This window comes from Triticum aestivum, chromosome 4B (assembly GCF_018294505.1).
Source record: "Triticum aestivum cultivar Chinese Spring chromosome 4B, IWGSC CS RefSeq v2.1, whole genome shotgun sequence".
In the NCBI taxonomy this organism is placed as follows: Eukaryota; Viridiplantae; Streptophyta; class Magnoliopsida; order Poales; family Poaceae; genus Triticum; species Triticum aestivum.
The window spans coordinates 257,072,621-257,216,799 of NC_057804.1; positions in this window are offsets into that span (position 1 = coordinate 257,072,621).

Consider the following 144,179-nt stretch of genomic DNA (forward strand, 5'->3'; position numbering starts at 1 on the left):
GGACAAATCTACACTCATCGAAGATTTGGAAGAAACCTTTGCAAATTTGTAGAAGATCAACTTGAACCTAAACCTAGGGAATTGTGTGTTTAGTGTTCTGTCCGGCAAGCTTCTTGGGTTCTTTGTATCTCAGCGAGGGATAGAAGACAATCCCGACAAGATCAAGGCTATAGAACAGATCCAAGCTCCGAAGACCGTTAAGAATGTGAGGTGCCTGGCTGGCTGCATTGCCGCACTAAGTAGGTTCATTTCAAAATCCGCTGAGTGTGCCTTGCCGTTCTTCAAAATATTGAAGAAGGCTGGTCCAATGAAATGGACCCCAATGGTCGAGGCTGTGATGCAGGATTTGAAAGCTTACCTCTCCTCTGCGCTAACACTAGTCGCACCCAAACCACAAGAGCCGCTGCTGCTATATCTGGTGGCAACAAACCAAGTCATTAGTGCTGCCCCGGTGTCGCAGAGAGAAGTGGATAGCGAAGAAGCTAACACGGCAGAACCATCTAGTGATGAGCCAACTTTGTCCCCGATAAGGCCTAGCGACAGCAATGCACGGGAATCACAAATCAGAGCTGATGAGCGGAAGGGGTTAGCGAGAAAGAAGATGGTGCAGCGACCAATTTACTTTGTTAGCTCTCTCTTGCAGGGGGCTAGGTCAAGGTACTTTGCGGTCCAAAAAGTTAATCTTCAGCCTCCTTACGGCCTCAACGAAGTTGCGCCGTTACTTTCAAGCTCACGAAATCATAGTTGTGACCCATCTTCCACTGAAGCGTATCTTAAGGAACCTCGAGGCCATCGGTAGGATAGTGGAATGGGCTCTGGAGCTATGAAGTTTTGCTTTGAAGTTCGAGAGCACAACAACCATCCAAAGTAGAGCACTGGCAGAACTCATTGCATAATGGACACGAACGCCCGATGCAGAGATGATGGATGCTTCCCTCCTCGGCAAGGAGGCCCCCAAGGAATGGATCATGTACTTTGATGGTGCTTTCTCGCTCCAAGGTGCTGGCACAGGAGTATTACTCCTTGCACCCATCGGAGAACACCTCCAGTACGTCATTCAAATGCATTTCCCTTGGGAAGATGCCACCAATAACACAACAGAGTATGAAGGACTCCTTGTCGGGCTCACGATTGCAGTACAGCTGGGAATAATAAAGTTGATCATACACGACGACTCTCACCTCGTTGTGAAGCAGGTGAATAAGGATTATCAGAGCCTATTGATGGAAGCATACGTGGCAGAGGTGAGGAAGTTGGAGGAACACTTCGACGGGCTACGAATGAAGCACGTGCCTCGTGCGGAAAACAGCATCGCTGATCACCTCTGGAAAAGTGTGCTGCGCAAAAGCTTCATGTGGAACCAGGAACTTTTGTACTCCACTCCTGGGACCCCGATCCTAAGTCACACCAATCTAGCATGTAACACATCATATCACTTAGTGGCCTCACGACGGTATTCCCACGGGTGCCACCTTACCAGGCCCGGGACCGTTTGCGCCTTTTGGCTCACGTATATGAGTATGTCGCTAGCATCCATATGACAGAGAACCCGGGCCGACATAACTATTCGTAAACCCAAGGAGGCACAAACTTACAGGAACAGGCATACATGACCCAGCAATGAACGTGTTGGTCATCAACGTATGAACCCTAGTCGTATCAAGCTACAAGGACTAAAAGGAACAACGCGTGACATTTCCTCGAAGGGACAAACACAGTAACGAAGTAGGACACATGCCGGCCAGCCTAAGTATTTCAGAGCAGTAGCAAGCTACCATTGCTCAGTGGAAGCACTATGATACATTTTCCCATAAGCAAGGCTACCAAGAATAAACAACTAGATTATCGGATCCCACACATGGCAATACACATTACACATACGCAGATGCAAGTATGTGCTGTACAACATGGCATCACAACATAACTCAACAACTCATATAGATAAGGGCTCAAAAGAGCCATCATAGCATTTATTTCAAACAGGGGTCACATGACCCAACATTCAGAGCATACAAGCAACAAGCAGAAGTATTACATGTCTGAGTACATACAACTATAAATGAAAAAGGCTGAAGAGCCTAACTAACTACAACATCCAATCAAGATCGTAGTTGAGGTACAAGCTACTTGTCGAAGTCCATGTGGAAAGTAGAAAGATCAAAGTCTCCACTACAAAAACATAAATTAAGCAACGTGAGTACAAAGGTACTGAGAAGACTTACATCAGATTGTATCATACATGCATTTGTATCAAGAAGGCAAAAAGGGGGTTACTTGCAACAAGCCAACTTTGACTCAGTGGCTATCCTATTCTATGACTACGAGTAACTTCTTTGAGGTGAGACAACTCAAATGAGTCCACTAATCACCACACAATACACTACTATGGATTCATCCCCGTCTCCCTACGAAGGCCATCCATAGCACTCACACTTCGGTTGAGCATTTTAGAGTATCCACTTCAAGTTGTCTATGTACCACATAAGCATCCAAGAAGTCCATATCTGCGGACCCAGCTATTCGAATAGATCATGTTAACCCTACAGGGGTGTACTTCTTCACACACGCTCTCGCCACTTACCGCCATGTACATGTCATGTATCTTGGCAACCTTCAAGCGGAAGCCTGGCGAGGGTGTCGGTCACGACATGACTAACCACACAAGACCCTAGTCCAGGTTTATCGCCTATTCAGGTTCTATCTGCAAGGGAGTCCGGCCGAGGTTTCCATCACAGCCCCAAATGATGTGTGCAGGGTTCCCGCGCCCACCATCCGGGTGCCATTCAGTACACCAGGCCACGTGTGCCTAGTCTGTCCCAAGCCCACCCTGTCGGGTGCCACTAGGTTGAAAAATAACACTACCTACAAACACCAGAAACTAGTTGCGACTCCTGGACAGAGATCAAATTGGTTAATAAGTTGAGAGGGGTCGAGTTACCGGAACCCAATGTGTGGTAGTAGCTAGTCATTGGACAACATACACAGAACCCAGTGCTTAAGGATGGTTCTAGTGTGCCAACCCACCATGTACTCCTACATGGCCTCTCACCGCTACCTTTACCAAATTGTGTTCACACACTTAACTCTCAGCATCAGAACATAGCACTGCACTCCAATTCATTCCCAATGAATCAAACCTGACACACTCTAAGCAATAGCAGTCAAGGCATGGTAGGAACACAACATGGCTTCAATCAGGTCCTACACATGCTAGTGGGTTTCAACTATGTAATGTGGCAATGACAGGTCATGCAGAGGAATGGGTTCAACTACCGCAGCATAAAGTAGTAGTTGAATCATTGTTGTCCTAATGCAATAACAGAGAGCAGGAGCGAGAGAGTAGGATTGTATTGGAATGAACAAGGGGGCTTGCTTGCCTGGTAGATCAATAGGGGCACTTCTCCAAAGATAGGTACACTCTCCTGAGCAGGACCTATCGAGAAGGAACAGTGTCGATAATCAAAAACACAAGCATACGCAACAATATGATGCATGACCATGGCATGTAGATGTGATGTTGTTTGAGCTAATGCAACTAGCATTCATTTGCATCAAGTCCATCCGAACCAAAGATTCAAATGCAACTCCAAAATAAGCCTTTATAAATGCCATTATGTGTTTTCACTAATATAGTAGGTACATGTTGGTTTGTCATGCATGAAACTAGTACAGATTCGTAGATTGAATTGTTCTAATATTTTTTCATATATAAATTATTTCAATCTGAGCTACGGTTGAATTTATATGATTTTTTGAAGTTTATAGCATTTTCTAAAATTTCCTGATTTGTTTTAAAACAAGAAAAGGAATAACTGCGTCAGCACCATGTCGTGCCTGCGTCAGCAGGTCAACGGCGCTGACCAGGTCAAACCTAACGTGTGGGGTCCACACATTAGTGTCACAGTTAATTAACAAAGGTTAATTAGCTCTAACACTAACCCTAACTATGATTAGTCAAAGCCAAGCACCACCTGTCATTAACCCACAGGGGTCAAAACAGGTCATCTGGGTGGTCAAACCCAGTCAACTCGCCGGCTATTGGCCGCCGGCGAGGCTGAATGCGGCGGAGGGCTCAGAAAACGCCCTCCGGCGATCATTTGGGTGGCGGAGGCCACGGGCGAGGAGCTAAGGCTCGTCCGCATTGTTTGGAGCAAGCGGGAGTGGTAGGGGTGGACTGAGCTTGCCGGAAACAAGCTCGGGGCGGCGGCCGGAGCACAGTCAGGCGCGCACGCAGCGCTGCATTGCACGACAGGGGATGCGGTTGGTGGCGTTGGCCTGCGGGGGGGCTGCTGAGCGCGATGGCGTGCGCGGGCGCGAGCTGCGGTGGCTAGCGCAACGACGGCGACATGGACAGCAGCAAGGAGCTACAACCATTGTGGGGAATGGAGCTACGGCGCGAGAACGGTGAAACGGAGAGGGGGAAAAGACGGAGGGGCTCACAGCGGTTCCAGCGGAGTCGACAGCAAGCTCCGGGGAGGTCGGACGTGAGCAGAACGGCAAGGGCGATCTTTAGTGGACGGAAGTGAAGACGACGCGAAGGCGGCTCCTCGGGGCGCTCTGGCTTGCGTGGCTCGGTGGAGGGCTTAAGCGCGAGGAGACAGAGTTCAGGGACACAAAGAGAGGGCGAGGGGGAGGCGGTAGCTGCAGCAACGGCGAGCGGTGGTAACGGCAGCGCTCGCCTGTCACGGAGAGGGTGACAGAGGTGGGGAGGAGAACATGAGAGAGTGAGAGAGGCCTGGGGGGTCGCGTAGAGTCGTCCGAGGTGTCCAGAGCGATGAGGGGCAGGGGCAGGTAGGCAGGTGTCGTGGTGCCCATGCGCGCGGGCAGCGAACGCGTGCCCATCGTCCTCCCGGCGCCAGGAGGACGACGACTGGCGTCGCTAGTCAGCTGGGCCACTAGGCCAGCCAGTGGAGCCAGGTAAGTTTCTCTTTTCTTTATTTCTTTCTGTTAAGTTTTGTAGGAACTAGTTGGATTATTCCAGAGCTCCTCAACAATTAACAGAATTTATTGGACAATATTTTATATATATAACAAATATTTATCCAATGAAACTAATTACTGGATTAATCCAAATGGCCAAAATATATATTTATGAGCTCCTAAAAATATTGGTTTGAATTTTACCTCTGACCAAGATTTTCAGAGAGGAACATGAACATTTTCTTTGACCTTTTTGGAGAAATTTTTATCGGGGTCATTTTCGGAAATGCTTTCTAAGGGTTTCACAAATCCCCAATTCAATTTCATTTCAAAATTAGACATGATGCACACATGACTAGCTAGTCTAGATCATACCAGAACTAGAGATGTGACAACTCGCCCCCACTTGATTGTCCTAAGATTCAGGAGTCGATGAAAAGAAAGTGGGTTACTCTACTCGAAGACGATCTTCTAGCTCCCAAGTAGCGTCTCTCTCGGAATGATGAGACCACAGAACCTTGAGGAACTTGATGTTCTGATGTCGGGTGACACGCTCTTCTTGATCAAGAATGCGAACAGGGTACTCTTGTTATGTGAGGTTATCTTGGAGATCAAGCGTTTCGTGGTCCACTCCGCGGATGGGATCCAAGAAGCAACGCCTGAGATGAGAGACGTCGAAGACATCATGCTCTCTGGAAATATGTGAGGTAGTTCCAACTAGTAGGCAACCTCTCCTTGTTTAGCGAGAATGCGGAAAGGACCAATGTAATGCGGAGCGAACTTGCCCTTGATACTAAAATGATGGGTACCCTTCAAAGGAGTAACCTGAAGGTAAGCTTTGTCGCCAACTTCATAAGTCATATCCTTATGATGACGGTCATACTGAATCTTTTGACGAGATTGGTCTATTTTCAAATTCCCATGAATGATGCGAAGTTGCTATTCTGCCTCCTGGATCATGTCCGATCCAAAGAATTGTCTTTCACCGGTTTCTGACTACTTCAAAGGTGTTCGACATCTTCGTCCATAGAGAATCTCAAAAGGAGCTTTCTTGAGACTGGATTGATAGCTATTGTTATAAGAAAACTCGGCGTAAGGAATACATTTCTCCCAATCCATATCGAATGAGATAACGCAAGCTCTAAGCATGTCCTCGAGAATTTGGTTGATCCTTTCAACCTGACCACTCGACTGAGGATGGAAAGCGGTACTGAAGGAAAGATGGGTTCCCATGGCCATTTGGATACTCTCCCAGAAATGAGAAGTGAAAATACTACCACGGTTTGAATTGATCTCTAGTGGAACACCATGAAGTGACACTATTCAAGAAATATATAAGTCAGCGAGCTGACTAGCAGTGATACTCTCTCAAAAAGGTAGGAAGTCCACCACTTTGGAGATATGATCAATGACTACGAAGATAGCACTATTCCCTCTCTTGGTCCTGGGAAACCGGTGATGAAACCCATACCAACTTTATCCAATTTCCACTCAGGAATAGCTAAAGGTTGAAGGGTGCCAGCAGGTCTCTAATGCTCTGCCTTAACGCGACAATAAACGTTATAGTTAGTAATGAACTAAGCAATTTCTCCCTTCATCCTAGTCCATCAGAACCTATGGAGTAGGTCCTGATACATCTTAGTACTACCAGGATGAATCGTGAGAGGAGATTCATGCGCCTCCTTAAGGATCAGTTGCCGAAGATGCTACTTCTTGGGGACCACCAGGCGGTTTCGTAAGAAAACAACACCTCGATCATTTATAGAGAAACTACCAGCAATACCCTTTGCAATGTTTCTCTTGATTCAGGTTATCCCCAAATCAGGCTTCTGGACTTCTAGCATATGATCCACAAGAGTAGGTTTCGCCACCAAGGTAGAAAGGAATCTGTGGGGAGCAATGTGAAGATTAAGCTTACAGAATTCTCATGGAGAAGTGGTTGGCCCTGCTGCAACATGGAATTGTTGCAATAAGACTTACAACATAGTGCATTGGCCATGACATTGGCTTTACCTAGGGTGTAGGTAATGCCTAGATCATAATCTAAGATCAGTTCCAACCAACGTCTTTGCCTAAGGTTTAGATCTGGTTGTGTGAAGATATACTTGAAACTCTGGTGATCGGTGTAGATCTCACACCATTTACGAAGAAGGTAATGTCGCCAGGTCTTAAGTGCATAGACTACATCTGTAAGCTCTAGATCATGTGTAGGATAATTCTCCTCATGTGGATGCAACTGTCGAGATGCACAGGCAATCACATGACAATCCTGCATAAGAATAACCTAGTCCCTATTGTGAGGCATCACAATAGATAACAAAGTCCTTAGTGAAATCCGGTGGCACAAGTATGGGAGCAGAAGTCAGGCATCTTTTCAATTCCTCAAAACTGAACTCACACTATGGGGACCACTTAAACTTTTTGTCTTTGTTGAGAAGTTCCGTGAGAGGTTTTGCCACTTTCGAGAAGTTCTCAACAAAGCGGCGACAATAACTGGCTAGACCAAGGAAACTCCTAACTTGTTTAATTATTTTAGGTGGAGTCCAATCAAGAACGGCCTGAACTCTCTCGGGATTGACAGCAATGCCCTTACCATAGATCAAGTGGCCTAGATAGGTCACTTCTGGCAACCAAAATTCACACTTGGAGAACTTGGCATAAAGGCGGCACTCTCTGAGTTTTTCTAGCAGCAGTCTAAGATGTTCGGCATGCTCTTCCTCGTCCTTCGAGTAAATAAGAATATCATCGAGGTAAAGCACGACGAACTTATCTAAGTACTCCATGAAGATCGAGTTCATCAAGCGGGAGAATGTAGCTGGAGCGTTGGTTAGACAGAAGGACATGACAGTGTACTTGTACTGGCCATAACGAGTGACAAAGGCCGTCTTGGGGATGTCACTGTTTCTGATCTTGATTTGGTGGTAGCCTTACCTCAAATCCATCTTGGAGAAGACTGAGGATCCAGCGAGCTGATCATACAGGTCGTTGATCCTGGGAAGCGGATATTTGTTCTTTATCATGACCAAATTAACGGGACGATAATCTACAACCACCATCCGGTCCATGCCAACTTTCTTCTTGACGTAGAGGACGGGGCAATCCCAAGGGGAAGAACTAGGATGGATGAAACCCTTTTGCAAGTACTCATCAAGTTGTTTCTTAAGCTCTGCTAGTTCTAAGGGTGCCATCTTGTAAGGTCTCCTAGAGATTGGAGCAGTCCATGGGACAAGATCTATGACGAACTCTACATCTCTGTCAGGTGGAAAACCTGGCAGTTCCTCTGGAAAGACATCCGGAAAGTCACGGACTATCGAGATATCTTCAAGGTCTGGGAGAGGGCTGGCATTAAGAGGATAGAGCTGACGCTTTGAAACTCTAGTGGAGACAGTGACTATCTTGCCAGATGGGTGTGTAAGTTGAACACACCTAGTGTAACAATCAACCTTTGCATAATGAGCTTTCATCCATTCCATACCGAACATGGTGTTAATATCTGTAGATTTGAGGGCTATAAGTGATGCAAGGAATACAAGTCTGTCAACAAGGATTTCATTACCGTGGCTTACACTAGAAGTTTGCCATTTGGACCCAGGAGTTTGAATGACTAGTGGAGAGGGCATATCACAAAATGAAATTTTGTGCAAGCTAGCATAAATTTCAAAGATGAAGGAGTGAGATGCTCCATTATCGAACAGAACCGATGTTGGATGACAATTAAAAAGGAGTGTACCAAGAACCACATCCGGATCATCATGAGCGTTTTTGGCCGAGACGTGATGTACACGTCCATGTTCAGTAAAAGCTGGCTTGGTACCGACCGTCTTGCTTGATGGCTTACCACGAAGAACAGACTTCTCGGGCTGGGGTGGAGCATAACTGGCCTGAGAGCGGTCACGTGCGTAGTGTCCTGGCTTCCCGCATGTGAAGCAAGTCCCTGAAGTTGGACATGGACCCGCATTGACGAGCGATCTACCAATAGGCCTGGGTGGAGCATACGACTGAGCTGGGTGAGACACCACATAAGATGGCCTCGGTGTATATCCGAAAGTTAGAGCGGAGTTTGGAATCCAAATCCATTGCTTCTGAGAGCTAGAGCCGGAGGAAGATCCCAAATCACGGGTGTGCTTACGAGACTCCACGTAAGTGAGTTGAGTTGTCTCTACATTAATGGCCTTGTTCAAAAGGGCCTAGAATGTATCAGAATGAAGCAGGTGGAGATCACGACGCAACTTGGGGTTGAGACCCTTCCGGAACCTGGCTTGCTTCTTGGCGTCCGTGGAAACCTCTTCTGTAGCATAGCGGGCGAGGTTCTCAAACTCTCTACTATAAGATTCAACAACCATATTACTCTTGTTAAAACTGCAGAACTCTTCTCTCTTGCCATAGATGAGGGCCTGAGGAATGTGATGCTCACGAAAAGCCTAAGTGAAATCCCTCTAGGTAGGAATCTGCACAGCTGGAAGCATAGCCTCATAGTTCTGCGACCAAAGACTAGCAGGACCTTCCAGATGGTATGTGGCATAGGTGACCTTGTCATCTTCACCTACATTCGCGGTACGCAGCTTATGAGTGATGCTACAGAGCCAGTCATCTACATCGAGTGGCTCGATGGAATGATGAAAGGTAGGTGGGTGTAAGCTGATGAAGTCATGGATGGTCACAAACTCCTTGAACTGATGTGCGGTGTTCTCCTCGATACGTGCCAATAAGTGGTTAGACTCACTCTTGTTCCTCTCCATCTCTAACATCAACTCTGCCAACGAAGGCTAGTCGGGAGGATCCTCATCCCTGCCATCTCCGTGGTTCTGGCTACGAGCAACAAAACTTCGCTTGACCGATGACATCCTCAGAAACGAAACCAAGGACGGAATTAGTATCAACTATAGGTTGTAGAATTTAGGTCAAGGAAATTAGTATCTTTTGAACTCCTAGTCAATTTCGGCAGCATAACAGTTGTAAACTACGCAAAGTGAGACATCCTTCTAACAATGGGGTAGTATAAAAACTCAACATCACAACTCAAGGTTCTAAGATAATACTAAATAGGCTACACCAGAAGTACTCGAGAACTGGGATATGACTCTAATCAACCAATCCTATGGAACTATGAAGTAGTAACATGTGATCCTGATAGACGGAAGAGAAAGCGTAGTTCCTTAACCCCGTAGGAAAGTAGGATGACTCAGATCAGAAGGCCATAAGGTATAAGGAGTAAAAAGAGCCTTACGTTCCCTTCCACAATCAATTCCCTTATATAACTAAAGAATTTATAGAGTCAACTTTGACCAGTTTGGCTTAGTAATCCTACAGGCAGTCAGGCTCTGATACCAAAGCTGTCGGGACCCCGATCCTAAGTCACACCGATCTTGCATGTAACACATCATATCACTTTGCGGCCTCACGCACGGTATTCCCACGGGTGCCACCTTACCTGGCCCGGGACTGTTTGCGCCTTTCGGCTCACGTATATGATTGTGTCACTAGCACCCATATGACAGAGAACCCGGGCCGACATGACCTGGGTTCAAACAAGTTGGCACAAAAGTGGGAAGGCCCTTACCCGGTAGTACGTGCCACCAGACCTGGTGCAGTCCGTCTGGAGATGAAAAATGGCATCCCAGTGCAAAACTCATGGAACATTGAGCCTCTTCCTAAGTTCTACCCATAAGGCGCAATTGCCGGGCCTTGCCCCGACAACCTATTTTGTACAATCCAAGTCCCTAAGACTTGTAACCCTTTGTACAAAGCCAGGCGCAGACCCTGTGCACAAATAGTAAAACGAAGCACTGTCAGAAAACTTGCATGCATGTTTTCTGAAGTATTGCCCTATCGTGATTATAATAATCCTAAGATAAGATACACATTCATTATGAAGGGACATATGGAGTTATTTGTCTCCCATCCTACTTTTTGGTGATAACAGAAGGATTCCACCACAGGTGAACTCCTCGGGAAGAAGGATGACAACGAGCCCGCATTGGTCCCCGACAGCTTATCCTTATCGGGAACGACAAGAGGAAAAACAAACAAAGATAAGTTCATTCCAACACCCCATATTGTATTCGCATATGAAAAACTTGTACGTAGGGGAACTTTGTTGCCTCCGTCATCTGTTCTCTTATCTTTAGATTCGACTCTACTCAATCAGGTTGGTTACAGTCGCCTTTGGGGAAGCTAATAAGGGGCCAGCCTTCATCTGCGCTCCTAACCCGTTTTGAACCCATCAAACGAAGTTTAGTAGAATCTATAATGTGGGATGAAGGGATGCCTTGCCAGGAAGTTTTGTTTACTTGGAATTATTGAAGGATCATTCCTTAGCATGTTTTGATACATGCACAAGTACCCGACAAGGATATGTTCCATTGATAAATAGATAAACAAGTACAGATCATACGAAGTACAAACTTGGATAAAGGATTACATGATTTAAACTAAAACTTAGCAATTGCATACATTTTTTGAATTTAAAAATGATAATTGCCTTGTAATGGCTTTCTTGTCCCTCTCCTCCTAGGACTTGTATCGAGAAGGAAAGAGGGCAAAAGGAGCGCCTTAGCAGAAGCCCAGCCCGACCCCGTCAGGGCCCGCAGGACACAGCCTGACAAGATTGGGAGGGCACCTCCCGAGCAAGGAAGAAGAGGCTAGGTACAGGGAGAGCGGCTAGGTGGTGCCCTGGTCACCCCTGCCAGGACCAGAGGGACGCGGCTCGACAGGGACAATGGCAGGGAAGATGAAGCCGGTGTCCACATGGAAGCCTGTTGGGGTCCAGCTGGAGGAAGCGGTGATGACATGGCCAAGCACCCCCGACATATCGCTTTGCCGGTGTCCAGCTGCAGATGGTGGTGCTGACAGCGCCTAGCTGATGGTGACGGTGTGTCCGACGCTCAGCCGGAGTACGAGTCGTCATCTTCGTGCTTGACGACCGGAGGCTCCTCATCACCGTCTTCACTGTCAGTGTCCTCCTCATTGCTGTCGCTCAAGGAGGAGCTTTCCTCATTGCTCGAGATCTCCGCACATCACCCTAAGCCAGCATCCGAGTGCCCCAAGAGCTTGATGGAGAGTAGATCGGCCTCCATTACTTTAAAATGGAGGACGTGCCTCTCCGCGAGGCTATGAGCGCGAGCAAAAGTCTTCCAGCCACGTCGGAGAAGCATGCATGGCATGAGGTGCAGGGAACTCAATGCCCACCCGCATGGTGACATTGCAGCAGCCCCTCAAGTGCAGCCTCAACCCGTGCAGCTGATCTACCTCCATTACCCTTGGAATGGGGCAAGGAAGCCGCGGGCGGCTGCGAGGGTGCTCCCGCAGCCTGACGATGAATTTCTGCACCATGTCTCCCAAATGGCCTTGTATTGGAGCCGGAGTAGCCGGGAGAACTTCTTGACGACCCAGAGGAATCTAAGAAAGTGGACCGACAATCGAGTATGTATAGTTTGTGGACACAATTCTCTATAGAAAGACACTGACCAACATGAAGTTGATGTGTATCAGTCAAGAAGATGGACTAGTGATATTGGCGGAGATACATGGAGGTGTGTGTGGCTCGCATCTAGGATAAAGAGCACTTGTCGGGAAAGCTTTCTAGCAAGGATTCTACTAGCCCACTACCCTCTAGGATGCAACTAAGCTCATCACCAAGTGTGAAGCATGCCAGTTCCATCGCAAGAATATTCATCAACCAGCTCAAGCCTTGCAGACCATCCCTTTATCCTGGCCCTTCGTGGTCTGGGGGCTCGACATCTTCAGCCCCTTTCCCCATGCTACTAGGGGCTTTGAATTCCTATACATGGCTATCGACAAGATTACAAAGTGGCCTGAAGTAGAGTCAGTGAGAAAGTTGATGGCGCAATCATCTATCAAGTTCTTCAAGGGATTGATGTGTCGTTTTTTAGTACCCAACAGAGTGATTACAAACAACAACACCTGGTTCACAAGATGCACCTTCATGCAGTACATCCAGAGCTTTGGAAGCAAGGGCTCTTTCGCCTCCGATGTGCACCCAATGAGCAACGGACAGCAGAAAGGATGAACGATAAAGTGTTGTGAGGGCTGAAGACAAGAACCCTTGATAGGTTACGAAAATGCATCTAGCGCTGGATTGATGAGTTGCTGGTGGTTCTTTGGTCAATTAGGCCGACACCAAATCGAGCTACTGGCCAGACTCCCTTCTCCCTGGTATACGGTGCAGAAGCGACGCTCCCCACGGAACTCATACATGGGTCACCTCGAGTACTTGCCTACTATTAAGTAGTGCAAGAGCAGCTACGGCATGACGATGCCACGCTCCTCAAGGAAGATCGTCTCCCGACTGTTGTACGTGCAGCACGATACCAGCAAGCCCTATGCCACTATCACAGCCGTAGGGTTCACGCCCAGTGTCCTGAGGAAGGTGGCCTTGTCCTTAGGTGTGTTCAATCCACCAAGGGTTCAAACAAGTTGACACCAAAGTGGGAAGGCCCTTACCAGGTAGTACGTGTCACCAGACCTGGTGCAGTCCGTCTGGAGATGAAAAATGGCATCACAGTGCAAAACTCATGGAACATTGAGCGTCTTCCTAAGTTCTACCTATAAGGTGCGATTGTAGGGCCTTGCCCCGACAACCTGTTTTGTACAAGCCTAGTCCCTAGGACTTGTAACCCTTTGTACAAATCAAGGCGCAGACCCTGTGCATAGATAGTAAAACGAAGCACGGTCAAAAAACTTGCATGCATGTTTTCTTAAGTATTGCCCTATTGTGATTACAATAATCCTAAGATAAAATGACTCATTCATTATGAAGGGACATATGTAGTTATTACTCCCCATCCTCCTTTTTGGTGATAACAGAAGGATTCCACCGCAGGTGAACTCCCCGGGAAGAAGGATGAGAACAAGCCCGCATTTGTCCCCGACAGCTTGTCCTTATCGGGAACGATAAGAGGAAAAACAAACAAAGATAAGTTCATTCCAACACTCCATGTTGTATTCGCGTATGAAAAACTTGTACATAGGGGAACTTTGTTGCCTCCGTCATCTGTGCTCTCATTTTTGATTCGAATCTACTCGATCAGGTTGGTTGCAGTCACCTTTGGGGAAGCTAACAAGGGGCCAGCCTTCATCTGCGCTCCTAACCCATTTTGAACCCATCAAACAAAGTTTAGTAGCAGCTATAATGTGGGATGACAGGATGCCTTGCCAGGAAGTTTTGTTTACTTGGAAGTATTGAAGGATCATTCCTTGGCCTATTTCGATACATGCACATGTACTCGGCAAGGAATTGTTCCATTGATAAATAGATAAACAAGTACAGATCATACGAAGTACAAATTTGGATAAAGGATTACATGATTTAAACTAAAACTTAGCAATTGCATACATTGTTTAAATTTAAAAATGATAATTGCCTTGTAATGTCTTTCTTGTCCCTCTCCTCCTAGGAGTTGTATCGAGAAGGAAAGAGGGCAAAAGGAGCGCCTGAGCAGAAGCCCAGCCCGACCCCGTCAGGGCCCGCGGGACATAGCCTGACAAGATTGGGAGGGCACCTCCCCATCAAGGAAGAAGAGGCTAGGTACAGGGAGAGCGGCTAGGTGGTGCCCTGGTCACCCCCGCCAGGACCAGAGGGCCGCGGCTGGACAGGGACAATGGCAGGGAAGATGAAGCCGGAGTCCACATGGAAGCCTATTGGGGTCCAGCTGGAGGAAGCGGTGATGACATGCCCAAGCACCCCCGACATATCGCTTTGCTGGTGTCCAGCTATAGATGGTGGTGCTGACGGTGCCTAGCTAACGGTGACGGTGTGTCCGACGCTCAGCCAGAGTACAAGTCATCGTCATTCGTGCTTGACGACCGGAGGCTCCTCATCACCGTCTTCACTGTCAGTGTCCTCCTCATCGTTGTCGCTCAAGGAGGAGCTTTCCTCATCGCTCGAGATCTACGCACATCAACCTAAGCCAGCCTCCGAGTGCCCCAAGAGCTTGATGGAGAGTAGATCGGCCTCCATTACTTTAAAATGGAGGACGTGCCTCTCCGCGAGGCTATGAGCGCGAGCAAAAGTCTTCCAGCCACGCGGGAGAAGCATGCATGACATGAGGTGCAGGGAACTCAATGCCCACCCGCATGGTGACATTGCAGCAGCCCCTCAAGTGCAGCCTCAACCTGTGTAGCTGATCTACCTCCATTACCCTTGGAATGGGGCAAGGAAGCCACGGGCGGCTGCGAGGGGGCTCCCGCAGCCTGACGATGAATTTCTGCACCATGTCTCCCAAATGGCCTTGTATTGGAGCCGGAGTAGCCGGGAGAACTTCTTGACGACCTAGAGGAATCTAAGAAAGTGGACCGGCAATCGAGTATGTATAGTTTGTGGACACAATTCTCTATAGAAAGACGCTGACCAACATGAAGTTGATGTGTATCAGTCAAGAAGATGGACTAGTGATGTTGGCGGAGATACATGGAGGTGTGTGTGGCTCGCATCTAGGATAAAGAGCACTTGTCGGGAAAGCTTTCTAGCAAGGATTCTACTAGCCCACTACCCTCTAGGATGCAACTGAGCTCATCACCAAGTGTGAAGCATGCCAGTTCCACCGCAAGAATATTCATCAACCAGCTCAAGCCTTGCAGACCATCCCTTTATCCTGGCCCTTCGTGGTCTGCGGGCTCGACATCTTCAGCCCCTTTCCCCATGCTACTAGGGGCTTTGAATTCCTGTACATGGCTATCGACAAGATTACAAAGTGGACTGAAGTAGAGTCAGTGAGAAAGTTGATGGCGCAATCATCTATCAAGTTCTTCAAGGGATTGATGTGTCGTTTTTGAGTACCCAATAGAGTGATTACAAACAACAACACCCGGTTCACAAGATGCGCCTTCATGCAGTACATCCAGAGCTTTGGAAGCAAGGGCTCTTTCGCCTCCGATGTGCACCCAATGAGCAACGGACAGCAGAAAGGATGAACGCTAAAGTGTTGTGAGGGCTGAAGACAAGAACCCTTGATAGATTACGAAAATGCATCAAGCGCTGGATTGATGAGTTGCCGGTGGTTCTTTGGTCAATTAGGTCGACACCAAATCGAGCTACTGGCCAGACTCCCTTCTCCCTGATATACGGTGCAGAAGCGACGCTCCCCATGGAACTCATACATGGGTCACCTCGAGTACTTGCCTACTATTAAGTAGTGCAAGAGCAGCTACGACATGACGATGCCACGCTCCTCAAGGAAGATCGTCTCCCGACTGTTGTACGTGCAGCACGATACCAGCAAGCCCTATGCCACTATCACAGCCGTAGGGTTCACGCCCAGTGTCCTGAGGAAGGTGGCCTTGTCCTTAGGTGTGTTCAATCCACCAAGGGTTCAAACAAGTTGACACCAAAGTGGGAAGGCCCTTACCGGGTAGTACGTGTCACCAGACCTGGTGCAGTCCGTCTGGAGATGAAAAATGGCATCCCAGTGCAAAACTCAAGGAACATTGAGCCTCTTCCTAAGTTCTACCTATAAGGTGCGATTGCAGGGCCTTGCCCCGACAACCTGTTTTGTACAATCGTAGTCCCTAGGACTTGTAACCCTTTGTACAAATCCAGGCGCAGACCCTGTGCATAGATAGTAAAACGAAGCACTGTCAAAAAACTTGCATGCATGTTTTCTTAAGTATTGCCCTATTGTGATTACAATAATCCTAAGATAAAATGACTCATTCATTATGAAGGGACATATGTAGTTATTACTCCCCATCCTCCTTTTTGGTGATAACAGAAGGATTCCACCGCAGGTGAACTCCCCGGGAAGAAGGATGAGAACGAGCCCGCATTTGTCCCCGGCAGCTTGTCCTTATCGGGAACGATAAGAGGAAAAACAAACAAAGATAAGTTCATTGAAACACTCCATGTTGTATTCGCGTATGAAAAACTTGTACGTAGGGGAACTTTGTTGCCTCCGTCATCTGTGCTCTCATCTTTTGATTCGAATCTACTCGATCAGGTTGGTTGCAGTCACCTTTGGGGAAGCTAACAAGGGGCCAGCCTTCATCTGCGCTCCTAACCCATTTTGAACCCATCAAACAAAGTTTAGTAGCAGCTATAATGTGGGATGACAGGATGCCTTGCCAGGAAGTTTTGTTTACTTGGAAGTATTGAAGGATCATTCCTTGGCCTATTTTGATACATGCACAAGTACCCGGCAAGGATTTGTTCCATTGATAAATAGATAAACAAGTACAGATCATACGAAGTACAAACTTGGATAAAGGATTACATGATTTAAACTAAAACTTAGCAATTGCATACATTTTTTGAATTTAAAAATGATAATTGCCTTGTAATGTCTTTCTTGTCCCTCTCCTCCTAGGAGTTGTATCGAGAAGGAAAGAGGGCAAAAGGAGCGCCTGAGCAGAAGCCCAGCACGTCCCCGTCAGGGCCCGCAGGACACAGCCTGACAAAATTGGGTGGGCACCTCCCCAGCAAGGAAGAAGAGGCTAGGTACAGGGAGAGCGGCTAGGTGGTGCCCTGGTCACCCCCGACAGGACCAGAGGGACGCGGCTCGACAGGGACAATGGCAGGGAAGATGAAGCCGGAGTCCATGTGGAAGTCTGTTGGGGTCCAGCTGGAGGAAGCGGTGATGACATGGCAAAGCACCCCCGACATATCGCTTTGCCGGGGTCCAGCTGCAGATGGTGGTGCTGATGGCGCCTAGCTGACGGTGACGGTGTGTCCGACGCTCAGCCGGAGTACGATTCGTCGTCTTCGTGCTTGACGACCAGAGGCTCCTCGTCACCGTCTTCACTGTCAGTGTCCTCCTCATCGCTGTCACTCAAGGAGGAGCTTTCCTCATCGCTCGAGATCTCCGCACATCACCCTAAGCCAGCATCCGAGCGCCCCAAGAGCTTGATGGAGAGTAGATCGGCCTCCATTACTTTAAAATGGAAGACGTGCCTCTCCACGAGGCTATGAGTGCGAGCAAAAGTCTTCCAGCCACGCCGGAGAAGCATGCATGACATTAGGTGCAGGGAACTCAATGCCCACCCGCATGGTGACATTGCAGCAGCCCATCAAGTGCATCCTCAACCCGTGCAGCTGATCTACCTCCATTACCCTTGGAATGGGGCAAGGAAGCCACGGCGGCTGCGAGGGGGCTCCCGCAGCCTGACGATGAATTTCTGCACCATGTCTCCCAAATGGCCTTGTATTGGAGCCGGAGTAGCCGGGAGAACTTCTTGACGACCCAGAGGAATCTAAGAAAGTGGACCGGCAATCGAGTATGTATAGTTTGTGGACACAATTCTCTATAGAAAGACGCTGACCAACATGAAGTTGATGTGTATCAGTCAAGAAGATGGACTAGTGATGTTGGCGGAGATACATGGAGGTGTGTGTGGCTCGCATCTAGGATAAAGAGCACTTGTCGGGAAAGCTTTCTAGCAATGATTCTACTAGCCCACTACCCTCTAGGATGCAACTGAGCTCATCACCAAGTGTGAAGCATGCCAGTTCCACCGCAAGAATATTCATCAACCAACTCAAGCCTTGCAGACCATCCCTTTATCCTGGCCCTTCGTGGTCTGGGGGCTCGACATCTTCAGCCCCTTTCCCCATGCTACTAGGGGCTTTGAATTCCTGTACATGGCTATCGAAAAGATTACAAAGTGGCATGAAGTAGAGTCAGTGAGAAAGTTGATGGCGCAATATCTATCAAGTTCTTCAAGGGATTGATGTGTCGTTTTTGAGTACCCAACAGAGTGATTACAAACAACAACACCCGGTTCACAAGATGCGCCTTCATGCAGTACATTTAGAGCTTTGGAAGCAAGGGCTCTTTTGCCTCCGATGTCCATCCAATGAGCAACGGACAGCAGAAAGGATGAACGATAAAGTGTTGTGAGGGCTGAAGACAAGAACCCTTGATAGATTACGAAAATGCATCAAGCGCTGGATTGATGAGTTGCCGGTGCTTCTTTGGTCAATTAGGCAGACACCAAATCGAGCTACTGGCCAGACTCCCTTCTCCCTGATATATGGTGCAGAAGCGACGCTCCCCATGGAACTCATACATGGGTCACCTCGAGTACTTGCCATGTATTAAGTAGTGCAAGAGTAGCTACGGCATGACGATGCCACGCTCCTCAAGGAAGATCGTCTCCCGACTGTTGTACGTGCAACACGATACCAGCAAGCCCTATGCCACTATCACAGCCGTAGGGTTCACGCCCAGTGTCCTGAGGAAGGTGGCCTTGTCCTTAGGTGTGTTCAATCCACCAACGGTTCAAACAAGTTGACGCCAAAGTGGGAAGGCCCTTACCGGGTAGTATGTGTCACCAAACCTGGTACAGTCCGTCTGGAGATGAAAAATGGCATCCCAGTGCAAAACTCATGGAACATTGAGCCTCTTCCTAAGTTCTACCTATAAGGTGCGATTGCAGGGCCTTGCCCCTACAACCTGTTTTGTACAAGCCTAGTCCCTAGGACTTGTAACCCTTTGTACAAATCCAGGCGCAGACCCTGTGCATAGACAGTAAAACGAAGCACTGTCAAAAAACTTGCATGCATGTTTTCTTAAGTATTTCCCTATTGTGATTACAATAATCCTAAGATAAAACGACTCATTCATTATGAAGGGACATATGTAGTTATTACTCCCCATCCTCCTTTTTGGTGATAACAGAAGGATTCCACCGCAGGTGAACTCCCCGGGAAGAAGGATGAGAACGAGCCCGCATTTGTCCCCGACAGCTTGTCCTTATCGAGAATGATAAGAGGAAAAACAAACAAAGATAAGTTCATTCCAACACTCCATGTTGTATTCGCGTATGAAAAACTTGTACATAGGGGAACTTTGTTGCCTCCTTCATCTGTGCTCTCATCTTTTGATTCGAATCTACTCGATCAGGTTGGTTGCAGTCACCTTTGGGGAAGCTAACAAGGGGCCAGCCTTCATCTGCGCTCCTAACCCACTTTGAACCCATCAAACGAAGTTTAGTAGCAGCTATAATGTGGGATGACAGGATGCCTTGCCAGGAAGTTTTGTTTACTTGGAAGTATTGAAGGATCATTCCTTGGCCTATTTTGATACATGCACAAGTACCCGACAAGGATTTTTTCCATTGATACATAGATAAACAAGTACGGATCATACGAAGTAAAAACTTGGATAGAGGATTATGTGATTTAAACTAAAACTTGTCAATTGCCTACATTTTTTGATTTGAAAAATGATAATTGCCTTGTAATGCCTTCCTTGTCCCTCTCCTCCTAGGAGTTGTATCGAGAAGGAAAGAGGGCAAAAGGAGCGCCTAAGAAGAAGCCCAGCCCGACCCCGTCAGGGCCCGCGGGACACAACCTGAAAAGATCGGGAGGGCACCTCCCCAGCAAGGAAGAAGAGGCTAGGGACAGGGAGAGCGGCTAGGCGGTGCCCTGGTCAACCCCGCCAGGACTAGAGGGATGCGACTCGACAGGGACAACGGCAGGGAAGATGAAGCCGGAGTCCATGAGGAAGCCTGTTGGGGTCCAACTGGAGGAAGTGGTGATGACATGGCCAAGCACCCCTGGCATATCGCTCTTCCAGGTTCCAGCTGCAGATGGTGGTGCTTCCAGTGCCTAGCTGACGGTGACGGTGTGTCCGACGCTCAGCTGGAGTACGAGTTGTCCTCTTCGTGCTTGACGATTGGAGGCTCCTCATCGCCGTCTTCACCGTCAGTGTCCTCCTCATCGCTGTCGCTCAAGGAGGAGCTTTCCCCATCGCTCGTGCTCTCTGAGCATCACCCTAAGCGAACATCCGGGCGCCCAAAGACCTTGATGGAGAGTAGATCGGCCCCCATTAGTTTAAAATGGAGGACGTGCCTCTCCGCAAGGCCATGAGCGTGAGCAAAATTCTTCCAGCCATGCCGGAGAAGCATGCATGAGATGAGGTGCAAAGAACTCAACGCCCACCCGCATGGTGCCATTGCAGCAACCCCTCATGTGCAGCCTCAACCTGTGCGGCTGATCGACCTCCATTACCCTTGCGATGGGGCGAGGAAGCTACGGGCGGCTGCGAGGGGGCTCCCGCAGCCTGACAGTGAATTTTAGCACCATGTCTCCCACATGGCCTTGTATTGGAGCCGGAGTAGCCGAGGGAACTTCTTGATGACCCCGAGGAATCTAAGAAAGTGTCCCGGCAATCGAGTATGTATAGTTTGTGGACACGATTCTCTATAGAAAGACGCCGACCGACATGAAGTTGATGTGTATCAGTCTAGAAGATGGACTAGTGATGTTGGCAGAGATACATGGAGGTGTGTGTGGCTCGCATCTAGGATCAAGAGCACTTGTCGGGAAAGCTTTCTATCAATGATTCTATTGGCCCACTGCCCTCTGGGATGCAACTGAGCTCATCACCAAGTGTGAAGCGTGCCAGTTCCACTACAAGAATATTCATCAACTAGCTCAAGCCTTGCAGACCATCCCTTTATCCTGGCCCTTCATGGTCTGGGGGCTCGACATCTTGGGCCCCTTTCCCCATGCTAACGGGGGCTTTTAATTCTTGTACATGGCTATTGACAGGTTTAGAAAGTGGCCTGAAGTAGAGCCAGTGAGAAAGGTGATGGCGCAATCAGCTATCAAGTTCTTCAAGGGATCGATGTGTCGTTTTTGAGTACCCAACAAAGTGATTACCGACAACAGCACCCAGTTCACAAGATGCGCCTTCATGCAGTACATCCAGATCTTTGGGAGCAAGGTCTCTTTCGCCTCCGATGTGCACCCAATGAGCAACGGACACCGAAAAGGATGAACGCTAAACTACTTTGAGGGCTGAAGACAAGAACCTTTGATGGATTGCGAAAATGCATCAAGCACTGGATTGATGAGTTACCGGTGGTTCTTTGGTCAATTAGGCCGACACCAAATCGAGCTACTGGCCAGACTCCCTTCTCTCTGATATACGGGGCAGAAGCGGTGCTCCCCACAGAACTCATATATGGGTCACCTTGGGTACTTGCCTACGATGAAGTAGTGCAAGAGAAGCTACGGCATGATGATGCCACGCTCCTCGAGGAAGATCGTCTCCGGTCTGCTGTACGTGCTGCACGATACCAGCAAGCCCTACGCCGCTATCACAGTTGCAGGGTTCACGCCAAGAGTCTTGAGGAAGGTGACCTTGTCCTTAGGTGTGTTTAATCCGCCAAGGATTCAAACAACTTGACACCAATTAGGGAAGACCCTAACCAGGTAGTACGTGTCACTAGACCTGGTGCAGTCCGTCTGGAGACGAAAAGTGGCATCCCAGTGCAAAACTCATGGAACATTGAGCCTCTTCCTATGGTCTACCCATAAGGCGTGATTGTCGGGCCTTGCCCCGACAACCTATTTTGTACAAGCCTAGTCCCTAGGACTTGTAACCCTTTGTACAAAGCCAGGCGCAGACCCTATGCACAGATAGTAAAACAAAGCGCTGTCAGAAAGCTTGCATGCATGTTTTCTTAAGTATTGCCCTATTGTGATTACCATAATCCTAAGATAAGATGACTCATTCATTATGAAGGGACATATGCAGTTATTTCTCCCCCATCCTAGTTTTTTGTGTTAACAGAAGGATTCCACCGCAGGTGAACTCCCCGGGAAGAAGGATGAGAACGAACCCGCATTGTCCCCCACAGCTTGTCCTTAACAAGAAAACAAAGATAAGTTCATTCCAACACTCCATGTTGTATTCGCGTATGAAAAACTTGTACGTAGGGGAACTTTGTTACCTCCGTCATCTGTGCTCTCATCTTTTGATTCGACTCTACTCGATCAGGTTGGTTGAAGTCGCCTTTGTGGAAGCTAACAAGGGGCCAGCGTTCATCTCTACGCCTAACCCGTTTTAACCCATCAAACAGAGTTTAGTAGCAGCTATAATGTGGGATGACATGATGCCTTGCCAGGAAGTTTGGTTTACTTGGAAGTATTGAAGGATCATTCCTTAGCATGTTCTGATACATGCACAAGTACCTGCCAAGGATTTTTTCCATTGATACATAGATAAACAAGTACAGATCATACGAACTACAAACTTCGATAGAGGATTGCATGATTTAAACTAAAACTTGGCAATTGACTACATTTTTTGATTTGAAAAATGATAATTGCCTTGTAATGGCTTCCTTGTCCCTCCCCTCCTAGGAGTTGTATCAAGAAGGAAAGAGGGCAAAAGGAGTGCCCGAGCAGCAGCCCAGCCCGACCCCATCAGGGCCCGCGGGACATATCCTGACAAGATCGGGAGGGCACCTCCCCAGCAAGGAAGAAGAGGCTAGGGACGGGGAGAGCGGCTAGGCGGCGCCCTGGTCACCCCCGCCAGGACCAGAGGGACACGACTTGATAGGGACAACAGCAGGGAAGATGAAGGCAGAGTCCATGAGGAAGCCTGTTGGGGTCCAGCTGGAGGAAGCGGTGATGACATGACCAAGCACCCCCGGCATATCGCTCTGCCGGGTTCCAGCTATAGATGGTGGTGCTGCCGACGCATAGCTGACGGTGACGGTGTGTCGGACGCTCAGCCGGAGTACGAGTCATCGTCTTCGTGCTTGACAACCGCAGGCTCCTCACCGCCGTCTTCACCGTTAGTGTCCTCCTCATCACTGTCGCTCGAGGAGGAGCTTTCCCATCACTCGAGCTCTTCGCACATCACCCTAAGGGAGCATCCGAGCGCCTGAAGACCTTGATGGAGAGTACATCGGCCACCATTAGTTAAAAATGGAGGACGTGCCTCTCCGCGAGGCTATGAGAGTGAGCAAAAGTCTTCCAGCCCCGCCGGAGAAACATGCATGACATGAGGTGTGGGGAACTCAACACCCACCTGCATGGTGCCATTGCAACAACCCCTCATGTGCAGCCTCAACCCGTGCAGTTGATCGACCTCCATTACCCTTGCAATGGGGCGAGGAAGCTACGGGCGGCTTCGAGGAGGCTCCTGCAGCCTGACAATGAATTTAAGCACCATGTCTCCCAGACGACCTTGCATTGGAGCCGGAGTAGCCGGGAGAACTTCTTGATGACCCAGTGGAATCTAAGAAAGTGTCCCGACAATCGAGTATGTATAGTTTGTGGAGAAAATTCTCTATAGAAAGACGGCGACCGACCTAAAGTTGATGTGTATCAGTCAAGAAGATGGACTAGTGATGTTGGAGGAGATATATGGAGGTGTGTGTGGCTCGCATCTAGGATCAAGGGCACTTGTCGGGAAAGCTTTCTAGCAAGGATTCTACTGGCCCACTCCCTCTGGCATGCAACTGAGCTCATCACCAAGTGTGAAGCGTGCCAGTTCCACTGCAAGGATATTCATCAACCAGCTCAAGCCTTGCAGACCATTCCTTTATCCTGGCCCTTCGTGGTATGGGGGCTCGACATCTTGGTCCCCTTTCCCCATGCTACCGGGGGCTTTGAATTCTTGTACGTGGCTATCGACAAGTTTACAAAGTGGCGTGAGGTAGAGCCAGTGAGAAAGGTGATAGCGCAATCAGCTATGAAGTTCTTCAAGGGATTGATGTGTCGTTTTTGAGTAACCAACAGAGTGATTACCGACAAGAGCACCCAGTTCACAAGATGCCTACATGCAGTACGTCCAGAGCTTTGGAAGCAAGGTCTCTTTCGCCTCCGATAAGCACCCAATGAGCAACGGACAACAGAAAGGATGAACGCTAAAGTACTGTGTGGGCTGAAGACAAGAACCTTTGATGGATTGCAAAAATGCAGCAACCGATGGATTGATGAGTTGCCGGTGGTTCTTTGGTCTATTAGACCGACACCAAATCGAGCTACTCGCCAGACTCCCTTCTCCCTGATATACGGTGCAGAAGCAGTGCTCCCCACGGAACTCATATATGGGTGACCTCTGGTACTTGCCTACAATGAAGTAGTGCAAGAGAAGCTACGGCATGATGATGCCACGCTCCTCGAGGAAGATCGTCTTCGGGCTGCTGGACGTGTGGCACGGTACCAGCAAGCCCTACGCCACTATCACAGCTCCAGGGTTCACGCCGAGAGTCTTGAGGAAGGTGACCTTGTCCTTAGGTGTGTTCAATCCTCCAAGGGTTCAAACAAGTTGACACCAAAGTGGAAAGGCCCTAACCGGGTAGTACGTGTCACCAGACCTGGTGCAGCCCGTCTGGAGACGAAAAATGGCATCCCAGTGCAAAACTCATGGAACATTGAGCCTCTTCCTATGTTCTACCCATAAGGTGCGGTTGCCGGGCCTTACCCCGACAACCTGTTTTGTACAAGCCTAGTCCCTAGGACTTGTAACCCTTTGTACAAAGCTAGGTGCAGACCCTGTGCACAGATAATGAAACAAAGTGCTGTCAGAAAACTTGCATGCATGTTTTCTTGAGTATCGCCCTATTGTGATTACAATAATCCTAAGATAAGATGACTCATTCATTATGAAGGGACATATGCAGTTATTTCTCCCCCATCCTACTTTTTGGTGATAACAGAAGGATTCCACCGCAGGTGAACTCCCCAAGAAGAAGGATGAGAATGAGCCCGCATTGGCCCCCACAGCTTGTCCTTACCAAGAACGATAGGAGGAAAAACAAACAAAGATAAGTTCATTCCAACACTCCATGTTGTATTCGCGTATGAAAAACTTGTACGTAGGGGAACTTTGTTGCCTCCGTCATCTGTGCTCTTATCTTTTGATTCGACTCTACTCGATTAGGTTGGTTGAAGTCGCCTTTGGGGAAGCTAACAAGGGGCCAGCCTTCATCTACGCTCCTAACCCGTTTTGAACCCATCAAACGAAGTTTAGTAGCAGCTATAATGTGGGATGGCATGATGCCTTGCCAAGAAGTTTTTTTTACTTGGAAGTATTGAAGGATCATTCCTTAGCATGTTCTGATACATGCACAAGTACCCGGGAAGGATTTTTTCCATTGATACATAGATAAACAAATACAGATCATACAAAGTACAAACTTGGATAGATGATTACATAATTTAAACTAAAACTTGGCAATTGCCTACATTTTTTGATTTGAAAAATGATAATTGCCTTGTAATGCCTTTCTTGTCCCTCTCCTCCTTGGAGTTGTATCAAGAAGGAAAGAGGGCAAAAGGAGTGCCTAAGCAGAAGCCCAGCCCGACCCCGTCAGGGCCCACGGGACACAGCCTGAAAAGATCGGGAGGGAACCTCCCCAGCAAGGAAGAAGAGGCTAGGGACGGGGAGAGCGGCTAGGTGGTGCCCTTGTCACCCCCGCTAGGACCAGAGGGACGCGACTCGACAGGGATAACAACATGGAAGATGAAGTCGTAGTCCACGAGGAAGCCTGTTGGGGTCCAGTTGGAGGAAGCGGTGATGACATGGCCAAGCACCCCCGGCATATCGCTCTGCCGGGGTCCAGCTGCAAATGGTGGTGCTGCCGACGCCTAGCTGACGGTGACGGTGTGTCCGACGCTCAGCCAGTGTACGAGTCTTCATCTTTGTGCTTGACAACCGGAGGCTCCTCATCACCATCATCACCGTTAGTGTCCTCCTCATCATTGTCGCTCGAGGAGGAGCTTTCCCGATTTCTCGAGCTCTTTGCACATCACCCTAAGCGAGCATCCGAGCACTTGAAGACCTTGATGGAGAGTAGATCGACCCCCATTAGTTTAAAATGGAGGAAGTGCCTCTCCGCGAGGCTATGAGCATGAGTAAAAGTCTTCCAGCCACGCCGGAAAAGGATGCATGACATAAGGTGCGGGGAACTCAACACCCACCCGCATGGTACCATTGCAGCAAACCCTCATGTGCAGCCTCAACCCGTGCGGCTGATCGACCTCCATTACCCTTGCAATGGGGCACGGAAGCTGCGGGCGGCTGCGAGGAGGCTCCCGCAGACTGATGATGAGTTTTAGCACCATGTCTCCCACATGGCCTTGCATTGGAGCCGGAGTAGCCTGGAGAACTTCTTGACCACCCAGAGGAATCTTAGAAAGTGTCCCGACAATCGAGTATGTATAGTTTGTGGAAACAATTCTCTATAGAAAGACGCCGACCGACATGAAGTTGATGTGTATCAGTCAAGAAGATGGACTAGTGATGGTGGCGGAGATACATGGAGGTGTGTGTGGCTCGCATCTAGGATCAAGAGCACTTGTCGGGAAAGTTTTCTAGCAAGGATTCTACTGGCCCACTGCCCTCTGGGATGCAACTGAGCTCATCACCAAGTGTGAAGCGTGCCAGTTCCACTGCAAGGATATTCATCAACCAGCTCAAGCCTTGCAGACCATCCCTTTATCCTGGACCTTCATGGTCTGGGGGCTCGACATCTTTGGCCCCTTTCCCCATGCTACCGGGGGCTTTGAATTCTTGTACGTGGCTATCGACAAGTTTACAAAGTGGCGTGAGGTAGAGATAGTGAGAAAGGTGATGGTGCAATTAGCTATCAAGTTCTTCAAGGGTTTCGTGTGTCATTTTGAGTACCCAACAGAGTGATTACCGACAAGAGCACCCAGTTCACAAGATGCGCTGCAGTATATCCAGAGCTTTGGAAGCAAGTTCTCTTTCGATTGCGATGTGCACCCAATGAGCAACGAACATCAGAAAGGATGAACACTAAAGAGGTGTGAGGGCTGAAGATAAGAACCTTTGATAGATTGCAAAAATGCAGCAAGCGTTGGATTGATGAGTTGCTGGTGGTTCTTTGGTCAATTAGGCCGACAACAAATCAAGCTACTGGCCAGACTCCCTTCTCCCTGATATACGGTGCAGAAGCGGTGCTCCCCACGGAACTCATATAGGGGTCACCTCGGGTACTTGCCTATGATGAAGTACTGCAAAAGCAGCTACAGCATGATGATGCCACGCACCTCGAGGAACATCGTCTCCGGGCTGCTGTACGTGTTGCACGATACCAGCAAGCCCTACGCTGCTATCAGAGCCGCAGGGTTCACGCCGACAGTCTTGAGGAAGGTGACCTTGTCCTTAGGTGTGTTCAATCCACCAAGGGTTCAAACAAGTTGACACCAAAGTGGGAAGGCCCATACCATGTAGTATGTGTCACCAGACCTGGTGCAGTTTGTCTGGAGACGAAAAATGGCATCCTAGTGCAAAACTCATGGAACATTGAGCTTCTTCCTAAGTTCTACCCATAAGGCGCGATTGTCGGGCCTTGCCCCGACAACCTGTTTTGTACAAGCCTCATACCTAGGACTTGTAACCTTTTGTACAAAGCCAAGCGCAGACCCTGTGCACAGATAGTAAAACGAAGCATTGTCAGAAAACTTGCATGCATGTTTTCTTAAGTATTGCCCTATTGTGATTACAATAATCCTAAGATAAGATGACTCATTCATTATGAAGGGACATATGCAGTTATTTCTCCCCATCCTACTTTTTGGTGATAACAGAAGGATTCCACCGCAGGTGAACTCCCCGGGAAGAAGGATGAGAACTAGCCCGCATTGGTCCCCGATAGCTTGTGCTTATCAGGAACGAAAAGGGGAAAAACAAACAAACATAAGTTCATTCGAACAGTCCATGTTGTATTTGCGTATGAAAAAACTTGTACGTAGGGGAACTTTGTTGCGTCCGTCATCTGTGCTCACATCTTTTGATTCAACTCTACTCAATCAGGTTGGTTGCAGTCGCCTTTGGGGAAGCTAACAAGGGGCCAGCCTTCATCTGCGATCCTAACCCATTTTGAACCCATCAAACGAAGTTTAGTAGCATCTAAAATGTGGGATGACATCATGCCTTCCCAGGAAGTTTTGTTTACTTGGTAGTATTGAAGGATCATTCCTTAGCATGTTTTGATACATTCACATGTACCCGGCAAGGATTTTTTCCATTGATACATAGATAAACAAGTACAGATCATACGAAGTACAAACTTGGATAGAGGATTACATGATTTCCTTGTAATGCCTTTCTTGTCCCTCTCCTCCTACGAGTTGTATCGAGAAGGAAAGAGGGCAAAAGGAGCGCCTGAGCAGAAGCCCAGCCCGACCACGTTAGGGCCCGTGAGACACAGCCTGACAAGATCGAGAGGGCACCTCCCCAGTAAGGGAGAAGAGGCTAGGGATGGGGAGAGTGGCTAGGCGGTGCCGTGGTCACCCCCGCCAGGCACAAAGGGACACAACTCGACAGGGACAACGGCAGGGAAGATGAAGCTGGAGTCCACGAGGAAGCCTGTTGGGGTCCTGCTGGAGGAAGCAGTGATGACATGTCCAAGCACCCCCGGCATATCGCTCTGCCGGGGTCCAGCTGCAGATGGTGGTGCTACCGGCGCCTAGATGACGGTGACGGTGTGTCCGACGCTCAACAGAATTATGAGTCGTCGTCTTCGTGCTTGACAACAAGAGGCTCCTCATCGCTGTATTCACCGTAAGTGTCCTCCTCATCGCTGTCCCTCGAGGAGGAGCTTTCCCCATCGCTTGAGCTCTCTGCACATCACCCTAAGCGAGCATCCGAGTGCCCGAAGACCTTGTTGGAGAGTAGATCGGCCTCCATTAGTTTAAAATGGAGGACGTGCCTCTCCACGAGGCTATGAGCACAAGCAAAAGTCTTCCAGCCATGCCGGAGAAGCTTGCATGACATGAGGTGCAGGGAAATCAACGCCCACCCGCATGGTGCCATTGCAACAACCACTCATGTGCAACCTCAACCTGTGCAGCTGATCGACCTCCATTACACTTGCAATGGGGCAAGGAAGCCACGGGCGGAGCACCACCGGGTCCACCTCGGCCCCGAGTGCGTGGTCGTCCCCGACCGTGCCCCGCGGGTTCACGTTGCACACTGGATCCTGCCCCTGGATCCACAACGGGAGGAGGAGCACGGTGCCGAGAGGAAGCCCTCGTCCCCGCTGCAGGAGCCCGAGCACGTCCCCTTCCCCTCGTCATGGTGGAGAACAAAACAAGAATAAAGAGGAGAAGGTTCATGGATGAACGTCTCCATCCCCATCGTGCTCCCTTTTATAGCGGAGCAGGTCGGGAGGCTGGCTCTCCACTACCCTGGGGCAACCGCCCACTCCTCCAATTTAGCCTATCTGCCCCACTGACGGCGTCCAGATTCGCTGGCTACCCCTATGCGCCAATCTGGGGTACTACGCCTTCTTCCAATGCACATGTTCCTGTGACTTGGGCACCCGCCACCAACCCTGCGCAATGCATGCAACGCGTGTGGCAGAAATGACAGGTGTAGTGGGTAAGGTGAGATTGCGGTTACCCCCGGTTCATGCGTGGGCACCCTAATTAACCTCCACAAATGTGGGCGTCCTCTGGCCTACTACATGGGTGAACCCACGTTGTTTGGTCGTGACACGTCTCGTGGGAATCCCGGAGGTTTACTCAATTCTAGGTTAACGAAGAAGCAAAGAAGATCCAAACAAACATGGACTCCACCGCGACAAGGTTAGGTTGCGGGCTTGTGGATTGTTTGGGCCTACCCCAACAGTGCCCGGTGACACGTATGGACCTGGCCCGGGGGCTCCTGCCGGTGCAACAAACATGCATGTTTGCTACCCAAACTCATGCACATGCATGATGGCGATCATACATCCAGTACCAGTGCATGACACAAAGATAAGCCAGAGAAACCACTCTTCGTGAGATCAAGCAGAGGATTAAGAAGAGCTCATTAACAAAGATCGCCTCTGGCAGGCCTCCCTTGCCGAGTAGGAGGGCCTGGCCGGGTCAAGGACACACCTGAGGAATGAGACTAGTTTGCCCCGGTAATATTTCTGGGGCCACTAAGACTAGAACCCGCCAGGATCCTTCCCGACAGTCGTTCACCAAGACGCCACCGCTCCACCTCATCGTTCCCAAGTCATTAATCAGTGCAGTGTGAAGCTATCAAGCAACTAGGTGGATCTGTTCAAGCACGTGGCGACATGGTAAGGACGAGATTAGCTTTATTGACACCCGCCCAGGAGGCGTGTCATGGTAATAAGGAGAAGATGGATAAGCGGCGCGACAGGCTTGCCTGGCTTCAGCCTCAGCATGACACCTAGCAGTATATTCAATGCACTTTGCCCTAACGGCCAGAGTTAGGTACGATAGCACTGTTAGCTATCTAATCACACTAAAATGACTGTTTTTCCACTATGGTCGCCCCTTAAACTATAAAGGGAGGCCCGAGGCAACATAGCAAGGGGTTAGAATTTTAGATCCCCCACACTTGCACACACACTGCTCCCCGAGGCACCCTTGCCGGGCTAGAGCACATTGTATTGTCGGTTCCTCCAGATCAATCCACCATAGCAGGAGTAGGGTTTTACGCTGCAAAATGGCCTAAACCTGGGTAAAAGAGAGTTGTCCATTGCCTCCCCATCCCCTATTCTTTCTGCTCTTCGTGCAATGTGACAGTCCCATTGCGGAACCATAAAGGGGCACCCCTGCCCCATAGGTGATCGTGCTTACACGGTGACAGTATTTCTTTAATAGGAGGTAATTTTTTCGCATCTTCAACTTTAATACCTTTTTCCTTCATACATTTCTTTGCCTCTTGCATATCTTCAGGACTGAGAAATAAGATACCACTCTTCCTTGGAGTGGGTTTAGCTGGTGGTCCAGGAAGTGTCCAATCATCATATTTCTTCTATATATTATTCAATAGCTCCTCCGCTTGTTCAACGGTTTGTTCCCTAAAAACACAACCAGCACAACTATCTAGGAAGTCCCTAGAAGCATCGGTTAGTCCATTACAGAAGATATTAAGTGTTTCATTTTTCTTAAGAGGATGATCCGTCAAAGAATTAAGTAATTGGAGAAGCCCCTCGCAAGCTTGTGGGAGACTCTTTTCTTAAATTTGGACAAAGTTAAATATTTCCTGTAAGGCAGCTTGTTTCTTGTGAGCAGGAATTTTTTTCCAGAGAAGTAATAAATCATGTCTTGGGGACTACGAACAAAACCAGGAGCAAGAGTATCGTATCATATCTGAGCGTCACCATTTAATGAGAACATAAATAACTTAAGAATATAGTAGTAGCAAATTTTCTCATCATGAGCAAATAGTGTGGCTATATCATTTAATTTAGTAAGATGTGCGACAACAATTTCAGTTTCATAGCCGTGGAAAGGATCAGATTCAACCAAAGTAATTAACTCTGGGTCCACATAGAGTTCATAATCCTTATGAGTAACAAAGATAGGTGAAGTAGCAAACATAGGATCATATTTCATTTAGCATTCACAGATTTTTCTTTTAACTTGCATAATAATTCCTTATGATCATCTCTATCCTTGCAAGCAAGAAAGTCTCTAGCCACCTCTGCATGTGTAACATAACCCTCAGGTATCTTAGGCTATTAAAATCTAGGAGAGTTATGTCCAATAGGTGTTTCATAGTTTTCAGTTTCAAAGACTTCATCCGTTTCAGTAATTTCATCAGCTTCAACATTCTCAATATCTTTAGCTCTAGGAAGTTGTTCAACAAGAAATTCACCTAGTGGCACATTATCATTAAGCAAGGTACTAGCATCATCATAAGCATCATTCATAGCACATGTAGCATCATTAATAACTTGCAACATATCAGAATTAATAGCAGGTGGTGGTATTGCATGTCTATTCAAAACAGAAGGTGAATCAAGTACAGAGCTAGATGGCATTTTCTTACCTCCCCTCGTTTTAGAGGGAAAAATCTTGGTTCAGGTATCTTTCATATTCTTCATAGTGATAAATAGATATAAATCCCAATTGACTCAACAAATATAGCTATGCTCCCTGGCAATAGTGGAAAAAGGTCTTGGTAATGCACAAGTATAAGGGATCGCAACCGTTTTCAAGGGTAGAGTATTCAACCCAAATTTATATATTCGACACAAGGGGAGCCAAAGAATATTTGTAAGTATTAGCAGTTGAGTTGTCAATTCAACCACACCTAGAGATTAAATATCTGCAGCAAAGCAATTAGTAGTATAGTAGTATTATAGTTTGATAATAGTAGTGACAATAGCAGTGGTAAAGGTAACATTAACAGCAGCAATAAGTAATTATAATAGTAGCACTAGCAATAGTAACTTAGCAAGAACAATATGTGAAAATCTCGTAGGCATTGGATCGGTGATTTCGCTAGATAATATTCATCATATAATAGTCATAACCTAGGGCAACAAAGAACTAGCTCTAGTTCATAAATATAATGTAGGTATGTATTCCATAAATAGTCATACGTGCTTATGCAAAAAACTTGCATGACATTTTTTGTCCTACCCTCCCTGTGGCAGTGGGGTCCATAAGGAAACTAAGGGATATTAAGGCCTCCTTTTAATAGAGAACTGAAACAAAGCATTAACACATAGTGAGTACGTGAACTCCTCAAACGACGGTCATCACAAGAAAGTATCCCAATTATTGTCACCTTGGGTTTTACGGATCATAACACGTAATAGGTGCATATAACTTGCGAGATCGGATCAAGAACATAGATATAATGGTGACAACATAAATGGTTCAGATCTGAAATATGGCACTCAGGCCATAGTGACAAGCATTAAGCATAGCAAAGTCATAGCAACATCAATCTCAGAACATAGTGGAAAGTAGGGATCAAGCCCTAACAAAACTAACTCGATTACATAATGAATCTCATCCAACTCCTCACCGACCAGCGAGCCTACGAAGTAATTAATCACTCCAGGCAGTGAGCATCATGAAATTGGTGGTGGAGGATGGTTGGTGATGACGAGGACCGAAGATCCCCCTCTCCAGAGCCCCGAATAGGCTCCAGAGCTGGCCTCCCTATGAAGAACAGGAGGTGACGGCGACTCCCTATCATAAAATGTGAGGAAACTTCCTCTCCTATTTTTCTGGAAAAATGGGATTTTATAGAGTCGGAATTCGGGTTAGGGGAGCCTCATGGGACCCACTACCCACCAGGGCACACCAGAGGGGGGTGGCACACCCTCATGCCTTGTGCGCACCTGGGCCCCGTCAAGTGGGTCTTTGTTCTAGTATTTTTTATTTATTCCAAAATAATTCTCCAAAAACTTTCGTCCAAATCCGAGAACTTTTATTTCTGCACAAAACAACACCATGGCAGTTATGCTGAAAACATCATCACTCCGGGTTAGTTTCATTCAAATCATGCAAATTAGAGTCCAAAACAAGAGCAAAAGTGTTAGGAAAACTAGATACAATGGAGACATATCAGTGGTTCAGATGCACTTTCTCCAAGAGAAGGCCAAAAACAATACTGCCGAGTACGAAGGGTTGCTTCCCGATCTTCGAATAGCCATCAACCTTGGCACTAGAAAGCTAATCATCTGAGGCGACTCGCTGTTGGTTATGAAGAAAGTAAACAAGGATTATCAGAGCCCGTTGATGGAAGCATATGTTGATGAAGTGAGGAATTTGGAAGAGCACTTTAACAGTCCGCGAACAAAACACATTCCTCGTGCTGAGAACAACATTGCGATGACTTGTCAAATCATGCCGCCAAGAGTTTACCTGTGAAACTAAGAACTTTTGTGCTCCATCTGACTCAGCCATCTGTTACACCATCAATGAGGCCATCCAAAAGAAGAAAACTAAACACTGGTGATTACTTTTGGATAGAGCTCCCAACAGCCGCTAGAAAGAACGTTGCCGGAAACAACGCAATGCTTATCGGTGAGCAATAGGCTCTGGTACGACCATAGGTCCTTGTCAACGAGACAAGAGCTCCCGCAACAGAAGAATTGCCTTTAGTCCTTCTCGTCGAGCTACAAGCTCTAACATGGGCACAACAAATTGTCCATTACCTTCAAACATGCCAACTTGTCGGGGCTCTGGGACTAGGACTACCCAAGCCTGTCTATCTACGGCCCGGCAAGGCCCAGCATCAAGGCTTCATGAGCAATACCCTCACGAGGCGAACTACATTAAGACCTCCTGAGGAGTGGCCTCCCGAGGCTGCATCCCGAGGAGCGGACATCTCTAGGCTCGCACCTTGCCTCACGAGGCGCGTGGTGAGGTGAGACGTGATGAGCGGAGCTAGGAGGGCGCCGGTGGGCGTAGGCAAGGACAATTTCCTCTTATGTGCTACAAGGACAACGCCAGCATGCGGGTTCCAATGAATCCCCAAAGCTTACCTCTTTGGTGCAACAAGACCAAGACCACGGGCTTGGCAAGACGGAGGTCATCGCCGAGCCCGTCAGCGCGTCACAACCAGAAGCTTTGCAGGTGAAGACCACCTTTAGACAAGATAAGGTGTACTCCTGTCCCCCTTCGAATTTGACCACTATGGTATCCCTTCCCACCATAGACTGGGGCCTGTATAAATATAGGCTAGTCTCCACCATAGACGATGGCAATGAAAGAGAGAGAGGAGAGACCGGATCGAATCCCGTCACCCTCCTGAGCTGCCTCACGGGGAACCTCATCCTTGTACTAGTTCATCCTCATCCTCCTTGCGGGGCAATCCACCACAAAGTAGGAGTAGGGTTTTACATCGCAAGGTGGCCCGAACCTAGGTAAATCTATATGTCCCATTCCTCTCCAATCTCGCTCGAGCACGACGGACCATCACCTTAATTAAGGCAGTTGTGGGGACCCCGACTCATAAGTCGTGACCACCGAATGCACGTGTACAATGATCCTAGAGATCAATGCTCACTAAACACACATAAGCTGAATAATAAGAGACTTACATCCATACATACTGTCTTACACAAATTATGACCATTATGGTCAAGTCTTTTGTATATCATCATAGCGGAAAACTTCGTTGACAACTTGGACCCATACCATCTGGCTTAACCTTACATGCATTCTGACTGGGAAAGCATCCTAGCTCGCATGTTCATCACCAAGGTACTCTTCATTATATCTTGTTCTTTCATGCCTGGCCAATAAAATAACCATTGGAAAGCCAATGAGTACTTTGAATGTACTCGCAAGCAACCCAAAGGTGATAACAGAATAATTATGCAAGGCCCAATTGCTAAATTGGCATTTTTGCGCAAAGCTAGTTTTTTATCATGCAGGTATGATCAACATTTATCAAGGACATGAATGCCTCTATAACAAGTATCGAGAGGTTACAAACATCAACATTGAGAAAGAGTTATAAACAACTCATGCTCAAGCTCATCATGACTTCCTCATGAATCTAATCAACAATAAACTCAACCCGTGTTGTTTGTCAGAAACATATGGAGATTGTATAAGCAGCACCGCCCAACTGTCCTTGACCATGGAAACGACTATTCGAATAGTTTGACACTCTGCAGAGGTTGCACACTTTACCCACAAGATCTGGGGAACTTTCGTGTCATCCACGACCCGCGATAGCTCAAGTGCCCGGGGTAAGAACCCAATCACTACCTTTCCCTAGCCGTGACTAACATAGAGTCCACTCGATTGGTAGCAGCCCCAGTGCCAAACATTGCCACATAATAAAATTTTTTGTGGAGCCACGCTTCCATATTCATCACATATCACAAGCACGGTGTACCAACAGTGTGTCCGATGCCCTGTAAAAACAGTCATGGCCACCCTACCTTGCACGACCCCGTCCCGAGATTGACCACGCCACCCCCGTCACTAGTAATGCGGGCATCCATGCTAGCACGAACTAGGTAATCAACAATACTCGTTCCCCTATAAGGATAGAGTGGTTGCGCATGTTTGGTTGGGACGGTCGACAAATCTTGAATCTAATCCGTCTCTGTAAATAACACTTCCATCAAGGCTCGGTACACTACCACTCCACCAAGTAGTGACCTAGTTCATCATCATCTCCCAGGGGCATTAGTGGCACCCACTGGGTCTATTTGCAAGTATGTCAAACCACACTTGTTTCTTTCCATGCATAACCCTCACCCATTTTGCATAGCCAACTACTACAACATATTTCTACAGCCCACCAACACAACTCTAAACAAGGATAGAGCCATGAATAATGCAAGTATCAATAGGTATGCAACAGAGGAAATCCTGGCAGGGTTTCCATTCAAGATATCATTCTTTCAATGAAACAACAAAAAATGCTTTTATGATGTAAAAGGGTTCATCATGGTTAAAGGGCTGCTTTCCTCGCTCCTCAAGGTCTTCAATCTTCTGGTCCATGTCCGAGTATTCCATCTACCTCGTCAACTAATGCTGGAAAAAATAACAATAAGCAAAATAACAAGGGAAAAACAAAAGTGCTCTAAAAATGTGCATTGGACTTCTCTAGGATACCTCTAGTCATATGAAAATGACCAAAGTGGTTTCATTGGAAGTGGATCATTGGATACTTATGAGCATTTCAATATGAAGGATTCGAGGGATTTATGGATTTGCAAGAAGTATACAGAAATATTACTTTGAAAAATGCTCAAAGGCATGCATTTGACAAGGAATGCTTTTAGAAGCATCTAGGAGTTGGTTTCACTAGATTTGGAGTTGAAATAAATTTCCTAAGAATTTGCAAACTTTGTTATACATAAAGAGATGGGCCTATATTTCATGTGACATGGGAAGTACTGGGAAAAATGTTCACAAGCTAAGCTTTGAACTTATAAGGGTTTAGAAATTTGAATCAAGGAATTTGGATCAGAAATGGTCTCTCTGTGATTTTCTTAATTTTATCACAAAAATGAAAAAAAGGGATTTCATAAATATTTGTGAAGGAAATGTTTCTAGAAAAATGTGTAAATAGCACCCTGTGATAGATCATGAATTTAGGAACTACTTGAAATTTGAATCATCAAATTTGGAGCTAATATGAATATTGGGAAGATTTTACAATTCTATTTAAAAAGAAAAAAAAAGATAAGGGTATACCGAATATTACCCACTGGGCGTGGCATAGCTGCTTGGACGACCCTTAGCTCAGATGTGCACGAGGCTCGGGCGACGTCGAAGGCGTAATCGCCGCAAGGCGTTTCCCTTTCAGGGAGGCGGTGACGGCAGAAGCCGTCTCCACTTAAACGCTGGCCCGGCCAGATGGTCGCTGAGGCAGGGCCCACATGGCGGGTTCTTCCCCTTCCTCCCGCTCGAGCAGGGGAGAGGCAGAGAAGGCGAGGCTGAGTGCACACCGGTGTTGATCCCCGGCCACTCCTGCCGTGCCCGGTGCCATCCGGCGCACCGACAGACTCAGGACGCCGAGCCGCGTCCATCAAGGGGCTTCACGCGGGCAGGGAGGATCTGCGGTGAGGGCGACCTTGGTGCTGTCCGGTAGCGTTGGGAGTCGATGGGCGTGACGCCGTGGGCCCAGGGGCAGGGGAGAGAAGGAGTGGGAGGGCTCCACTAGCTTGCGACGCTTCTCCTGGTGTTCAAAGGAGAGGGGGGAGGCTTTGGATCGCTGGAGTCGGGCAGAGGCCGATGGCGACCATGGCGGCCATGGAGAGGGAAAGATAGCATGGGAGGGAGAGGGATGTTGCCTGGGAGGTGCACGGGGGAGAGGGAGAGTGATAGGAGGCCAGAGAGCTCGAGGGGGCTCTATATAGAGGGGGCGTTGGTGCACAGTGGGCGCGGTCTAGGGCGCGCTTGGTGAGCTCCGTAGAGGGAGAAGGAGGGAAAGAGAGGAAGGGCCCGACAGTGTTGCGTGTCGTGGACGTCGAGGAGACCTTTGGAGACATGGTCCCGGCGCCCAAGGTCGATGGGAGCATCGGGCACAGGGCAGCTACAGTGCCCTGGTGCACTGTAGCATGCTCTAGAGCGTGCATATGGACGGCATGGCCATTTTAATAGGTCAGGGGCATGTCCACTTGTGTCCTGGAGCTTCCTTGGATGCTCTGGGGTGGTTCGGAGATATGTGTGGTGTTGTATATAGAAATGGGAGAGAGAGGGGGGTGTTTTAATGGGTGAATAGAGAGAGAAAGAGATGGGTTTTACCCCCAAATAATTGAGCTATGGAAGAGATGGAGTTACTAGAGGTAGGTTATGACCAGGCACACCTCTTGTAAAAATTTGAGGTTAAGGGGAATTCATTAGGGGCTTCAAACATTGGTCACAAAAAATATGGTAGAAGGTGTTTTATGCAAATTGGGCAAGTAAATGGATTCCACTTGACTTGAGATTTAACATGATTAAATGACATATAGAAATAAGGTGTACCACCATGTTTGAGCTCATTTGAAGAAAGTTGCCAATGTAACTTTGGCGAACCCTAAGAATCAACAGAACTGGATTTTCCAAGATTCAGTCATGCAAATATTTTCTCCTTGATGCACCACTTGGTTTAGTGTCATCATTTGTATATTTGAGCATTTCCACAAAAATATAGATCAAAAGGAAACACTTGGCAATGTAGAGTTGCTCAAATTTGGATCTGGTCAGGAGTGGTTTTTGGGCACTGTTGTGAACCAAAATTATTTTTATTGGGATGAAACTTTTCAAGATCATCACATTACGCATATGTGGCTTGCTAAAATTGTCCTGGATTTATTTGAGAATATTTCTTACAGAAATATTTGAAATGCTTGAAATGTGCAGAAAAGGTTTTGGAGGGTTTTGTCCAATATTTTGAACATGACCATCTGTTGAAACTCATATATATGGAAAATATATGTCCACTGAGTTCCCCTAAATTTTCTCAAATATTTTTGAAACATTAAAATAATTTTAACCTATTAAAGACTATTTTTGGCCTAAACAAAAAAGCCTTTAAATAAAATAGTAAAACAACTTTTAAATAAAAAAATTGGTTTCTGGGAGTCCTATATCTAGTTGGAGTCAAATATAATTTTTTAAAGATTTTTCATGCCCTGAATTAATACTTTAGTTCAAGTCTCAATTCAGGGGTTTCTAGAAAACCTAATTTAGAAAACACTTTTTGGCCAAATTATTTTTACAAGAAAAATACTATGCTAATCATTGGGAAAAGTATTGGGTCAATGAGAAGGAATATAAGAGTTGGAGGATTTTTTTAGAGCACTTGCAAACAACAGACAAGATCCAATCAAAGCAAAGACCAAGACACTCAATAGTTTGGTCAAACCACATTTTATCATGATTTATTAGCTTAAGTGTTGTGGCATGAAAATTAGGGTGTGATATACCTACCCCCTTACAAGAATCCCATCCCTGAGATTCCCAAACTAGGCGTGGAAAGGAACACAGAAACATAGATATGGAGTAGTCTTCACGTCCTCATACTGCTTCTACTTCTGTGTGGTGCTCCATCGAACCTTGAAGTACTTGATGTTGTGGATTCGTGAATAGCGTTCTGCTTGATCTAGGCTGCTAATGGGTTCCTTGCAGTAGGTTAGATCGGTCTGGAGGTCGATGGCTCGGTGATCGATATCCTTGTAGAGATCAGGCTAGTTAGGAAGTTGGAAACACTTCGAGAGTTGTCTCATCTGGAGAAACTTGTGCACAGTGGGTAACTCAGGTGGTAGCTCCAGATGGTGTCGTCTACTCTTCGTCTTGCGGTGATCTTGGAGAGGGTCGAGAAGTCTTGGTTTGCGGTTACCTCTGACAAGGAAATGTGTGCTTCCTTTGAGAGGACTGGCTTGTCTATACACATGGTCTTCGACGCGGAAGTTTGCTTCTTAACGACGGTGTTTGGTGTAGTTATCCTCCTTGACATGGCGGTCTTCAAATGTTCCCTAACTAGCTGAACGACTCCTCTTCTATCTTCGGGTAGACAAGTAGGTCACCAAATAATGACGACAACTAGCTTGCTCGAGTACTCCGTGAAGACTTGCCGACGGTGTGCATAAAGTGGGCTGGGGCATTGATGGTGGTCACGGTTGAGTGTTGGCCAAGATATTCTTGACCTAGAGCCAAGGCCCATGATCATGATCCAACCATGTTGTGGCTTGGGTAGGTCTTAAGGGTTTCCACGATTCTAGAGTGCGAGTGAATGTTTATCATCTATCCTTGAGGACACCTTCTGAGATGCCAATTGTTCTATCTAGTCTTCCAAACAAATCACATCATAATACCAAAAGAATCATCCCGTATAGGTCTACTCCAATCACCACTCATGCTATTCATATCCTCATGACTCCCCGAGGGGAGGTCTAACAAAATCATACATGTCAACTATCCTCTAACTCATATCTATGCAAAAATCCATGCGTAGAACATACAAGCTTCTAAGCTTGAATTAAACACCACAATCCAAGGGTTCAACCTATTCTTCCAAGGTGCAAGATAGTGCATTTCTATCCTAAGGAAACACATTGTATGCCACTCAAAGATCTTGTTTCCTTCCTATGAATCAACTCCAACAGCCCATTAACTTCCATTAATCACTAAATAATCCATTAATTGTACAAATCCAATGTCTAGGGTGTTCCACACGATCTTCTAATGTCCTATAATCCCCAAATACTTGAAAGTGCTATCCTTAGTATAGTCAGTCCACCAATTTCCATTATCGTGATCTGATAAACTCCTATGCCAAGCTTACATAGATCCCTAAATCAACTCCGACAATTTGTCCAATCTCCTAGTTTATGGTCCACTGAGAAACATGGTATCAAGATCGAGATCATCAATCTAAATCCAGTTTACTCCGAACCATGTAGACTTAGTCAACATCTATACTCCACTAGGATCACCTATTTAAATCCAAATATCATCTTCAACAAGAATTCCTATAGGTTCCCCCAAATCAATATCGTAATGTCAACTATCTCCTATCAATATCCCCTGGCTAAGTCAAATCCTTATACCTCCAAGAATTCCAGCTTGTGATCATAATCATTCTACTAAATCCAATTTACTCAAGCGAAAAGTAAATTATGCTACTCTATCAACCTGATCCACCGAGTTCATCCACCATCATGAAAGTCTCGTAATCCACCAAAGAGTCTCAGATAATTCCTCAAGGTCACTGATATAAACTCATCAAGTCATTGGTCCTCTATTATTATATCCTCTAATTGGTCTTCCTTATGGCATCGTTAGTTCTTGTGCTATACTAGGATGACAATGTGGTCGCTCACTACGTCCAATATTTCTATAGTGAGCCCGGTGTTGAGCAAGGTTACGGAGGCTTAACTAGTTCTCTTGCAATTCTGTAGTTTAAGCACAATTGTAAAGGATTAGAATTGGGGTATCTTGTGAAGTATCAAAGGATCTAGGGATGGGTTTCGAGTCTTGAGGGTAAACACAACTGTACGAGGTTGTACTTGGTCAAGGAGGATGTAGCAAAAGTCATCAGTGCTAGTTGGTTGCCAAGGTGGAATCCTTGGTGCATCTTGTCTTGCTGGTCTTCAGTTGATGTGAGAGATGACAGGCAAAGTAACATATATGGGGGATTCCTAGGTTCTATAGTGCAGGTGCAAACAAACAAGTGCCAAAAGATCCAAACACAAGCATCAAGATAAGGAAGGTGATATAGTCATGTACTTGTTTCCTAGGGCAAAAAGGGCGACTGATATCAAAACGCAAACAAATGAAAACAAGCAACACACAATCATGGTTCTATTCGAACCATCATATGAACTCGACTGCGCATAGGGGTTACACGACTCATCCTACCCTAGGGGTTCTGAGACTCAGTAGTCGTGCTTTGTTCCATGCCTCATGCAGTATTCTGGATTTTCCTCAGGTGTCGCTATGTCTCTTGTAGTTGTTCGATGAAATGATCCGGGTGGAGCCTGAAGAATCATCTCACCTGATGTGCTGACGGAGTGAAGGTGGTTCCTCCTAGTTGGCATTGACTCGGTCTTCTGTTGTCTTCTAAATCAGGACGATCCCTTTTGCCTCCTAAAGCATCAAGGGTTCTATGTAAGCAATCCTTTTTGCAATGACATTAGCAAGGCATAGTAGAGGTCCAACCTGTCAGTTTTGTTGATGAAAACATCAACACCAAGGGTAGGGGAGGAAGAGAACTGTTTTCCTGCTCACTATAGTGAGGCGGACCAAATGGCGAGGTTCTCATCCACCGGTGGTTGCCGATACAACAACGGTAGCGACAGGGTTACTCTATAAGCGATGTATATCATGATCTTGCATATCCTTTTCCCTGATCGTTGCAGGCTAAGGTTGCATCATCTTAGCGCAGTGCCGAGGGTGTCAACATATTCCGATTCTTTGTTTCCTCAATCCTTGAGAAGGTGTCTTCTGTCTTGTCATGGTGTCGCCAAACTTGTGTTCAGAAGATGTGGGTGAATGTTTGGCAAGGTGTCTTCCTTCTAGGCTATCCACGAGGATTTCAAGGAATCCAGTGGTCATGGGCATAAGGGTTCTAGCGACCACTACAAAAAGTTTTGAGGTGGAAGAGATCAATAAGGAAAATATATCTTTAGATTTCGAACAAAAACTCAGAAAGGAAGAGAAGTATAGATAGTTTCTGAAAATTAGGGATGGTTTTGGAAATAGTTTTAACCTAACTAACGACCATGCTAGATAAGGCTTCCTACAGCCAGGATGGCTCTGATACCAGCTCTGTGGGGACACCGACTCATAAGTCGTGATCACCAAATGCACGTGTACAGTGATCCCAAAGATCAATGCTCACTGATCACACGGAAGCTGAATAACAAGAGGCTTACATCTATACATACTGTCTTGCAAAATTATGACCATGATGGTCAAGTCTTAAGTATAACATCGCAGCGGAAAACTTCATCAACAACTTGGACCGATGCCATCTGGCTTAACCCTACAAGGCATTCTGACGGGGAAAGCATCCTAGCTCGCATGTTCGTCACCAAGGTACTCTACATTATATCTTGTTCTTTCATGTCTGGCCAATAAAATAACAAGTGGCAAGCTAATGAATACTTTGAATGTACTCGCAAGCAACCCAAGAGTGATAACAGAATAATTATGTTGGCAATAAAATAACTGCTAAATTGGCATTTTTACGGAAAGTTAGTTTTTCTCGTGCAGGTACGGTCAACATTTATCAAGGACATGAATGCGTCTGCAACTAGTATAGGGAGGTTACATATATCAACATCGAGAAAGAGTTATAAACAACTCATACTCAAGCTCATCATGACTTCCTCACGAATCACATCAACAATATACTCAACCCGTGTTGTTTGTCAGAAACATATGGACGCAGTCTAAGCAGCGCCACTCAACTGTCCTTGATCATGGACACGGCTATTCGAATAGTTTGACACTCTGCAGAGGTTGCACACTTTACCCACAAGATCTGTGGAACTTTCGTGTCATCCACAACCCACTGTAGGATCAAAAGTATGTCTAGAGGGGAGGGGTGATTAGACTACATGACCAAATAAAAACCTAGCCTTTTCCCAATCTTAATTCTTGGAAGATTTCAACAATTTAGCAGTAGTCAAGCAATCAACCTACACATGCAATTCTAAGAGTATAGCAGTGGAATGTAAATCATTGCATATGAAGGTAAAGGGGTGGAGTTTGGAGGGAGCAAATGCAATGTTGACACGGATTTTTGGTGTGCTTCTGATAGGTAGTGCTATCGTACATCCAGGTTGATGGAGACTTCAACCCACAAAGGGTAACGGATGCGCGAGTTCACTAATGGCTCCACCCATGAAGGGTTCAGGAAGAAGCAACCTTATTTATCCCACCATGGCCATCGCCCACAAAGGACTTGTCCCACTTTGGTAGATCTTCACGAAGTAGGTGATCTCCTTGCCCTTACAAACTCCTTGGTTCAACTCCACAATTTTGACGGAGGCTCCCAAGTGACACCTAACCAATCTAGGAGACACCACTCTCCAAAAGGTAATAGATGGTGTGTTGATGATAAACTCCTTCCTCTTGTGCTTGAAATGATAGTCTCCCAAACACTCAACTCTCTCTCACATATTTAGCAATGGTGGAAAGATGATTTGAGTGGAAAGCAACTTGGGGAAGGCTAGAGATCAAGATTCTTGTGGCTGGAATGGAATGTCTTGGTCTCAACAGATGAGTAGGTGGTTCTCTCTCAAAAAATGAATGGTGGAATTATATGCATGTTCTGATGGATCTCTCCACAAATGAGGAGTGGGTGGAGGAGTATATATAGCCTCCACACAAAATCTAATCATTACACACAGATTCCCAAACTTGGTGACACCAAATGGTGAAACTCGGTCAGACTGATCCAGTTCAAAATGTGAACGTTGGGCTTTTCAGCGGGACCGATATGATCAACTCGATGGTACTGATGTGCTAGGGTTAAGGCATAACTTGATCTCGGTGAGACCGATCACATGAAGCCGGTGGGACCGATTTCCATAATAGGCAAACAGAGAGTTTGTCACGCAAACTCGGTGGGACCGATTCGCTCATTTTAGTGAGACCAAAAAGTTACGAAAAGGAAACATGTAGTTTGCATTGCGAACTCGGTCGGACTGATCGGTCATTTCAGTGAGACCGAAATGTTACAATGGGAAACAGGGAGTTTGCAATCCCATCTCGTTGAGACCGAGATCCCTATCAGTCAAACAGAACTAATTTGGGTTTGTGGCAATGGCTATGCAAATGAACTCGGTGGCGCCGGATAGATCAAATTGGTGGGGCCGAGTTTGACTTTTAGGTTTAGGACATATGTGGAAATGAGAAAGTGGCTGAGGGTTTTGGAGCATATCAGTAAGCATTTTGAGCAAGTAAGCCATTAAGCAACACCTCATCCCCTTCTAATAGTATTGGCTTTCGTACGGACTCAATGTGATCTTGGATCACTAAAATGAAAATGTAGAGTCTTGAGCTTGTTGCCAATACGTGTCCTTAGCATTTTGAGGGGTCCACATCTCTAGTCCATGCCATGCTAATCATTAACTTTCTGAAATGATCATCTTGAGTACTAGTTCAATGAGCCATATGTTGTTAGTAATTACCAAAAGTACATAGGGATTAGTTGCACTTTCAATCTCCCCTTTTTGGTAATTGGTGACAACATATAGATCAAAGCTCCGACAAATGATAATAAGAATGAAATACATCGTTGCTTTTGAGAAGTATGTGATAAGCAAGAGCTCCCACTAAATTTGTGCATTATTTAAGTTTTGCTTTTGAATGAAAATGCACAAACAATTAGGATCATGGGTGACTCTTCCATGTCACATACATCTTGGTGGAGCGCTCAAAATGATAGAAAAAGGAACATGCACTCATCACCAAGGCAAAGTGATTGATCATACATAAGAGATAGAGAATATCATCATCCAAGCACAAGCATTAAGTATGATATGGTCAAACGCATGACCATACAAGTATCTCACACACATAATCAACAAGTATCAACCAAGCAGGCAAGCAAGCAAATAAATAGCAAAAGAAGCAAAGCTCTCTCTCCCTCTCTCTCTCTCTCAGCCTATGATCTATACACTTTCTCCCCATTTGGCAACAAGTTACCAAAAAGCTTGAAAATGCACAATGCTATGCGGCTCTCTAAGCTTGATCTTCAGGAGGTGGCGTTGAGAGGTATCCAAGGATGAACGCATCTCTTGAAGTTGATGGAGCTGGTGGAGTTGCCAAACCTTTCTCAATCCTCAATTTAGCTTGAATAATATATCCAAGTTGATCTTGCTTTGACTTGAGGAAAACCTACGAAGCTTATTCAGCACTTGGCATTTTGGTTGCCTTCTTAGCTTTTGCTTTCTGCCTCTTCTCTTGAGCCTCTACTGATGTGGGATCTTCAGCATTCATGACACCATGTTATCCACAAAGTCAGGCCTGAAGGGAAGGTGCTCTTTGTCCAACAAATACACACCTTTGCTCATCTTGGAGTTAATCAGCATCTGGATGTGTGGAGCAAGCGCTAGATTGATGAGTTGCCGGTGGTTTTTTGGTCAATTAGGCCGACACTAAATCGAGCTACTGGCCAGACTCCCTTCTCCCTCATATACGGTGCAGAAGTGGCGCTCCCCACGGAACTCATACATGGGTCACCTCGGGTACTTGCCTATGATGAAGTAGTGCAAGAGCAGCTACGGCAAGACGATGCCACACTCTTCGAGGAAGATCATCTCCGGGTTGCTGTACATGCTGCACGATACCAGCAAGCCCTACGCCACTATCACAGCCGCAGGGTTCACGCCCAGAGTCTTGAGGAAGGTGACCTTGTCCTTAGGTGTGTTCAATCCACCAAGGGTTCAAACAAGTTGACACCAAAGTGGGAAGGCCATTACCGGGTAGTACGTGTCACCAGACCAGGTGCAGTCCGTCTAGGGATGAAAAATGGCATCCCTGTGCAAAACTCATGGAACATTGAGCCTCTTCCTAAGTTCTACCCATAAGGCGCGATTGCCGGGCCTTGCCCCAAAAACTTGTTTTGTACAAGCCTAGTCCCTAGGACTTGTAACCCTTTGTGCAAAGCCAGGGGCAGACCCTGTGCACAGATAGTAAAACAAAGCGTTGTCAGAAAACTTGCCCTATTGTGATTACAATAGTCCTAAGATAAGATGACTCATTCATTATGAAGGGACATATGCAGTTATTTCTCCCCCATACTACATTTTGGTGATAACAGAAGGATTCTACCGCAGATGAACTCCCCGGGAAGAAGGATGAGAACGAGCCTACATTGCTCCCTGATAGCTTGTCCTTATCGGGAACGATAAGAGGAAAAACAAACAAACGTATATAAGTTCATTCCAACACTCCATGTCGTATTCGCGTATGAAAAACTTGTACGTAGGGGAACTTTGTTGCCTCTGTCATTTGTGCGCTCATCTTTTGATTCGAGTATACTCGATCAGGTTGATTGCAGTCACCTTTGGAGAAGCTAACAAGGGGCCAGCCTTCATCTGCGCTCCTAACCCGTTTTGTACCCATCAAGAGAAGTTTAGTAGCAGCAATAATATGGGATGACAGGATACCTTGCTAGGAAGCTTTGTTTACTTGGAAGTATTGAAGGATCATTCCTTAGCATGTTTTGATACATGCACAAGTACTCGGCAATGATTTTTCCATTGATACATAGATAAACAAGTACATATCATATAGAGTAGAAACTTGGATAGAGGATTACACTATTTAAACTAAAACTTGGCAATTGCCTACATTTTTTGATTTGAAAAATGATAATTGCCTTGTGATGCCTTTCTTGTACCTCTCCTCCTAGGAGTTGTATCGAGAAGGAAAGAGGGAAAAAGGAGTGCCTGAGCAGAAGCCCAGCCTGACCACGTCAGGGCCCACGGGACGCAGCCTGAGAAGATCGGGAGGGCACCTCCCCAGTAAGGAAGAAGAGGCTAGGGATGGGGAGAGCAGCTAGGCGGAGCCCTGGTCACCCCCACCAGGACCAGAGTGTCGGATTTAGGGTTCCGGCAGACCCTTGAGGTTCGAACACTGGGGTGCGCGCGGAGGTTTCGCCTTCTACCTACCTCTTCCCTGCCGAATCGCTAGGATCTAAACTATGAGAAGAACAACACAAGAGACACAGGGTTTATACTGGTTCAGGCTACCATTGTGGTGTAATACCCTACTCCAGTGTGTGGCGTGGTGGATTGCCTCTTGGGCTGATGATGAACAATACAAGGAAGAACAGCCTCGCGAGGGTATGTTCTTGTGGTGGTGTTGTCCTCTTGGAGGGGTTGATTCTAGCTGCCTATCTTATCTCCAGATTCCTATCCATATGCCTCTTCTTTGTGGGTGGCTAGTCCTATTTATAGGCGAAGGACCTGGGCCTCTTCCCAAATATTGAGCGGGAAGGGTGCCAACAATTGGCCAATTTGAAGGGGAACATCTAGTACACTTATCCTGACTAAAGATGGTCCTCGCCTTTCAAAGGCTCTGGTGGTGACGCCGACTTGGGCTCCACAGCGACCTCCATCCTGCCATTGGACTGGTCTTGGTCTTGTTGCACTGAAATGGATGCCTTTGCTTGATGCTCTCGCCTGCGCTTGCTCCCCTTGCACCAAAGAGGAAAGAAGGACACTGCGCGGGCTGGCGCCCGGCTGGCGCCCGGCTGGCGCCCTTGGTCGTGATGGCTTGCGTCATGGGCACCTCGCGAGGTACCCCGCCTTGAACTCTCTGACTCCTCGTGAGCCAGCCTGATGAGGCCGTGCCTGAGGAAGCTCCTTGTCGTCCGCCCCGCGAGGCTTGGCCCCTCGCGAGGGTCTCGAGCTTGTGTTGATGAAGATGGGCCGTGCTGGGCCCCCTTTGAGCCACGCCACAAGCCGCAGGCAGGCAAGTCTGGATACCCCCATTCCTAGAATGCCGATAGTAGCCCCCGGGCCCAAGGCGCACCCGGACTTGGCCGAGCAGAGAGGCGAAAGGGCAAGTGTGAAGTGTCGCGGGCCCTAACAACCTACGGCCTTGGGCGCCGCGTGGTGGTTGATTGGATGTGGGCGTCTCCACTTCCCCATGATGCCTCGGCAACTGCACGGATTCGACAAGTCCCTGCATGAGAAACGAGTCATAATTACCTGCGGTCACGGAGGCCGACGGTTGTCCTCCTCTGGCATTAAGTACGGCACGCCGTGTGCCCTTTCAGTTCATCCCCTCTTGCTTCTCCTTCTTCCTAATGGCCCCGCCAAGGAGGCTCTTAGCCGTTGAGAAGGGAAAAGCTTGCCAGGCCGAGCCTGCCTCTCCCCCGCCCAAGCGCGGTCGCGGCCTCCCTCGTAAGCACCCCGTGGCCTCCACGGCGGTTCCCCATGACCGCGGAGGTGACTTCCCGCGTGGCGACGGGTGGCCGGCCGGGGCCGGGGGGTGTGTTTTGGCCGTGCGGCCCCCGAGGCCGCGCTCTCGCACTACAGAGGTGTTGCCGGAGTTTGTTGTGTGGGCAGCGGAGCCGGCCAGCGCCCGGCTTCAGCTCCCTTGCTTCCTCCTAGGTGAGCTCCCGGCTGGCGCCCCGAGCGGCCTCTGGCTCTAGACAGATGGCTGCTACAGCCGGGCCTCGTGGGCTTCACTGGAGGTCTTCGCGGCCGGGAGCCTGGCCCTGACCCGCGCTGGCAGACGTTTGCCCGCGCGCGTGGCCTGAGCCGCTGGTGCACCCTGCACTTCAAGTTCGACGGCGACGCCACCCTCTACGTGAGGGTGTTCGGGGAAGATGGTCGCCGCGCCGGGTGCTGCCCTGAAGACGACGGTCACGGCCGGGGACCCAGCCCCGACAAGGATGGAGTGGGCAGCGAGCGCGCGGCTGGTGGCGCCCGGGATTCCTGAAGCTTCACTAGACCCTCTTCGGGTAGCTGTTGTTCTAGCAGCGGCCGCGGTCTGTCTCCGCGCCGTCGTGCCTGCTTGGAGCGTGGTAGCGGGTCCGCCCGCCATCGCACCCTGGTGAAGCGCGAGAGGAGTCCTCTTGAGCTCCGGAGGCAGCTCGGGCCCGGCGCCTAGCGAGCTTTGCCTAATTTGTTCCCCCTTCTCCCTTTTCGTACGCAAAAAGACAGCTATGTGGGGGCCCCACAGGGGCGTGTTTGTGTTATCGTTGTCAATCATCTTAATGTTTCTGTTATTCTGGTGTTGTTCCTTCTTGCTGAACGCCTGCGCATAGGTAATCCCCAGCCTTGGCCATGGGGCGACCGACCCAGGTCCTGTATTCGTGTCGCGGTGCCCGTGAGGCATGGACTGGAGGAATGCTCCTGTAGTGGACCCGGGTCGTGAGGTCTTGACCGAAAGGATCGAAACACTCGCGAGGGCGCCAGGGTTGTCCCCTCGCGAGGCCTCGCGCAAGAGAAATCGGGGCCAGAGGGCGAAAAACCGAAGAGCCAAAAGTCAAAAAACAGCGACAGTTTCAATAAAACTTCAAATGACAATGAACTAGCCAACTATAGAAAGCAAATGAAAAAGCCGCGTCCGGCACCTAGTCTAGTCTTCGACGTCTTCTCACCAGCGCGGAGCTAAGTGCTGCCACTGGGCGTGGGAGGGAGCCCCAGGGCCTGTGGCCGGTGCTCCTGAGACTCCGGGGCGTGTACAACCCCAACTCATTATTACGTGAGAGTGTCACAAGTGGCGAGCTTCACAGGCATTGGCCTTCTTCACAGGCTCCGGGCCTTTCTTCGGGGAAGCAAGCTTCACAGGCATTGGACCTCTTCACAGGCTCCGGGCCTTTCCCAAAACGCGATAGCTTCACAGGCGTTTGCCTTCTTCATAGGCTCCGGGCCTTTTCCAAAAAGATGGTCTTCACAGGCATTCACCTTCTTCACAGGCTCCTGGCCTTTTCCAAAAAGATGGTCTTCACAGGCATTCACCTTCTTCACAGGCTCCGGGCCTTTTCCAAAAAGATGGTATTCACAGGCATTCGCCTTCTTCACAGGCGCCGGGCCTTTTCCAAAAAGGTGGTCTTCACAGGCATTCGCCTTCTTCACAGACTCCGGGCCTTTTCAGGGGTAAAACCTCCGGAGGTGCTGCATGTTCCATGCATTCTGGACTGGCACCCACTCCTGAGTCTCCAAGCGCGTGGAGCCGGGCCTGGAAACATGAACAACCTTGAACGGGCCCTCCCACATGGGAGAGAGCTTATGAAACACCTCCCTAGAGAGAACCCGCCTGAGCATGAGGTCCCCTACCTCGAGACTCCTGGGGCGGATATTGCGGCAGTGGTATCGCCGCAGTGCTTGTTGACATCTCGCCGCTCGCAGCGTGGCTTCTCGGCGACGCTCCTCCACCAGCACGAGGTCCATCGCCCGCATGGCGTCCCGCTGCGCTTCATCAAACGCCAGGACCCGTGCGGACCGATGTCTGACCTCTTGAGGGAGGACCGCTTCGGCTCCATAGACCAAGAAGAAAGGGGTCTCTCCAGTCGGCTTGGTTGCGGTCATGTGGATGGACCACAACACGAATTGGAGCTCGTCGTACCAGCCTCTGCCGCAAGCCTCTAGCTTCTTCTTGAATGTTCTGGTCTTGAGTCCCTTGTCGCAAGCCGTTGCTTCAGGGGTGCGCCACTGAAGCGTAGCATATCTGCGTTCCAAGGTTAGCACAGTATGTTTTGAAGAGGTTGCTGGTGAACTGCGAACCATTGTCGGTGATGATGCGGTTCGGCACCCCAAACCGGCTCACGACGACCCTGATGAACCTGACCGCTGAACCCGTGGGGATGGTGCGGACGACTTCCACCTCAGCCCACTTGGTGAATTTGTCCACGGCAACGCAGAGGTAGCGATAGCCCCCTGGTGCTCGGGGAAACGGGCCCAGGATATCAAGCCCCCAGACTGCGAATGGCCACGTGAGGGGTATGGTTTGCAGACCCCCCGCCGGCTGATGGATCTGCTTTGCATGGAATTGACAGGCCTCGCAGGCCTTTACCAGTTTGACAACGTCATTGAGCGCGGTAGGCCAATAGAAACCGCTTCGGAATGCCTTGCCCACGAGGGTTCACGATGACGAGTGGTGCCCACAGTCTCCACCATGTATGTCCACCAGCAGCTCTTTCCCTTGCTCTCTGGAGATGCAGCGTAGGGATACATCATTTGGTCGCTTCCGGTAGAGTTCCCCATCCCTGATGCAGTATGCTGTGGCCTGCCGCGCCACGCACTCTGCTTCCTCCTCCTTCTCTGGCAAGATCCCTTGTGTCAGATAGCTCCGGAGCTTCGTGACCCAGCATCCCTCCTGAGGCTCCATAGTCAAGAGCAAACGCGCCCCTGAGGCCGGCCCGCAGACCGGGGCTCCCGAGGCCGGCGGCTGGGAGAGCTCCTCCCGAGGCTGCACCGCGCTTGACAGTGACGGCACGACCAAGGGCTTGAAGAGCCACTCCTCGAAGACGCCAGGCTCCTGAGGAAGTCGCCTGGACGCTTGTTTGGCGATGTCGTCGGCCTCCTAATTGGTGCCACGGGGCACGTGCTGTAACTCCAGCCCCTAGAACTGTTTCTCCATCCTGCGGACCTCCGCGAGGTAGGCTTCCATGTGCTCATCCCTTGGCTCGTATACTTTGTTCGAGAAGTTGACGAGGAGTTGCGAATCACCTTTGATGGTAAGGCGCTTTACTCCGAGGGCGGTCGCAGCCTTCAGGCCCGCTATCAGGCCTTCATATTCTGCTATATTGTTGGAGACCTTTTCTCCATGTTGGAAACAAAGCTGCACGACGTAGTAGAGCTTGTCTTGGGTAGGAGATATAAGTACCGCGCCAGCCGCCGCGCCGTGCCTGGAGAACGCCCCGTCGACGTACATGACCCAACCGTTCGGCGCCTCACTTCTCGAGGAGAGGGATCGATCTTCATCAGCCTTTAGGCCTGTCGCCTCTGTCCATTCTGCCACGAAATCTGCCAAGGCAGCCCCCTTGATGACTCGGGTCGTGCTGAATTCGAGCTGAAATGCTTGCAGCTCAATGTTCCACTCGGCAACCCTTCCGGCTGAGTTACGGCTCCGGAGCACTCTTTCCAAGGGGTACGCGGAGACAACCTTGATAGGGTGACCCTGAAAGTAGTGCCGTCGCTTGCGCGAGGCCACCAGTAGCACAAGGAGAAGTTTCTGAGGCATGGGGTACCGTGCCCTCGCATCTCGCAACACCGTGCTGACGAAGTACACCGGGTGCTCGACGAGGCTTGGAGCCTCGGTGCTAATGGCGTCCTCCGGAAACCGTGGTGCCTCCTGAGGCGGCGGAGCCTCCAGAAGCTGGTTGCCTGGGGGAAGGGCCTTTCCCGCTCCTGGTGCGTTCCCCTGCGGCGGATGATCTTCCTCAATCGTGGTAGTGATCTCCGTGAGTCCTTTTTGGTCCTGTTTTGCCTTGGCGCGGGCAGCTGCCGCGGCCATGGTCCGACGCTCCTCCCTAACCGCCACCAGGGCTGTGCTGGCTGTATAGGGAGTGGCGGCGAGGTAGAGTACCAAGGGCTCTTGTGGGCGTGGGGCCACCATCACCGGTGGGCTGGTCAGGTATCTCTTGAGATCTTGGAATGCCTTGTCGGCCTCTTCAGTCCATTCAAAGGGTCCCTTTTTCTTCATCAACAGGAAGAAAGGCAGCGCTCGCTCCCCCAACATAGAGATGAAGGCCCAGTGCGGTCACGCACCCGGTGAGCTTCTGCATCTCTCTGAGGGTCTTTGGCCGTCTCATGTCCTCGACCTCCTTGACCTTCTCCGGGTTGGCCTCGATGCCCCAGTAGGATACGAGGAAACCCAAGAGCTTGCCCGAGGGGACTCCAAACACACACTTCTCCGGGTTGAGCCTTTGGCTTACTGCATTGAGGCTTGCAAAGGTTTCCTCTAGGTCTTGTATCAGGGTCTTGGCCTCACGAGACTTTACTACAATGTCGTCGACGTAGGCCTCCACGTTCTTCCCAAGCTGCGGGCCCAAGGTGATGTGCATGAGCCACTGAAAGGTTGCCCCCACGTTGCGCAGTCCGAAGGACATGCATGTATATCAGTATACCCCACATGGGGTCAGGAAGGCCATCTTCTCCACGTCTTCCACCGCCATCTTGATCTGATGATACCCGGAGAAGGCGTCCAAGAAGCATAACAGGTCACACTCAGCAGTGGAATCAACGATGTGATCGATGCGTGGGAGCGGGAAAGGATCTTGCGGGCATGCTTTGTTGAGGTTGGTGAAGTCGACACACATGCGTTCCTTCCCTTCCTTCTTTGGTACCACCACAGGGTTGGCCAACCAATTTGGATATCGAACCTCGCGAATGACCCCCACGGATTCTAGCTTGCGGGTCTCCTGGACGATGAAGGCCTGCTTTTTAGTGGACTGCCGCCTTGCTTTCTGCTTTACGGGGCGCACGTTGGGGCACACGTTGTGGTGGTGCTCGATCACGCACCGTGGGATCCCTGCCAGCTGATCAGGCTCCCAAGCGAACACCTTCTTGTTTGCACGCAGGAACTTGACCAGGGCTTCCTCCTACTCGGGCTCGAGGTGGGCGCCTATGGTGAAAGTGGCGCTGGTGGACCCGTCCTCGTCGACGGGTATCTGCTTGGTCTCCGCCTTGTCTTGGGTGAACAATTGTTTCTTCTTGGCTGGCGCAGCCCCCTTAGGCTCGGGGGCCCCCCGCGTTGGCGGGCTGTGCTGACGCCGCTGTCTTGAAGGCGAGCTGGGCACTCGCAGCGCATCCTCGGTGTCCCTTGGCACGGTGAGGACTTCGCTGCTCCCGGGCATCTTCATGAGGTTGTATGCCGGGTGAGTCGTGACCATGAATTGGGCCAGCGCTGGGTAGCCGAGGATGGCATTGTAGGGGAGGCCGATGAGGGCGATGTCAAAATCGACCAGCTCCGTGCGGAAATTATCGCAGGTGCCGAAGGTCATTGGGAGCCGGATCTGTCCCAAGGAGCTGGATGACCCGCCCCCGATGCCCATGAAGGGTTGGCTCGGCCGCAGCTGCCCCCGGGGTATGAGGAGGAGGTCGAAAGTTTCGACTCAAAGCGCGTTGAGGCCCGCGCCACCGTCGATGAGGGTCCTGGTGACAGCCACCTGGCAGATGGTGGCGGTGCACAACATCGGGAGCGCACCTGAGTAGGCCGAATTGGGGGGGTGGTCTTCCGAGCTGAAGGCTAGCCTTGCCTGCGGCTCCGGCCGGTCCCGGGAAGCCCCCTGCCACGCGGAGGTGGCGCCGGCCTGGCGGATGAACGGCTTGACATGGTGACTGGAGGGCGGCGCCTGCGAGCCGCCCAGGAGGGCCACGACGACCGGGGAGGCCGGAGCGGCGTGGCGGGCGAGGAGGAGGTTGCGTGGCTTTTCCCAGGAGGCCACGAAGGGATGCAGGGGCGATACTAGTTGCTCGTTCCCCGCCGGGCCGGTGGCGGTGTTGACGGCGGGCGACGGGGAGCAACGAGCGCACGCGCCGACGGGAGCCGTCCGGGCGACTCGAGTGGCGCAAGCAGCCCGACGAGCGTCATCCATGGACGCGACGGTCGGAGAAGAGCAAGGCAACGGAAGACGAATTCCTGCGCACCACTACCTGGCGTGCCAAATGTCTGATTTAGGGTTCCAGCAGACCCTTGAGGTTCGAACACTGGGGTGCGCGCGGAGGTTTCGCCTTCTACCTACCTGTTCCCCGCCGAATCGCTAGGATCTAAACTACGAGAAGAACAACACAAGAGGCATAGGGTTTATACTGGTTCAGGCCACCATTGTGGTGTAATACCCTACTCTAGTGTGTGGCGTGGTGGATTGCCTCTTGGGCTGATGATGAACAATACAAGGAAGAACAGCCTCGCGAGGGTCTGTTCTTGTGGTGGTGTTGTCCCCTTGGAGGGGTTGATTCTAGCTGTTTATCTTATCTCCAGATTCCTATCCAGATGCCTCTTCCTTGTGGGTGGCTAGTCCTATTTATAGGCGAAGGCCCTGGGCCTCTTCCCAAATATTGAGCGGGAAGGGCGCCAACAATTGGCCAATTTGAAGGGGAACATATAGTACACTTATCCTGACTAAAGTTGGTCCTCGCCTGTCAAAGGCTCTGGTGGTGACACCGACTTGGGCTCCACGGTGACCTCCATCCTGCCGTTGGACTGGTCTTGGTCTTGTTGCACCGAAATGGATGCCTTTGCTTGATGCTCTCGCCTGTGCTTGCTCCCCTTGCACCAAATAGGAAAGAAGGACACTGCGCGGGCTGGCGCCCGGCTAGCGCCCTTGGTCGTCATGGCTTGCGTCATGGGCACCTCGCAAGGTACCCCGCCTTGAACTCTCCGCCTCCTCGTGAGCCAGCCTGACGAGGCCGTGCCTGAGGAAGCTCGTTGTCGTCCGCCCCACGAGGCTTGGCCCCTCGCGAGGGTCTTGAGCTTGTGTTGATGAAGATGGGCCATGCTGGGGCCCCTTTGAGCCACGCCGCAGGCTGTAGGCAGGCAAGTCTGGGGACCCCCGTTCCCAGAACACCGACACAGAGGGACGCGGCTCGATAGGGACAACGGCAGGGAAGATGAAGGCGGAGTCACGAGGAAGCCTGTTGGGGTGTAGCTGGAGGAAGCGGTGATGACATGGCCAAACACCCCTGGCATGTCGCTTTGCCGGGGTCCAGTTGCAGATGGTGGTGCTATCGGCGCCTAGCTGGCGGTGGTGGTGTGTCCGACGCTCAGCCAGAGTACGAGTCGTCATCTTCGTGCTTGACGACCGGAGGCTCCTTATCACCGTCTTCACTGTCAATGTCCTCCTCATTGATACCGCTCGAGGAGGAGATTTCCCCATCGCTCGAGCTCTCCGCACATCACCCTAAGCGAGCATTCGAGCGCCCAAAGACATTGATGGAGAGTAGATCGACCTCCATTAGTTTAAAATGGAGGACGTGCCTCTCGGCGAGGCTATGAGTGCGAGCAAAAGTCCTCCATCCACGCCGGAGAAGCATGGATGACATGAGGTGCAGGGAACTCAACGCCCACCCGCATGGTGCCATTGCAGCAACCCCTCATGTGTAGCCTCAACCCGTGCGTCTGATCGACCTCCATTACCCTTGCAATGGGGCAAGGAAGCCGCGGGCGGCTGCGAGGTGGCTCCCGCAGCCTAACGATGAATTTCAGCACCATGTCTCCCACATGGCCTTGCATTGGAGCCGGAGTAGCCGGGAGAACTTCTTGACGACCCAGAGGAATCTAAGAAAGTGGCTCGGCAATCGAGTATGTATAGTTTGTCGACACAATTCCATATAGAAAGACGCCGATTGACATGAAGTTGATGTGTATCAGTTAAGAAGATGGACTAGTGATGTTGGGGGAGATACATGGAGGTGTGTGTGGATCGCATCTAGGATCAAGAGCACTTGTCGGGAAAGCTTTCTAGCATGGATTCTACTGGCCCACTGCCCTCTGGGATGCAACTGAGCTCATCACCAAGTGTGAAGCATGCCAGTTCCACTGCAAGAATATTCATCAACCAGCTCAAGCCTTGCAGACCTCCCTTTATCCTGGCCCTTCGTGGTCTGGGGGCCGACATCTTGGGCCGCTTTCCCCATGCTACCGGGGGCTTTGAATTCGTGTGCGTGGCTATCGACAAGTTTACAAAGTGGCCTGAAGTATTGCCAGTGAGAAAGGTGATGGTGCAATCAGCTATCAAGTTCTTCAAGGGATTGATGTGTCATTTTTGAGTACCCAACAGAGTGATTACCGACAACAACACCCAGTTCACAAGATGCGCCTTCATGCAGTACATCCAGAGTTTGGAAGCAAGGCCTGTTTTGCCTCCAATGTGCTCCCAATGAGCAACGGACAACAAAAAGGATGAACGCTAAAGTGCTGTGAGGGCTGAAGACAAGAACCTTCAATAGATTGCGAAAATGCAGCAAGCGCTGGATTGATGAGTTGCCGGTGGTTCTTTGGTTAATTAGGCCGACACCAAATCGAGCTACTGGCCAGACTCCCTTCTCCCTGATATACGGTGCAGAAGCTGCGCTCCCCATGGAACTCATATATGGGTCACCTCGGGTACTTGCCTGCGATGAAGTAGTGCAAGAGTAGCTACGGCATGAAAATGCCACGCTCCTCGAGGAAGATCATCTCCAGGCTGTTGTACGTGCTGCATGATACTAGGAAACCCTATGCTGCTATCACAGCCGCAGGGTTCATGCCCAGAGTCTTGAGGAAGGTGACCTTGTCCTTAGGTGTGTTCAATCTGCCAAGGGTTCAAACAAGTTGACACCAAAGTGGGAAGGCCCTTAATGGGTAGTACGTGTCACCAGATCTGGTGCAGTCCATCTGGAGATGAAAAATGGCATCCCAGTGCAAAACTCATGGAACATTGAGCCTTTTCCTAAGTTCTACCCATAAGGCGTGATTGTCGGTGTCGTGGAATTGTCACATCAGATGTCCTCGTGAAAGGACTTAGTTCTGGAGCCATCGCAACTAGGAAGCTTGAAGGGGTTGATCGGGACAAAGGACATGAGAGGTTTATACTAGTTCGGCCCCTTACAGTGAAGGTAAGGCCTACGTCTAGTTGGGTTGGTATTGATGTTTCGATGGCCAGGGAGCGAGATACGCTATGCCCGGCTCTTGATGAGTTGTTTCTTGCCCAAAGCCGCCAGCAAGTCGTCCCCTTATATACATGGGTTGACGCCCTGTGGCTTACAGAGTCCCGGCCGGCTTATAAACAGTGGCTGGCTCGGTGACCAGTTAAATCTACCTTATGATACAAGTCAAGCCATTATGGCGGTTTACTACAACGGGCCTTAAGTCACCTGTGGGCCTTAAGCCCTTTATTGAACCGCCATCTTTATGCTTGGTCTTGGGCTTCTCTTTGGTGAATCTTCTTTGCGTAACCCGGCCCCTCCTGGGCGGCTTACACAAATAGGTATATCCCCAACATTAGGCCCCAGATTAATTTGAACCTGTTCATGTCAATCTTAATGTACCTTCAAAAATAAATCTTCAGTCTTCTGACTATGCAAAGGTTTTCTTTCACCCACCATGACGTCATCTTTTGGATCCGTGTTAACCCGTCGTGACGTCATCTTAAATTCTTTTTGTATTCCACCGTATCCTCCAACCGATCTTTGCCTTTATTGACTGTTCCGAAAACCGACGCGTCGGGGCCGCTGGCTAATAACTCTTATCTCCTCGTTTCTCGCGTCGTCTTAGTTATCCTTTCCTTATAAATAGGCATGACCTAGGTCTTCCCATTCTCCTCCTTCCAGTCATCTTCTTCCTCTTGCTGCTTCTCTGTCGCTCGAGCTCTGCCGCCGCCGCCGTCGCAGATCTCGTCTTCACCAACTCCGGCCGCTGCATCAACCTGGTATGACCAGAGAATTGCGACGACTCTCTGCCGCAAGCCTGCATTCGTAATTTTCCTCTTCCGCGTTTCTTAGATCCACATTAGGACCTTCGAGTTCTTCGCGTTCTTCGTTGTTTACTAGTTCCCTTTCATAGATTCAATCACCCCCACTTTTCTTGATCTTGGAGATGGTAAAAACTGATGCGGTAGATTCTCCGCACCTACTTTGAATGCAGATAGATCCCTTTTTGTTACCCAAAGACCCCATTCGAGCTCTTGAACTTCACCTGCGTCAATCTTAGGTCTAGAAAATTTTCTTGTCGGAACAGCTTTTTGATCTTAAATAACAGTATCAGATTATGAAACCTATTTGTATCACCCGGAAAAATACTTCTGTTAAATACCCTTAAACACAACTGTCCATGTAGCCGGCTTAAATAAGTGACATTGATATGTAAGCCTTGCTTGCTTCTCATGACCTTAAGAAATTTGAACTCCTTTTGATACATGTAGCGGCTTAAATACTGTTGCATAGTTATCCTTATATCATTAGGCCCCTTATTAAGTCGCCTCCTTGAATAATTAAGACATTTTCTCCCGGGTTAAAATTGAACCGGAACCTCTTATTTTGTCATAGGCCAACTGTTGCCATGGCACCTAAGGCAACCAAGGCCCCTGTGACCTGCAATTGGGTCCCATCCATAGTTACTAAGAGTAAACTGGATGAATTCATGAAGTCTGGCCATCTGCCAAAAAAGGAGGTTATGTCTTATCGTGCCCCTGACCCGTCTGAAGAGAGGCCTCAACCCAAAGAAGGGGAAGTAATAATTTTCACGGATCACATGAGCCGGGGATTTGCCCCTCCCGGCTCAAAATTCTTCAGGGAGGTTTTGAATTTCTTTGATCTTAGACCTCAAGACATTGGACCCAATTCCGTGTCAAATATTTGCAATTTTCAAGTCTTCTGGGAGGTATACCTGGGAGAAGAACTAAGTCTGCTTCTGTTCAGAGAGATTTTTTACTTGAACCGGCAGAATGAACGTGCCAACGGGCCTAGTCTTGAGCTTGGCGGCATCTCGATTCAGCGGCGGAGAGACTGCCTTTTTCCTTATGCTGAATTGCCAAGCCATCCAAAAGATTGGAATCAGACGTGGTTCTACTATCAGGACACGTCACCGGCTGATGAGAGGCCTCTACCCGGCTTCCGCGCCTTGCGCCTTGAGTCCAACCATCCGCTGACGGATAAACTGACTGCTGTTGAACGCCTGCCTCTCAATCCCACCATCAAGAAGATCAAAGCTCTTTTGGGAAACGGTTTAAATGGCATTGATCTGGTCCGAGTCTGGGTCACCTGGCGAGTACATCCATTAAGCCGCCGCTCCATCTTAATGTGTACTTACACAGGCGAGAAGGATGATCCAATGCGTCATAGTCCTAATGACTTACCAGATGATGTGGTAGATGCTACAACCCAGTCACTACTGAAGGAGGGCACTGTAACTAGAAATGCCTTCGGCTTACTTCACTTCTGCAAGAAGAACCCGGCCCCTACAGTGAGTTATCAATCTTAATAAATACTCTTTAAGATGTTATACCTTATTTGTACTCATAATTCCTCATCTTTTTCCATAGGCCGATGATAACTTCTGGAAGGTTAAGTATGACCATGAGGCTGCCAAACAAGCTAGGGCAGCCAAGAAAACCGAAAGGAAAGCCACCAAGATGGGAACCTCAAAGAAGAAGAAACCCAGCGCCTCCGACTTGTTCAAATTGGATGATACTTCTTCGGATGATGAAGAGGTAATCCTTTAATTTTCTTAACTCCTTCGTTGTTATTTTACTAACATTCTATCCTTTCAGGAGGATACGGGGAACAGTCAAGCAGTTGACGAAGAGGTAACTATAATCTCCTCCGACTCAGAGCCTTTGCCAAAGCAAAAAAATCCGAAGGGTGACCTGGAAAGTAAGATTTTCACATCCTCTAGCTTATCAAGATCCTCAATTTCTTTTGAAGCAACAACAGCTTGAAAACCGGAGGCCAACTCGGGCCAATCAAGACGCAGAACTCTCCTTTGGCTTACCCGATGCAATTAGGAAGCGTCGGACCGAGGTTATCTCCGATTTACGTTCTGTTTTACCTTTGGCGGGTTTGATTCGCCAACCTCTGAATTCATCTGACTCCAATTATCAGGATACCTCTCCTTCCTCCGACAAGTCTATGCAATCCAACATGCCAGCTTTCAAAACGGCTCCCGGGTAATGTAACCTTATTTATTTTAGGTTTTACTTTGCTTATGCTTTAATATTCATCATTCTACCTTTATTGACAGCATGCAAGTAAAGCCCAGCAAGAGGGCAAGGAAGAATAAGCCATCCCAAGACCCGGTTGTCACTGAACCGCCGCTTGACTTGTCCACTCCTGATAGCTCCACCCATCAGCCGCCGCCTAAACCGGCTTCTGATATTCCGGTGCCAACCTCTGACCCGCTTGCCGAAGATGCTATCCACAACTCTGATAACCAGGAAGCTCCTAGCCCAGCCAAGACGACTGACCTAGAAGTTGAATTTCTGAAAAGTCAATTTGTTGAACCGAGGCGGCCTACTGTTCTTGCCAAATGCACTGCCAAGGAAGAACTTGCCAAACGCCGAAAAGCCAAACATGACATCACTGACTATACTCACTTAAGCATTGGTGATATAGTCTCGGGCTATCTGAACCAAGTGCATAATAGTCGTGACCTAGAAATTGACATGGTGAAACAAATAGAGCAATTTGAGGTATAACTTATGCTATTTTCCTGAATCTTACTTACTGTACCATCCCCCAAGTCTATTGCTTATGAATGAATATGATGTAGACTTAGAAATCTGCTTTACTGTTAGTTTGTCCGGTTTCAATAGAATATATTTAACCCAGTGATAGCATGATAGTTTTTGAATTTGCGATACACATTAGCCCCCAAGTGTCAAGTATCTTTACTTGTAAAATGCTTGAGACTTAATATGCATGACTCGACAGGGTAGGTTAGAAATTCATAAGCATACATTAGCCCCCAAGTGCCAAGTATCTTTACTTGTAAAATGCTTGGGACTTGAATGTTATCTCACCGTGATCCTTACCATAATCTAATATCAATGCAGGCCACCATAAGTCAATTTGAGTCGGAACTTGCTGGCCTGAAGAGCCGGCTGAAAACCCAAGAACTTGAAACTCAGAAGGCCAACTCCAAATTTGAATTCAGTGTCTCTGAAAATGAGAAGTTGAAGAAAAATTTTGAGTCAGAGAAGAAAGCCTGGGCTGATGAGAAGGCTTCACTGGTGACTCGGGCCGAGACGGCAGAAGCATCTCTTGCAGAGGCAACAACCGAGCTGTCCAACTTAAAACGGCAGATATCCTAAATGGTCTCAGCCATCTTCGATAAGTTACTTTGCAAAACCTCAAACATTGTAATCTTCCAATGACTATTGTAATAGTTACCTCCAGCTCATTGTTATGCTTGTGAACACATAGGCCCCAGGAGTACCAACCTCCAGCAAAACATGTTGATCAAGCTTAAGGCGGTTTACACTTTAGTGGAACAACTGTACTCTGGGTCACAACGTGCCTTAGCCGTTGTAGCCTTATCAAATACCACTCCCTGCCTCCTACAAGATGTGCTGAAGCATCTCGTAGTGCTACCTCAACGAATTCAGGATTTAAGGAGGGCATCTTCAAGAGACGAAGCCGTGGCCGCATTAAGCTGGGCAAAGGCATGGATGCCAGAGCTTGACCTGGCTGACCTCTCTCTTGGATATCCGAGCCTGAAGGAGGACGGTACTGTATTTGATGATCATGATTTCACCACCAGTGTCAAAGTCGTATGTCCCTTGGCTACCCTTATTGGGAATGATACTGATCTTACTAAGTATTCGCCGGGCTATGATAGCGAGAATCGGAGAATTCCAAACATTCCATATGACCAAGTCAGCCTGATCCCTCCAATGCATAAGCATACTTTAGCCCCTGAAGTGGACCCAGCAGGTTTAATAGATGATGAGGCTGAGTTTGAAGCCTTGAGTGGCATTTACTGGGCCTCGTCCACCTTCTAGGACAAAGCAACCGATGGAGAGGCGGAGAAGGATAACCCGGAGTCTTCAAGCCCGCCGAAGGAATGAACCGCCAGGCGTTTTATAACTTTGCAAAAAACAATGCTTCATTTATTCAGACTCGGGGAGTCTTGTAATAGGATAGAAAAAACCTCTCAATGTTTGTCATGCCTTTGCGCATGTTTATGGAGCTTAATACTTTCGTAAGATGTCGTTGTTATATATTTCCAACTTATGTTGATCGTTTGTTTCCTTGATGTTAAATTTGCTTGCCTTATCCTACATATAAAACAAGCAAAATTCCCTTGGCGTTTTATCGCATCGGGGGCACATAAGGTATTGATAACCCAGAGGGCAAACCTCAAAACATCATATACAGGCCGGTTTATGATTACATTTGTTAAACATAATCACCATAGCATACCTGCAATCCCTTTGGTAATCTCGCCTGCTTATATGACCTTCACCATGCGGATAAACTCAACTCCTGAAAGTTGGAACATATAATGTTCACCTGGCACTTAACAACCTGGGATAATCAATATTAAGCCGGAAGAACAAAAGTCATCTCATAGTGCTTTCAAAGAGGTCTCAAGACAGTCAAATAATTATGCTTATGATATATAAACAATATTCAAAGGCTTCTGATTCGAATACGATCAGTAAACCGTTCCAAAGGGGTTAAGCTAAGATTCGGATACGATCATATAGCCCCCAATGGCTTTGGCGATGCCGATCAAGTGGGTATCGATAGCTATGTTCTCTTTGGTTCGAATATGACCTATGTTTGAACAGGAAGCCTCCAGGTGACCATAAGAGTTGTTTAATGGCGCTGATTCGAATACGATCCATGTCAGACCCAAAGGGGTTAAGCTATGATTCAAATATGATCAAGAAGCCCCCAAGTGGGTTTGGCAGTATGCCAATCAAATGGGTATCGATAGCTATGTTTCTTTGGTTCAAATACGACCTATGTTTGAACAGGAAGCCCCCAAGTGACCATGGCTAGATTCAGATATGATCATAAGCCAGACCAAAGGGAAAGCCGGATTCAAATGTGATCTGCTCCCTGTTGGTTCTTTCCACCACCTAATAAAGAAGACACATAAACCTTTGAGGGTAAAAAGGACAGAGGTCCTGCTTTATTTCTTTATGTAATATATACATTGTCAAAAAATATATACATCATGTGAGCCGGTGGCTTAAGTATAGTAAGGCCGGAGATGAGCAATATTCCACGGCCGGGGGTCTCCTCCTCCGATTTACGTGAGTCTTTGTGCTCTCGAACATCAATGAGGTAGTATGATCCCTTGTGCAAATTCTTGCTGAACACAAAGGGTCCTTCCCAAGGTGGGGATAGCTTGTGCATGTCAAATTGATCCTGGATGAGCCGGAGCACCAAATCGCCTTCCTGAAAGGTCCTGCTCCTAACCCGGTGGCTGTGATAGCGGCGCGGGTCTTGTTGATAAATCGCTGAGCGGGCTATTGCCAAGTCTCGCTCCTCATCCAACAAGTCAAGTGCATCCTCACGAGCTTTTTCATTGTCAGCCTCAACATAAGCCGCCACGTGGGGTGAATCGTGCCAGATGTCACTTGGCAGGACCGCCTCCGCACCATACACCATAAAGAAAGGTGTGTAGCCTATAGATCTGTTAGGCGTAGTGTTGATGCTCCATAACACGGAAGGTATCTCCTCCGCCCAACAACCCGGAGTCCGCTGTAAGGGGACAAAGAGCCGGGGTCTGATACCCTTCAGGATCTCTTGATTAGCTCTTTCTGCTTGACCATTGGATTGAGGATGAGCAACAGCCGAAACATCAAGCCGGATATGCTCTCGTTGACAGAACTCTTCCATGGCACCCTTGGAGAGATTAGTGCCATTATCAGTTATAATGATGTGTGGGAAACCAAAACGAAAGATCACCTTTTTTATGAATTGAACTGCCGTGGCTGCATCACACTTACTGACTGGCTCTGCCTCAACCCACTTTGTAAACTTATCCACTGCCACTAGGAGATGTGTCTTTTTATCCTTAGACCTCTTGAAAGGCCCAACCATGTCAAGCCCCCAGACTGCAAACGGCCAAGTGATTGGGATCATCCTCAACTCTTGAGCCGGCACATGAGCTCGTCGTGAGAACTTTTGACAACCATCACATTTACTGACTAGATCCTCAGCATCAGCATGAACCGTCAGCAAGTAGAAACCATGACGAAAAGCTTTGGCTACCATAGATTTTGACCCGACATGATGGCCACAATCCCCTTCATGGATCTCACGAAGTATTTCTTGGCCTTCTGCAGGTGACACACAGCGTTGAAACGCCCAAGTGACACTTAGGTGATGTAACTCGCTGTTAACAATCGTCATAGATTTGGAGCGCCTGACGATTTGTCTTGCCAAGATCTAATCCTCAGGTAATTCTCCCCGGGTCATATAAGCCAAATATGGCACTGTCCAATCTGGGGTAACGTGAAGAGCTGCCACCAGCTGTGCCTCCGGGTCAGGCACCGCTAGTTCTTCCTCGGTAGGCACCTTGACAGAAGGGTTATGTAAAATATCGAGAAAGGTGTTAGGCGGCACCGGCTTATGTTGAGATCCCAACCGGCTTAAAGCATCAGCCGCCTCATTCTTCCTTTGATCAATGTGCTCCACTTGATAACCCTTGAAGTGACCAGCCACAGCATCTACTTCACGACAGTAAGCTGCCATAAGGGGATCCTTAGAATCCCACTTGCCTGACACCTGCTGAGCCACGAGATCTGAGTCGCCCAAGCACCTTACCCGGCTTAAGTTCATCTCCTTGGCCATCCGGAGACCATGGAGTAAGGCCTCATACTCTGCTGCATTGTTAGTACATGGAAACATAAGCCGGAGTACATAACAAAATTTGTCACCTCGGGGGGAAGTTCAAACAACTCCAGCCCCCGAGCCTTCTAGCTGCCTGGACCCATCAAAGTAAATAGTCCAATATGTGTTATCTGGCTTCTCCTCAGGTGCCCGTAACTCTGTCCAATCATTGATAAAGTCCACCAAGGCCTGAGACTTAATAGCAGTACGTGACATGTACTTCAAATCATGAGGCCCAAGCTCGATGGCCCACTTGGCGACTCGTCCTGTGGCCTCCCTATTCTGGATGATATCTCCCAAAGGGGCAGAACTTACCACAGTTATAGGATGACTTTGAAAGTACGGTTTCAACTTCCGGTTGGCCATAAACACTCCGTAAACAAGTTTCTGCCAATGTGGATACCTTCGTTTAGATTCAATGAGCACCTCACTGATGTAGTAAACCGACCGTTGAATCGTATGCTCCTTGCCAGCTTCCTTACGCTCCACCATGATGGCAACACTGACGGCTCATGAATTGGCAGCCACGTATAACAGCAATGGCTCTTTATCAATGGGAGCCGTAAGAACCGGTGGCTTAGACAACTGTCTCTTCAAGTCTTCAAAGGAAACATGTCAGGACCCCGACTCGATGTCACATCGATCTAGCTGGTAACACCTCATATCACTTTGCGGCCTCACGCACGGTATCCCCACGGGTGTCGTCTTACCTTTTTCCCGGGACCGTTTGCGCCTTTTGGCTCACGTATATGATAGTGTCGCTAGCATCCATATGATAAAGAGCCCGGGCTGACATGACTAGTCGTAAACCCAAAGTGGCACAGACTTACAGGGACAGGCATCCATGACCCAGCTTCGAACGTGTCGGTCATCAGCAAGTGGGTCCGGGCTGTAGCACTGGGCTAGCAGGACTCCGGTAAACCGGGCTGTAGCGGGCTAACAGGACTCCGGTACTCAAAGCGTGACATTTCCCCGAAGGGACAGACACAGGAACGAAGAAGGACACATGCCGGCCAGCCTAAGTGTTCCAGAGCAGTAGCAGGCTACCATGGCTCAGCGGTAACACTAGGAGACATTTCCCGGTAAGAGAGGCTACTAAAGATAAACAACTAGATAGTCAGATCCCACACATACCAAGCATTTCAATAACATACACACAATATGCTCGATATGTGCAATACAACATGGCATCACAACATGACTCTACGACTCAAGTAGTTTATTCAATAGGCTCCGAGGAGCGAGACATTACAAACATGGGTCTCATGACCCAACAATCAGAGCATACAAGTCAAAGCACAAGCGGAAGCTATCATGTCTGAGTACAGACATCTATAAATGAAAAAGGCTGAGAAGCCTGACTATCTATCAGATCCTGCCGAGGGCACAAGATCGTAGCTGAGGTATCAAGCTAAACGTCAAAGTCCAAGCGGAACTACTAGTGAGACTGAAGTCTCTCTGCAAAACATAAAATAGGCAAACGTGAGTACAAATGTACCCAGCAAGACTTACATCAGAACTAACTACATATGCATCATTATCAACAAAGGGGATGGTGGGGTTTAACTGCAGCAAGCCAGCTTTGACTCGGTGGCTATCCTAAACTACGACTGCAAGCGACTCTTTTGAGGTGGCGCACACGAGTCCACATATTCACCATATCAATACACCACTATGGATCCGCTCCCGTCTCCCTACGAGAACGCCATCCATAGCACTCACGCTTATCTTGCGCATTTTAAAGTATCCACTTTCACTTGTCTATGAACTGATATAAGCAACCCAGAAGTCCTTTACCGCGGACACGGCTATTCGAATAGATGATGTTAACCCTGCAGGGGTGTACTTCTTCATACATGTTTCCACCACTTAGCGTCTGCACACGACATGTGCTCGGCAGACTTCAAGCGAAAACCGACGTGGGTGTAGACCACGACCTACCTAAACACCTAAGCCTCTAGTCCAGGTTTATCGCCTATCCAGGTTCCATCCGCAGGGAGTCCGGCCGAGGTTTCCCATACGGCCCCGAACGATGTGAACAGGGTTCCCGAAATACCTAACGGGTATTCGGTACACCCGGCCACGTACCTACCGCATCACAGCCCACCCCTACGGTCAGCGCTGTCCGCGGCCTCCAGTAGGCTACAAACACCAGAAACTACTTGCAACTCCTGGACAGAGAGCTAGGGTGAATAAGAAGTCGAGCGGGGTCATATTTCAGGGCCCAATGCATGGTAGTAGCTGTATCTTAAATCACACATACAGATCTCAGTGCTTAAGGTCGGCTTCAATGAAACAACCCACCATGTACTCCTACATGGCCTCTCATCGATACCTTTACCAAATCGTGTTCACCACACCACTCTTATTACCGACATAATCATTTCACTCTAGCCCATCACCCAGATGAACCAGACCTGACACAACTCTAAGCATAGCAGGCATAGCAAGGTAGGAACAACACATACATATGGCTCAATCAACTCCTACACATGCTAGTGGGTTTCATCTAGTTACTGTGGCAATGACAGGTCATGCAGAGGAAATGGGTTCAACTACCGTAGCACACAGCAGTTTGAATCGCGTTGTCTTAATGCAGTAAAATAGAGTAGGAGCGAGAATATGGGATTGTATCGATATGATCAAATGGTTGGTTGCTTGCCTGATGGTTCGTTGCACGGATACGGTTCTTCGTTAGGGTAGTCACGGTACTCCTCGGGGACAGACCCTGTCGCAAAGGATAACGATACACAGGCATCACCAAACAATGTGCAACAATATGATGCATGCATGAAACATGGCAATATGAGTGTGTTGGGCTAATGCAACTAAAGCCAGAAGTGTTTGAGCAAATTTGAATCAAAGATTCAAATTCCAAATTCAAATATGGCCTTTTAAAGTGCCTTTTCTTGTTCTGTTTAAAACATCAATTTAACTTGTTTGATCATGCATGAAAATAGTACAGATGGATAGATTGGATTTTTCTGATCATTTTTCATATATAATTTGTCCAATTTGGAGTTACAGAATAAAAGTTATGAATTTTTGAAGTTTAAATAATATTCTGGAATTTCCTGATTTAATTTAAATCCAGAAATATCATTTACTGCGTCAGCCTGACATCACAGTGACATCAGCAGGTCAACAGGGCTGGCTCGGGTCAAACCTGACGTGTGGGGTCCACACGTCAGTGTCACAGGGGCTAATCCCGCGTTGACCCGGGCTGGTTAGCTTTGACTAAGCCCTGGGGCCCACTTGTCAGCGTCAGTAGGTGGTGGATTAGTGGTTAATCAACTAGGCCACATCAGCTCGCCGGAGTTCTGGCCGGCGGCGACCAACAGTGCGGCGGCGATAGTGGTTTTGGTCGTTTCGGCCACCAAATGGACCGCGGAGACCACCGGAGTGAAGCTGAGGACGACCCGCGGCTCTTGGCGGAGTCAGTTGGGGTCGGGGTGGCCGGAGTTGACGGCGGTGAGCTCGGCTGCGGCCGCCGGGGTTCGGTCATGCACGGGAGTGGTGCTGGAGCTCGAAGTCGAGCAAAGTGAGGCGCTAGGGATGCTCTACTGGGTTCTGTGAACGCGTTGGACTCGCCGGGGTGACCAAATGGTCACCGGAGCTGCGTTGACGGCGAGCTCGGCGACGGCGGAGGTTCGGCCGTGGTGGGGATGCAGCTACGGTGAGGGAACGAGGGGAAGGAGAGGGGGAAACGACTCGGGGGCTCACCGCGGTTGCAGTGGGCGTCGAAGCGGGCTCGGGGACGCGCTGGAGACGGCGAATTCGTCGGCGACGGTGGTCGGAGCCCGAAGAGGGGAACAGCGACGTGGCGACGATGCAGGGCTTCCGGGGACTCGTGGAGCGGTGGGGAGGAAGAGGGAGTTGTGGCGGAGCTTCTGAGCTACTCGGGGGAGCGAGGGGTGGCCGGAGACAGTGGCTACGGCGAACGGCGGCGACGGTGATCTTCGGCCGAGAGCGAGAGAGAGCGAGGGAGAAACGGGGGAGAGTGAGCGAGAGCAGGGGGGATCGGGACGGGCTGCGGACGTCGTCCACGCGGCCAGGAGGGCGTCGGCAAGCAGGAGGTGGCCGCGCGGCCGCGCGCGCGCGAGCACGCAGCAGCTTCGGGGCGTGGGGAGGAAGACGACGGGGAGCTACAGTGTTGGGCTGGGTCGGCTGCTAGCTGGGCCGGCCAGCTGGCTGGGCCGCGCAGGTAAGTCTTTCCCCTTTCTTTTTTTGTTTTCTGTTTTATTTAATATATCTGCAACTTTGTTGAATTAAATAAAATACCTAGGCAACTCCAAAAATCACCAAACTACTCCTGGCTCATAGTTGGATTATTTCAAACATGAAACATTTTAGTTTGGAGATATTTGAGCATTTAAATATTTTATATTATTTTAAATGCCCAAATTCAAATAGTTATGATTTAACTCAAGAACCGTAGGATGGCCTAGAAAAATGTGCACCACTTTTGTCAGAGGTTCTGAACCAAGGCAAAAATGATGGGCATTTTAGAAGGGCATTTCAGGTTCATTGAAAATTTATTTTAGTAACCCTAGTTGGTTTCAGAGGGGACTGGGGGTTCTGTCATCCCCATTTCAAGTTTCTGATGAAAGAGTAAACATGATGCAACACTCTAATGCATGACTAGCTAGGGTGTGACAAAACATCAACAGCATCACTCCAGACAAAAGTGTCTGTTTTCTTCATCATCTGATACAGTGTTAGGGCCTTCTCACCTAACTGGCTTATGAATCAGCTTAAAGTGGCAACACAACCCGCCAATCGCTGAACATCATTGATGCACGCCAGTTTAGCCAGAGAGGTACTTACCTTAATCTTCTCCGGATTAGCTTCAATGCCTCTGTTTGATACCAGAAAACCCAAAATCTTGCCTGCAGGTACACCAAATACACACTTGGCCGGGTTAAGCATCATTTTATAAACCCGGAGATTATTGAAGGTTTGTTTCAAGTCGGATATTAAGGTTTCCTTTTCTCTGGACTTCACCATGATGTCATCTACATAAGCATGAACATTACGCCCGATTTGATCGTGTAGACAGTTCTGCACACATCGCTGATAAGTTGCCTGAGCACTCTTGAGTCCAAACGGCATAGATACATAACAGAAGGCCCCAAACGGAGTGATGAAAGCCGTCTTCTCTCGGTCCTTAACTGCCATTTTGATCTAATGATAACCAGAGTAAGCATCCAAAAAGCTCAAGCGTTCACAACCCGCCGTAGCATCAATGATTTGATCAATACGGGGGAGAGCGAAGGGATCAGCCGGGCAAGCCTTGTTTAAGTCTATGTAGTCCACACACATCCGCCAGGTGCCGTTCTTCTTGAGGACAAGCACCGGGTTAGCCAACCACTCCGGGTGAAAAACTTCAATAATAAACCCGGCCGCCAAGAGCCGGGCGACTTCCTCCCCAATAGCTTTCCGTCTCTCTTTGTTAAAACACCGAAGAAACTGCCTGACCGGCTTATACTTCGAATCAATATTGAGAGTGTGCTCAGCGAGTTCCCTCGGTACACCCGGCATGTCAGAAGGAATCCATGCAAAGATGTCCCGGTTCTCACGGATAAACTCGATGAGCGCGCTTTCCTATTTGGGATCCAAATTGCTACTGATGCTGAATTGCTTAGAAGAGTCTCCTGGGGTAAAGTCAACAAGCTTCGTCTCGGCGGTCGATTTAAACTTCAACGTCGGGTCATGCTCTGTAGTTGGTTTCTTCAGGGAGGTCATATCCGCTTGGTCAACATTATCTTGATAAAATTTGAGCTCCTCCGTAGCACAGGCAGACTCAGCATAAGCTGCATCACCTTCTTCACATTCCAGCGCCACCTTCCGACTTCCATGCACAGTGATGGTGCCCTTGTGACCCGACATCTTGATTTGTAAATAAACATAACACGGCCGTGCCATGAACTTAGCATAAGCCGGCCGCCCAAACAGAGCATGATATGGGCTTCTGATTTTGACCACCTCAAACGTCAATTTCTCAGCCCTGGAGTCATACTCATCTCCAAAGGCCACCTCCAGCTCAATCTTGCCAACTGGGTAAGCCGACTTACCAGGAACCACTCCATGGAAAATAGTGTTGGATGTCCTCAGATTCGTGTCAGTTAACCCCATGCGTCAAATGGTCTCATTATAGAGGATATTGATGCTACTACCTCCATCCATGAGTACCTTAGTGAATTTATATCCACCAATCTGAGGTGCTACCACCAAGGCCAACTGACCCGGATTATCGACCCGTGGACGGTGATCTTCTCTGCTCCATACAATGGGCTGCTCCGACCACCTTAAGTAACTAGGAACTGTCGGCTCAACAGAATTCACGGCCCTCTTATGAACCTTCTGGTCGCGTTTGCATAAGCTAGTGGTAAACACATGGTACTGCTCACTATTCAATTGCTTTGGATTGCTTTGATAACAAGACAGCTACTGCTGCTGCTCTCCTTGACCAGAATGCTATTGATTATAGCCGCCTTGACGTCCCTGGAAACCGGAACCTGATCCGCCACCCGGGCCATGAAAACCAGCAGCTCCTGAGCCGCCACCAGACCCATTATTGCATTAAAGGTGTTGGAATTCTTAAACACTTTCATGATCGCACAATCTTTCCACAGGTGTGTGGCGGGCCGCTCCCTGGTGCCGTGTCTCAGGCAAGGCTCATTGAGTAGCTGCTCAAGAGATGGGCCTGACCCGCCAGATCGAGGCGGCTTACCTTTACGTCTCTGATTGTTACGTTGCACATTGGCATTGGCCACAAATTCCGGGTTACCATCCGCCTTACGCTTATTGCTTCCTTGATTCATCGGGTTATGCTGCTGACCCTTTCCATTCCTGTTCTTATTTCCCTTCCCGGTCTTTTCCTCATCAGACGGAGGATCCTTGGTACTATCAGAATTGGCATATTTGACTAAAGACGCCATCAACGTACCCATATCATTGCAATCACGCTTAAGGCGCCCCAGTTTCTACCTCAGTGGCTCAAAACGGCAATTCTTCTCCAACATGAGGACTGGAGAGCCGGCATCCATCTTGTCAGATGAATGTATTATCTCCTTGACCCGGCGTACCCAATGAGTCTTAGATTCACCTTCCGCCTGTTTGCAATTTGTCAAGTCCACAATTGACATAGACTGCTTACATGTGTCTTTGAAATTCTGGATGAAACGGGCTTTCAGCTCTGCCCATGAACCAATGGAATCGGGTGGCAAACCCTTCAACCAGGACCGGGCTGTTCCATCCAACATCATGGTGAAGTATTTAGCCATTGCCGCGTCGCTGACTTCCAATAACTCCATGGCCATCTCATAACTTTCGATCCAAGCTTCGGGCTGCAGGTCAGCCATGTAATTCGGCAAGTTTCGAGGTCCCTTGAAGTCCTTGGGCAGGCGCACGTTACGCAGAGCTGGTACCAGACAAGGAACACCGCCGGTTCTAGTGGCTACTCCCGCCTCAATAGAAGTCGTTGGATACTCTAGGAAATCTTGATGTGCCGTCTGTTGAGCCGCTAGCTGAGACGCCCGCTTGTTCTCCTGACGTAGTCGGTCTTGCACCGGATTATAGCCACCCGGTTGGTTACGGCGTTGGGCGTTGCTTGACAAAGCTTCAGAGTCCATGTGCCTGCTGTAACTCGGGCTCCGATTCTGACGAGGCGGTGCTAACCAAGGCGGAGGAGTTGAATGAATCATGTCCCGGCTATAAGAATAGGTCTCTTGCTGAGCTAAGGCCGTCCGGAGAAGTTCTCTGACCCTCCGGGTCTCCACTGCCGTAGGGTCATCACCGTCCATGGGAAGAGCCGCCAAACACGCTGAAGCCGTGATTAAGTTCTCCATGGGGTTGGAAAAGTGACCCGGCGGTACCGGCCCATAACGCGGCGGTGACATGCTCACATGAGGTGGTGTCATCTCCCGAGGCTGAGCCGGCCCTCCTGTTCCGGCTGTCATAAGCTGATTGGCCTCTAGCGGGTTACTTGGGCCGGCTCCGGGTGTAGCAAAAAGAACCCGAGGGTCGTAATTCGGAGGTAAACGGGACTGGGTTTTCTGATGTCTCCTCCTCATCACCTCATTGGACGCATTTAAGCTCATCGTGAGCTGGTAAGCTTCTGACTGTAGCCGCTGCGCCCGGGCATCTAGAGCCGCCTACTCTATAGCTAATCTAGTGTCCTCGGCAGCCAAGGCCTCCTTGGCCTGAGCTATTTCCTCATGCGCCCGTGCCACCTCCGCGTCATGCTCATCTTTATCTGCGGGCATAACCGTTGCGGTTAACAGGGTTGTAAGCTTGTCCATGAGATCTATCAGCACCTGAGCCGGCGGGCGCACGGGGCCGCCTGCCCCGGCTGCTCCTAACCCGGACGTTACTGCTGCAGCAGCCGTAGAGTTTGAGCTGGGCTGAGTCCCAGCCATAAAGACTCCTGCCCATCTTGGCGGCTCACAGGGGTCCGGAATACTGGTGCCATCGGAACAACCCCCAAGCACGCCGTCTCGCACTTGGTACAACGAATCTGTTGAGCCGGCGGAGGAATCACCATCTGAGAGGACGATCGTCTCACCACCATCTTCAGATTCTTTAGAGAGTTCCTCTCCGTGGATGCAGCCCACGAAGGCACGCTTCATAACAGGTTGAATTCGGGTCTTCCTTGCATGCTGAGCCGTCTCGACGAGGTCGGTGCAGTTGTCCGGCTCAGGGCCTGGCTCACTGATCCGGCCAATGAAGACGTGGATTCCGCCGACGGGGACCCGGTACCCGTACTCAATTGAGCCGGCATCGGGACCCCAGCCTTCGTCCTCGATGTAGATCTTGCCGCGACGACTCTTGGTCATCCGGCCCACTACGTATCCCTTGAGCCCTTCGAAGTTGCCCTTCAAGAACTCAAATCCACCGTGCGCTGGCCCCATAGTGGGCGCCAACTGTCGTGGAATTGTCACGTTAGATGTCCTCGTGAAAGTACTTAGTTGTAGAGCCATCGCAACTAGGAAGCTTGAAGGGGTTAATCGGGACAAAGGACACGAGAGGTTTATACTAGTTCGGCCCCTTACGATGAAGGTAAGGCCTACGTCTAGTTGGGTTGGTATTGATGTTTCGATGACCAGGGAGTGAGATACGCTATGCCCGGCTCTCGATGAGTTGTTTCTTGCCCTAAGCCGCCAGCAGGTCGTCCCCTTATATACACGGGTTGACGCCCTGTGGCTTACAGAGTCCCGGCCGGCTTATAAACAGTGTCCGGCTCGGTGACCACTTAAATCTACCTTATGATACAAGTCAAGCAATTATGGCGGTTTACTACAACGGGCCTTAAGTCACCTATGGGCCTTAAGCCTTTTATTGAACCGCCATCTTTATCAGGACCCCGACTCAATGCCACACCGATCTAGCACGTAACACCTCATATCACTTTGCGGCCTCACTCACGGTATTCCCACGGGTGTCGCCTTACCAGGCCCGGGACCGTTTGCGCCTTTTGGCACACGTATATGATAGTGTCGCTAGCATCCATATGACAAGGATCCCGGGCTGACATGACTAGTCGTGAACCCAAAGTGGCACTAACTTACAGGGACAAGCATACATGACCCAGCAACGAACGTGTCGGTCATCAGCGAGTAAATCCGGGCTGTAGCAACTGGGCTAGCAGGACTCCGGTAAACAGGGCTATAGCAGGCTAACAGGACTCCGGTAGACACCACGTGACATTTCCCCGAAGGGACAGACACAGGAACGAAGAAGGACACATGCCGACCAGCCTAAGTGTTCTGGTATAGTAGCAAGCTACCAGGGCTCACTTGAAGCACTAGGAGACATTACCCGGTAAGAGAGGCTACCAAGGATAAACAACTAGATAGTCAGATCCCACACATACCAAGCATTTCAATAACATACACACAATATGCTCGATATGTGCAAATACAACATAGCATCACAACATGACTCTACAACTCAAGTATTTTATTCAATTGGCTCCGAGGAGCGAGATATTACAAACATGGGTCTCATGACCCAACATTCAGAGCATACAAGTCAAAGCACATGTGGAAGCTTAACATGTTTGAGTACAGACATCTACAAATGAAAAAGGCTGAGAAACCTGACTATCTACTAGATCCTGCCGAGGGCACAAGATCGTAGCTGAGGTAACAAGCTAAACGTCGAAGTCCACGCGGAACTACTAGTGAGACGGAAGTCTCTGCAAAAACGTTAAATAGGCAAACGTGAGTACAAATGTACCCAGCAAGACTTACATCAGAACTAACTACACATGCATCATTATCAACAAAGGGGATGGTGGGTGTCGGTGTCAAAACCGGCGGATCTCGGGTAGGGGGTCCCGAACTGTGCGTCTTGGCGGATGGTAACAGGAGACAAGGGACACGATGTTTTTACCCAGGTTCGGGACCTCTCGATGAAGGGAAAACCCTACTCCTGCTTGATTAATATTGATGATATGGGTAGTACAAGAGTAGATCTACCACGAGATCGGAGTGGCTAAACCCTATAAGCTAGCCTATGCTATGATTATTGTTCGTCCTATGGACTAAAACTCTCCGGTTTATATGGACACTGGAGAGGGCTAGGGTTAGACAGAGTCAGTTACAATGGGAGGAGATCTTCATATCGTATCGCCAACCTTGCCTTCCACGCCAAGGAAAGTCCCATCCGGACACGGGACGGAGTCTTCAATCTTGTATCTTCATAGTCCGGGAGTCCGGCCAAAGGTCTTAGTCCGGGCATCCGGACACCCCCTAATCCAGGACTCCCTCAGTAGCCTCTGAACCAGGCTTCAATGACGACGAGTCCGGCGCGCAAGTTGTCTTCGGCATTGCAAGGCAGGTTCCTCCTCTGAATATTCCATAGAAGATGTTGAACACCAGGGTAGTGTCCGGCTCTGCAAAATAAGTTCCACATTCCACCATAGAGAGAATAACATTTGCGTCAATCGGATCTGTTGACGTATTCCATAGCATGACGTCATGGCCAGGCCTTAATTAGAATCATTTTACTGTCCCACCTCAGCACATTTAGCGAGGCGGTTTCCCTAGCACGTCTTGTCAAAGTAGAGATCGTGTCCCCTTATTCCGGGATTCTCATCAATACAGGCGTGGGTAACCCAACCGTGACTTAGGTATGACTCCCTAATTGAAAGTGAGTCTCAAACGGTTACGGGGAGGGCTCTTGGTATTCACCTCCTTTATAAAGGAACCAAGGCCAGGCTCCCTTCTTCTCAAACCAATCAAATCCGCCCCTCGCTTCGAGTTCCAACACCCAAAGCTCTAGTTTTAGGCGCTTCGGACTTTTGACGATGTCCGGCTCCGACCTTCAAGGCCGGTGGATGCCTTCCTCCATTACGGAAGAAGATGTGCGAAAGCTGAGAGATGCCAGGTATCTAACCGGCGAAATCTCGCATAGACTGCCTGCTCAAGGGCAAGCTATTCCCGTCCCCAGCCCGGTGAAAACGTGGTGTTCGCATCTCACTTCCTTCGGGGGCTAGGCTTCCCGATCGATCCCTTTGTGAGGGGGCTTATGTTTTACTACGGGCTGGAGTTCCATGACCTAGCTCCGGAGTCCATCCTCCAGATCTCATCATTCATTGTCGTGTGCGAGGCCTTCCTCCATATTACTCCTCACTTCGGATTGTGGCTAAAAACTTTCAAACTAGAACCGAAAATGATCGAAGGGCAGCACGCTGAGTGCGGAGGAGCTATAATAAGCAAGATGGACGACGATCCATGTCCCGAAGGCTCTTTTCAAGAGGAGCTCGGCTTATGGCAATGGGACTGGTTTTACATCACAGCCCCCAGGGGCACCACATGGGTGGCACCACCTACTTTTCGCTCGGGTCCCCCACCACGGCTGGTGTCATGGGTTAATGAAGGACTTATCTGGAGGCCACCCAAAGACGTGCCCTTGCTGCAGGGCCGTATTCGAGATCTTCTAGAAAGAGATATCAATTTGACTGTAGTGGCGCAAGTCATGGTGATTCGCCGCACACTGCCCTGCAAACGTCGACCTCTCCACCTGTGGGAGTTCAATCCGGAGGGGCCACGATGTTGGGGAACGTTGCAGAAAATTAAAATTTTTCCTACGGTTTCACCAAGATCCATCTATGAGTTCATCTAAGCAACGAGTCATGGGAGATGCATCTACATACCACTTTGTAGATCGCGAGCGGAAGCGTTCAAAAGAACGGGGTTGCAGTAGTCGTTCTCGTTGTGATCCTATCACCGGAGATCCTAGCGCCGAACGGACGGCACCTCCGCGTTCAACACACGTACGGAGCGGATGACGTCTCCTCCTTCTTGATCCAGCAAGGGGGAAGGAGAGGTTGATGATGATGGCTCCAGCAGCAGCACAACGGCAGGGCTTCGCCAAGCATGTGACGGAGGAGGAAGAGGTGTAGCAGGGGGAGGGAGGCGCCAGAACTTCAGGGTACAGCTGCCCCCTCCCCCCTCCCTTTATATAGGCCCCCAAGGGGGGGCGCCGGCCCTAGGAGATCCAATCTCCCAAGGGGGGCGGCGGCCAAGGGGGGTGGAGTACCCCACAAGGCAAGTGGGGCGCCCCCCTACCCTAGGGTTTCAAACCTAGGCGCAGGGGGTGGGCCATGGGGGGTGCACCAGCCCACTATGGGCTGATTCCCCTCCCCACTTAAGCCCTTGGGGCCCTCCGGGATGGGTGGCCCCACCCGGTGGACCCCCGGGACCCATTCGGTGGTCCCGGTAGAATACCGGGTGACCCCGAAACTTTCCCGATGGCTGAAATATCACTTCGTATATATAATTCTTCACCTCCGGACCATTCTGGAACTCCTCGTGACCTTCGGGATCTCATCCGGGACTCCGAACAACATTCGGTATACTGCATACTCATATTCATACAACCCTAGCATCACCGAACCTTAAGTGTGTAGACCCTATGGGTTCGGAAGACATGTAGACATGACCGAGACGGCTCTCGGGCAATAACAAACAGCGGGATCTGGATACCCATGTTGGCTCCCACATGCTCCTCGATGATCTCATCGGATGAACCACGATGTCGAGGATTCGAACAACCCCGTATACAACTCTTGTGCTATTCTTAGGATTGGGTCTTGTCCATCACATCATTCTCCTAATGATGTGATCCCGTTGTCAATGACATCTAATGTCCATAGTCAGGAAACCATGACTATCTGTTGACCAACGAGCTAGTCAACTAGAGGCTCACTAGGGACAATACAGTTATAGCATGAATAAAAGACAATTGTCAACGAGCTAGACTATTGTTATGGTCTATGTATTCACACGTGTATTACGATTTCCGGATAATACATTTATAGCATGAATAAAAGACAATTATCATGAACAAGGAAATATAATAATAACCCTTTTATTATTGCCTCTAGGGCATATTTCCAACAGTCTCCCACTTGCACTAGAGTCAATAATCTAGTTACATTGTGATGAATCGAACACCCATAGAGTTCTGGTGTTGATCATGTTTTGCTCGCGAGAGAGGTTTAGTCAACTGATCTGCGACATTCGGATCCGTATGTACTTTGCAAATATCTATGTCTCCATCTTGAACATTTTCACGGATGGAGTTGAAACGACGCTTGATGTGCCTGGTCTTCTTGTGAAACCTGGGCTCCTTGGCAAGGGCAATAGCTCCAGTCTTGTCAAAAAAGAGTTTGATCGGCCCCGGCGCATTGGGTATGACTCCTAGGTCGGTGATGAACTCCTTCACCCAAATTGCTTCATGCGCTGCCTCCGAGGCTGCCATGTACTCCGCTTCACATGTAGATCCCACCACGACGCTCTGGTTGCAGCTGCACCAGCTTACTGCTCCACCATTCAACATATACACGTATCCGGTTTGTGACTTAGAGTCATCCAGATATGTGTCGAAGCTAGCGTCGACATAACCCTTTACAACGAGCTCTTCGTCACCTCCATAAACGAGAAACATGTCCTTCATCCTTTTCAGGTAATTTAGGATATTCTTGACCGTTGTCCAGTGTTCCTTGCCGGGATTACTTTGGTACCTTCCTACCAAACTTACGGCAAGGTTTACATCAGGTCTGGTACACAGCATGGCATACATAATAGATCCTATGGCTGAAGCATAGGGGATGACACTCATCTCTTCTTTATCTTTTGCCGTGGTCGGGCATTGAGCCGAGCTCAATCTCACTCCTTGCAATACAGGCAAGAATCCCTTCTTGGACTGATCCATTTTGAACTTCTTCAAAATCTTATCAAGGTATGTGCTTTGTGAAAGACCTATGAGGTGTCTCGATCTATCTCTATAGATCTTGATGCCTAATATATAAGCAGCTTCTCCAAGGTCCTCCAAAAGTTCTATATCATTTCCCATCAAAAGTATGTCATCTACATATAATATGAGAAATGCTACAGAGATCCCACTCACTTTCTTGTAAACGCAGGCTTCTCCATAAGTCTGCATAAACCCAAACGCTTTGATCATCTCATCAAAGCGAATGTTCCAACTCCGAGATGCTTGCACCAGCCCATAAATGGATCGCTGGAGCTTGCATACTTTGTTAGCATTCTTAGGATCGACAAAACCCTCCGGCTGCATCATATACAGTTCTTCCTTAAGATGCCCGTTAAGGAATGCCATTTTGACGTCCATCTGCCATATCTCATAATCATAGTATGCGGCAATTGCTAACATGATTCGGACGGACTTAAGCTTTGCTACAGGAGAGAAAGTCTCATCATAGTCAATCCCTTGAACTTGCCGATAACCCTTAGCGACAAGTCGAGCTTTATAGATGGTGACATTTCCATCCGCGTCCGTCTTCTTCTTAAAGATCCATTTGTTTTCTATTACTCGCCGATCATCAGGCAAGTCAGTCAAAGTCCATACTTTGTTTTCATACATGGATTCTATCTCGGATTTCATGGCTTCTAGCCATTTGTTGGAATCTGGGCCCGCCATTGCTTCTTCATAGTTCAAAGGTTCACTGTTGTCCAACAACATGATTTCCAGGACAGGGTTGCCATACCACTCTGGTGCGGAACGTGTCCTTGTGGACCTATGAAGTTCAGTAGCAACTTGATCCGAAGTACCTTGATCATCATCATTATTTTCCTCTTCAGTTGGTGCAGGCATCACAGGAACATTTTCCTGAGCTGCACTACTATCCCGTTCAAGAGGTAGTACTTCATCGAGTTCTACTTTCCTCCCACTTACTTTTTTTGAGAGAAACTCTTTTTCCAGAAAGGATCCGTTCTTTGCAACAAAGATCTTGCCCTCGGATCTTAAGTAGAAGGTATACCCAATGGTTTCTTTAGGGTATCCTATGAAGACGCATTTTTCCGACTTGGGTTCGAGCTTTTTAGGTTGAAGTTTCTTGACATAAGCATCGCATCCCCAAACTTTTAGAAACGACAGCTTAGGTTTCTTCCCAAACCATAATTCATACAGTGTTGTCTCAACGGATTTAGACGGTGCCCTATTTAAAGTGAATGTAGCTGTCTCTAGAGCGTATCCCCAAAATGATAGCGGTAAATCGGTAAGAGACATCATAGATCGCACCATATCCAATAGAGTGCGATTACGATGTTCGGACACACCGTTACGCTGAGGTTTTCCAGGCGGCGTGAGTTGTGAAACGATTCCACATTTTGTGACTTAAATATTCTCCTCCACGATCCGATCGTAAGAATTTTATCTTTCGGTCACGTTGATTCTCTACTTCATTCTGAAATTCCTTGAACTTTTCAAAGGTCTCAGACTTGTGTTTCATCAAGTAGACATACCCTTATCTACTCAAGTCATCAGTGAGAGTGAGAACATAACGATATCCTCCGCGAGCCTCAACGCTCATTGGACTGCACACATCGGTATGTATGATTTCCAACAAGTTGGTTGCTCGCTCCATTGTTCCGGAGAACGGGGTCTTGGTCATTTTGCCCATGAGGCATGGTTCGCACGTATCAAATGATTCATAATCGAGAGACTCTAAAAGTCCATCAGCATGGAGCTTCTTCATGCGCTTGACACCAATGTGACCAAGGCGGCAGTGCCACAAGTATGTGGGACTATCGTTATCAACTTTACATCTTTTGGTATTCACGCTATGAATATGTGTAACATTACGTTCGATATTCATTAAGAATAAACCATTGACCATCGGGGCATGACCATAAAACATATCTCTCATATAAATAGAACAACCATTATTCTCGGATTTAAATGAGTAGCCATCTCGTATTAAACGAGATCCAGATACAATGTTCATGCTCAAACTTGGCACTAAATAACAATTATTGAGGTTTAAAACTAATCCCGTAGGTAAATGTAGAGGTAGCATGCTGACGGCGATCACATCGACCTTGGAACCATTCCCGACGCGCATCGTCACCTCGTCCTTTGCCAGTCTCCGCTTATTCCGCTGCTCCTGCTGTGAGTTACAAATGTGAGCAACGGCACCGGTATCAAATACCCAGGAGTTACTACGAGTACTGGTAAGGTAGACATCAATTACATGTATATCAAATATACCTTTAGTGTTGCCGGCCTTCTTGTCTGCTAAGTATTTGGGGTAGTTCCGCTTCCAGTGACCCTTCCCCTTGCAATAAAAGCACTCAGTTACAGGCTTGGGTCCATTCTTTGACTTCTTCCCGGCAACTGGCTTATCGGGCGTGGCAACATCTTTGTCGTCCTTCTTGAAGTTCTTCTTACCCTTGCCCTTCTTGAACTTAGTGGTCTTATTGACCATCAACACTTGATGTTCTTTCTTGATTTCAACCTCTGCTGACTTCAGCATTGAAAATACTTCAGGAATGGTTTTCACCATCCCCTGCATATTGTAGTTCATCATAGAGCTCTTGTAGCTTGGTGGGAGCGACTGAAGGATTCTGTCAATGACCGCCTCATCCGGGAGGTTAATGTCCAGCTGGGACAGGCGGTTGTGCAACCCAGACATTTTGAGTATATGCTCACTGACAGAACTATTTTCCTCCATCGTACAACTATAGAACTTATCGGAGACTTCATATCTCTCGACCCGGGCATGAGCTTGGAAAACTAGTTTCAGCTCCTCGAACATCTCATATGCTCCGTGTTGCTCAAAACGCTTTTGGAGCCCCGGTTCTAAGCTGTAAAGCATGCCGCACTGAACGAGGGAGTAACCATCAGCGCGAGACTGCTAAGCATTCATAATGTCTTGGTTCTCTGGGACGGGTGCATCACCTAGCGGTCCTTCTAGGACATATTGTTTCCTGGCAGCTATGAGGATGATCCTCAGGTTCCGGACCCAGTCCGTATCGTTGCTGCCATCATCTTTCAGCTTGGTTTTCTCTAGGAACGCGTTGAAGTTCATGTTGACATGAGCGGCGGCCATTTGATCTACAAGACATATTTGCAAAGGTTTTAGACTAAGTTCATGATAATTTAGTTCATCTTATCAAATTATTATAATGAACTCCCACTCAGATTAGACATCCCTCTAGTCATCTAAGTGTTACACGATCCGAGTCGACTAGGTCGTGTCCGATCATCACGTGAGACGGACTAGTCATTGTCGGTGAACATCTCCATGTTGATCGTATCTTCCATACGACTCGTGTTCGACCTTTCGGTCTCTGTGTTCCGAGGCCATGTCTGTACATGCTAGGCTCGTCAAGTTAACCCTAAGTGTTCTGCATGAGTAAATCTGTCTTACACCCGTTGTATGTGAACGTAAGGATCTATCACATCGGATCATCACGTGGTGCTTCGAAATGACGAACTTTAGCAACGATGCATAGTTAGGGGGAAAACTTTCTTGAAATTATTATAAGGGATCATCTTATTTACTACCGCCGTTCTAAGTAAACAAGATGCATAAAACATAATAAACATCACATGCAATTATATAGTAGTGACATGATATGGCCAATATCATATAGCTCCTTCGATCTCCATCTTCGGGGCTCCATGATCATCTTCATCACCGGCATGACACCATGATCTCCATCATCATGATCTCCATCATTGTGTCTTCATGAAGTTGTCACGCCAACGACTACTTCTACTTCTATGGCTAACGCGTTTAGCAATAAAGTAAAGTAATTTACATGGCGTTCTTCAATGACACGCATGTCATACAAAAAATAAAGACAACTCCTATGGCTCCTACCGGTTGTCATACTCATCGACATGCAAGTCGTGATTCCTATTACAAGAACATGATCTCATACATCACAATATATCATTCATCATTCATCACAACTTCTAGCCATATCACATCACATGACAATTGCTGCAAAAACAAGTTAGACGTCCTCTAATTGTTGTTGCATCTTTTACGTGGCTGCAATTGGGTTCTAGCAAGAACGTTTTCTTACCTGCGAATAACCACAACGTGATTTTGTCAACTTCTATTTACCCTTGATAAGGACCCTTTTCATCGAATCCGCTCCAACTAAAGTGGGAGAGACAGACACCCGCCAGCCACCTTATGCAACTAGTGCATGTCAGTCGTAGGAACCGGTCTCACGTAAGCGTACGTGTAAGGTTGGTCCGGGCCGCTTCATCCCACAATACCGCTGAAGCAAGATAAGACTAGTAGCGTCAAGCAAGTTGACAAGATCTACGCCCACAACAAAATTGTGTTCTACTCGTGCAATAGAGAACTACGCATAGACCTAGCTCTGATGCCACTGTTTCACCAAGATCCATCTATGAGTTCATCTAAGCAACGAGTCATGGGAGATGCATCTACATACCACTTTGTAGATCACGAGCGGAAGCGTTCAAAAGAACGGGGTTGAAGTAGTCATTCTCGTCGTGATCCTATCACCGGAGATCCTAGCTCCGAACGGACGGCACCTCCGCATTCAACACACGTACGGAGCGGATGACGTCTCCTCCTTCTTGATCCAGCAAGGGGGAAGGAGAGGTTGATGATGATGGCTCCAGCAGCAGCACAACGGCGTGGTGGTGGTGGAACAGCAGCACTCCGGCAGGGCTTCGCCAAGCACGTGACGGAGGAGGAAGAGGTGTAGCAGGGGGAGGGAGGCGCCAGAACTTCAGGGTGTGGCTGCCCCCTCCCCTCCCTCCATTTATATAGGCCCCCAGAAGGGGCGCCGGCCCTGGGAGATCCAATCTCCCAAGGGGGGCGGCGGCCAAGGGGGGTGGAGTACCCCCCAAGGCAAGTGGGGCGCCCCCCCCCCTACCCTAGGGTTTCAACCCTAGGCGCAGGGGGTGAGCCAAGGGGGGCGCACCAGCCCACTATGGGCTGGTTCCGCTCCCCACTTCAGCCCTTGGGGTCCTCCGGGATAGGTGGCCCCACCGGTGGACCTCCGGGACCCTTTCGGTGGTCCCGGTACAATATCGGGTGACCCCGAAACTTTCCCGATGGCCGAAATAATTCTTCACCTCCGGACCATTCCGGAACTCCTCGTGACGTCCGGGATCTCATCCGGTACTCCGAACAACATTCACTATACTCCATACTCATACTCATACAACCCTAGCGTGACGGAACCTTAAGTGTGTAGACCCTACGGGTTCGGGAGACACGTAGACATGACCGAGATGGCTCTCGGGCAATAACCAACAGCGGGATCTGGATACCCATGTTGGCTCCCACATGCTCCTCGATGATCTCATTGGATGAACCACGATGTCGAGGATTCGAACAACCCCGTATACAATTCCCTTTGTCAATCGGTACGTTAGATGCCCAAGACTCGATCGTCGGTATACCAATACCTCGTTCAGTCTTGTTACCGGCAAGTCACTTTACTCGTACCGTAATGCATGATCCCGTGACCAAACACTTGGTCACTTTGAGCTCATTATGATTATGCATTACCGAGTGGGCCCAGAGATACCTCTCCGTCATACGGAGTGACAAATCCCAGTCTCGATCCGTGTCAACCCAACAGACACTTTTGGAGATACCTGTAGTGCACCTTTATTGTCACCCAGTTATGTTGTGACGTTTGGTACACCCAAAGCACTCTTACGGTATCCAGGAGTTACACATCTCATGGTCTAAGGAAGAGATACTTGACATTGAAAAAGCTCTAGCAAAACGAACTACACGATCTTGTGCTATGCTTAGGATTGGGTCTTGTCCATCACATCATTCTCCTAATGATGTGATCCCATTGTCAATGACATCTAATGTCCATAGTCAGGAAACCATGACTATCTGTTGACCAACGAGCTAGTCAACTAGAGGCTCACTAGGGACATGTTATGGTCTATGTATTCACACGTGTATTACAATTTCCGGATAATACAGTTATAGCATGAATGAAAGACAATTATCATGAACAAGGAAATATAATAATAACCCTTTTATTATTGCCTCTAGGGCATATTTCCCACACACGAGTCCTACAACATTTCATGGGAATGACACCCGTGGAGATGTACAAATTGTTCTTCGGATCACAAGCAAGGTGTCCGGATTTGTCTGAGGACGCTGGTCTGAGCTGCAATCGCCCGGATGCTAAAGTAAGTAGCCCCGTATTTGGACACACCATCCATATTTTTATCAAAATTACCCTTTAGCAGAGTTGTCCTTTGAACAGGAGTGGATGGCGAAGGCAAAGCTTATCAGGTGTCCAGCCCCCCTGCCCGAGACCGTGCCGAATCCCATGCTGACCAGGATGCTGGAGGTCGCGCCTTCGACGGAAGGCGAAGGGGGGAACCATTGAGCTACCGCCTCCGTGAAGGAGGCTGTTAGGAAGGGAAGAATCGAAAATTCCCCTGACCAGGGAAAGAAAAGGACTGCCTCTGAAGACCCGGAGGTGATAACCTCAAAGCGGGGAAATAAATATTCGTCAGAGGGTTCGGCACCGGAGAATGCCCCGGCCGAATCGCCCCCTAAAGGGGACCCGCTCTCCCGCGAGACGTAAGTGAAGGGAGGGGTTCCATAATGAATCACACTCCTTCTTTATTCCTGAGGAAAATAACCGAAACATTATCTTGCAGTTCGGATCTCAACCCTTCTCAGCAGAGGTCATCTTCAGGGCATCTTCGTCCAGAGATGATAGAGAGCGAAACGCCTCCCCTTGTTGCACCGTTTCATGAGGCTGGCGACCCCGAGGTATCGTCCCGGAGGGTTTTTCCAAGTCCGGACCATGGAAAAGGTTGTCAGGCTAGTCCGACACCCTCTTGCGCACCGGCGGAGGGGCTGAAGGATCTGCTTGGTAGGGCGTCCATCTCAGAAGAACACTGTATGTTGATGAATACGGTGATTGGAAGGATTTCATTCGCGGAAAGTAGATTGTACGAGGCTGCCAGGAGTTTACTAACAGGCTTTGAGGTATGTAAAAAGGTGTACCTTTTGGTAGAGCCGCATATTAAATGTGCCCTGTATGAATAGTAGCCCCTGAGACTCTGTGTGTCGTCACGAGTGATGGTGCACAGAGGATCATAACCCCAGGTATAATATGTCGCCTATTCCATGAAGGTGGCAAGGCGTTCGGTGGCTAGACGGACTGATGAATCTGCCGAACTAAAGCGGCAACTTGACGTAGCAGATGCCGACATCGCGCTTGTAAATAAGCGGCTAGACGAGGCTCAAGGTATATTCAAAAGACACCCGGTAATAGGAGCTCGATGCTCGGGCCTTATATATATATATATATATATATATATATATATATATATGCTTTATGTAGATGGTGCTGCTGCCGTGGAGAACCTTCGGGTGGAACTTGCCCGAGCCAAGGAGCAAGCAAGGAAAAGTGATGCGGCTGCCGTTAAAGCGGCTGAAGAGCTAAAAGCCGAACAGGCTGCTCACTGCCAGAGCAAGAAGGTAATAGCCGAGATGGCCATAAAATTGAAGGATGCTACCGATCGCTGTAAATTTCTTGAACAAGAAGATAGGGCGGCTCAGAAGGACCTTGAAAAGATCACTGCCGAAGCCAAGGATACTCGCTCTGCAATGAGAGCGATGAAGGAGGAGCTACGTCAGACCGGAGATATCACGGCTGGAAAGCCTTATATGCTGCGGATGAAGTTCGGAGACCCCAAGTATGCTCCATTAGACCGGCAGTGGAGTGCGGAAAACGCTTATCTGGATTTGGCAGCAAGTGCGGCGGACGCGAGCGAACACTTCCGCAGCCGAGGTGACCATGGATTGGAAGAGCTTTTTTGGTTGTAGTACCACAATCCAGAACGCCCACTATCAGTATCCGAACGTTTGGCCGCCTGGGCGTAGCTGAACAGGTTATCCGGACTCGCCATGAGGTATATTGCGATTCGTTTGTGGCCTGAGAAGCTGGAGCCGAAGAGTTATTTTGGCTTGGTGTAGCAGTTCCTTGGTTCGGTGCCGCATGCTGATGCAATGAAGAGGTCAGCATGCATAGAGGGCGCAAAGATGGCTCTTGCCTGTGTCAAAACATACTGGGCAGATATGAAGGCCAGTATTGCTGCGTCCCGGGATTCGGACGAAAGCCGAGTACCTGCCAAGCACTATTTTGAGGAAGTTCTTCCTGGCGCTCATATAATAGAGTCGCAGTGCTCGAAGGATGTTGTGTTCGAATAGCTTATACTATTTGTAAAACTAATTTTGTTTTTATGAAAAAAGCTTTTTATACTTGTGCTTGCAAGAATCATGATGCCTCCTGTGCGGCCGTTTAATGTATATATTTGTTTATAACCTGAAAGATGGCAGTTGTTGGCTTCAGCCCCTACGCATAGAATGCGGGGGTGTCCGCAAAAAGGCACCTTTTCACACTTAATCCAACGTCTTTGTCCTACAAAGGAGGTGGTGGCGTGGCGAACTACGCAACCGGACTATAATGCTTTATCACTTTCACTTAGCCATAGGAGTTTGACAGTGGGGCTATTGAATAGCCCCTAGGGGCACCGCGCTCACCCGAATTCGGGGCGCGAGTGTGCCTGACCCGGAAGCGGCCCTTCGTTAATGCGGGGGAATCCTAAAGATTCCGAAAGTCATCGAGTGGTTGACCAGTCTCTAGCTATATCATGACAATCAGTTTTCGGCTTTCTCTACTGAGGTGCTCACCTGGCCGAACTGGGGCACAATCGCAGTAGTTCTCCTGGTGCCGCGTTAGCCGATATAACAGAACGTAAGGTAGCAAAACACAGGAGCCGGGCAAACCCAACATTTGACCAAAGACATGATTCGGAGCTAATGCATATAGGGCCAAATTCGCGACGCCGAACACTCCCTAAGGTATTCGGTCTTTATGAAGACAGGCCGAAATAGAGCCCTTGGTAAAAAAAGCCCCTAGTGTCCAGGTACGCGCTAAAATTCTGGCGTGGCCACATGCCAAGACGCCAGCCTCCTCCTCGGTTATAGAGAAAACCGGGGGATGTTATCACTAAGAGATAGTAAAAAAGGTTTACCCAGGGTCTTAATCTGAAAAGAATCCTTGAAACGGGTCCCTGCTGCACGTCTGTGCCTGTGTCTCCGTTGTGCCGTATTCTGGACGGGCGTAGCACGATGTTCGTCTGCGAAAGAGAGGAACTTAGTAAAAAATAAGCGTGCAAGAAATCTATATTGACATAAACAAAATATAGTTGGAGCAAGAGTTGAGCCGTACAGTCTCCGGGCATGAGCACACGGAGCCCCTTGTACGGGGATATGCGGCTATTAAGCATGTTTACGCCGGACTCGTCGAGACGTGTCCGGGATGGTAGGGCTGGATTTGTGGGCAGCTGTCCAGGCAGCCGCACCTTTGCCCATACTTTGGGGGTCAATTTATGTTCCCCTGTAATGAAATGATGCCCTTTGGGCCGGGCATTTTGAGTGTAAGGGATGCGTAATGCGGTATTGCGTTAAAGCGGGCGAAAGCTTCATGTCCCAGTAGTGCTTGATAGCGACTTATGAATGGGGCGATGTGGAATGTTAGCTTTTCGCTTCGGAAGTTGTCGGGTGATCCGAACGTGACTTCTAACGTAAGGGAACCCATACTTGGGGTATCCGGGCCTGGCTTGACTCCTTGAAAGGAAGTGTTGCCAAGGTGGATTATAACTGGGTTTACCCCGAGTTTGCGGACTGTGTCCTGATATAACAGGTTCAAGTCGCTGGCGCCGTCCATAAGGGCGTTTGTAAATTGGAGTCCGTTAATAATTGGATTTACGACCAAGGCAGTCCAGCCTGCGTTCTGGTCTCCGCTGGAGTAATCCTGATGATCGAAGGTGATTGGTTGTAACAACAAGTGGTGTTGCTCCACTGGGGCTGGCCGTACGGCTTGTGTCTTCGTAGGTGCCGTTCTGCTCTTCCCTTTTGTCACATGAAGTAGGCACACTGTCTTGACTTCTTGTGGGAACGTCTTTTGTTCTCCGGTGTTCTGCTTGTGGGGCGCATCGTCATCTTCGCTTGGTGTGTCGAGCCCCTTGTGTTCGGCGTTGAGTTTGTCGGACTGCTTAAAGACCCAACAATCTCTGTGGGTATGGATTGCAGGTCTCCCAGGAGTGCTGTGGATTTGACATATTTTGTCCATGATTTTGTTGAGGTTGGATAGCTTGTCCCTATCGTCTTTGGGGCGGCTTTTTCTGATTTTGCCGAGATCTTTTGAATCCGGTGTTAAATGCCGTGCTCATTGGGCCATTGTCCTTGATCCGGCGCGGTTCTTTGTTACGGCGCGGCTTCCCGTTCCCATCTCTGGATTCGAACATATTCGGGTCGCTGGTGCTGCTTCTTGCCAACCAGCTATCCTCTTCTACACAAAAGCGGGCCATGAGGCTTGTTAACGCGGCCATTGTTCGCGGTTTTTCTTGGCCGAGGTGTCTGGCGAGCCATTCGTCTCTGACGCTATGTTTGATAGCTGCTAGGGCCTCTGCGTCCGAACAGTCGACTATCTGATTCTTTTTGATAAGGAATCTGTTCCAGAGCTTCCGAGCTGAGTCTCCGGGCTGTTGAGTTATATGACTTAGATCATCTGCATCCGGGGGTTGGACATAGGTCCCTTGAAAATTTGCCCGGAAAGCATCCTCAAGCACTTCCCAACTTCCCATGGTGTTTTCGGGAAGGTTTTTAAGCCAATGCCGGGCTGGCCCTTTGAGCTTAAGGGGTAAGTATTTTATGGCGTGGAGGTCATCTCCTCTGGCCATGTGTATGTGGAGGATGTAGTCCTCGATCCAGACTCCAGGGTCTGTTGTTCCGTCGTATGCTTCTATGTTCACGGGCTTGAATCCGGCTAGAAATTCATGGTCCAGCACCTCAACAGTAAAACATAGGGGGGGTGCGGCGCCCCTGTATTTAGGCGTGCCGCGATGTTCAGGTATTTTTTGCATTGCATCACTCACTAGAGCTTGCTTTCTTGGCCTATAGATGGATCTGGTTGGGCCAGTTTTCTGATGCGAATTCTTGGATGGATCACGCGCCATATTGAGTGCGGCATCCTTTGATGCGTGAGATTGATCGTAGGGTCGTCTATCCGACCTTGTGGCTTCTTTATTTTTTGACTGTGGGGGCTTTATGGCCTCTTCATCAAATTCCGGTAGTAGTTTCCGCTTCGGATAACTCTTTGTGTGATGACTGCTGCCGTACTTGTGTGCGGTACTGAGTACTTTGCCCCATCTGATCCTGAGTGCATCTTTCGCTGTCTTGAGCCTCCGCTTCTGCTTTTTCAGGCTACGTGCAGTGGCAACGAGCCTTTTGTGGAGGTTCTGATGTTCCAGCAATTTGTCCGGCGTGAGGTCGTCTGGGCTATTATCTTTCCCGGGGATTGGTTGTTTGGATTGTCTGCCCTGTTTGGACGGATGCTCGACGGCATGTTCGTCTTCCTTTGATTCACCCTGCTCTATGGCTAGGTCTTTGTCGAGGTGGGGCTTGGCCTTGCGCTTACGCTGCCGCTTTGATTGTTTTTCGAGGGAGCAATCCCTGGCCGCATCCTTTTGATCCTCGTTGTCATTTCTGTTGGGTGTGTCCACCATGTATACATCGTATGATGAGGTGGCTTTCCGGCGCCCTATAGGTGCTGGTTCCTGATCGTCTCCTTTATCCGCGTCCATACCGTTGATATCTTCAGAGTCGAAATTGAGCATGTCGGTTAGATCGTCGGCAGTGCCTACCAAGTGGGTGGTGGGTGGGGTTCGAATTTCTTTGTTGTCCGCATCCCAACCACCCCGACCATAGTCCGGCCGGGGTTCTCTCGACAAAGAGAGAGACTTCAGTGAATTTAGAATATCGCCAAAGGGCGAGTGCTGAAGGACGTCGGTGAAATCTGTGACCGGAGCCCAATCGGGCTCGATCGGAAGAGGTGCAGGATATACGGAGTCTGGAGCGGAGTCCGGCACCTTGGAGTCACGGGCTCTGCGAAGGACTAGGCTGGTATCCGGCTCTATCACCGTAGAGGTTGCGGCTTCCGGGGCAGCGTCCAACCGTCCATCCCAGACTAGCGCAGTGGCCTTCGAGCTAATGGTCGGAGCGGACACCTGAGCGACGCTCTGGGCGCTGTCTGGCGGCAGAGCTAAGTCATGCCCATCATGACAGTGCGGCGCGCCTGGTTGTGTCTCGAATCCGTCGAAGATCAAGTCCTCGTGGATGTCGACCGTGTAGTTCAAGCTTCCAAACCTGACCTGATGGCCAGGGGCGTAGCTTTCGATCTGCTCCAGATGGGCAAACGAGTTGGCCTGCAGTGCGAAGCCGCCGAATACGAAGATCTGTCCGGTGAGAAAAAGTCTCATCCCGGACCGCATCGCGATTAACGAGCGAAGAAGCCATTGGGCCTAAAGGCGACGACATAGAGGAACTCTCTATGAAAGCACCAATGTCGGTGTCAAAACCGGCGGATCTCGGGTAGGGGGTCCCGAATTGTGCGTCTAGGTGGATGGTAATAGGAGACAAGGGACACGATGTTTTTACCCAGGTTCGGGCCCTCTCGATGGAGGTAAAACGCTACTCCTGCTTGATTAATTGATGATATGGGTAGTACAAGAGTAGATCTACCACGAGATCAGAGTGGCTAAACCCTAGAAGCTAGCCTATGGTATGATTGTTGTTCGTCCTATGGACTAAAACTCTCCGGTTTATATGGACACCGGAGAGGGCTAGGGTTACACAGAGTCTGTTACAATGGGAGGAGATCTTCGTATCGTATCGCCAAGCTTGCCTTCCACGCCAAGGAAAGTCCCATCCGGACATGGGACGGAGTCTTCAATCTTGTATCTTCATAGTCCGGGAGTCCGGCCAAAGGTCTTAGTCCGTCCATCCGGACACCCCCTAATCCAGGACTCCCTCAGTGGGGTTTAACTACAGCAAGCTAGCTTTGACTCGGTGGCTATCCTGAACTACGATTGCAAGTAACGCTTTTGAGGTGGCGCACACGAGTCCACATATTCACCATATCAATACACCACTATGGATCCGCTCCCATCTCCCTACAAGAACGCCATCCGTAGCACTCACGCTTATCTTGCGTATTTTAGAGTATCCACTTTCACTTGTCTATGAACTGTATAGGCAACCTAGGAGTCCTTTACCACGGACACGGCTATTCGAATAGATAATGTTAACCCTGCAGGGGTGTACTTCTTCACACACGCTCTCACCACTTATCGCCGTTTACACGACATGTACTCGGCAACCTTCAAGCGGAAGCCCGGCGAGGGTGTAGGCCACGACCGGACTAACCACACAAGTCTCTCGTCCAGGTTTATCGCCTATTCGGATTCCATCCGCAAGGAGATTCGGCAGGGGTGTCGCTCACGGCCCCAAACGATGTGTGCAGGGTTCCCAAGCCCACCTCGACCGGTGGATCTACGCTTGGTACACCGTGCCTAGTCTGTCCCAAGCCCACCTGTACCGGGTGCCACTTGGTAGACTACTAACACTACCTACAAACACCAGAAACTAGTTGCAACTCCTGGACAGAGATCATGTTGATTAATAAGTTGAGGGGGGTTGAGTTACCGGAACCCAATCTGTGGTAGTAACTGTTCATGGATCACAAACACAGAACTCAGTTCCTGAGGACGGTTTCAATGAGACAACCCACCATGTAGTCCTACATGGCCTCTCACCGCTACCTTTACCAAATCGTGTGCACACACTTAGCTCACACACAGTAGGACATGTTTACACACCTCCGATTCATTCCCGGTGAATCAGACCTGACTCAACTCTAAGCAGTAGTAGGCATGACAAACAAGCATGAATGAGTAGGCACATCAGGGCTCAAACAACTCCTACTCATGCTAGTGGGTTTCATCTATTTACTGTGGCAATTACAGGTCATGCAGATGATAAAGAGGTTCAACTACCGCAGCAAGTAACAGATGAATCGTTGTTGTCCTAATGCAGTAAAAGAGAGCAGGAGCGAGAGAGTAGGATTGTATCGGAATGAACAAGGGGGTTTTGCTTGCCTGGCACTTCTGAAGAAAGAAATAGTTCTTCATCGGTGTCATAGATCTCATCGTCAGTATCACGTCTATCGAGAGGGGACAAATACCGGCAACATAGAAGGGAACACAATCAATGCAATGCACAATATGATGCATGATCATGACATGGCAAAATGAGTGTGTTGGGCTAATGCAACTATAAACCAGATTAAATGAAGTTGGTTTGAACCAAGGGTTCAAATTCCAACTCCACATGTGATTATTTAAACGCCATTCATTTCATTGTCCTAAACAATAGTGATAAGTTGTTCTATCATTCATGAAAATGGTGCAGATGGATAGATTGGATTTTTCTGATCATTTTTCATATATAAATTATTTCATTTGGAGTTACGGTTGAATTTCTATGAATTTTAGAAGTTTTAGGCATTTTGTGGAATTACTGATTTATTTTTAATCCAGAAAATGATTTACTGCGTCAACCTGATGTCAGTGTGATGTCAGCAGGTCAACAGGTCAGGTCCAGGTCAAACCTGGCGCGTGGGTCCCGCGTGTCAGTGTCATTAGTTTAACTAACTAAATTAACATTAGATTAACTCCTAATCTAGGTTTGACCAGGGGTGGGGCCCACATGGTCAAATGGGTCAAACCCACCGGCGACATGACGCCGGCGAGGCCCGAGATGGCGGCGTGGTTCGGAAACGCAGCACAGGCGACGAAACGAGCGGTGGTTTGGCTTGGCGAGAAGCTGGTGCTCGTCCGCATCCAATGGAGCCATCAGTTCGCGCCGGAGTGGACCGTAACGATGGCGGTGATGGCAAGTGCGGCGGCCGGAGTTCGGACGTCGAGCGAATCGGTGTTTCTGGGAGCGGCAGGAGCCACGGGTGATCGCGGTTGACTCCTGGGAACGTGCTGAGCACGGTGGCGCGCTCGGTTGCGGCTCTAGGTGACGGTGGCCACGGCGGCGACATGGCTGGGCGGCGGTGAGCTTCGGGCACGGCAGCGCTAGCGCTAGAGGGCGAGTTAGACTGCGGGAGAGAGGGGGAAGGCGCAGGAGCTCACAAGGGGTCGGGAGAGAAGCTCGGCGGGCTCGGGGAAGCTTCTGGGACGGCGCATTGACGACGGCGATCTCCGGGCAGAGGCGGCAAAGATGGCGGGGCAGAGGGTGATGCAGGGTGTCCGGCGTCGGGCGGCTCGGTGAGGAGGAGGACAGGGACTAGGCGGAGCTCGTGGGAAGCTCTAGGGGGCGAGGGAGAGGCAGTGGCATCGACTACGGCGGCGGCGGCTTACGGGTGCGTCGGTCGTTGCGGGAGAGGACTATGGAGAGGGTAGAGGAGGGAAGAGTGGTGTCCAGGGGGTCGAGGCGGCGCCGAGGAGAAGACGCGAGGCGTTGCGGTGGCCAGGCCACGCAGGCAGGCAGCTTGGTGGCGTGGCGCCCACGCGCGCGCCGTGTGTTGTCCCTCCTCTGCCTACTGGCAGAGGTTGGGGATGACTGGTACCAGGCCAGGTGGGCTGGGCCAGCACAGGAGAGGCCCAGGTGGGCTTGGTGGGCGCCAGGCAAGTGCCTAGGTGAGTCTCTCTCTCTCTTATATTCTGTTTTTCTATTTTTCTATAAGTTTGTGGCTTTATTAAAAATAGTTAAACACCTTCAAAAATCCTGAAAATAATCATTGGCTCTATTTAGATTAATTCCAACAGCCCACACTTATTTCCAGAATTATTTGAGCATTTAAAATATTTACTAGCATCTAAATGCCCAAATGCAAAGTACATATGATTTAATTCAGTGACCAAATATGTCATGGAAAAATGTGCAACACCTCTGGTTATGGTTCTAGCATTTTCTAGAAATGATGAACATTTTTGAAAGCCATTTGGATTCACTGAAAATATTTTAGGTTGAACCTATTTGAATTCCATTGGGTACTAGGGTTTGGACATCCCCATTTCAAGTTTCTTTCAAAGTTTAAACATGATGCACACATGAAGTTAGCCTAGTGCAATGCCAGAAGCTAGGGATGTGACAACTCACCCCTACTAAACAAGAATCTCGTCCCGAGATTCAGGCGTAGTGTAAGATGAAGGGGAAACACAACTAATGCAATCTTCATGATCCAAGTTGCACTTCAAATGAACGTTGATTCAATCACCATCTTTGTCTTGTCATCTTGCTCTGAGAACTCCAGCCAACATGACAACGAGAGGAGAAGGAGACTCTCGAAGGATCGATCTTCTCGAAGATCGAACAACTTATGATCAACTCACGGAATGAGACATAGCAACATCACTCGAGCTGAGACACGAAACACACATCTAGAGGGATGGAGTGGAACAAATGATGAGGGTTCACTAGGTAGACAACAATTCCACGCCTAAGAGGGTGGTGAATGGTTGTCAACGTAGCAAGGAGTTGAGTTGCCATGATGCCACAGCGGGACATCCTGGAGGAGGGTGATTCGTAGATTATTACCTTAAGTGGCAAAAAGAATTACCTTTGATATAGAGATCATTGAGACTCTCTATACCAGCCTAGGGAAAATCTCGAGCGATTGTTTGGAGGGGTTCGGTAGAATGGCATACCCGGATTAGAATGGATGATGTGGATTACCTTGTTGAAAACAACACAAGGGATGATTTTAGTAACTGGGGAGAAGCTCAACAGTAGAGAGTGAGTCTACTATTTGAAAAGTTATAGCGTAACCGAGGAAACTGAGAGGAATCCCAGTTAGTGCCGATGATAACACCTAGCGCTTATGCGTGCTCTCAAGAACTTGAGCATTTCCATATTCATCAAGGTTTTACCAACATCCGTGTCAAGGATCCTGGCAACACAACGTACTACCATGATGAATAGTGATGGATAATGCAGATGCAAAGGAAGATAACACCTTCTCGGATTTCACCTTAGTGAGGTCAAGGGACGAAATCTGAATGATCGACCGAGAGACATTTAGCACTCCGCTTCTAATGTTCTCGTTGATGTGCTAGCGTAACCCATTCATAGATATGGTTTGTTATCTAGAACATCAAGTAAAAGGTCGGACTTCGGGAGCACAAAAATCCATAAGGAACAACTACTGGAATAAGTTCTACGAGATCCTTATGGGGAGGTGGCCAACTTCCTCAAACAAGATACTACAATAATAGGTCTTCCGGTTGGGTGTGTTCGCCACGACATCCATTTTATCGGGTTACAGAGAGACCAATATTATAGTTCTTGGGACACGTTCCAACCATCATATCTGCCTGAGATTCAGATCTGGTTGATGTTAGAATATTCCAGATTCATCAGGTCTAGAAAAATAATGAAAGTTTGCAACACAAATCGATGAGATGGTGTTGCAAGATTCTCGGGAAATGTACTACGATAGCAAGCCCCAAAACATGAGCTGGTTCTGCTACAACATGTGAACACGTTGTCCGAGACAAGCATGACCACATAGTAGTCTTATAATAAAACACTACCGAGTTCAGGTGGGGAACCATCAACGAGGATATCGAAGTCCTCACATAAGTCCGGATTAGCTCTTATGAAGGAACTTCTTCTCCTTGAACAAATCAGTCAGTGGCTTGGTGCGCTAAGGATACATGTAGAATGGAGGTTCCAAGTCTCCAAACCACAGAATGCTTCGCACGTATGCATGACCGATTTGGGATGATTCCAGAGGAAGGAACATTGACTTTCTCGAATCCACGACGGCACCTTGCATCAAATGCACATGAACTAGAGGAAGTCACTTCTTTCATCCAACATATGCTTCATGAACGGGACATGAAGATAATGCTTATAGAAGTTTCCAACACTAGCTTAATGTTCAACAAAATCATGGAGGAGATAAGGATGTTGTCGATGGGATCAACAACAATTCATCCAGATTCCCATGGAGATGGAATTCCATAACTATGTGAACAAGGTGATAGTATTGTTCAGACCCAAAAGATATAATGGTGTATGCTCGAGGAAAATCCACGAGTAAGACCACATTACGAACATTGTTGGTTCTGATTTGATTGGATGATAGCCCATACTCAAATCAAAGGTTTGGGGTAAGACAATAGATCCAACAATTGACCACGAGGATCAATCAATGAAGATATCATCTTTCTTCAACACACACACACACAAAGATATCCCTTTGGAATGAACTGAGTCGGACAAGCTTTCATCTTCCAACTCTCCAAGTTGTTGTTTAGCTTAACCAACCAGCTCAGGGGTATCCAACACAGATTCTTGGAGAAAGGGTTGTTTATAAGAATACCAACTTGATCACGAGCTCAACATAACAGTCAGGGGATAACCTAGTAACACTTCCGAGAAGATATTCGGAAAGTCACGAACCACCGGTATGTTACTAAGCTCGAGATCAATCTTGCTTTTCAGGGCAAGACGATGTGATCAAGAGAGTGATGGATTGACACAATCCTATCTCATTGATCGAGGAGTGCATCAGGGAAAATGGACTAGGTAGCACGATCAATCTTAGAATGATGATTCAAAAACCAACACGCTAAGAATGAAATTATTGTCCGTTAACTACCAAGCAACGGAGTTGCTAGGAGCATAGATTTCACACATCACGATTCACTTGTCGGTGTTCCGGTTACAATAACACGGAACCGAGGAATGAATAATGATGTTGAGTAGTATCACTGTATCAAGAGTTCATAGGATGGTGTGTAATTCCCATGATATTCTTAATATAAAGATGGTAATACTCCAAGGTGGAACAGAACAAAAGCTGGACTAGTATTTCATCTTTGGAACATAACTGCTTTGACCCAATCCTAGATATGGATGAGGTACTGGAGTTTGTTTCTCCTAGTCATCCCCGAATAGAATGGCTTGACGGGCCACAAGAGTAGTGGCATCGATGAACACGAATGCATAACTACTCATGACTATCAATTGATAGACGAGGGCCAGAAAACAACTAAAGAGGGACAACCCAAAGGAACATATGTTTTTCTGAGTTGTGGATGCATGGATTAGTATGCCAAACAAATTCAGCATATTTCTTCCGGATAAGCCATGCTGAAGAGGAAGGACTGGCAGATTCACAACTATGAATGGAGGACTCATCAAGAGCATTCTCGTTGCGATCTTTTGGTTCAAAGAACTTCTGCCATAATGGTTCATGGTATTGGAAGAATGATATACCACGGACCTCGAAGACTATCGCAAAGGTTACTAATATCCTAAAGGTACGACAACACTAACAACATGAAGTAAGTAAATAAATCTCGGGTTCAAAAATCCAGGAGTAGAATACCTACTACTAAGTGGCATCACGGGATGTTTTGAGAATGATGGCCAGAATCATCACACTGGGAACACAAAGCATGGCTGGATTACTAGGTGATACTCTAGACACCTAGGGTCATAATAATAACTCCAACATATATGTCGAGGCAATAAAATACCTCAACTCAACAATTAATGTGATTAACTTGGCCTAAAGGAACATCGAAACCAGAGGGAAAGGATTTTGCAAATGCATCAGATTGTTTAGAAACCTGGGACGACTCGGACAGCATAACGGGTGTAAATGCTCAAAAAGATTTGAGGAATCCTACAAAATGGTGGCATAACCACTCGATCATCACAATATCAAGAATCTGAGGCCATCTATGAATACACGAAAGTAGTAGCAACTGAACTGAGGCTTGAATCCAACAATCCTATAAGTCTACGGATTAGTAACACATGATCCTGATAGAAAGAAGCGAAAGCCTAGTTCCTTAACCCCGTAGGAAAGATAAGATGACTCGGATCAGAAGGCATAAGGGATAAGGAGTAAAAAAAGCCTTACGTTCCATCCCACAATCAATTCCCCTACATATAACTAAAGCATTTCTAGACTCAACTTCGACCAGTTTGGCTTGGTAATCCTACAGGCAGTCAAGCTCTGATACCAAAACTATCAGGACCCCGAATCAATGCCACACCGATCTAGCACATAACACCTCATGTCACATTGCGGCCTCATGCACGGTATTCCCACGAGTGTCGCCTTACCAGGCCCGGGACTGTTTGCGCCTTTTGGCACACGTATATGATAGTGTCGCTAGCATCCATATGACAAGGAGCCCGAGCTGACATGACTAGTCGTGAACCCAAAGTGGCACTAACTTACAGGGACATGCATACATGACCCAGCAACGAATGTGTCGGTCATCAGCGAGTGAATCCGGGCTGTAGCAACTGGGCTAGCAGGACTCCGGTAAACCGGGCTGTAGCAGGCTAACAGGACTCCGGTAGACACCACGTGACATTTCCCCGAAGGGACAGACACAGGAATGAAGAAGGGAACATGCCGGCCAGCCTAAGTGTTCCGGAGCAGTAGCAAGCTACCAGGGCTCAGTGGAAGCACTAGGAGACATTTCCCGGTAAGAGAGGCTACCAAGGATAAACAACTAGATAGTCAGATCCCACACATACCAAGCATTTCAATAACATACACACAATATGCTCGATATGTGCAAATACAACATGGCATCACAACATGACTCTACAACTCAAGTATTTTATTCAATAGGCTCCGAGGAGCAAGATATTACAAACATGGGTCTCATGACCCAACATTCAGAGCATACAAGTCAAAGCACATGTGGAAGCTTAACATGTCTAAGTACAGACATCTACAAATGAAAAAGGCTGAGAAGCCTGACTATCTACTAGATCCTGCCGAGGGCACACGATTGTAGCTGAGGTAACAAGCTAAACATCGAAGTCCACGCGAAACTACTAGTGAGACGGAAGTCTCTGCAAAAACGTAAAATAGGCAAACGTGAGTACAAATGTACCCAGCAAGACTTACATCAGAACTAACTACACATGCATCATTATCAACAAAGGGGATGGTGGGGTTTAACTGCAGCAAGCAAGCTTTGACTCGGTGGCTATCCTGAACTACGATTGCAAGTAACTCTTTTGAGGTGGCGCACACGAGTCCACATATTCACCATATCAATACACCACTATGGATCCGCTCCCGTCTCCCTACGAGAACGCCATCCATAGCACTAGCACTTATTTTGCGTATTTTAGAGTATCCACTTTCACTTGTCTATGAAATGTATAGGCAACCCAGAAGTCCTTTACCGCGGACACGGCTATTCGAGTAGATAATGTTAACCCTGCAGGGGTGTACTTCTTCACACACGCTCTCACCACTTATCACCGTTTACACGACATGTACTTGGCAACCTTCAAGCGGAAGCCCAGCGAGGGTGTCGGCCATGACCTGACTAACCACACAAGTCTCTCGTCCAGGTTTATCGCCTATTCGGGTTCCATCCGCAAGGAGATCCGGCCGGGGTGTCGCTCACGGCCCCAAACGATGGGTGCAGGGTTCCCAAGCCCACCTCGACGGGTGGATCTACGCTTGGTACACCGTGCCACGGTGCCTAGTCTGTCCCAAGCCCACCTGTACCGGGTGCCACTTGGTAGACTAATAACACTACCTACAAACACCAGAAACTAGTTGCAACTCCTGGACAGAGATCATGTTGATTAATAAGTCGAGAGGGTCGAGTTACCGGAACCCAATGTGTGGTAGTAACTGTTCATGGATCACAAACGCAGAACTCAGTTCCTGAGGACGGTTTCAATGAGACAACCCACCATGTACTCCTACATGGCCTCTCACCGCTACCTTTACCAAATCGTGTTCACACACTTAGCTCACACATAGTAGGACATGTTTACACACCTCCAATTCATTCCCGATGAATCAGACCTGACTCAACTCTAAGAAGTAGCAGGCATGACAAACAAGCATGAATGAGTAGGCACATCAGGGCTCAAACAACTCCTACTCATGCTAGTGGGTTTCATCTAATTACTGTGGCAATGACAAGTCATGCAGAGGATAAAGGGGTTCATCTACCGCAGCAAGTAACAGATGAATTGTTGTTGTCCTAATGCAGTAAAAGAGAGGAGGAGCGAGAGAGTAGGATTGTATCAGAAGGAACAAGGGGGTTTTGCTTGCCTGGCACTTCTGAAGATAGAAATAGTTCTTCATCGGTGTCATTGATCTCATCGTCGGTATCACGTCTATCGAGAGGGGACAAATACCGGCAACACAGAAGGGAACACAATCAATGCAATGCACAATATGATGCATGATCATGACATGGCAAAATGAGTGTGTTGGGCTAATGCAACTATAAACCAGATTAAATGAAGTTGGTTTGAACCAAGGGTTCAAATTCCAACTCCACATGTGATTATTTAAATGCCATTCATTTCATTGTCCTAAACAGTAGTGATAAGTTGTTCTATCATGCATCAAAAGGGTGCAGATGAATAGATTGGATTTTTCTGATCATTTTTCATATATAAATTATTTGATTTGGAGTTACAGTTGAATTTCTAAGAATTTTAGAAGTTTTAGACATTTTCTGGAATTACTGAGTTATTTTTAATCCAGAAAATGATTTACTGCGTCAGCCTGACGTCAGTGTGACGTTAGCAGGTCAACAGGTTGGGTCCAGGTCAAACCTGACGCGTGGGTCCCGCGTGTCAGTGTCATTAGTTTAACTAACTAAATTAACATTAGATTAACTCCTAATCTAGGTGTGACCAGGGACGGGGCCCACATGGTTAAATGGGTCAAACCCATCGGCGACATGACGCCGGCGAGGACCGAGACGGTGGCGCGGTTCGGAAACGCAGAACAGGCGAAGAAACGAGCGGCGGTTTGGCTTGGCGAGAAGCTGGTGCTCGTCCGCATCCAACCGAGCCATCAGCTCGCGCCGGAGTGGACCGTAACGACGGCAGCGATGGCAAGCATGGCGGCCGGAGCTCGGACGTCGAGCAAATCGGTGTTTCAGGGAGTGGCAGGAGCCACAGGTGGTCGCGGTTGACTCCTGGGAACGTGCTGAGCACGGTGGCGCGCTCGGTTGCGGCTCTAGGTGACGGTGTCCACGGCGGCGACATGGCTGGGCGGCAGTGAGCTTCGGGCACGGCAGCGCTAGCGCTAGAGGGCGAGTTAGACTGCGGGGAGAGAGGGGGAAGGCGCAGGAGCTCACAAGGGGTCGGGAGAGAAGCTCGGCGGGCTCAGGGAACCTTCTGCGACGGCGCGTTGACGACGGCGATCTCCGGGCAGAGGCAGCGAAGATGGCCGGGCAAAGGGTGATGCAGGGCGTCCGGCGTCGGGCGGCTCGGTGAGGAGGAGGACAGGGACTAGGCGGAGCTCGTGGGCAGCTCCAGGGGGCGAGGGAGAGGCGATGGCATCCACTACGGCGGCGGCGGCTTATGGGCGCGTCGGCCGTTGCGGAAGAGGACGTGGGAGAGGGTAGAGGAGGGAAGAGTGGTTTCCAGGGGGTCGAGGCGGCGCCGAGGAGAAGACGCGAGGCGTCGCGGTGGCCAGGCAACGCAGGCAGGCAGCCCGGTGGCGTGGCGCCCGCGCGCGCGCCGTGCATTGTCCCTCCTCTGCCTACTGGCAGAGGTTCGGGATGACTGGCACCAGGCCAGGTGGGCCGGGCCAGCACAGGAGAGGCCCGGGTGGGCTTGGTGGGCGCCAGGCAAGTGCCCAGGTGAGTCTCTCTCTCTCTCTTATATTCTGTTTTCTATTTTTCTGTAAGTTTGTGGCTTTATTAAAAATAGTTAGACACCTTCAAAAATCCTGAAAATAATCATAGGCTCTGTTTAGATTAATTCTAACAGCCCGCACTTATTTCCAGAATTATTTGAGCATTTAAAATATTTACTAGCATTTAAATGCCCAAATGCAAAGTACATATGATTTAATTCAGTGACCAAATATGTCACAAAAAATTGTGCAACACCTCTGGTTATGGTTCTAGCATTTTCCAGAAATGATGAACATTTTTGAAAGCCATTTGGATTCACTGAAAATATGTTTAGGTTGAACCTATTTGAATTCCATTTGGTACTAGGGTTTGGACATCCCCATTTTAAGTTTCTTTCAAAGTTTAAACATGATGCACACATGAAGTTAGCCTAGTGCAATGCCAGAAGCCAGGGATGTGACAATCTTCATGCTTGGTCTTGGGCTTCTCTCTGGTGAATCTTCTTTGCGTAACCCGGCCCCTCCTGGGCGGGTTACACAAATAGTTATATCCCCAACAGTCGGGCCTTGCCCAGACAACCTGTTTTGTACAAGCCTAGTCCCTAGGACTTGTATCCCTTTGTACAAAGCCAGCCGCAGACCCTGTGCACAGATAGTAAAATGAAGCACTGTAAGAAAACTTGCATGCATGTTTTCTTAAGTATTGCCCTATTGTAATTACAATAATCCTAAGATAAGATGACTCATTCATTATGAAGGGACGTATGCAGTTATTTCTCCCCCATCCTACTTTTTGGTGATAACAGAAGGATTCCATTGCAGGTGAACTCCCCGGGAAGAAGGATGAGAATGAGCCCGCATTGGTCCCCGACAACTTGCCCTTAACAGGAACGATAAGAGGAAAAACAAACAAAGATAAGTTCATTCCAACACTCCAAGTTGTATTCGCATATGAAAAACTTGTACGTAGGGCAACTTTGTTGCCTCCATCATCTATGCTCTCATCTTTTGGTTCGACTCTACTCGATCAGGTTGGTTGCAGTTGCCTTTGGGGAAGCTAACAAGGGGCCAGCCTTCATCTGCGCTCCTAACCCGTTTTGAACCCATTAAATGAAGTTGAGTAGCAGCTATAATGTGGGATGACAGGATGCCTTGCCTGGAAGTTTTTTTTACTTGGAATTATTAAAGGATCATTCCTTAGAATGTTCTGATACATGCACAAGTACCCGGCAAGAATTTGTTCCATTGATACATAGATAAACAAATACAGATCATACGAAGTACAAACTTGGATAGAGGATTACATGATTTAAACTAAAACTTGGCAATTGCCTACATTTTTTGATTTGAAAAATGATAATTCCCTTGTAATGCCTTTCTTGTACCTCTCCTCCTAGGAGTTGTATCGAGAAGGAAAGAGGACAGAAGGAGCGCCTGAGCAGAAGCCCAGCCCGACCCTGTCAGGGCCCGCGGGACACAGCCTGACAAGATCGGGAGGGCACCTCCCCAACAAGGAAGAAGAGGCTAGGGATGGGGAGAGCTGCTAGGCGGTGCCCTGGTCACCCCCGCCAGGACCATAGGGACGCGGCTCGACAGGGACAACGGTAGGGAAGATGAAGCCAAAGTCCACAAGGAAGCCTGTTGGGGTCCAGCTGGAGGAAGCGGTGATGACATGGCCAAGCACCCCCGGCATATCGCTCTGTCGGGGTCTAGGTGTTGAAGGTGGTGCCGCCGGCACCTACCTGACGGTGATGATGTTTCCTACGCTCAGCCGGAGTACGAGTCGTCGTCTTCGTGCTTGACGACCGAAGGCTCGTCATCACCGTCTTCTTGGTCAGTGTCCTCCTCATCGCTGTCGCTCGAGGAGGAGCTTTACCCATTGCTCGATCTCTCCACACATCGCTTAAGCGAGCATCCGAGCGCCCGAAGACCTTGATGGAGAGTAGATCGGCCTCGATTAGTTTAAAATGGAGGATGAGCCTCTCCGCGAGGCTATGAGTGCGAGCAAAAGTCTTCCAGCCATGCCGGAGAAGCATGCATGACATGAGGTGCAGGGAACTCAACGCCCACCCGCATGTTTCCATTGCAGCAACCCCTCATGTGCAGCCTCACCCCGTGCGGCTGATCGACCTCCATTACCCTTGCAATGGGGCGAGGAAGCCCCGGGCGGCTGCCGGGGGCTCCTGCAGCTTGACGATGAATTTTAGCACCATGTCTCCCACATAGACTTGCATTGGAGCGGGAGTAGCTGGGAGAGGCACGGCCGGAGCACCACCGCATCCACCTCGGCCCTGAGTGCCTCGCTGACCCCGACCATGCACCATGGCTTCACCTTGCGCACTGGACTCTGCCCCTAGATCCACAACGAGGGCAGGAGCACGGTGACGAGAGGAAGCCCTCGTTCCCGTTGTAGGAGCCCGAGCACGTCCCCTTCCCCTCATAATGGTGGAGAACAAAACAAGAAGAAAGAGGAGAAGGTGCATGGATGAGCCTCTCCATCCCCCTCGCGCTCCCATTTATATCAGAGTAGGTCAGGAGGTTGGCTCTCCACTACCCTGGGGCAACCGCCCACTCCTCCAATTCGGCCTACCTGCGCCACTCACGGCATCTAGATTTGTTGGCTGCCCCTATGCGCCAATCCAGGGTACTACGCCTTCTACCAATGCACACGTTCCAATGACTTGTGCACCCACCACCAACCCTGCGCAATTCATGTAGCACGCGTGGCAGAAATGACAGGCGTAGTGGGTAAGGTGATATTGCGGTTACCCCCGGTTCACGCGTGGGCACCCTAATTAACCTCCACATATGTGGGCGTCCTCTGGCCTACTACATGGGTGAACCCACACTGTTTGGCTGTGGCACGTCTCGTGGGAATCCTGGAGGATAACTCAATTCTAGGTTAACAAACAAGCAAAGAAGATCTAAACAAAAATGGACTACACCGCGACAAGGTTAGGTTGCGGGCCTGTGGATTGTTTGGGCCTACCCCAACAGTGCCCGGTGACACATATGGACCTGGCCCCGGGGCTCCTGTCAGTGCACCAAACATGCATGTTTGCTACCCAAACTCATGCACAGGCATGATGGCGATCATACATCCAGTACCAGTGCATGACACAAAGATAAGCCAGAGAAACCGCTCTTCGTGAGATCAAGCAGAGCATTAAGAAGTGCTAGTTGACAAAAGATCGCCTCTAGGAGGCCTCCCTTGCCGAGTAGGAGAGCCTGGCCAGGTCAAGGACGCACCTGAGGAATCAGACTAGTTTGCCCCGGTAATATTTCTGGGCCCACCAAGACTAGAACCCGCAGGGCTCCTTGCCGGCAGTCCTTCACCAAGACGCCACCATTCCACCTCATCGTACCCAAGTCATTAGTCAGTGCGGTGTCAAGCTATCAAGCAACTAGGTGGATCTATTCAAGCACGTGGCAACATGGTAAGGACGAGATTAGCTTTATTGACACCCGCCCAGGAGGCGTGTCATGCTAATAAGGAGAAGATGGATATGCGGCGCGATAGGCTTACCTGGCTTCAGCCTCAGCATGACACCTAGTAGTATATTTAATGCACTTTGTCCTAACTGCTAGAGTTAGGTACGATAGCACTGTTAGCTATCGAATCACACTAAAATGACTGTTTTGCCACTATGGTCGCCGCTTAATCTATAAAGGGAGGCCCGAGGCAACGTAGCAAGGGGTTAGAATTTTAGATCCCCCACGCTTGCACACACACTGCTCCCCTAGGCACCCTTGTCGGGCTATAGAACATTGTGTTGTCGGTTCCTCCAGATCAATCCACCATAGCAGGAGTTGGGTTTTACTCTGCAAAGTGGCCCGAATCTGGGTAAAAGAGAGTTGTCCATTGCCTCGCCATCCCCTGTTCTTTCTGCTCATTGTGCAAGTCCCATTGCCGAACCATAAAGGGGCAGCCCTGCCTCATAGGTGATCATGCTTACACGGTGATAATATTTCTTTAATAGGAGGTATTCACATCTTCAGCTTCAATACCTTTTTCCTTCATACATTTCTTTGCCTCTTGCATATCTTTAGGACTGAGAAATAAGATACCACTCTTCATTGGAGTGGGTTTAGGTGGTGGTTCAGGAAGTGTCCAATCATCATATTTCTTCAATATATTATTCAATAGCTCCTCCGCTTGTTCAATGGTCCGTTCCCTGAAAACACAACCAGCACAACTATCTAGGAAGTCCCTAGAAGCATCGGTTAGTCCATTATAGAAGATATCAATTGTTTCATTTTTCTTAAGAGGATGATCCGGCAAAGAATTAAGTAATTGGAGAAGCCTTCCCCAAGCTTGTGGGAGACTCTTTTCTTAAATTTGCATAAAGTTAAATATTTCCTGTAAGGCAGCTTGTTTGTTATGAGTAGGAATGTTTTTTCATAGAAGTAATAAATCATGTCCCGGGGACTACACACACAACCAGGATCAAGAGTATTGTATCATATCTTAGCATCACCTTTTAATGAGAACAGAAATAACTTAAGAATATAGTAGTAGCAAATTTTATCATCATGAGCAAATAGTGTGGCTATATCATTTAATTTAGTAAGATGTGCCACAACAGTATCAGTTTCATAGCCGTGGAAAGGATCAGATTCAACCAAAGTAATTAACTTTGGGTCCACAGAGAGTTCATAATCCTTATTAGTAACAAAGATAGCTGAAGTAGCAAACGTGAAATCATATTTCCTTTAGCATTCATGGATTTTTCTTTTAACTTGCATAATAATTCCTTAAGATAATCTCTATCCTTGCAAGCAAGAAAGTCTCTAGCCACATCTACATCTTTAACATAATCCTCAGGTATCTTAGGAGATTAAGATCTAGGACAGCTATGTCCAATAGGTGTTTCATAGTTTTTAGTTTCAAAGACTTCATCTGTTTCAGTAATTTCATTAGCTTCAACATTCTCAATATCTTTAGCTCTAGGAAATTGTTCTGCAAGAAATTCACCAACTGGCACTGAGGGAGTCCTAGATTAGGGGGTGTCTGGATAGCCGAACTATCACTGTTGGCCGGACTCCTGGACTATGAAGATACAAGATTGAAGACTTCGTCCCGTGTCCGGATGGGACTTTCCTTGGCGTGGAAGGCAAGCTTGGCGATACGGATATGTAGATCTCCTACCATTGTAACCGACTCTGTGTAACCCTAACCCTCTTCGGTGCCTATATAAACCAGAGGGTTTTAGTCCATAGGACGAACAACAATCATACCATAGGCTAGCTTCTAGGGTTTAGCCTCTCTGATCTCGTGGTAGATCTACTCTTGTACTACCCATATAATCAACATTAATCAAGCAGGAGTAGGGTTTTACCTTCATCGAGAGGGCCCGAACCTGGGTAAAAAGGTCGTGTCCCTTGTCTCCTGTTACCATCGGCCTAGACGCACAGTTCGGGACCCCCTACCCGAGATCCGCCGGTTTTGACACCGACATTGGTGCTTTCATTGAGAGTTCCTCTATGTCGTCATCCTTAGGCCCGATGGCTCCTCCGATCATCAACAACGATGCGGTCTAGGGTGAGACTTTTCTCCACGGACAGATCTTCGTATTCGGCGGCTTTGCACTGCGGGCCAATTCGCTTGGCTGTCTGGAGCAGATTAAAAGCTACGCCCTGGCCATCAGGTTAGATTTGGAAGTTTGAACTATACGGCTGACGTCCGCGGAGACTTGATCTTCGACGGGTTCGAGCCATAGCCAAGCGCGCCGCACTGTCACGATGGGCACGATCTAGCTCTGGCGCTGGGCAGTGCCCTGGAGGCCGCACAAGTGTCCGCTCCGACCCTTAGCTCGGAGCCAACTGCGCGGACCGAGGACGGGTGGCTGGACACCGCCTCGGGGGCTGCTATCTCTACGGTGATGGAGCCGAATACTATCCCTGTCCTTTGCAAGGCTCATAACTCCAAGGTACCAGACTCCTCTCTAGACTCCAGCCCTTCCGCGCCCCTGCCAATCGAACCCGATTGGGCGCCAGTCATATAGTTCACCGCCACGGACATTTTTCAGCACTCGCCCTTTGGCGACATCCTGAACTCACTAAAGTCTCTCTCTTTATCAGGAGAGCCCTGGCCGGACTATGGTCAGGAAGGTTGGGATGTGGACGACGAAGAAATTCAAAGCCCACCCACCACCCACTTCGTAGCCACTATCGATGATGCAGGAGACGACCAAGAACCAGCGCCTACAGGGCACTGGAAGGCCACCTCGTCATACGACATTTACATGGTGGACACCCCAAAAGATGGGAATGGCGATGGAACAACGGAGGATGACCCCACCAAGAAACAACCTAAGCGCCAGCGTCAGGGGCGCCGCTCTAAGTCCCGCCACAGCAAAAACGGTGATTCCGGCACGGGAGACAATAACACCCCAGAAAGTGCCGAGGACAACCCCCTCCAGCAAGATTCAGCACAGGAAGATGGAGAAGCCAGCCCTCATGAGAGAGCGGCAGACAGAGAGGTAGAGGACGATAATTACATGCCTCCCTCCGAAGACGAGGCAAGCCTCGACGACGACGAATTTGTCGTGCCTGAGGATCCCGTCGAACAGGAGCATTTCAAACACAGGCTTATGGCCACCGCAAGCAGCCTCAAGAAAAAGCAGCAACAACTTAGAGCTGATCAAGATTTGCTAACTAACAGATGGACTGAAGTCCTTGCGGCGGAAGAGTATGAACTCGAACGCCCCTCCAAGAGCTACCCAAAACGCAGGTTGCTTCCTCGATTAGAGGAGGAAGCACTCAAACCTACATCACCAGTGCAGGATGCGGCAGACCGGCCACCTTGTGGCCGCGACAGAGAGGCCTCTCGGCCCTCCACTCAAACCGCACCCCCGCCGCGCTCAAAAAATACCAAGGCACGGGGAAGTGCGCCAGACCTGCGAGATATATTGGACGACAAGGCAAGGCAGACAAGGTCGATCTACGGATCGCATGGGCGCCTCACTACACATGACGACAACCGTCATGCCGGATACAGCAAATCCGGCCGGGCCGAACACAGCAGACAAAACCCATTTGAGCTACGTCGTGATATAGCCTAATACAGAGGTGCCGCACACCCACTATGCTTCATAGACGAAGTGATGGATCATCAGATCCCTGAGGGTTTCAAACCCATAAACATTGAATCATACGATGGCACAACAGATCCTGCGGTCTGGATCGATGACTATCTCCTTCATATCCACATGGCTCGTGGTGATGATCTACATGCCATCAAATACCTCCCACTCAAGCTTAAAGGACCAGCTCGGCATTGGCTTAACAGCTTGCCAGCGGAGTCAATTGGTTGTTGGGAAGACCTGGAAGCCGCATTCCTCAACAATTTCCAGGGCACCTATGTGTGACCACCAGATGCCGATGACCTAAGCCACATAATTCAGCAGCCAGAGGAATCTGCCAGACAATTCTGGACACGGTTCCTAACTAAGAAAAATCAAATCGTCGACTGTCCGGATGTAGAGGCCCTTGCAGCCTTCGAACATAACATCCGCGACGAGTGGCTCGCCTGGCACCTAGGACAGGAAAAGCTGAAATCCGTGGCAGCCCTCACAACACTCATGACCTGCTTTTGCGTGGGAGATGACAGCTGGCTAGCTCGTAGCAACAACATGACCAAGAGCCCTGGTAATTCGGATAACAAGGACAGCAATGGCAGGTCGCGTCGCAACAAGCACAAGCGTCGCATTAACGGCAATAATACTAAAGATACGGGAGTCAATGCCGGATTCAGAGGCTCTAAACCCGGTCAGAGGAAAAAGCCATTCAAAAGAAATACTTGGGCCCGTCCAATTTGGACCGAATACTCGATCGCTCATGCCAGATACACAGCACCCCCGAAAAACCAGCCAACCACACTAACTGGGATTGTTGGGTGTTCAAGCAGGCAGGCAAGTTACATGCCGAAAACAATGACAAGGGGCTGCATAGAAACAACGAGGAGGAGCCCCGACCGCCGAACAATAGAGGATAAAAGGGCTTCCCCCTACAAGTGCGGACGGTGAACATGATATACGCAACCCACATACCCAAAATGGAGCGGAAGCGTGCATTAAGGGATGTATATGCGATGGAGCCAGTCGCCCCAAAGTTCAACCCGTGGTCCTCTTACCCAATCACTTTTGATCGAAGGGACCACCCCACTAGCATCCGTCACGACGGATTCACCGCATTAGTTCTAGACCCAATCATTGACGGATTTCACCTCACTAGAGTCCTGATGGACGGTGGCAGCAGCTTGAACCTGCTTTATCAGGATACAGTGTGCAAAATGGGCATAGACCCCTCAAGGATTAAACCCACAAAGACGACCTTTAAAGGCGTCATACCGGGTGTAGAGGCCAACTATACGGGCTCAGTTACACTTGAAGTGGTGTTCGGATCTCTGGATAACTTCCGAAGCGAGGAGTTAATCTTTGACATAGTCCCGTTCCGCAGCGGCTATCATGCACTGCTTAGACGAACCGCATTTGCAAAGTTCAATGCGGTGCCGCACTACAATATCACAAGCTCAAGATGCCAGGCCCTCGAGGAATCATTACGGTCAACGGAAACACCGAACGCTCTCTTCGAACGGAGGAGCACACGGCGGCTCTCGCGGCAGAGGTACAAAGCAGCCTCTGAAGGCAATTCTCGAGTCCGGCTATTAAACGTCTGGACATTGCCAAGCGCGCCTGGAGTAACCTACAACAGGACCGCCCGGCACGTTCCGAGCACGTGTAGCAATACGGCCCCAACCCCAGCCCTCGCGACATTGCGAAACTAGTACTACGCATACATAATTACGCTCTGGAAATACCATGGGTATAGGGGGAGGGGCACGACCATGGCAGGCCCAGAATGCGGCTCCACCGCACCAGGGGCTACTGATTGTGTAATTCTTTTTCTTACTTTCAGGACTCCTTTATCAAGAAGCCCTGCCCGGTAGTAGAATCGCCGAGCATACGATGCAACAGCCAGGGAAGTAGAAAGCTACGTCGAATGTCCAGGTGGTCTCTATAACGAGCAGTATACTTGTTTTACATATCATTCCGCAACTCGCTCCTGGAGGGGGACATGTCAAATAGTCCCGTCCATTGCTTATTGCACTATTTGTATCATTCTGCTTTTACCGCAGCCTTTTTAATGAACAATGCACAACTTTTGCCTATTATTGCATTCCTTTTTCTTATCTATATATGTTCACTTATGACATATTGCATCCGTGCGCTTTGGTACGGCCAAATACCCCAGGGGTTTAAGTACCCCAAAATATGGTGTGATAAGTCCAAACACTTTAACAAGTGCGGCACCCCGAACTTATAGCATTATATGCATCGGCTCTGAATCATGTCTTGGGTCAATAGTTGGGTTTGCCCGGCTCCCATGTTTTGGTACCTTACGTTTCCGTTATATAGGCTAAGGTAGCGCTGGGAGAACCACTGCGATTGTGCCCCGGTTGAGCTGGATTGAGCACCTGAGTGGAGAAAGCTAAAGCTGACTGTCATGATAGGGCGAGAGGCGGTCGCTGTTCGAGAGGTTTTTCGAGTCCCTTAAGACTTATGCCGCTTAGAGCGAGGAGCCGGATTTGTCCGGCCCAGGTGTGGATAGCACCCTGAATTCAGTCTTCCGAATACTAGGGGATTTGCCGAAATTTAAAATTATATAATTCTACGGCTAAGTGAGAGTGTTCAAGCATTATAGTCTGGTTGCCTTGTTCGTTGCGCTGAGCGCCTCCCTCAAAGGACCCAAGAATGGGTAAAAGAGCTCTCAAGTTTATCCCGAACACCCCAGCAGTTGCGGCACGGGGGCAGAAGCCGACGACTCGCCATCTCTCAAAATTAATAAACGGCCGCACAGAAGGTAATATTTTAAATTCACAAGCATTGCTTAGCGCATATGAACTAGTTTTCAAGCATACAGGATAACAAATGCGAGTTTACTCAAAAATTACATCTTTGGAGCATTCACCCGCTATAAGGCGGGCACCCTTCAGGACGCCCGCATAATACATCTCGGGTGTGCAATACTCCTTGTCCGGCGGTGGAGCGTCCGTCACAAGCTTCTCAGCACCCATCTTGCCCTAGTGCACTTTAGCACGGGCAAGGGCCCTACGGGCACCTTCGATACAGACGGAGCGCTTGATGACTTCAATCCATGGACAGGCATCCACTAGGCGCCTCACCAGCCCGAAGTAGCTCCCAGGAATGGCTTCCTTAGCCCACAACCAAACTATGAGGCCCTTCATGGACTGTTCGGCCACCTTATGGAGCTCGACTAGCTGCTTCAGCTGGTCGCTCAAGGGCACCGGGTGTCTGGCCTCAGCATACTGAGACCAAAACACCTTCTCCGTCGAGCTCCCCTCCTCGTCCCGGTAGAATGCAGCAGCGTCGGACACACTGCGGGGCAGATCTGCGGATGCTCCTGGAGAGCTCCGGATTCGGGTAAGTAACAAGTAATTCACTTTCACGTGCTTGCTTTGCATGAAGAATGCCTTACCCGCCGCTATCTACTTCATTGCCACAATCTCCTGGAGGGCTTTCTGGGCTTCGGCCTTAGCGGCTTTGGTGCTCTCAAGAGCCGAGGCAAGCTCTGACTCTCGAGTCTTTGAGTCACGCTCCAAACTCTCGTGTTTTTCCACGAGAGCCTGGAGCTCTTGCCGCACCTCCGCCACCCGCGCCTCCTGCTCCTCTCACTCGGTGCACTCCGTGGACGCATTGCTTTCGGCCTTGGACACCGCATCCTTCAGGGTCGCCACGTCGTTCGTGGCCCCTGCAATTCTCACGTTATTCCTGCTATTTTTTGCAACCACATCTTTTATATACTTCCGTAAGGTATTACTTACCTTCCTTGTCCTCGAGCTGGTTTTTGGCAAGGCCGAGCTCGTTCTCGGACCGCTCGAGGCTCTGCTTCAATGCATCGACCTCCACAGTCAGTGCGGCAGAGGTCAGCAGCGCAGCCTGCATTCCCCATATTGACATACCTAGGTTAGACTCCTGCGTACATCTTTTTAGATCCTCACTTCGGCTTTTCTTTCCGAACACCAAACTGAGCATCAGGGGCTACTGTCTATGCGGTAATATTTTTACATATCTTAAATACATACCTGAAATCCTGTTAGAAGGCTGGCACAAGCTTCGGTCAGCCCGCTCTTGGCGGACTGAACTTTTTGGATCACCAAACTCATAACAGTGCGGTGCCCCTAGTCGATGGAGGCGCCGTTAAGCGCCTCCAGCAAATTACCCGGTGCCTCCGGTTGGACGGAGGTCACCGGTGTCACAGTCCCGCCCTTGTTACGAAGGGGTCGCCTGCCGGCTCCAGAACCACTGAAGGTTCTAGTGTGGACTCCGGCCCAGGGCCCGACTTAGAGCCCTTTTGGGTTTGATCCCCCTTATGCCTGGAGTCCGGGAGGTTGCCTTGCGGTGCCTCCGAGACGTCCTCCTCCTGGCTGGGCCCCTTTTGGGACCCCACCTCGGCGTCGTCCGCAGCATGAGGAGAGGAGGCGGCCGGAAGTGAAGTACTATTCACGTCCGACGGAGCCAGGGAGCCACTCGTTGAAGTGTCGAGCCTGTACTTGGGCGGGCTACAGGGTTGTATTCGGTGTTAGGAGACCCTATATGACCAACGAAATGCCATGAGTTATTCTGGTATCCGGACACTTACAATGTCGCCAGGGGCTTATCCCTCGGTGGCCACTCCTCTTCGCCGTCATCGGCGCTGGTGAAAAAGTCCGGAGGAAGGGTCCTTCCCTTCTTGGACCCTCCGGCATCCCCAGTTGGGGCAGCCTTCCTTTTCTTCTCTCCCCCCGCTAGGGGCGAGGCCACTTTTTCCTCCTTCTCGTCTTCACGGGAGGAGCCCGCCTCAGAGTCATCGGACGATGAGTCCGATAACACCTGGCGCCGGGAACTCTTTCGAGTTCCCGTGGTCTTCTTCTTGGCCTTCTTCTCCGGCACCACGTGAGGTGCCGGAACCAGCAGCCCTGTCAATTGGGCACCCGCTGGGTTTTCTGGCAAAGGAGCCGGACAGTCGATCTGTCCGAACTTCTTCTGCCAGTCCTGTCAAGGGAACGGGAGCTTAGATCCCGCATAGAGTCAAACTATGAGAAACAAATATCCTGTGATGAGCAGAATGAACTTACCGCGCTGGCTTGGCGCTTCGCGCAGAATCCACGATCCTCGGTAGTGGGAGGGTGAACCTCGGAGTCCTTGAATAGCACCTTCCAGGCATCTTCTTGCGTTGTGTCAAAAAGCCTGGACAAAGTTTGGTGCTGGGCCGGGTGGAATTCCCACAGGTTGAAGGCCCATTGTTGACATGGGAGGATGTGACGGAAGAGCATGACCTGGACTACGGTGACGAGTTTAACCTTCTTGTCCATCAGGTTTTGGACGCAGGTTTGGAGTCCGGTCACCTCTTCCGAATTACCCCACGACAGGCCCGTCTCTTTCCAAGAGGTGAGCCGTGTTGGGATGCCAGATCGGAATTTGGGGGCCGTTGCCCATTCAGGGTCACGCTGCTCGGTGATGTAGAACCACCCCGATTGCCACCCCTTGATGGTTAACACAAAGAGCCCTCGAGCCATGTGACATTGGGCATTTTGCCCACCATGGTGCCTCCGCACTCCGCTTGGCGGCCGCCCACTACCTTCGGCTTGACATTGAAGGTCTTCAGCCATAAGCCGAAGTGGGGATGGATGCGGAGGAAGGCCTCGCACACGACGATAAACGCCGAGATGTTGAGGATGAAATTCGGGGCCAGATCGTGGAAATCCAGGCCGTAGTAGAACATGAGCCCCCGGACAAATGGGTGAAGTGGAAAACCTAGTCCGCGGAGGAAGTGGGTGAGGAACACCACCCTCTCATGGGGCCTAGGGTTGGGGATGAGCTGCCCCTCATCTGGGAGCCGGTGCGCGATGTCGCTGGACAAATATCCGACCTTCCTCAACTTTTTGATGTGCCCCTCTGTGACGGAGGAGGCCATCCACCTGCCTCCCGCTCCGGACATGACTGGAGAAGGTTGAGGTGGGGAGCGCGGGCTTGAGCATTGGAGCTCGAGTGCACGGAGGTGGATAAGCAAAGGAGGAAGAAGGCGTAAATGGAAAGAGTGGATCCTTATCCCCTTATATGGGAGGACGAAGCAATGCGTCCCCACCAGCCTGGTAAAACTCGCTTATCTCCCAAGCGCCATAATCAATGGCGCGGTTGGGTTACCCACGCCCGTATTGATGAGAATCCCAAAATAAGGGGACACGATCTCTGCTTTGACAATACATGCCAAGGAAACCGCCTCGCTAAACGCGCTGAGGTGGGACAATAAAATGATTTGAATAAAGGCTTGGCCGCGGTGTGATGTCACGCCACGAAATACGTCAGCAGATTGAATTTGTGTGAATATTATTCTCTCTACGGTGGTATGTGGAACTTATTTTGCAGAGCCGGACACTATCCTTGTGTTCAAAATCTTCTATGAAGTATTTGGAGGAGGAACCCGCCTTGCAATGCCAAAGACAATATGCGCGCCGGACTCATCGTCATTGAAGCCGGGTTCAGGGGCTACTGAGGGAGTCCTGGATTAGGGGGTGTCCGGATAGCCGAACTATCACCGTTGGACGGACTCCTGGACTATGAAGATACAAGATTGAAGACTTCTCCCGTGTCCGGATGGGACTTTCCTTGGCGTGGAAGGCAAGCTTGGCGGTACGGATATGTTGATCTCCTACCATTGTAACCGACTCTGTGTAACCCTAACCTTCTTTGTTGCCTATATAAACCGGAGGGTTAGTCCGTAGGACGAACAACAATCATACCATAGGCTAGCTTCTAGGGTTTAGCCTCTCTGATCTCGTGGTAGATCTACACTTGTACTACCCATATCATCAATATTAATCAAGCAGGAGTAGGGTTTTACCTCCATCGAGAGGGCGTGAACCTGGGTAAAAACATCGTGTCCCTTGTCCTGTTACCATCCGCCTAGACGCACAGTTCGGGACCCCCTACCTGAGATCCGCCGGTTTTGACACCGACAAGCACATTATCATCAAGCAAGGTACTAGCATCATCATAAGCATCATTCGTAGCAAAAGTAGCATCATTAATAACTTGCGACATATCAGAATTAATAGCAGGTGGTGGTATTGCATGTCTATTCAAAACAGAAGGTGAATCAAGTACAAAGCTAGATGGCAGTTTCTTACCTCCCCTTGTTTTAGAGGGGAAAATCTTGATTCAGGTATCTTTCATATTCTTCATAGTGATAAATAGATATAAATCCCAATTGACTCAACAAATATAGCTATGCTCCCTGGCAACAGTGGAGAAGGTCTTGGTAACGCACAAGTATAAGGGATCGCAACCGTTTTCGAGGGTAGAGTATTCAACCCAAATTTATAGATTCGACACAAGGGGAGCCAAAGAATATTTCTAAGTATTAGCAGTTGAGTTGTCAATTCAACCACACCTGGAGATTAAATATCTGCAGCAAAGTCTTCACTAGTACAGTAGTATTATAGAAGTGGTCAGGAGCTAGGTGGGGTGCTTATATAGAAATGGTCTGCAGCAAAGTCTTCACTAGTACAGTAGTATTATAGAAGTGGTCAGGAGCTAGGTGGGGATAATAGTAATGACAATAGCAGTGGTCAGGAGCTAGGTGGGGTGCTTATATAGAAATGGGAGATAGATAGGTGGTGTTGCAATGTGTGAATAGAGAGAGAAAGAAATGGGTTTTACCCCCAAATAATTGAGCTATGGAAGAGATGGAGTTACTGGAGGTAGGTTATGACCAGGCACACCTCTGGTAAAAATTTGAGGTTAAGGGGAATTAATTAGTGGCTTCAAACATTGGTCACCAAAAAAATATGGTAGAAGGTGTTTGATGCAAATTGGCAAAGTAAATGGATTCCACTTGACTTGAGATTTAACAGGATTAAATGACATATAGAAATAAGGTGTACCACGAAGTTTGAGCTCATTCAAAGAAAGTTGCCAATGTAACTTTGGCGAACCCTAGGAATCAATACAATTGGATTTTCCAAGATTTAGTCATACAAATATTTTCTACTTGATGCACAACTTGGTTTAGTGTCATCATTTGGATATTTGAGCATTTCCACAAAAATATAGATCAAAAGGAAACAATTGGCAATGTAGAGTTGCTCAAATTTGGATCTGGTCAGGAGTGGTTTTTGGGCACTTTTGTGAACCAAAATTATTTTTATTGGGATGAAACTTTTCAAGATCATCACATTAGGCATATGTGACTTGCTAAAATTGTCCTGGATTTATTTGACAATATTTCTTACAGAAATATTTCAAATACTTGAAAGTGCAGAAATGGTTTTGGAGGGTTTTGCCCAATATTTTTAACATGACCATGTGTTGAAACTCATATATATGGAAAATATATGTCCACTGAGTTCCCCTAAATTTTCTCAAATATTGTTGAAACATTAAAATAATTTTAACCTATTAAAGGCTATTTCTGGCCAAAAGAAAAAAACCTTTAAATAAAATAGTAAAACAACTTTTAAAATAAAAAGTTTGTGGTTTCTAGGAGTCCTATATCTAATTCGAGTGAAATATAATTTTTTAAAGATTTTTCATGCCAATCAAAGCAAAGACTAAGACACTGAATTGTTTGGTCAAACCACATTTTATCACGACTTATTAGCTTAAGTGTTGTGGCATGAAAATCAGGGTGTGACAAACCTACCCCCCTTACAAGAATCTCGTCCCCGAGATTCCCAAACTAGGCGCGGAAAGGAACACAGAAACTTATATATGGGGTAGTCTTCACGACCTCATACTACTTATGCTTCTGTGTGGTGCTCCATTGAACGTTGAAGTACTTGATGGTGTGGCTTTGCGTATAGCGTTCTACTTGATCCAGGTTGCTAATAGGTTTCGTGCAGTAGGTTAGATCAGTCTGGAGGTCGATGGCTCGGTGATTGATATCCTTGTAGAGATCAGGCTAGTTAGGAAGTTGGAAAAACTTCGGGAGTTGTGTCATGTGGAGAAACTTGTGCACAGTGGGTAACTCAGGTGGTAGCTCCAGCTGGTGTCGTCTACTCTTTGTCTTGCGGTGATCTTGGAGGGGGTCGAGAAGTCTTGGTGTGAGATTCCCTCTGACATGGAAATATGTGCTTCCTTTAAGAGGACTGGCTTGTCTATACACATGGTCTTCGACGCGGAAGTTTGCTTCCTGACGACGGCGTCTGGTGTAGTTATCCTCCTTGACATGGCGGTCTTCAAATGTTCCCTAACTAGCTGAACGGCTCCTCTTCTATCTTCGGGTAGACAAGTAGGTCCCCAAATAATGACGACAACTAGCTTACTCGAGTACTCTGTGAAGACTGGCCCACGGCGTACATAAAGTGGGTTGGGGCATTGATGGTGGTCACGGTTGAGTGTTGTCCAAGATCTTCTTGACCTGGAGCCAAGGCCCATGGTCATGATCCAACCATGTTGTGGCTTGGTAGGTCTTAAGGGTTTCCAGGATTCTAGAGTGCGAGTGAATGTTTATCATCTATCCTTGAGCACACTTTCTAAGATGCCAATTGTTCTATCTAGTCTTCCAAACAAATCACATCATAATACCAAAAGAATCATCCCATATAGGTCAACTCAAATCACCACTCATGCTATTCATATCCTCATGACTCCCCGAGGGGAGGTCTAACAAAATCATACATGTCAACTATCCTCAGACTCATATCTATGCAAAATCCATGCGTAGAACATACAAGCTGCTAAGCTTGAATTAAACACCACAATCCAAGGGTTCAGCCTATTCTTCCAAGGTCCAAGCTAGTGCTTTTCTATCCTAAGGAAACACATTGTATGCCACTCAAAGATCTTGTTTCCTTCCTATGAATCAACTCCAACAGCCCATTAACTTCCATTAATCACTACATAATCCATTAATTCTACAAATCCAATGTCTATGGTGTTTCACATGATCTTATAATGTCCTATAATCCCCAAATACTTGAAAGTGCTATCCTTACTATAGTCAGTCCACCAATTGCCATTATCGTGATCTGATAAACTCCTATGCCAAGCTTATATAGATCCCTAAATCAACTCTGACAATTTATCCAATCTCCTAGTTTATTGTCCACCGAGAAACATGGTATCAAGATCGAGATCATTAGTCTAAATCCAGTTTACTCTGAACCATGTAGACTTACTCAGCATCTATACTCCACTAGGATCACCTATTTAAATCCCAAATCTCATCTCCAACAAGAATTCCTACAGGTTTCCCCCAAATCAATATCGTAATGTCAACTATCTCCTCTCAATATCCCCTCGCTAAGTCAAATCCTTATACCTCCAAGAATTCCAGCTTGTTATCATAATCATTCTACTAAATCCAATTTACTCAAGCGAAAAGTAAATTATGCTACTCTATAAACCAGATCCACCGAGTTCATCCACCATCATCAAAGTCTCGTAATCCACCAAAGAGTCTCAGATAATTCCTCAAGGTCACTGATATAAACTCATCAAGTCATTGGTCATCTATTCGTATATCCTCTAATTGGTCTTCCTTATGGCATCGTCAGTTCTTGTGCTATATTAGGATGACAATGTGCTCGCTCACTACATCCAATATTTCCATAATGAGCCCGGTGCTGAGCAAGGCTACAGAGGCTTAACTAGTTCTCTTGCAATTCTGTAGGTTAAGCCTAATTGTTAAGGATTAGAATTGGGGTATCTTGTGAAGTATCAAAGGATCTAGGGATCGGTTTCGAGTCTTGAGGGTAAACACAACTCTACGAGGTTGCACTTTGTCAAGGAGGCTGTAGCAAAAGTCATCAGTGCCAGTTGGTTGCCGAGGTGGAATCCTTGGTGCATCTTGTCTTGCTGGTCTTCAGTTGATGAGAGAGATGAGAGGCAAAGTAACATATATGGGGGATGCCTAGGTTCCATAGCGCAGGTGCAAACAAACAATTGCCAATAGAGCAAAACACAAGCATTAAGATAAGGAAGGTGATATAGTCGCGTACTTGTTTCCTAGGGCAAAAAGGGCGATTGATATCAAAACACAAACAAATAAAAACAAGAAACACATAATCATGGTTCTATTCGGACCATCATATGGACTCGACTGCGCATAGGGGTTACACGACTCATCCTACCCTAGGGGTTCTCAGACTCAGTAGTCATGCTTTGTTCCATGCCTCGTGCAGTATTCTGGATTTTCCTCAAGTGTCGCTATGTCTCTCGTAGTTGTTCGATGAAACGATCCGAGTGGAGCCTAAAGAATCATCTCGCCTGATGAGCTGATGGGGTGAAGGTGGTTCCTCCTAGTTGGCATTGACTTGGTCTTCTGTTGTCTTCTTAATCAGGACGATCCGTTTTGCCTCCTAAAGCACCAAGGGTTCTATGTAAGCAATCCTTTTTGCAATGACATTAACAAGGAATAGTAGAGGTCCAAACTGTCAGTTTCGTTGATGACAACATCAACACCAAGAGCAGGGGATGAAGAGAACTGTTTTCCTGCTCACTATCGTGAGGCGGACCAAATGGTGAGGTTCTCACCCACCGGTGGTTGCTGATACAACAACGGTAGCGACAGTGTTACTCCATAAGCGATGTATATCATGATCTTGCATAACCTATTCCCTGATCGTTACAGAATAAGGTTGCATCATCTTATCGCAGCACCGAGGGTGTCACCATCTTCTGATTCTTTATTTCCTCAATCCTTGAGAAGGTGTCTTGTGTCTTGTCATGGTGTCGCCAAACTTGTGTTCAGAATATGTGGGTGAATGTTTGGCAAGGTGTCTTCCTTGTAGGCTATCCACGAGGATTTCAAGGAATCCAGTGGTTAGGGGCATAAGGGTACTAGCGACCATTACAAAAAAATTGAGGTGGAAGAGATCAATAAGGAAAATATATCTTTTGTTTTCAAAAAAAAATCAGAAGGGAAGAGAAGTACAGATAGTTTATGAAAATTAGGGATCATTTTGGAAATAGTTTTACCCTAACTAACGACCATGCTAGCTAAGGCTTCCTACAGCCAGGATGGCTCTGATACCAGCTCTGTGGGTACACCGACTCATAAGTCGTGATCACCAAATGCACGTGTACAGTGATCCCAGAGATCAATGCTCACTGAACACATAGAAGATGAATAACAAGAGACTTACATCTATACATATTGTCTTACAAAATTATGACCATTATGGTCAAGTCTTAAGTATATCATCGCAGCGGAAAACTTCATCAACAACTTGGACCCATGCCATCTGGCTTAACCCCACAAGCATTCTGACTGGGAAAGCATCCTAGCTCGCATGTTCGTCACCATGGTACTCTACATTATATCTTGTTCTTTCATGCCTGGCCAATAAAATAACAAGTGGCAAGCCAACGAATACTTTGAATCGACTCGCAAGCAACCCAAGAGTGATAACAGAATAATTATGCAAGTATCTATTGCTAAATTGGCATTTTTAAAGAAAACTAGTTTTTCTCATGCAGGTATGATCAACATTTATCAAGGACATGAATGCGTCTGCAACTAGTATAGGGAGGTTATAGATATCAACATCGAGAAAGAGTTATAAACAACTCATGCTCAAGCTCATCATGACTTCCTCATGAATCACATCAACAATATACTCAACCCGTGTTGTTTGTGAGAAACATATGGACGCAGTCTAAGCAGTACCAACCAACTATCCTTGACCGTGCACACGGCTATTCGAATAGTTTGACACTCAGCAGAGGTTGTACACTTTACCCACAAGATCGGGGGAACTTTCATGTCATCCACGACTTGCTGTAGGACCAAAAGTATGTCTAGAAGGGGGGGTGATTAGACTACTTGACCAAATAAAAACCTAGCCTTTTCCCAATTTTAATTCTTGGCAGATTTCAGCAATTTAGCACTAGTCAAGCAATCAACCTACGAGTATAGCAGCGAATGTAAATCATTGCATATGAAGGTAAAGGGGAGGAGTTTGGAGGGAGCAAACGCAATGTTGACACGAAGATTTTTGGCATGGTTCCGATAGGTAGTGCTATCGTACATCCACATTGATGGAGATTTGAGCCCATGAAGGGTAACGGCTGCGCGAGTCCACAGATGGCTCCACCCACGAAGGGTCCACGAAGAAGCAACCTTGTTTATCCAACCATGGTCGTCTCCCACGAAGGACTTGCCTCACTTGGGTAGATCTTCATGAAGTAGGCGATCTCCTTGCCCTTACAAACTCCTTGGTTCAACTCCACAATTTTAACGGAGGCTCCCAAGTGACACCTAACCAATCACGAAGTAGGCGATTGTGTGTTGATGATAAACTCCTTGCTCTTGTGCTTCAAATGATAGTCTACCCAACACTCAACTCTCTCTCATATGATTAGCTATTGTGGAAAGATGATTTGAGTGGAAAGCAACTTGGGGAAGGCGATAGATCAAGATTCTTGTGGTTGGAATGGAATGTCTTGGTCTCAACAGAGTAGGTGGTTCTCTTTCAGAAAATGAATGGTGGAAGTATATGCACGTTATGATGGATCTCTCCACAAATGAAGAGTGGGTGGAGGAGTATATATAGCCTCCACACAAAATCTAATCATTACACAAAGATTCCCAAACTCGGTGAGACCAGATGGTGAAACTCGGTCAGACCGATCGAGTTCAAATGTGAATGTTAGGCTTTTCAGTGGGACCGATATGGTCAACTCAATGAGGCTGATGTGCTAGGGTTAGGGCATAACTTGATCTTGGTGAGACCGATCACATGAAGTCAGTGGGACAGATTTCAGTAATAGGCAAACAGAAAATTTGTCAGGCAAACTCGAGGGGACCTATTCGCTCATTTCAGTGAGACCAAAAAGTTATGAAAAGGAAACAGGGAGTTTGCATTGCGAACTAGGTGGGACCGATCGGTCATTTTTGTGAGAAAAAAAATGTTACGATGGGAAACAGGGAGTTTGTAATCCCATCTCGGTGAGACCGAGATCCCTATCGGTGAAACCGAACTAATTAGGATTTGTGGCAGTGGCTATGTCAAATGAACTCGGCGGCGCCAGATAGATCAAATCGGTGGGGCCGAGTTTGACTTTTAGGTTTAGGACATATGTGGAAATGAGAAAGTGGCTGAGGGTTTTGGAGCGTATCACTAAGCATTTGGAGCAAGTAAGCCATTAGGCAACACCTCATCCCCTTTTAATAGTATTTGCTTTCCTATGGACTCAATGTGATCTTGGATCACTAAAATGAAAATGTAGAGTCTTGAGCTTGTTGCCAATATGTGTCCTTAGCATTTTGAGGGGTCCATATCTCTAGTCCATGCCATGCCAATCATTCAACTTGCTGAAATGATCATCTTGAGTATTAGTTAACTAAGCTATATGTTGTTAAGAATTATCAAAACTACCAAGGGATTAGTTGCACTTTCAATCTCCCCCTTTTTGGTAATTGGTGACAACATATAGATCAAAGTTTCCACAAATGATAATAAGAATGAAATACATCATCGCTTTGAGAAGTATGTGATAAGCAACAACCCCCACTAAATTTGTGCATTATTTAAGTTTTGCTTTTGAATGCAAATGCACCAACAATTAGGATCATGGCTTACTCTTCCATGTCACATACATCTTGGTGGAGCACTCAAAATGATAGAAAAAGGAACATGCACTCATCACCAAGGCAAAGTGATTGATCATACATAAGAGATAGAGAATATCACCATCCAAGCACAAGCATTAAGTATGATATGGTCAAACACATGACCATACAAGTATCTCACACACATAATCAACAAGTATCAGCCAAGCAGGCAAGCAAGCAAATAAATAGCAAAAGAAGCAAAGCTCTCTCTCTCTCTCTCAACCTATGATCTATACACTTTCTACCCATTTGGCAACAAGTTACCAAAAAGCTTGAAAATGCATAGTGCTATGCGGCTCTCTAAGCTTGATCTTTAGGAGGTGGCATTGAGAGGAACCAAGGATGAATGCATCTGTTGAAGTTGATGGAGATGGTGGAGTTTCCAACGGAGGGGCAACTAAAGTTGTGGCTACAGGTGCTCATGGAGTAGCTCTTGTGTCTGTCACTGGCACTGCTGCAGATCACTGTGCCCTAGGCACTCTCTTAAACACTTTTGTTGTTGTTTTCCCTTTCCTCGCATCAGCCTCCTCTTGGAGCTGCTCAACTACTGTTTGTATTTCTATCACCTTCAAGTCAAGATCATAGAACTTTGTTTTAATATATCCAAGTTGATCTTTCTTTGACTTGAGAAAAACCTATGAAGCTTATTCAGCACTTGGCATCTTGGTTGCCCTCTCAGCTTTTGCTTTCTGCCTCTTCTCTTGAGCCTCTACTGATGTGAGATCTTCAGCATTCATGACAACCGTGTTGTCCTCAAAGTCAGGCCTCAATGGAAGGTGCTCTTTGTCCAACAAATACACACCTTTGCTCATCTTGGAGTTAATCAGCATCTGGATGTGTGGAGCATACCCACATGATCTTTTCTGGTCAGCGGATGTTCTCTTGATGGTCTCAACAATCAAACTCATCACTTTGAACTTCTGGGGCAAATCAAATAGCTGAAGTAAGTTGATGGAGTGGCCTCTGATCATCCTGTGATCTCTTGATTTGGGGACAAGGTGTGCCTCAAAATGGTGTTCATGGTGCCCAATCCTGACATGAGATAGTAAACTAAGCCTAGCTTATGTGTCTCCAAGGCTTTGTCAGGTATATCCTTGTACATGTTAGCGATGGACTTGTGATCTTTCTTGTGCTCGGCATAGAGATCAATGTCTTTCTAAGCTTCTTTAGGGACACTAATGAGCTTGGCCCACTCAGCAACAGAACACCGGTACCTAGTACCTTCAGGCATCCAAACAATCTTCCCATCAGGGTAGAAGTGAGTTGTTGAATAGAACTGCATGATAAACTCATCATTCTACTTTGTCAATTTCTGACCCACAAATTTGTCAACTCCATTGAGTCTGAAGCTCTCATGCACTCCTAGAAAATGGTCTTCATTGGAATCAATGTATTTCCAGTCCACCCACTTCATGTCACACACAATGGGCTTCTTATCTAGGAGCACAGTCTCATAGAAATCCTATTGTTCCTTGGTGTGAAACCTATAGTCCACAACAGTTCTTCTCCTCACAACATAAGGATCTTCTTGTCTGAGACCTGCATCTTTTCTCTCCTTCTTCTCCTTCTTCTCCTTCTTCAATCTCAGGCACTGGGGCACTAGATGATTGTCATCATGATCTGGTATCTTTGGCTTCAATTTTCTGAGCACTTGGGCATCCTCTTCTTCTTCTTCAATCTGAGGCACTGGAGCCTTGTTCTTCTCTGTAGCAGGAATGTTTCTAGTGCTTCTCTTTGGTGCAGACTTGGAAGCTTGAGCTAGAGCTTTGGGGGCAGTCTTGGACTTTGAAGGGGCAGCCCTAGACTTGATGGCATCCCCCATCAGCTTCTGAGACTTGGCAAGTGGTGCATCTTGCTCTTCCTCCTCCTCTTCTGTAGAATCTCTCACCATGGATGGATTTCCAATCACTCTTGCAATAGTTTTCCTAACCCTTTCTTTTCTTTTCTTTCCATCTCCATCTTCTCTGGTCTGAAGAGTAAATTCCATAATCTCTTGTGTTGATGCTCTGGCCTTTGACATTGGCACTCTTCTGGCTGGAGCTTTCTTATTCAAGCCAGGCTTGGTGTTAGCAGCAGCACCATATTCCTTCTTGAGCACTTTCTTCTTTGAGGTCTCCTCCTCAACTTCAAAATGCTCATCCTCTGAATCCGAGGTTTTCTTCTTCCTCTGCCTTATTGTTGCCTTTGGTAGGTTGCTGGAGTGATCCTGTAACACCCACGATGCGGCTATATCTCCCACGTGTCGAAGCACGACTTAGAGGCATAACCGCATTGTGGTTTTGTCGCAAGAAGGGTCATCTTTATTTTAACCCCCCCCCCGGGCCAGTGCTCCTTCGAGTGTTGGTCCGAACTGAGTAGACTGCGGGGCCGCCTCGGGGAAACTTGAGGGCTGGTTTTACTCGTAGGATGTCTAATCCGGTGTGCCCTGAGAACGAGATATGTGCAGCTCCTATCGGGATTTGTCAGCACATCGGGCGGCTTTGCTGGTCTTGTTTTACCATTGTCGAAATGTCTTGCGAACCGGGATTCCGAGGCTGATCAGGTCTTCCTGGGAGAAGGTATATCCTTCGTTGATTGTGAGAGCTTGTGGTGGGCTAAGTTGGGACACCCCTGTAGGGTATAAACTTTCGAAAGCCGTGCCTGCGGTTATAGGCAGATGGGAATTTGTTAATGTCCGGTTGTAGATAACTTGACACCAGATATGAATTAAAACGCATCAACCGCGTGTGTAGCTGTGATGGTCTCTTTTTGGCGGAGTCCGGGAAGTGAACACGGTTTTGGGTTATGTTTGACGTAAGTAGGAGTTCAGGATCACTTCTTGATCATTGCTAGTTCATGACCGTTCTGTTTGCTCTCATACCCATAAGCTTAAATAGTCTTGATCTCGCGGGTTTTGAGATTGTTGAGTCCTCGTGACTCACTAGATACTATCACAACAGTTGCAGGTGCCGATGATACCAGTGCAGATGATGCAACCGAGCTCAGATGGGAGCTCAACGAAGACCTTGGTCGTTGCTATGTTTCGTTTCATGTTGATCAGTAGTGGAGCCCAGTTGGGACGATCGGGGATCTAGCAGTTGGGTTATCTTCTTTTCTTTTGGCTTCGTCCGCAGTCGGACTATGTGAGTACTCTGATTGATGTATGAATTATTTATGTTCATTGTGTGAAGTGGCGATTGTAAGCCAACTCTTTATCCCATTCTTGTTCATTACTTGGGATTGTGTGAAGATGACCCTTCTTGCGACAAAACCACAATGCGGTTATGCCTCTAAGTCGTGCTTCGACACGTGGGAGATATAGCCGCATCGTGGGTGTTACAAGTTGGTAATCAGAGCCATCCCCGACTTAGGAGCCCCCTGCTTGATTGATTGCTGGCGTTGTTGAGTCTAGAAAAAAATGTTTTGGGTCTTAGGATTATATATATAGGAGAGTAGGATTCTTTTTACTCCTCAGTCCCTTCGTCGCTCTGGTGAGGCCTCCTGACGTAGATGTTTTGACTTTCCTCTCCTCAAATTTCACTAATTTTTTTTAGGATCACGCGGGTATCTTGGAATCATTCCGATGGTTTTGTGACGAGAACATTGTTCTTGGTGCCTCCTGTCTATTATGTGGCATTGACCCGGGGAGTTGAGCTCCGAGGTGTTGTCGTCATAATTTTATCGTTGTAGTTCTGGAATACCTGAGTTTTGCCGACATCGAAAATCTCTTTTATGCAGTTGTTGGTGAGATAACCTCGACGCCACCCAATACTGGGGCGGGAGTTCGGGAGTATTGCCATAACTCGTATAACGGATGCTTTTCGAAGGTTGAGGTACACGATTTCCAAGGTTTCTTGGTTATGTGTTGACGGATGGATATAGCTTGGATGTAGGTATTGTTAGTTTGGGTGAGATATATTGCTTCCCCTGTATCCCCAACACCAGATTGCATAACCAGAAAGTTTCGGGAGTTTTATAGGTGGGAATTCAAGTAGCACATAGAATATCTTTTCGATAGATGCATGATATGAGATTGGGGTTCGATGTCTAGTGGTCCGCCTTTCCACGGTCGTTTTTACAGTGGTCTCGTTGTGTCTTAAAGAAACCTTGGCTATGCTGGTTCGGGGACACTTCGTATGTCATGTGCACTGCCTTGTGCATGATGGTGCTGTACACTCGAGCCCGTGTGGGCCCCACCACAAAAAACTTCGGACGAAATCTCTATCATATGTTTGTTCCGGCTTATTCTGCAAGCCAAATCCTTTGTTTTGTTTTATATGTGGTATTCGAGTTGCTTCGAAGTCAAATGTTGAATCCATACCTTTCCTAAATGGTGTTCTCATATTTCTATGTGAATACTAATCCTTTTGATCATTGAGGTTGTCATGTTAATTATTTTCCAACCGGCGTGCTTCTCTTCAAGTGGATCCGATCATCTCAACATCCGCAAGACCAATTCTAAGTTTTCTCAACGGTATCCATTCCGTCTGTCCCAAGTTGTCTTTGTTTTCCCGCCCTCCCACCCTTTTTCTTGAAGGACTCATATTTCTTAATCATGTATCCCTTTTATTTGTGAGAAGTCTCTCCATTCTTTTCCGTCAATGTTCTTATCCGGTGATCCCCCGTGAAGATGCTCACGAGCTTCAAGTTCATTATTCTTCATCTCTTTTCTTCTTCGGTGGATTTAACTCAAGCTTTCGGTGTTGATCATGTCCTTTTCCTCGTTCAAATGCTATCCCATGCCGGTGCCTCTCATAATCGTTGACCTCTCTGTATTCATATCGGAAGTGCCGAAGATATCTCAGAAGATTTGTGTCTCCATTATCAATCCGTTCAAACTATTTCGAGATTATTATCTCATTCAAGCCATTTAATTTAACCGTTGCAATCCCCCCTTTCAATCAATCGTTCAATGGTGTTTCTCTTGAGTGGGCCCTAACCCACAGGTCTTTTCCAGGATCTTACCTGACTCTTCTAATTTTTCTCGGAGTCATTCCCAAATTCTTTTCGAAGTTTGACGTAAGAATAAATTATCATCGGTCAAATTTCTTTCTCCAAGATTGCCTTCAAAATATTTTCATCGTTGATTCATCATTTTTATTCTTCTTTGTTCCGAAGTGCCTCAACAATTTTGGTGGTTCTCGTCATCATTCTCAGCATGTGAAGACCGAAGAAGAGTTCCTCTAAATCCTTACCCGTTCTTCCAGAGATTCATGGTTCTAGTGTTATGCCATCCTCTCATAATTGCTTTCAAATTATGAGAATTCTTTTCACCCATCCGGGGCATTTCAGGAGTCTTTTCAGTTTGATTCTCCGGAGCCATCATCTCAGAATTCTTCATTCTCAGCGTGTAGCTATTGTTCTCCAAATCTTACCCGTGCATCATTCAAATATCCTCTAATCAGTTCATGATCTCTTCGTTCTCTTGTATCTAAATTCTGTCAAGTATCTTCATTTGTTTTCCAATTCTTCTCGGTGAATTGTGCCTTTGCTACTCCCATTTTCAATTCTTACGGTGGTTCATTCAAGATTTCTCTTCCTTCGTTATCATATCAATTCATTCGTTGTTTCCAAATCCCACCGGTGGTTCCATCAATAGATTCTCAAGTTTACGCTATATCTCTCTTAATTCTTTCTACGAGAATAAGTAGTATGCCAAATCTGTTGCTTGTCATCAATTTAAATTGGTGAAGGATACGCATAACATAATTCTTATTTTTGTTTCATCCAAGTGATTAATCCCTTCCTTCGGAGATTGTTCAAGAGGAACAAATTCTTGGTTTCTTGTTGTTCATCTTTTCTTTTCCGGAGATCCAAGTTTTCTCAGTTATATCGTCGCGAAGCTCCATCTAAATCATTGCAAGGATTCACCTTGTGTTTTCAACTTCTCTTTCTTTCTATCATCCTTTTATTACCAGGGTTCTTCATGGAGGCTCTACATGGTGGTTCATCAAGGATTCCTTTCATCCTTCAATTGTTCTTCAAGATTTCTCTCGAAGTTAAGATCCGCCAAGCTACACTCTAAAATAAACATGGTGCTCAACACATGTTTTGTTTTGGGGAGTTCAAGTATTCTTCTTCTTGCATTTCAAGTGCTATTCTTTCTACCTTATCTTTTGAGATGGTGTTATATCATTCTTGACAATTTCCATTCATGCTTCGTGATTCACATGTTGTTAAGAATGAGGTATTTTAAATCCATCAATCTCTTCCTTGGAGTTATCTTCGTATAGATTTCACCTAAAGCCTTCCCTAAGGAATGTTGCTATTCTGGTGCTTATCAATGATCCAAGCTTTCTCCATATCCTTCTCGGTGAAAGAGGTTTTTCATCTCTTCGTTGATCTCAAGCAAGCAATTGTTTTTCGTTAGTGGCAGAATTTCACCTCAAGTGTTGAGATGTTTTCATAAGACCACTACAAGCTTATTCATTTCGTTGTTGGTTTTCCCAACAACCCCGTTGTAACCTTCTTGGAAGGGTGCTTTCCAAGCTCATTGGTGGCAGAAGTTTGCATTTTCTTCTCCATTCTGTTATTCCAATGATATATCTTCTATTATTTCTTCCGGAGGCATTGTGATGTTGCTCTTTTCACTCATCATCTCGAATTGTGAGGATCGTGTCCTTTTCGTGCTTAACCATTTAACCGGAGTGTTGTGTCATCTCTTCAAGTTCTTTTTCATCTTATCAAGTTTTGCCTGTCTTTTCAACCTGAGTGCTGTCTGAAATCCTTCTTACCCATTGTGCCATTCTTTCAATAGTTTCGGAGGCAGTGTGTTGTTGATTTCATCAAGTATCACCCCATCTTCTCAAGTTCATGTTCAATTCCTTCCATTTGCAGTCAGAGTGCTGCCAAAATTATATCATTCTTATTCATTCTTATCTCGTTTCAACCAGAGTGGTTCCAATTCCTTCTTGTCCATTTTACTCATCATTCATAGCTTTGCAGCCTCCAAGGTTCACATGGTGTTCCTTGTTTCTATTTTCTACAACACTCCTCTCAATTGTGTTCAACTCCGTTGTGTTCTTTCTTTCAACTTTTCAACCTCTCAAGGTTCTTTGGTTTCACTCATTGGTCGAAGAAGCAACTTAGTTTTACCTCTTCTCTTCCTCTTCCGTTTCTCTCCGGTGCCATCCTAGATCTCGGGACGATATCCTCTTGTATTGGTGGAGTGTTGTAACGCCCCGAGACCTACGCTCCAGAAGACTTCCAGCTATTCCGAGTTTCGCCGTGTGTTTTATTTGCTTGTTGCATTACATCATGTCATCTCTTGCATTGCATCGTGTCATCATGCCATCATATCATTAATTTTAAAACTCGTCTAAATAAATTGTATGGATTTCTCGATCCATTTAAATCGAGGGAATTCACTTGTGATTTCTCTTTATAACATATTAAAGTCTCTCAATATTATTAGGGAGCTATAATAAAATTATTCCATTTATTTGGAATTAACCATAACCCACTTGCAATATATCCCATGCCGCTGTTATCTCAATTCTTGGTCTCCAACCTTGTCCATAATTTCTTTCATCATTTTCCGGGGCTCCACCAAAAATCCAAACATTTTTGGACCTTCCTTTTATCAAGTCCTAGTTCAAACCCATTTGAATTAAATTCAAATGAGTTTGAATTTAAATCTTGCAATCTTGGCCATTCCTATTTTCTTGGAACGAGCATATTTTTGCGAGTCCGGGAAAATTACCCCCATGCTCAAATTATTTCTCCAACCCTTTCTTTATCTCCTTTTTCTTTCTTTGCTATTTACTGCTTTTGGTAAATAAAAGAGAGAGGGAGAAGAGAGCCCAGCCAGGCCTCTTAGGCCCGACCAACTAAGTCGGCCCAAGGCCCAGCCGCCCCCACCAGCTCTAACCCTAGGCCGATCGATCCCCATCTCTCGATCCGCTCTCCCTCTCGTTCCCTCACGCTGCCACTCACACACGCACATCGCCAGGGAGAGCCCAGCGCTCGATCCCCTCCTCCGTTGTTGCGCCGTCACGGAGAGAGAGAGAGAGGAGCGCCGCGTGCCCACGTCTCCCTCCTTGATGCCGGCGAGTCCAGGCTGCCGCCGCACCTTCTTGCCTCCCCTTGCGCCGACCAGCGAGCGCCGCCACCCTCAACCCTCCTCGCCGTCGTCCATGGCCACGCCGCCTCCGCACCTCCACCGGCCTCGGCCTCCCGCAGTTGCCCTGCTGCTGGCCCCGCTGCCGAGCGTTGCCCTCCACGCGAGCCTCCTCCGGTCGCCCATGCGCTACTCCGACGACCCCATCATCGCGCCCGTCCTGGAGCTCGTCCGCCTCCCCAAGTCACCTCCCTGGCCTCGGATCTGGCCGGATCGAGCCGGCCCGCGTCCACCACCTCCACCACCTTGCCCCGTGCCCGCCATAGCCCTCCTCGCGCCCCTGCTTCCTCTCCAACGACCTTTTGTGGCTGCAACCACCTTTGCGGCCAAGGTCACGCCGGCCACTTCTTCCAGTAGCTCGAGCGTTCCCCGGTAACCTCCCGAGGCAGAGCCTTGCACGTCCCTCCATGTCCTTTCAGTTCTTCAATATTGCCAAGACCAATGATGCAACAAGTATGCATGTACGTCTACCGTTGCTATGGGCCCGTCAAAACCAAGTGTATCGACCGTCGTCCAGAGCACCGGGGCACTGGTTGCCTCTAGTTGCAGGTGCTTCGTTTGAGCTTCATCGAAACGTCACCAAGTACCTCTACGAACGGATACGCAAGACCGTCTCGGATATCGCCAAGTACCACGACAATATGAGTACAACTACCGTCGACCCTCGAAGATCCTGTGGACCCCGAACATCTACGGATCATGAACAACTACTTCCACTACCGTCGACACATGAACAACTACTTCCACTACGAGATGTACCACTACCGTCGCCAAGATCGCGAGTACCTCTACCGTCGCCGCGAACGACTACTTCCACGAGGTCTGTGAACCACTACTTCCACTACGACCGTCCCATGAACGACTACTTCCTCTACATCGTATCGAACTCGTTCCGCCCGTAACGCACGCTTCAAAGGTATAACCCGAGACGACCGCGATGAGATGCCCTTGCATGTATGAGATGTACGATATGGTTGCACCGTGCCCATTTGTTCCGTGCATGTTCCTCGTTTGCCATGCCGCCGTCCCGTGGGAACCCGGAATCCGGGATCACCCCACCATCTTGCATGACTTGCTCACGTCACACTTCCTTTTGCACCGGTACCTCCATGAGTTACCCGGACCGGAATGTTGCCGTGGCACCATTTCTGTTTCACCACCGTGGCACCTTTTTCCTTCCGCCATGGCGACTGATGCCTCGTATCATGCTCTTGTTAACGTTTTCATAAATTGCATAAAACTTGTATATGTCATCCGCATCATGATAACAACAATTAAAATGGTTAAAATTGTGTTTGCTTTAAATTGCTAAATGACATGTGGGGATTTTCCGGAATTGTTATTTGTTGTTTCCGGCCTCATTTAAACTTGCCTAAATGGTTAGTTCAATTATGTTTCACCTCTTGCCATGTTTAATAACATTTAATTTTGTTGAGTACCTAAACGAGACAGAACTAAATAATTCGATGTGGTATTTCGTCAATATGCAACCCGTTGCATATTGAGCTCCACTTAACTTGTAGTGTTGTTTGTGCATATTGCCATACCATGCCTCATTAAACCGGACATGCATCATACGTGTTTGTGCATCATGACATGTTTATGCTTGTGTGTTTACCATGTTGTTTGCTTCTTTCCGGGTTTGCTTCTCTCGTTAGCTTCGGTTTCGTTCCGGAGTTGTGAGGATTCGTTCGACTACGTCCGTTTGTCATCTTCATGGACTCGTTCTTCTTCCTTGCGGGATTTCACGCAAGATGACCATTACCCTCGATATCACTTCTATCTTTGCTTGCTAGTTGCTCCGTTCTATCGCTATGCTGCACTTCCTATCACTTGTTTACCATGCCTCCCAAATTGCCATGCCAGCCTTTAACCTTTTTCACCCTACCTAGCAAACCATTGTTTGGCTATGTTACCGCTTTTGCTTAGCCCATCTTATAGCGTTGTTAGTTGCAGGTGAAGTTGAAGATTTCTCCATGGTGGACAGGATTATGATTGGGATATCACAATATCTCTTATATTATTAATGCATCTATATACTTGGTAAAGGGTGGAAGACTCGGCCTTATCCCTGGTGTTTTGTTCCACTCTTGCCGCCCTAGTTTCTTTCATACCGGTGTTATGTACCCGGATTTTGCGTTCCTTACGTGGTTGGGTGATTTATGGGACCCCCTTGACAGTTCGCTTTGAATAAAACTCCTCCAGCAAGGCCCAACCTTGGTTTTACCATTTGCCACCTAAGCCTTTTTCCCTTCGGTTCAGCAGACTCAAGGGTCATCTTTATTTTAACCCCCCCGGGCCAGTGCTCCTTCGAGTGTTGGTCCAAACTGAGTAGACTGCGGGGCCACCTCGGGGAAACTTGAGGGCTGGTTTTACTCGTAGGATGTCTCATCCGGTGTGCCCTGAGAACGATATATGTGCAGCTCCTATCGGGATTTGTCGGCACATCGGGCGGCTTTGCTGGTCTTGTTTTACCATTGTCGAAATGTCTTGCGAACCGGGATTCCGAGGCTGATATGGTCTTCCTGGGAGAAGGTATAGCCTTCGTTGACCGTGAGAGCTTGTGATGGGCTATGTTGGGACACCCCTGCAGGGTATAAACTTTTGAAAGCCGTGCCTGCGGTTATAGGAAGATGGGAATTTGTTAATGTCCGGTTGTAGATAACTTGACACCAGATACGAATTAAAACGCATCAACTGCGTGTGTAGCCGTGATGGTCTCTTTTCGGCGGAGTCCGGGAAGTGAACACGGTTTTGGGTTATGTTTGACGTAAGTAGGAGTTCAGGATCACTTCTTGATCATTGCTAGTTCACGACCATTCTGTTTGCTCTCTTCTCGCTCTTATTTGCGTATGTTAGCCACCATATCTTGCTTAGTCGCTGTTGCAACCTCACCACTTTACCCACTTCCTACCCATAAGCTTAAATAGTCTTGATCTCGCGGGTTTTCAGATTGCTGAGTCCTCGTGACTCACCAAATACTATCACAACAGTTGCAGGTGCCGATGATACCAATGCAGATGATGCAACCGAGCTCAGATGGGAGCTCAACGAAGACCTTGGTCGTTGCTATGTTTCGTTTCATGTTGTTCAGTAGTGGAGCCCAGTTGGGACGATCGGGGATCTAGTAGTTGGGTTATCTTCTTTTCTTTTGGCTTCGTCCGCAGTCGGACTATGTGAGTACTCTGATTGGTGTATGAATTATTTATGTTCATTGTGTGAAGTGGCGATGGTAAGCCAAATCTTTATCCCATTCTTGTTCATTACTTGGGATTGTGTGAAGATGACCCTTCTTGCGACAAAACCACAATGCGGTTATGCCTCTAAGTCGTGCTTCGACACGTGGGAGATATAGACGCATCGTGGGTGTTACAGCTCCTGCGCCCCTCATCAAAGCTGCTAGAGGGACTAGTTCCCTCACTCAAATTCATCTGCTCTTTAGACATATTCTGTTTGTGAATCTGATCAGACATTCTGTCACTGCAAACTAAGAGCTGACCCTGTGAATAGTTATAGATGAGATCGAGTGGATGAGCATCACAAAGTGCAGAGTTTTTGCAAAACAAATGAGTCAAAAAAACTTGGTTTAGTTTTCCACAGAAAGCATTCCGGAGCTATCGATTTGTTAAAATCGGTGACACCAAAGCAACTTGGGAGTCTAAACTTGTGGAATCTGTCAGTTCGAGACACAGTTCGGCGACTCCGAGATTTCTAGGGTTTCACTGAGAGTCGAACTCGGTCACACTGATTTGCAAGTTTCTGTCAGACCGAAAATTACAAGTGCAATGGCCTAAGCCAAATCGGTGAGACCGATTTCTACAACTCGGTCGGTCCGAGATGAGTTCGGCAGAAACCTAACCCTAAATTTGCGAATCAAAACTAATCTAAAGGAAGTTTTCTATGGATAGATTGATCTTATTCATGGTAAGAATCATGGCATTGTCTTTGTGCTAAGAATCAGAGGTAAAATATTGCACAAAGAGTCAAACTCATACCATAACTTGGTGATGTGCTTGCTACGACGGCAATGGCAGTAGAGATTTCCGTTGACGGCGGCGGAGACCAGCGGTGGGAGGTCGCTGGCAACAAGAGGATGATCCGGAGACCTATGTCGGCAGAGAAGGACACACGTGGGCGAATAGCTTTTGGAGAAATTTCCAAAATTTAACCCGTCGGTATATATGTCCTGACCCTGTCGGTGTGACCAAGTGGAACAGCTCGATGGCACCAAGATGCAGAATCGCAAGCGGTTACTACAACTCGGTGTGACCGAATGGTTCTAATCGGCTGCATCAAGAGTGAAAACCTAGATCAACTCAGTGAACTTGGTATCACCGAAAAGGATGAATCAATCAGACTCAAATGCACATAGAGGTTTTGGAAGTTTAACTCTATGATGAATCAGTGACTCTGAGTGCTCCTCACCTAGAGGGCTCGAATCTGACTTGATCAAAGTTTGTGATGTAGCAGTACTAGAGTTTGAGACGAGAAAAGCATAGATAGCTAGAGGAAGTTCTTACACATTCTTGTCCATCCATTTGGCGAAATAAGAAGAGCCAGACAATAAAAGCAACAAATGGATGTCCTTGAATGAGAAAAGTATGCAATCAACATGCTCCCACGATAAAATGGCAAATAAAACATGTGGCAAAGCATGCACAATCACTCTAGCATCTATCAAGCAATTGGAGATGAGTAGGTCATCCATATATGAGTATATTGACTTAGGAGTCAAATGAGAACATTTGATCATAGGTCATATTCATCGTTTAAGCACAAGTGGGGTTACCACTTTTACATAAAGCATTGTTGTGTTCACACCATTAGAGTTGCTTTAGGCCAATTCTTATTGTAAAGCTCCCCCTAGATGTGATATCCACACTAAGAGGGATGAACTAATCTTGGGTTTTGTCGATGATGACTTCATGTAAATGTTGAAGATGTGGATGCTCATTGTTGATGTAGATCATTTGGAGCAATTCATTGGAGTGAGTTGCACTTTCAATACCTACATGGGTTAGTCCCACAAGGAACAAACAAGGATATCCACAGACATAGAGTGAAGCACACACATGATGATGTCCATGAAAGAATTAGGTTACCTTGTCCCTTGTCTTACCAACAAGAGGGTTTGTGACTCCTTGAACTGGTGCAAGATGTGGAAGTTGCTTGCACTTGTCCTTGCCAAAACTTAATATCAATGAGGTATGTTGGCGGAGTCACCCTCAAGAACTCTCTAGTTCTTCTTCTTCGGGATCCACATCTTCTTGATGGGAATCCTTGGGGTTGTAGATGTACTTAATGTCGTAGAACTTGATGTAGACTTGGGAACCCACTTTACCAAGGCCTTTGGAGCATCTTCAAATGCATCAATCTCCTCTTGAAGCTTGTCCTTTCCTTTTAGCTTGTTGGCTTGTGGTGGAAGTTCATCTTGAGCTTGTGTTCCCTTGAAGAGAGTAGGATCATACTTCTCTTGTTGAGGAACAAACTTTGTCTTGGGGTATTAATCTTCTTCCCACTCAACTCCATTGGCATTGAACTTTCGTTCAAAACCAACACCTGGATTCTTCTGGTGCCTTCCTTGCTTGCGTACAATTTCCTCAAATTGTTTACTTCCGGCAAGGCTCTTGTAAACACCTTTCTCTATAGTTCCCTTCAATAAGCTATTTCTTGCTCAAGTGTAACCTAACTAAGAGAATCATTAGTGGAATCAAGAGAACTACTAGAAGCAACAATATTGGATTTAGCATGATTATTATTACTACTAGAAGAGGAATCTTTCTTACTCTTGTTGCTAGATTTTACTTGTGGCATGTACATAGAGAAGAGTAAACGCTTGGCAATGTAAGAAGAACTTTTCTTTCAAAGATCATCATTGATGGATTTCAAGAACTCTTGTTCTTGCTCAACATTGAGCTTCTCGAAGTGTAGCTTCTCATGAGTTTTTAAAAGTTCTCACTTATCTTCCAAAGTAGTTTCATGAGCTAACTTAAGAGTGTTTAGTTCTTTAGTTAGATGCTCAATCTCCTTCTTATCATTGTCATTCGTTTCATCTTGATTAGCATGATTAATAACATTTTCATCATAGTATTCATCATTAGAGTTGTCAACAAGTAAATCATTATCACCTAGCAAATCATCTTCATCACTATTGAAATCAACATACTCGGGGTGTGATACCTTGGGCCTTTAGGCATGAAGCATCTTCCAATTCCTTCATTTGGTGACTCAAATATGTCATAGGAGTTGGTTGACACAAGTGCTAGACCAGCAACACCTTCATCTTGAGTATATTCGGAGTCAGAGTGATAATTTCTCGCGGGGTGGTGGTCGGAGTCGGAACTGGATAGCCATTCACCAACATGAGCTTGATGTCGTCGTTTTGTGTAGCTCCTTGATGACTTTTCCTTCCTTTCTGAATTGTTTCTTCTTTGAGAGGTTCTCCGACTCCTTCTCTCTCTCGGAGGTGATTCTTCCCTTTTTCTTCTCCTTTTAGGTGGGTCTTCTCTTCTTTTTATGGTGTCGTACACTCATTGGAGTAGTGTCCAGGTCTTCCACAATTGTAGCAATTTCGCTAACGACTAGAAGATCTTTTGTCGTTGTAGGACCTAGACTTGGAACATCTTTCCTTGCTTCTACTCTTGTAGAATTTGTTGAAATTCTTCACCATCAAGCTCAATTCTTTATTGAACGCTTGTTTCTCAGTTGATGATGTAGGAGCATCACATGAGGCTTTGTAAGCACCACTAGACTTGTTGTGAAGCTCTTCTTTATCCTTGGATGACATCTCATGAGCAACAATTCTTCCAATGTGTCGGTGTACTAGAGTAGGGGTACCCTAGTATCCCAAACTTGTGCACGGGCAGTTGCAGCGCCCCGCGGCAAGGCTTGCCGGGCGACCGCCAAGGTCCTCCGTGGTTCCCTTGGAGCCATTCAAGAACAAAGTATTCAAGCCAAGGAGACAAGGCCCCGATAAGAGGAGCTTGCCGGGAAGGCCAACCAAGGCATTTCGAGGAACTTGCCACGACGCGCCACGCGTCCCGACAAGACCCGGTGAGCGACAAGCTTCCGGACGCGACAAGACAACGGCCGCAGGAAGGCGCTTGCCATGGCAGGTTATCACTCTGCATCCGCGCTCCAGCGCATCCACCAACGTGTCGCCCCGGGGCCTTCCCAGGCGCGCGTGGCAGGAGGCTGAGCAGCCAGCGGTGCGAGGTGGCAAGCGACGCTGACAAGATTACCATCGTGGCAAGCGATGGCGTCCCTGACGGTCCTTTTCTGCACTGTTTGGGCGACACAGACGGGCATTTAATGCCTTTGTCCCCTGCCGTCAGGGTTAGGTAGGATGCACTGTACAGGTAGCTGTACCAACCACCTATTCTTTTCCATTTTTCCCTTGTCTACGTTGCCACCTGTCGGTGACCCCTTGAGCATATAAAAGGAGGCCCATGCGCAACGTAGAGGGGGGTTCGTGGGGCTCGAAACCAGAAAACACTCACGCTCAGTCTCGTTAGCAGCTCGAGTGTACTGTAGCACTCAGCGCTCCTGAGCAAGAACTCAATACAATCAGACAAGCAGCAGTAGGAGTATTATCTCTCCGGAGAGCTCCGAAGCTGGGTAAACTGCTCGTGTGCTTCGCCTCGATCCGCTCTTCGTCCGATCTCCGCCCCCCGCTGAACCGAAAGGGGCTCGGTCCGCCGGTCCCATAGGTGTTTGTGGATCAGTTTCCCCAACATCTTTGGCGCGCCAGGTAGGGGGCGTCGAGATTGTGTGAACCTGATCCGGTGTGCACACGAGCTAGATCTCCATCTTCTTCATCGACATGCCACCGAAGAAGAAAACTTCGGCGGCAGCTGCTCCGTCCACGTCACTTCCACCACCACCGGAGCAAACAGGTGGTGGAGTAGACGCCGGCGGAAGAACGGACGTCGATGAGGAAGCTCACGATGCTGCCAGGTCCAAGGACAAGGCTGCACAGACCTCGGCGTCCATACATGTACCGCGCCCATCTCAGGAGGCGTAGGACCGACAGCATCATGGTACTCGCAGTACCATACGTCTGTTGAGCCAAGATCGAGCTGGTGCATCTCGGGGTGCTCAAGACCAGCATGCACGCCAACATGCTGGCACGAGCGAGGCACGGTCGCCTGGACGGGATACTACTCCTTCTAACATAGTTAGAAGTCCGAGCATATCCCGCTCCTCGCATCGTTCGCCACTGCCTCCCACCACTCTAGCAGAAGCTTTGGCGCGAGCTCAACTGCTCTTGGATTACCCTCCAACGGAAGACAAGATCGACGGATGGAGGGCCACCATTCAGAGTCTCATCGGCTTCGCCAACGGCGACACTCCACGGCAGTCGAGTGCATCGCTGCCGCGGCAGGACCGCCAGGCACGAGCCGGTGGCGACGAAACTGGTGGGGGTGCAACCACCATGCATTCTCCACCCCGAAGGCCAAGATCGTCGACTCGCTGAATCCACCTCGACAGCGACTCCACCGCATCATCGGATCCGCGAGCTCGTCGCGATCTGCGCCAAGTTCTTCACGAACGACAGCAAGAAGACACTCCTACTCGCATCAAGCGCCGAAGAGAAGCGCGACGTCAATCCGACAAGCGCGCTGGACCCTCTGTTGACATGCATGCGCCAGGGGAACCAGGCGACTTGCCGTACGCGGTAGGTTGCCCTGCGTTCACTCGTGAGCTACGGCAAGTCCAGTGGCCCAGCACGAAGAATTTCAAACCAGACGTACCAGAGAAGTACGATGGCAAGTCGCATCCGTCGGAGTTCCTCAGCATCTACACCATCGCGGTGCAAGCTGCCGGGGGACGGGACGACCAGATCCTTGCCAACTACTTCCCGCTGGTGCTCTAGCCCAATGTCAGATCCTGGCTCATGCACTTGCCGGACAACTCCATATCCTCCTGGGCAGACCTGTGCCATCAGTTTGTCGGCGCCTTTACGGGCGGCCACAAGCCTCATGGCCAAGACAGCGACCTTCATCTGCTCGCCCAGGAGGAAGGAGAGCCCCTGCGCAAGTACATTCAGAGATTCAGCCGCGTACAGCACAACATCCAAGACGTCCACCCTGCCGCGGTAATCAGCGCGTTCCATCAGAACGTGCGAAACCGCAGGATGCGGGAGGAGATGGCGATGTGCAAGATCAGAGACGTCAGTGAGCTATATGACCTGGACGACAAGTGTGCACGTGCTGAGGAAGGGAGGAAACTCCCCGGAGAGAATACAGGAGCAGGAGGATCTGATAGTGAGGAGACTGCCCCGGCAAGGAAGAACCGGCGGCGGAACAACAAGAAGAAGAAAGGCAAAGATGTGCTAGTTGTTGAGCAGTCCGGCAAGAAAGCCGAAGCTGGTAGCTCCGGCAAGGAGGTTGCCGCAGCTGTGGCGATCGCCGGCAAGCAGGACAGCACCAACAAGCAGTAATGCAAGATCCACTGCACCAAGGGCCATGACCTCCAGAGCTGCAAGAAGGTCGAGCAGCTTGTTGAGTAGAAAAAAGCTGAATACAAGCGATGCGACAAGGAGAAAGCCCAGGAAGGTGCTGGAGGAGCTGGCAAGAAACGTCCGGGCCGAGGAGGATGCCGCGGCAAGGCCAAGCAGCGGCAAGGAGACAGACCTCCCCACGGCCGCGACAAGGATGAAGATGACGACGACGATGAAGATATGGATGATGACGAGACCGGCGAGTAGGAGTTCCAGAAAGCCACACAGGTCCTGTGCGTTGACGGTGGTGCTTCTCTGCATACTTCACACCGCCAGCTCAAGCAGTGGGTGCGGGAAGTTAATGCGGCAGAACCACCCATCGAGTCACGCAAGCCTCTGAAATGGTCCAACACGCCTATCATCTTTGATATTGAGGACCACCCTGATCGCATAACTGCGGTCGGGTGTTCCAGAAACTCCAAATCCCTGATAGCGAGCTCGAAGAGACCGGCACATTCCAAGGAATCAATCCGGGAAGGAGCAAGCCGAAGGGGAAGATCACGTTGCCGGTAACATTTGGCAGCGAGTTGAACTTCAGGACTGAGAGGGTCACTTTTGACGTTGCTGATTTTCCATTTCCTTACAATGGGATACTCGGCCGTCCAGCGCTCGCCAAATTCATGGCAGCCTCTCACTATGCATACAACATACTGAAGATGCCAGGCCCGATAAGTGTCATCTCTGTCCCTGGCGACAAGAAGGATGCTCTTATTTGCGCCGACAAGATCTACCGGGAAGCAGCAGTAGCAACAGATCGCAAGTCACTTGCCGTTGAAGCTCCCGGGGCGAAGAAGAAGACCAAGTCTGGCAAGAGCTCTGATGCCCACTCCGGCAAGCGCACCTCTTCGGAGTGCTGCGCTACCGTCGAGGACGCACCATCGAGCTCCACCGGCAAGTGTAAGAAGACAATGGCAGCTCCACCAGAGACCAAGAAGGTGTCCGCCAAGGAGGACGGCACTGGTGGTACCTTCACCATCAGTGCCACTCTCGACCCTAAATAGGAAAGCGCGCTCGTTGCTTTCCTACGGGCAAATGT